Source organism: Lactuca sativa, chromosome 3, assembly GCF_002870075.4.
Source record: "Lactuca sativa cultivar Salinas chromosome 3, Lsat_Salinas_v11, whole genome shotgun sequence".
In the NCBI taxonomy this organism is placed as follows: Eukaryota; Viridiplantae; Streptophyta; class Magnoliopsida; order Asterales; family Asteraceae; genus Lactuca; species Lactuca sativa.
Window position 1 is genome coordinate 211825199 of NC_056625.2, and position 144179 is coordinate 211969377.

General features: G+C 36.8%; 5 protein-coding genes across 5 annotated transcripts in view; 3 read left to right on the plus strand and 2 right to left on the minus strand.

Moving 5' to 3' along the window:
* The first annotated feature begins 20701 nt into the window (after window positions 1-20701).
* On the plus strand, window positions 20702-21540 carry LOC111894765 (valine--tRNA ligase, mitochondrial 1). Its single transcript, XM_052769895.1, has 2 exons — window positions 20702-21036; window positions 21129-21540. The coding sequence occupies exons 1-2, from the start codon at window positions 20702-20704 to the stop codon at window positions 21538-21540; spliced, it is 747 nt and encodes a 248-aa protein (XP_052625855.1).
* Window positions 21541-32063: 10523 nt separating this feature from the next.
* LOC111894766 (pentatricopeptide repeat-containing protein At5g39680) lies at window positions 32064-102899 on the minus strand. The gene is made up of 7 exons (XM_023890867.2): window positions 101489-102899; window positions 101223-101388; window positions 33035-33095; window positions 32579-32686; window positions 32459-32506; window positions 32171-32214; window positions 32064-32121 (listed from the first exon to the last, which is right to left on the minus strand). The coding sequence occupies exons 1-7, from the start codon at window positions 102897-102899 to the stop codon at window positions 32064-32066; spliced, it is 1896 nt and encodes a 631-aa protein (XP_023746635.2).
* A 21201-nt stretch (window positions 102900-124100) lies between these two features.
* Window positions 124101-127803, plus strand: LOC111894763 (pentatricopeptide repeat-containing protein At5g14080). Its single transcript, XM_023890860.3, has 2 exons — window positions 124101-126008; window positions 127448-127803. The coding sequence occupies exons 1-2, from the start codon at window positions 124343-124345 to the stop codon at window positions 127717-127719; spliced, it is 1938 nt and encodes a 645-aa protein (XP_023746628.1). The 5' UTR covers window positions 124101-124342; the 3' UTR covers window positions 127720-127803.
* Window positions 127804-140069: 12266 nt separating this feature from the next.
* On the plus strand, window positions 140070-143432 carry LOC111894771 (pollen-specific protein-like At4g18596). The gene is made up of 2 exons (XM_023890871.3): window positions 140070-140405; window positions 142898-143432. Exons 1-2 carry the CDS (start codon window positions 140240-140242, stop codon window positions 143233-143235), a joined length of 504 nt encoding a protein of 167 aa, XP_023746639.1. The 5' UTR covers window positions 140070-140239; the 3' UTR covers window positions 143236-143432.
* Window positions 143433-143662: 230 nt separating this feature from the next.
* Window positions 143663-144179, minus strand: part of LOC111894772 (membrane-anchored ubiquitin-fold protein 4) — a 1702-nt gene continuing 1185 nt past the window's right edge. Inside the window, exons 3-4 of the mRNA XM_023890872.3 lie at window positions 144161-144179; window positions 143663-143819 (exon numbers count right to left, since the gene is read on the minus strand). The exon at window positions 144161-144179 is cut by the window's right edge and continues 143 nt beyond it. Of these exons, the coding sequence (XP_023746640.1) occupies window positions 143764-143819; window positions 144161-144179 (75 nt within the window). The 3' untranslated portion in view covers window positions 143663-143763. The remainder of the gene's footprint in view (window positions 143820-144160) is intronic.

The window sequence follows — 144179 nt, forward strand, 5'->3', positions numbered from 1 at the left end:
GATCAATAGAGTGTGTGTGGTTAGCCAGCATGTTGATTAGGTGGTAAGTGAATTGAGAGTGCCAAGCTAATTTACATGGTTACTCACACCTTGTTTGTGATCCTCGGTATCCCAATCACAAACTTGAAGGGAATAATCAAGATTAAACATGCCATCGAAAAGTTCAATGAATCTCAAAAGAATCTAGGAATTTCATTTCATTTAAAACCTAATTCATCATTTCGTTTTTCATGGTGGAATTGGTAAATCGTCATTTACCTACCATCAAATATTTTTGCAATTGGATTACGGCATCTCTCTTCCGAATTGTGAAATATTGTGTTGGGCCCTAGCCTTAATATTTCATTTGGGTGTTATATTTAGGATTCTTTGTCTAAATCTAAACTTTGTTCTTTTTCTGTTTAAGATGTCTGGCTCAAACAATGCTTCAAGGTCGAACAACTCCTCAAGCTCATTTTCTCTCTTGAACATTTGTGCTAGGATCACTTTCGATTGATCCAATTTCAATGATTTGATTCTCAACATTAGAATGGCCCTACAGTATGAGGAAAAGGAATACATTCTCGACAAGCAACTCAACGAGATCGATGATACCAAATCTACTCCCGAAAAGATAGCTAAGTATAAGGCCCATGAGAAGGGCACAACAAAGGTGTTGTGTATCATAGTAGCTACTATGACTCCTAAGCTACAACGGTTCTACAAGGACTACTGGCCTTACGAGATGTGTCAAGACTTGATGGAAAAGTACCATCAAAGTGCATGTCAATAAAGGTACGAGATTTTTTCCTCGCTGATAACAACCAAGATGAAGGATGGAGAGTCCATCATGAGCCACTTGCAAAGAATGCAAATATATGTGGATCGATTGCTCAAGTTGAATGCCAACTTCAACGACGAGTTAGCGATTAATATAATCCTATACTGTTTACCTCCTTGTTACAATCAGCTCAAGATGACTTATCATATGAACAAGGAGGAAGTCACCTTGATCAAACTTCAAGGTCTGTTAAGAACTGTTGAAAGTGGACTAAAAGAAAAAGGTGTCGACTCTATTGCTGCTGCCCTAGTATTGGCTATTAGACACGGGAAGGGAAAGAAGAGGAAAGCTCCCTCTAAGAGCCACAAGGGAAAGTCTCATGAAGGATCTTCTTCAAATGGATCCAAAGCAAAAGATGGCTTTGTCCCTCCTTTGTCTGATCCTAAGGAAGCAACATGCTTCTACTGTCACGAAAAAAGGCATTGGAAACGAAGCTACCCGAAGTACTTGCAGGACATCTGATGGGTTTGAGCCATAAGAACATTACTATGTGCACATGCAAACCCTAATGCTTGGATCTAGGTTTCTCTAATTGAACATGCAATGTATCCAAGACTTTTATTGATAGATCTAGTGTAAACATTCAAATCATAACATATGAAATTAGATCTAAAAGAATACCTTGAGTTGCTTGCTTGAATCTTCTTGTCTTTGGAGCTTAGAGTCACAATTGTCACTCCTCTAATGGCTTACAAACACCAACTAGCAAGAGGATGATAATAGAGAGAGAGAGGGGTGAGAAAATTGGATCTAGGGTTTCTTGAGATGCATGAGTGTCGATTTCCTCCACCCAAAGGGTCTATATATACTATGAGCTACCAGGGTTACTCCTTAAACCCTAATTGAATAACTTAGCGCCTAAGCAATCCAATGATCCCTATAGACTAGGCCTTGGACGATTTCTAGGTTTATCCAAACCCTAAAATCATCCACCCTCGCATCCATAAAGATTCATAGCCCAAAATACAACTATCACACATTTGACAGTTTATGCCCTTTTATTCAATTGACCTCTTTAAGTCACCAAATTAATTCATAATATATTAATAATATTTCTTCTCTCATTATAAATCATCTTGTCAAGTTGCTATGGTGAAGGCAACCCAAAAGGACCATGCTCAGCCAGGTCAAATACTTGCCAAATATAGTTACAGCCTTATACACTATTCCAACAGTCTCCCACTTGGATAAGTCCAGTAACTATCTACACAAGCACAATCCGATTAGCAATCGTAGCTCTCAAAGACACTGTCAAACTCTGATCTTATCAGTCCTGTCCTTTAGATAAGGGATCGTACAGTCCTCTGTTCAGATATCATGCGGACACACTTATAGTCCAGCATTTAGTTTCTCCACCTCAGATTTATTCGACATAGAACTTAATCGAACACATCAATTTAGTTCTGACCGGGCCCGACACATAAGCCAAATTAAATCATCGAGCGGCTGAGATATCGCTTTTACCTTCTTAGGATAAAAGTTACAGATAAACTTCGACTTATATGCATTTACTTATTCGCCAATCAATTATACACAACAACGCGTTTTATAACATCAATTTATTGATGCGGTTTTGCATCATCAATGTACAACCAATTAACAAATAACAAACCATATATGTAGGTTTTAAGACCATATGATATTATCATCTTGCGATCACTTACAATATACATATATATACCTTAAAGTGATTCCAGCAAATGCGGGTTTGCTCCAATGCTCAAAACTAGTTCATAAGCACTCATGAACGTTATAGCAAACCTTTACTATGTCTAATACTATTTAAACAATCTACATACCAATTCATGACAATCTTCTTTCATATCTACTTCCAACATATGAACGATTGTGGACCATTTGATTAATCGATTATTCTTAATAACTCAATTATTCAGGAAGTCAAAACATGCAAAGTGAAACAATAGTTAAACAATTAACATAAGATAGTAACTTTACTTATAAATAGTACTCCTTTATTTAATCATCAAATGTCAATTACTGTTGGGTCAAAATATGATTTATACTTTACTTTTCTAGGCAATTATATTTTTCTGTAATATTTATGATTTTATGGTCTAGTTTACGGCTGAATTTACGGCCGTAAACACCTTACGGCCGTAAACTCATTTACGGCCCATTTGTTTCCGGCCCATGTTCCCTTAGTATAAATATAGGTATTACGGTGTGAGGAACTGATTGATGAACACGAAGGAGTTTACGGTCTAGAGAGAAGAGAGAAACTAGAGAGCATTTTGTGTGAATCTTTTGTAAGGAACTTAATTCATATCAATACATACAAAGATTCATATTATTCTTCTTCTCCTTCTCTTCTATTTGATCTGACATCATCCGTTTGATTGAGGTTCCGCACCATCAAACGGATCTGATTGATACACAGGCAAATTAGGGACTTACAATTGGTATCAGAGCCAAGTTGTATCAGTCAAAAGGATTTATTGTTTCATCCAAAATCGAAGATTCTGTGTTCTCGGTCCAAGCTTACGGTCGTAAACACTAAGTTCACGGCCGCAAACTAGTCAAATTCTTCAACCGTGAAGTCTAGATTCTTGGGCCGTAAACTCTATTTTGGAGCATTATTTGATCTTATTTTTGAAATATTTTTGCGTTTTTGGATAGATCTCGCAAAATTAAGGGGGGTTTGTTCTTCGTGTTTTTCATAAAAAAAAGGTTTTTGATCGAGTTTTGGAGCTTCAAAGTCGAAAAATCGCTGTTTTTCACGTAATCGTTGAAGGGTTTTCGGCCGGAGCTTACTGCCAGAAACAGTTCACGGCCGGAGTTTACGGCCGGAAACTGTTCACGGCAGGTGGTGGAGTTCGTATTTGCGGCTAGGGTTTCAGAGCTTGGGGATCGGCTCAGCAGATCGGCTCGGTGGATCTCGGCTCAGCAGCCGGCTTGCATTAGCACTTCGGCAAAATAAAGGACGCGAAGTTAGGGGGAGGCAGGGATCGAACCCGCGACCTCTTGCTCACAAACCAAGCGTGCTTAGCCAACTCGACCAACTGAACTTTTTGTTTCAATCCCCCTAAATATTAAACTTAACCTCTCCTAGTCGTAACAAGTTTCGCATTATTTACACTTTCTGCCCAAAAACTAAATTTCTTTTATTTTTAAATTCCTTTTTCATCCAAACAAAATTAAAATAAAATAATAAATAAATTAATTAAATAATAATAATAATAATAATAATAATAATAATAATAAAATTGTTTTTATTTTTGATTTTTATTTTTAACTTTTGACTTTAAATTTTGATTTTCAGGTTTGACCTTTGATTTTAAACTTTGACTTTTTCGTTTAACTTTTAAATTTAGCTTTTAAGTTTGACTTTTTAAATTTGACTTTCAAGGTTGACTTTTTCATTTTTGATTTTAGAGTTTAATTTTTTTTTTTTACTTTTAAGTTTTATTTTAGCTTCTAGTTTTTTTTAGTCGATTTTAAGGTCTACGAGGGAATTTGAAAACATGAAAGAGAGTCGTCAGGAGACGTTAAGATAAAATTTCAACTTTTTCGATTTTATCCCTGGAGAAACCCTCGAAACTCAGTTGCAGAGATTTACTACACTCACTATTAAGATGAATATAGTCGGGATCTTCTTGTCCAAATCAGAGATAAACAAAAAGCTGTTAAATTCACTTCCGAAATCGTGGGATATAAACGTAGTTGTCATCAAGAAGACAAAAGATCTCAATCGTCTTAGTATTGCTGAAGTAATTGAAGAGCTTGACGCTTTAAAGAGTTCTATAAACCTTCCGGTCAATGAAGTGTCATGTTCTCATTCATGTGAAGTTTCATGTTCTCAATCATGTGAAGATACGATTAAGTTTCTTCGAGAACAAATTGATGTATTTAAAAGAGAAGTTGAGGACCTGAGATATGAAGGATGTCAACTCAGGAAAGGACAGAAACCCCTGAAGGTTGAGTTAGAAGCAAAAACCAAGGACTTTAGGAAAGTTCAGGAAGACTACAGTAACAAATGTGAAAACTATGATTATGTAGTCAAACAAAATGCTGAGCTAGTGGATGAAGTTGAATTTTTGAAAGAAAAGTTTGAAACCGCCAAACTTGATGTTAGAAAATATGATTTCTCAAGTGAGGTGGTTGCAAATATGATAGACCAAAGCAAGCAGTTTAAAAGGAATCAAAACAAGGGTCTAGGGTATGATAGTGTACCTCCTCCTTATAATCATAACTACACATCCATCCCTATAACAAAGAAAGAAATTGACAGGGAGGCACATCTTCAATATGGAAAATGAGCTGGATTTGTGTCAGGAGGTGTTATTAATATTGAAGATACTAATGATGCTACTTCTTGTGCAGGCAAAGTAACAGAAGATGAGAACAAGGAGAAAACCATTGAACGATCTAACATCTCCTTGAACTCTGAATCTGTTGCTTTGAACTCAACTGCTTTTGATCAACCTGCCGTTGGTAAATACAGGCCACCAGTTCCAACGCAATAGAGTTCTTGTGGCAAGTGTGCATGTGGGAACAACAAGAGACAAGGCAAGGATACGCCACCAGGGGCAGGAAGAAATAACTTCACAGTGAAGAAAAAGACATGTTTTCACTGTGGAACACCTGGACACATTGTCTGAAACTGCCCAAATCGTGCATACATTCCTTACTATGCACAAGGATGAAAAAATGCGCCAAGAGGGAGATACTTCAAAAGAAACCCCTTAAGGTCACGGTCAGACAATGCCGACTGGAATGCCATGAAGGCCAAGAATTCAGCTCCCAAGGCCAAGAATCAAACTCCAAAGGCCAAGAATCTGAATCCCAAGGGCAAGAAGGGAATGTCGGACAAGAAGTCCAATCGAAGAGATGGTCCTGTGAAGCCAAAATCAAAGTCATCTCAACGGCCGACATCATGTTCAAAAGCAAGTACTGAGCCACCCATCAGATCGAAAAAGAAATGGGTTAAACCCAACTACAAATGGGTTCCTAAGGCTCAATCTCCCAAATCAACTAATGACTCTAATATTTCTACATCTTCTGTTTGTGATAAGCAGTACATGTCATGGGAGAGAGTATCGTGCAAGGATGACAAAGGTGGACCCAGTTTCAAAATGGACTGGGTTCTAAAGACCAACTGATCCCGCTCTGTGTCGGAGCAGCTATGGAGGCATATTATCAGACTTCGGTTTGTTGGTAGTGGCTGTTCCAGGCACATAATAGGGGACATCTCTCAAATATACAGCACTTATAACTTTGTTCGAGAGTTTGTGTCCTTTGCGGGAAAGGAAAGAAAGGAAGAAAAGAAGGGATCACATGGGGTTAGTGCTTAATGACATGAAGAATTTTTGGATATGTTCTGAGATTATGCTTGCTGTTCTCAGACCTTCTGAATGCAGATTCAATCGGTGAATTACGGTTTGTGTTTTCTTCTCTATACTCCTGTGTTTTTCTTAAGCTGATTCGCTTTAAAGACTAATTTTTGTTTTAGGATAGTTTAAATTTGCATATTAACTTTCGTTTCTCTCCTATGCACAAATTTAGCGGGAGAATAAAAACAAAACAAAAATTAAAAAAGTTTCAAAAATCCAAAAACATTAGAAAATCAGAAAATCAAAATATGGTGTTAACGGAATGTGCTTGCAGGAGATGTTTTGGGAAGTGATATTATTAAGTGATAATAGGAAACCTGAGTCTGCGTAACGTACTCGAAGTTGAAGGGTCTATGCTCTAGTTTGATGCGTCGGTAGACACGAAAAATTTTAAATGGACTTGACTAGGGAGATTTAAACTTAGGAAATTTATAGACTTGACAAATCTTGACCTAGTTAGATCCATTCAGCCTGACAATACGATGCTCGGATAGATTGAGCAGGGAGATATATATGGGAATCTACTCGTCACATTAAATGAACCCGTACTTGGAACCGTGGTTTAACTTTTCCTCGATGTGCGGATTCTGTCCTTAATTCCGGTTGGATGGGGCGACTGGTAAATTCCGATAAATTAGGTCTGTAGAATATCATTTTCTTTCTTTCCGTCTGTTAGTCATATGTTGTCTCCTTTGCGTGATTTCCAATCCGACCTGGTACACAACATATGCAACTCTATTTCTCTGCAGGCTATATATATATATATATATATATATATATATATATATATATATATATATATATATATATATATATATATATATATATGTGTGTGTGTGTGTGTGTGTGTGTGTGAAATACTTCTTATCTGTTAGCCATATGATGTCTCCTTTGCGCGACTTCTAATCCGACCTGGTACACAGCATATGCAACCTTCTTCTTCTCAACCCCTCTGAAGTAGTTAGCAATAGAATTCTGAATCTCTCCTCTCTCTAAATGGTTGTCTGCTCACCCGGTGTAAGGAGTACTCTGGAAGTTCTTGATGGCTGGGGCATATCAGGAAGCGGGAAACACGTTCCATTACACTTAAAATTGAACTCATACAGATTGTCTATAGATCTCGCTGCTCAATTTAGGTGGACAACTATATCCCTAGTCGTCGTCAGATGAATGGACCTCAAGATATAGTATCTAAGAAATTAGGATCAGATATAAATTTTAGGTTTTTAAGTTCACCTTGTCTTGTAACAAATAGTATATCCTAAGTCTGTCATAAATTTTTCGTGTTTAAGTGGACAACAATACCGACGATCGACCAGACAAAGATGTGAATATGGAAGGTACCGACAAGTGGATAAAGGCTGTCTAAAAACTTTGATCCCAAATCACTCTTAAAGTTAGATATCAATTTTATTTTTGTTAAGTTTGTCATAGTTTCTTCTAATTTAAATATTAGGGGAGAATTAAAAATTAAAATAATGAAAACAAAAAAAAAATCAGAAAAATTAAAATTCCAAAAATAGTGTTATTTATGTTTTATTTTTTTTTTGTCCAGAAAAATCAAAAAAATAAAATCCAAAAAATATTTTTCTTTCTGTTTTAATTTGTGTGCTAAGTTTTCTTTTAGTTTTGTTTTTGTCTTAAATAGTGATTTCAGGTATAGATAAGACTCATGGAGTTTGTGTTGAAGATTTCTGAGCCAAAGCCTCGTCTGTGAGCATCGAAGAATTCGCATTCGAAGGAGCAAGAAATGAAGATCATTCTTTCAACATTCAATCGTTCAACCCCAGAAGCAAGGTGAAGCTGAAATTGAAGATTATGTGACGAATTGCATTGAAGCCTCCTCGATTAGTCTGCTGCTATCTTTGTACCTGCTAAAGTGATCCAGAAGATGTGTTCTCTCTGAAGATTCTCAAGCTGAATGCGCGATCTTTCAAGAATCAGTACGTCAAGCCTCCTCACCCAATGTGCGTTCAATTCTAAATTCTGAAGAAAACCTCAAGTGCTCAAGATGAAGTCATTCATTGAAGATTCATATGTTCATCCTGATGCTGTGAAGAAATTGAAGATAAATGTTGAAGCCAAGCTCTCATTAAAGATTGACAAGAAGAGCCAGCTACCTTTTAGGGGGAGCTTGTTGGGTCATTAAGAAAAGAAAGCTATAAACCAAGAGGGAGATTGTTGGGTCAAAATATGGTTTATACTTTACTTTTCTGGGCAGTTATATTTTTGTGTAATATTTTATGAATTTATGGCCTAGTTTACGGCTGAGTTTACGGTCGTAAACACCTTACGGCCGTAAACTCATTTACGACCCATGTGTTATTCGGCCCATATTCCTAGTATAAATAGAGGTGTTAGGGTGAGGAGTAGAGATTGATAAACCCTAAGGAGTTTACAGCCAGAGAGAAAGGAACATTTGTGTGTGTGAATCTTGTGTAAGGAATTTCATTCATATCATCAATACAATCAAGATTAATATTATTCTTCTTCTCCTTCTCTTCTATTTGATCTGACATCATCCGTTTGATTGGGATTCCGCACCATCAAACGGATCTGACTGATACACAGGCAAATTAGGGACTTACAATTAAATTTATCTATTATAAGTTTCTAAAACTATCTAATCTAAACTAATATCATCCTTCAGCCCAATACTCCTAGCATGCTACATGTGCTTAACCCTACTCAGTCCCTTCGTAAGAGGATCTGCTGGGTTATCTTCAGATAATATCCTCTTAACCATGAGATGTCCTTCTTCTACTCGATGTCTAATAAAGTGATATTTTATGTCGATATGACGAGATCTACCATGATCCCTCGGTTCCTTGGTCAAGGCAACCGCTCCTTCATTATCATAGAAAATTTCCGCATGCTTCTTTATGGCAGGTACAACTCCAAGATCACCAATGAAGTTCTTCAAGCATATTGCCTCCTTCGATGCTTCGCTTGCTGCAATGTACTCTAATTCGCACGTTGAATCAGCTACGGTTTCCTGTTTGGAACTTTTCCAAGTTACTGCTCCTCCATTAAAGGTAAAGACCCAGCCCGACTGCAAACTATAGTTGTCCCTGTCGGTCTGGAAGCTGGCGTCACTATACCCTTGCACCTTTAAGTCATCACTCCCTCTGAGGACTAAAAACCATTCCTTGGTCCTCAGAAGGTACTTAAGGATATTCTTGACCGCAATCCAATGGGCTCTGCCAGGGTTCCCTTGATATCTGCTGAGCATGCTCAAAGCAAAGGCTACATCAGGGCGAGTACAAGTAATAGCATACATGATTGAGCCAACTGCGGAAGCGTAAGGTACTCGTCTCATCTCTGCTATCTCGGCTTTGGTACTCGGACTTTGAGTCTTACTCAACTTGGTATTACTTTGTATCGGTAATTCTCCCTTCTTCGAATTCTCCATACTAAAACGTTTCAGTACTTTATCTAAGTAAGTGTTCTGACTAAGTCCTATTAGTCTCTTACTTCGTTCTCTCACTATCCTTATTCCCAAGATATAGGAAGCCTCTCTGAGGTCCTTCATAGCGAAGCACTTCCCGAGCCAAGACTTAACCTCCTGTAGTGTCAGGACGTCGTTTCCTATGAGTAGTATGTCATCGACATACAAAACGAGGAAGCTGACTATACTCCCACTGGCTTTGACATATACACATGATTCGTCTTCGCTTCGTACAAATCCAAACTCTTTGACTTTCTCATCGAAGCAAAGATTCGATCTGTGAGATGCTTGTTTAAGCCCATAAATGGACTTCTCAAGCTTCCATACTCTATTTGGATGCTTTGTATCGACAAAACCCTTTGGCTGAGCCATGTAAACATCCTCAGCCAACTTCCCATTAAGGAAAGCAGTCATGACATCCATCTGCCATATCTCATAATCATGAAATGCAGCTATGGCTAGCATCACCTTAATAGACTTTATTTTCGCAACTAGTGAGAAGGTCTCATCATAGTCAACTCTAGGAGTTTGAGTAAAGCACTTCACAACCAATCGCGCCCTATATGTGTGTACATTCCCATCCACGTCGGTCTTCTTCTTGAAGATCCATTTGCACCCAATGGTCTTATGTCCGGGCACATTATCAACCAAATTCCAAACTTGGTTGTCATACATGGATTGAATCTCGTTGTCCATTGCCTCTTTCCATTTTGCAGACTCCGGGCCTGCCATGGCTTCCTTATAGCTATTAGGTTCATCTAGATTTATTAGTGTACCATCACTAATATACGTGTCCCCTTCGGTAGTAAAACGAAAACCATAAAACTATGTTTGAACTCTAACTCTTTCGGAACGTCTAAGAGGTAAGGACTCGTCCATTGGTTCAACCGGAGTTTCCTCCTCGGGTTGAGTGCCAGCGGTAGCGGTTCCTTCATCACTCGATTCTTGAATCTCTTCAAGTTCGATCTGCCTCCCACTGTATCCTTGGATTATGAGTTCTCGCTCTCGGAAAACCCCTCTTCTCGCAACGAAGACAACATTGTCATTCGGTCTATAGAATAGATATCCAAAGGATTTATGTGGGTAGCCGATGAAAATACATCGCTCACTACGAGGTTCGAGCTTGTTGTGAGTATCTCGTCTTACGAAAGCCTCGCAACCCCAAACCTTGATATGTGTCAATGAGGGAGCTTTCCCTGTCCACATCTCGTGAGGTGTTTTGGCAACCTTCTTAGTAGGGACTCGGTTAAGGATATGGGCGACAGTCTCTAAGCCATACCCCCAGAATGAGATAGGTAGTGAAGCACGACTCATCATAGAACGAACCATGTCTAACAAGGTTCGATTACGCCTTTCTGCCACACCATTCAACTGCGATTTCCTAGGTGGCGTCAATTGCGAAACAATTCCTCATTCTTTGAGATAGTCGTGGAATTCAAGACTTAGGTACTCTCCTCCTTGATCGGATCGAAGCTGTAGTGGTGTTGATTATGATGGCATGTGCGGAATAGGAAAGATCTTGTAATTCATCATACAAAATTCAAGAACACATGGAGTAAATAAATCTTTGTAAGCTCTTATTAGATCTAGAAAGATTATACAAATGGGTTTGTATACAATTTCTCTCTCTAGTCTAACACTCCAAAATGGACTCTTACATAATGGGAGTCACTCACTTCCTATTTATAGGAAAGACTCAACCCATTTACACATACAAAGAGGAAAGCCTAAACACTACATCCAAGCATGACTTTGCACACTAACATTCTCCCCCTCAAAGTTAGGATTGGATGTCCGGCTTTAATCTCCAACGAGCTAGCGCGATCAAGACCAAACTGCCCCTCGAAGTAACACCGGTCTTCAAATCCGCAAATGAATATTCGATAAACCCGAGAAGCTTCGAATACGCATCATTCTCCCCTTTTTATAATCAAAAAATGATTATAAAACCCACTAAGGATGAGAAGCGCCCGAGGAATAGTCTTCACGATACTCCCCTTGATGTGTACCAAAAATGAATCACCAAAAATCTTGCACGGAAAAACAATCACGAAAAAGCCACAAAAAATTTCCATTTTATGAAAATTTTTGACTTTTTGGGTGAACGTTGCAAGATTTTTCAAAATCCGGGTAGAAATTGTCACTTTCTGAAACTTGCAGGGACCCGTTCCGCATAAAACAGTCAAATATGCGAAACTCTAGCCCATTTGCGAAACCGGGCATAAAGCGTTAATTCGCACAAACTGCAAGGACCAGAACTGAAAATGTTGCAATTTCTCAGCTTTTATTGCTATTTGCGAAGTTGGGTATTTATTTCCAAAAATGCAAAACTGCAGGGACTATTTTCGAAACTTCTGTTGTCTTCCCCAATTCACTAAAGTTTCAAAAATCTTAGCATCTTACACCCAGTCAATTTTCGCATCTTTATCTCACCAAATGCGAATCCAAAGGGTATAAGCAAATGCGAACCTGATTTTGCTTTTATATGAAACTACTCCCAAATGCGAACTCTATATCCCATCTTAATATGCGAACCAAACAATCAAGATGCGAATCTTGTTTGACTGTGAACTAATCAAAAAAAATTCGAACACACTCCAGTTTTTCAATTTCATCGACCAATAACCAATTTTGAACCATAAACCCTTCACAAATCGAATCTAAAATTGAGACTCAGATGCGATTTTATAAATCAATCTGTTCGTTCATTACTTCAATCGACGCCAAATAAACTTGCAGAAATCAATCTTGCGAACTGAAACCAAATCAATAAAACCATCGACTATCTATTCCATCTATTTAGAGTTCACTTTCAAGCTTTTTACTTCGCATAATCGATCTCATCGGCCCTCCAATTTCGTTCCTGTCCTTCAATTCACAACTTCAAATAACGATTTTGCAATTGAATCTTGAGCCTGATATCACAGCCTTTCCAGTCGATTCCAATCAAGCAACAAAAATTTATTCCAATTTGCAACCAATCGATTCCAAAAAAAAATCATTCCGTTTTCCAGTTCCTCCCAAAAAAAAAACTTCAATCAATCATGATTATCCTTCGACCCTAAACGAACGAAATTGATGATTCATTCCCAATACAAAATCGATTTCGTTTGATTCCCAAATAGGTTTACAGTATGCGAACAAGTATCATCAAGTCGATTTCAACGATTCATCATTCCAATTCGTCTCCAGGAATTAGACTATCAATTTGAGCACAACACGTCGAATCTGATTTCGATCGTCAATTGTTCCAACCATATGTTCAATGAGTTTGACTCCAAGAAGTCAACTCTAAAATCGAAATCGATATTAACGTCAAGTAAAATCATTCAACTCTAGTACTGATTTCATTCAACAAAACGAATTTCAGAATGTGAATACTAACTCTAATCAAAGACAATTTCATATGATTTCAATCAATGCGAATTCATTCTTCCGACGCCGATTGTTCAAGACGAACCAGGCTTTGATATTGACAATTGATTTCAGATGAGTAATCTCCAAATTTGACTCTTGACTTTGTTGAATCAAAGTCGGAAATCCGAGAATATGAGATATCGATACAAAGATAATGAACAGGGATTGATCCAATTTGGATTTGGGCTAAAAGCATAGGAACAGTAAACCGATTTATTATTTGCCTCAAGATTTTGGATTGAAAAACAAACATTTGAAATGTTGAGCTTCCAAACATGGACCAGATAAACAAAGAATGAAAATGATTTTGGGCTTCAAATCGGATTAATGAACAGTAAACAGATCACGAAAAAAAAAATTTGAGAGTTTGATTTTTGTTTGATCAAAAAAAATTGTTGAATCACCAATGGGGTAAAAACGGATTAGATTCAACGAAACAAATTCATCAAAATTCAAAAATGCAACGCACGAATCGGAATCATGGAAGTTTTGGAATCCATTTTAGAATTTGAGATACCTTTTTGACGAATCGAGTTCCGTTTTCAAAGAACAAATCAAATTTGGAAGATCTTGGTTCTTTTGTCGGAATGAGAAAATCTCCAAATCGAACATTGTACCACCCACTATGCGAGATGTTCAACTTGTTCTTCGTGTTCTTCGTGTTCTTCAACGATCCAAGAACATCTTCAAAAGAACCACCAACACTTTTGAGTTTTGACTTCAAATTCAATTCAACACTTGTAGATTGTTGCTTTGGAACCCAAATTTGCTTCACGGATTTTGGCTTCACAACATATGACGATTTTTGTGAGTAAACCCGCTTGTTCTTCCGATTCATCTTCTTTTTCTTTTTCTTTCTCATCTTTTTGCATCTTGAAGACTTGACTTCATGAACAAACCCACTTTCAACAACATAAACATTTTGAGTTTGAATCAAATCTTTTGGAGTTTGATACTTGTGATTTTCTTGGATCAATGGCTTCCGATAAGGAATCATTCCTTCAAACGAATCACAAGAACACAAAACATCATCGGTTTGAACTCCAATTGAGCAAAAAACTTTTTCATCTTGAAAATCAACTTGAACTCCTTTTTCTTGAACATTAAGAACATCACATTGAACTCCATTGTCAATAATTTCAACTACCTTAAGAGCACGAAGATCATTTGTGTCTTCAATAAGAGAAACATATTTCTTATCGAACAAATATTTTTCTTCTCCTCTCTTATCACTACTATGTGATATTATGGAACATGTAATATCAGCCAACCATTTGATCTCACAAAGTGGTTGAAATATCTAGCTTCCATGATCATCCTTCAATCCTCCATAAGAAACCATAGTTCCCCAATATATCTTCTTGTTTAACACAAACCCATAATATTGATCTTTATTGACTTTGTATTTGATACCTTCAATGATCATAATCCAAGAATTGTAAGGAAAATTCACCATGATCACAAAAACTTGAAGAATTCTAGAGAGAGAAAGTGATTTTGAATGGGCTTTCTAGACAGAGAAAGTAACACAAACCAGTATTCTAGAGAGAGAAAGTCAAATTATGGATCAAATCAAGGAAAAATTCGACTTCTAGAACATACAACACTCTCTAATCACGAAGATCCATGATCAAACATTGAATCACTAAGTCAAAATCGCCATCAAGGATCAATTCTTGATCAAATCAAGAACACCTGCTCTGATACCAATTGTAGTGATGTTGATTATGATGGCATGTGCAGAATAGGAAAGATCTAGTAATTCATCATACAAAATTCAAGAACATATGGAGTAAATAAATCTTTGTAAGCTCTTATTAGATCTAGAAAGATTATACAAATGGGTTTGTATACAATTTCTCTCTCTAGTCTAACACTCCAAAATGGACTCTTACATAATGGGAGTCACTCACTTCCTATTTATAGGAAAGACTCAACCCATTTACACATACAAAGAGGAAAGCCTAAACACTACATCCAAGCATGACTTTGCACCCTAACAGAAGCATCTTGATTTTCATGCCCAATTGATTCTCCAGTTCATGTTTGAATTCTTTGAATTTTTCAAACGTTTCTGACTTGTGCTTGATTAAGTAAATATACCCATATCTACTATAATCATCGGTGAAAGTCATATAGAAGCGGTTCGCATCCTTTGTGGTGGATCTAAAGGGTCCACATTCATCGGTATGTATGAGATCCAATAAACCTTCACCCCTTTCACAAGTACCAGTGAAGGGTGACTTGATCATCTTTCCAAGCAAACAAGACTCACACGTGTCATCTTCCCTAAAGTCGAATGACTCCAACACTCCATCCTTTTGGAGTTGGGCTATGTGCTTCTTGTTGACATGTCCAAGACGACAATGCCACAAACATGCTTTATCCATACTATTGGAAGAATCCATGCATAAAACATCATTTCCTAGGTTATCTATAATCATAACAGTCTCATAAATTCCATTACAAGGCATTGCTTCAAAATATAAAACACCATTTAGATAAGCATAAATCGAACCATTCTCATTATTAAACGAATATCTAAATCCTTGTCTAAACAAACCATGAAATGAAATGATGTTTCTTGCCATATCTGGTGAGTAGAGACAATTATTCAAATCTAAACTTAATCCATTACTAAGCACTAAAGAATAAACTCCAATCTTGGTGACAGGCGACGATCTTCCATTTCCCATGATTAGACTTATTCTTCCATGCTCCACATCCCTATTTCTTCTTAGTCCCTGCAATTCAGAACAAATGTGGTAACCACAACCGGTATCAAGAACCCAAGAAATAGCATGAGATGAATCATTAGATTTAATTGTGTAAATACCTGCGAAAGACGGCTTGATCTTTCCATCCTTGATGGCTTGCAGATATTCTGGGCAGCTTCTCTTCCAATGCCCTATTTTGTGGCAATGGTGGCACTCTGCCTCCTTTGGGTTAGGGTTGGGTTTAGCAGGATCAACCTTGGTCCCACTAGAAGAGGAACCATCTCGGGACTTTCCCTTGCGGTGGCTATTTGACGGAGCCTTCCTCTTTTTTCCCCTTCCCTGCCCTATAGCCAAAACAGGAGCAACGGGTGGATTGGGAGTTTGTGCAACAGACATGTCCTTAAGGTTGCTCTCAGCAACCCTTAGGAGCCCTTGGAGCTTGCTTAGGGTGACCTCTTCCTTGTTCATATGGTAGGTCATCCTAAATTGGTTGTAACACGGAGGCAAGGAGTGAAGGGCCATGTCGATAGCCAAGTCTTCCCCAAAGTCGACATTCAACTTGCGAAGACAATCGACATACCTTTTCATCTTTTGCAAGTGAACGGTTAGATATTCTCCATTACCCATTTTACTAGTGATCATGCTAGTGAAGATCTCGTAACATTCCTGCCTCGCGTTTTGATGGTATCTCTCCAATAATTCTTGATGCATCTCGTACGGATACATGTCCTCATAGGACTTTTGGAATTCGGCGTTCATTGTGGCTATCATGATGCAATGAACCTTCGTTTCATCACGCTCATGAGTCTCAAAGGCAGTCATTTCAGCCGGAGTAGCGATTTTTGGATTGATCTTTTCGAGCTTCTTGTCAAGGACATACTCCTTTTCCTCGTAGCGAGCAATCGTGCGAATGTATCTTATCCATTCGCTAAATTTCGTTCCATCGAAAGTCACCTTTTGGCAAAGGCTCATTAACGTGAACGAGCTAGCAGTAGCGTTGTTTGCGTTCGACATCTACAAGTAGAAAAGGAAAAAGTTTTATTAGAATTGAATCCCTAATTATCACCCAATATGAAAAATTAAGGCTAGGATCCAACAACATTATTTACAAATTAGAAAAGGGATGCCGTGATCCAACATGCAAACAATTTGAAGGTAAGTGAATGACGATTCACTAATTCTCCACCATGAAAACATAACCTTAAGTTCTAAATGCATTTAGAATTCCTAGATTTCGGTGAGATTCATTGAAACTTTCAATGGCATGTTTAAATCTCGATCTGCCCCTCTCGTTTGTGATTGGGATGCCGAGGATCACAAAGTGGGTGTGAATAACCATGCAAATCTACACGGTGCCTTCATTGTTACAATTACCTATTCGATGTTCCGGTAAACCACACACGCTCCACCGAACTATGATAAACAATGAATCACCCTTTGCCACCTTTGCTTAGAACCAATTAGTGTGCCGGTAAACCACACACGCTCCACTAACTTCTTAGCAAGGGTGCAAAGTGTAATTTCATGGGTTTGCATCAACTCACTTTTCCTAAAGTAACTAGGATTGGGAATTTTAAAACATGTAGTTACTTTGTATTTTCTTAATATACTTTTAATGAGGAGATAGGGTTGCCCTATCCTACCCGTTCGGCTAACGACCCTCCACCGATCAAGCAAGCGGTGGGTGTGAGTGTACACCCATTAAGCGCCATTTTATAGGCAGCAACCTTATACCCACCTTATACACCGGCTTCGTTAATGAGGCCTACTAACGGTAAAACTAGCATTTTAATTATACATACATATATATATATATATATATATATATATATATATATATATATATATATATATATATATATATTAAGCTTGTAATCACATAATAGTATAGGGTTGAATTTTAAACTTGTAAAATTCTAGGGTTTGAAATTTAAATTGTCCAAATTAAACTTTTAATCACAAAACTTAAATTTCAAAACTTGAGGACAAGTTTTAAACTTTTCACACATAAGGGATCAAATAACAAATAATTTAAATTAACCATTTAATCTCATAATTATCCATATTTGATTTATTTAAATGTTTCTTGCAAAACAATTCACGAATTTAATTAAAATAATCAATTAATATCATATAAGGAAATTATTATTCAGCTAATTGGTAAATATCTTTTATTAGGTCAAGAATATACTCACATATATGTTAAAATTCGAATTTTATTGACCCATAAAGATTAAGGCAAGTTTCCATAAGAAAAACAGCAAGAAATCCCGAAACTAGCTACATCTGACGCTCGAACTCGCCGAGTACCACAATGGACGCGCCGAGTTGAGGCCTACTCGCCGAGTTCATCAGGCAGATGGACAAAATTGAATTTTGCAATCAACAAGCAATCAACCAATGCATCAATTCAATAGAAACCAATCAAGGCTCTGATACCACTGATGGGTTTGAGCCATAAGAACTTTTCTATGTGCACATGCAAACCCTAATGCTTGGATCTAGGTTTCTCTAATTGAACATGCAATGTATCTAAGACTTTTATTGATAGATCTAGTGTAAAAATTCAAATCATAACATATGAAATCAGATCTAAAATAATACCTTGAGTTTCTTGCTTGAATCTTCTTGTATTTGGAGCTTAGAGTCACAATTGTCACTCCTCTAATGGCTTACAAACACCAACTAGCAAGAGGATGATAATAGAGAGAGAGAGAGAGAAGGTTGAGAAAATCAGCTCTATGGTTTCTTGAGATGCATGAGTGCTGATTTCCTCCACCCAAAGGGTCTATATATATTATGAGCTACTAGGGTTACTCCTTAAACCCTAATTGAATAAGTTAGGGCCTAAGCAATCCAATGATCCCTATAGACTAGGCCTTGGATGATTTCTAGGTTTATCCAAACCCTAAAATTGTCCACCCTCACATCCATAAATATTCATAGCCCAAAATACAACTATCACACATTTGACAGTTTATGCCCTTTTATTCAATTAACCTCTTTAAGTCACCAAATTAATTCCTAATTAATTTATGACTTATATTAATCAAATAACAATATCATTATTCCTTTATATTATTCTCATAATATATTAATAATATTTCTTCTCTCATTATAAATCATCTTGTCAAGTTGCTATGGTGAAGGCAACCCAAAAGGACCATGCTCAACCGGGTCAAATACTTGCCAAATATAGTTGCAGCCTTAGACACTATTCCAAATCCATCAAGGATGGGAAGATAAATCCCATCTTCGTAGGTATTTATACTATTCAATCTATTAACTCATCACATGATAATTCTTGGGTCCTTGATACAGGATGTGGTTTTCACATTCATTCTGATTTGAGCGGGGTAAGAAGAAGTTGGGATTTGGAGCATGGGAAGATGAACCTGATAATGGGGAATAGGAAATCGTTGCCTATCACCAAGATCAGGATTTATTCTTTAGTGCTTAGTAGTGGGTTAGGATTAGAATTAAATAATTGTTGCTACTCGTCAGAAATGACGAGGAATATTATTTCATTTCATAGTTTGTACAGACAAGGTTTTAGATTTTCATTTAGCAATGAAGCTGGTTCTATTAATGCCAATTATAATGGTACTTTTTATTTTGAAGCATTACCTTGTAATGGTGTATATGAAACTGTGATGGTTGTAGACAACTTAGGAAATAATGTGTTGCATATCGATTTGTCTAATGGTTTAAACAAGGCATGCTTGTGATATTATTGTCTTAGACATGTCAACAAGAACTGCATAGCCCAACTCCAAAAGGATGGAGTCTTGGAGTCCACTACAAGAAAAAGACCCTTTTACGACGCGCAAAACACGACGCTCTTTGATTTATGTTACGCATTAGAGAGCGACATTAAAAAAGTCTCATCTCTTCAAAAAATTTAAGGACTTAGGTCGCGCATTACTGAGTGCCCTTAAATTAGTGTCTCATGTAAAAATACTAAAACCACGGAAGGCACTTGTGCGTCGTCTGTGAATGTCGTTTTATATTTTTTTTTAAGAAACGCGCGTCTCGGAGGGAAAATGAAATCCCCAAATTTTTTAAACCCCCACCTTCTTCTCCCTCCTCTCCACCCCTCATCCACATCCACTACCTCCGATCCTCATTTCCTCTTCTAGCCTCAAACTATGGCGATGCACCTTCCTTCTCGAAGAATGCTTCATTTACCACCATCGTCCAATTATGTGAACCCAAGGAATTGATGGAGACGAAGAAGATTATGGATCAATTGCTTCACATCATGTTTAAGGTTAAGGGTGTGAGATTTCTTCCAAATCGACCCTCGCACTAAATGGTTCGATCTCCTCTCTTTTTACCTTGTTCCCTCTACTGATGCCTCCACCTTCTACCATCGATGTTGATCTTTGAATTAGCAACAAGAAGCCCTAGGGCCTCCGCCTTCACCCACCTCCAGCGCCTCCAACAAGAAGCCCTAGGTCCCCCGCCTTCACCCACGTTCTCACAGTCGATCGTAGATTGGTTTTGATGTCTTCCAAGATTCATGGCTTACACATCTCTCAATTCTCTTTCTGTTGGTGGATCTACTCTTTTTTGCTCTCGAACGAGGGTTTTTTGGCTTCACGTCTTGGATTTCTTTTAGGCCTTCTTCAACTGTACTCATGCATAAATTCTTTGGTAAGGGTTTTTAATCGCTCTTTAATTTCGATTCTATGTTGTTTCCGTTAGTTAGTTTGCTTATTTTCTAAAACTCCCATAAATCCCCCTCTTATGATTCCTTCTAGACCTTAAAAACTTTTCAACACTTCCAAGTTTATCTTCTAAAACTCCCATAGCATTAACAGAAAGCATAAACCCAACACATGATCCTAATGATTTTGAAGTTGGAAAGAGACATAAACTTGAGTTTATTAACATTTTTACTGATGATGGGAAGATAAATAGTAATGGAGGTTTAGGGTTTGTAAGGATGCCACGTTTTGAAGCTCGTGTTGCAATAACTGAGGCTTTGAAGTCTAACGTTTTTAATACCTTTCTTAATTTTTTGTCCAACCCTAAAAGACGCGAATACCCTTCTTATCTTCTTCATCAAATATGCATACAGGGACTTTATAAAGGGGAAGAAAAGAATGAGATGCGTTTAGGTGTTTGTTCTAGAAGCAATGATGTGATTGAACCTATGATTAAGCCTCAATGGTATGTCAACTGCAATGGTATTGCTAAAGAAGCTCTTAATGATGTAATGGATGAAAATAACAAGAAAATTGATATACTTCCAAAACAGTATGCTGCTGAATGGAAAAGGTCACCTTCTCTAGTCTTTCATTCTACCTTTAAAACTGATATACAACATTTAAACTTTATTAATTAATTTTAATTTTTTTTTATTTTTACAGATGGCTTGAGAACATTCGTGATTGGTGTGTATCAAGGCAGCTTTGGTGGGGCCACCGAGTTCCTGCATGGTATGTGACATTGGAGGATGATAAACTGAAAGAGCTTGGAACATACATGGATCATTGGGTGGTTGCTAGGGATGAGAAAGAGGCTGAAGCTGAGGCTAAAAAGGTCTTTTCAGGGAAAGAGTTTGAATTGGCTCAAGATCCTGATGTTTTAGACACCTGGTTTTCTTCAGGGCTTTTCCCTTTATCTGTATTGGGGTGGCCTGATGATACTCAAGATTTGAAGACTTTTTATCCAACTGTTGTTCTTGAAACTGGGCATGACATTTTGTTCTTTTGGGTTTCTGCTATGGTGATGCTTGAGATGATATTAGGAGGCGATGTACCTTTCCAAAAATTTAGTTAAGTCTTTTAAATTATTTAAAATACTGTAACATCCGGCATTTCAGGTATTATATTTATTCATTTTATTTTGAGTTTTGTGGAAGAACTCGGCGAGTTGGTGCGTAGACTCGCCGAGTAGAGACGCGATTTCTCACCCGGATTAATGACCGGACTCGACGAGTCGCATTGGTGGACTCGGCGAGTCCGCGCTGTTTAATGAAACCCTAATTTCTTGGGTTTGGGGCCTATTTAAAGGGCCTTATGCCCGTTATTTGTGCTCACTAGTCCCCAGAGCGAAACCCTAGTGAGCTTGAGCGTTTGGAGTGAGAGAAGGAGCCATTGTTGACCTTGGTGGTGTTGTCTAGCAAGGGAAAGGAAGCTATAGCCAAGAGGAAGCAAGAGGGTTAACGACCTGAAGATTTGAGGTCCAGAACATCATGTTTGAGGTACTATTTTCGAACCCTTTTCTGTTGTGGTGATGTTCATGTTGATTTAGGGCTTATTGAGCCCTTTTATGGCTAGATCTAGTGCTCCCTTGGTCCCTTAAGCGAGTTAGGTTCTAGATCTGGACCCTTGGAGGTCCATAGTGTCCCTTTGTCCAAGCTTTTTATGAATCCATGGAGGTTTTGGTTTGGGATCTCTGTGCTTGAGGTTAAAACACCATTTATGAGTCATTAGGTGTGATATGAGCGCCAAGACATGAACTTTACGTGATAAATAAGCTTGGAAGGACTGGATCTATGAGTTAGTGGAACAGATCTGACCTCAGAAGGTCATTTGGGGTTGTGCATGGAATGCACTCGCCGAGTCCATTGGCAGACTCGACGAGTTGGTGCGGGTTGTTCAGTGATTTCGAACCAGGGGTTGAGTAACCGAGTTGGGTGAGTGACTCGGTGAGTCGGAAGGGACTCAGAGGAATCGGGTCCCCGTAGAGACTAGGCGAGTCCACGCCAGACTCGACGAGTTGGGTTGACCGTTGACCATTGACCAGAGTTGACCGATGTTGACTTGATAGGGTTAGTCAACCCTAGTTGGGAAAGTATTAATTAGAGATGTATTGTATTATAGGAGGACTATAGCTCGGGAGATCGAGCACTAGTGATTTCAGGGATTTACAAGTTACCAAGATACGCGAGGTGAGTCTTCACACTATACTTTACCTTGAGTAGGTAACCAGAGTTATGTGATAGAGTATTTGTATGCTATATATGTTATGTGTTGTACTGCATTATTTCTATGTCATTTATGCTGTGCATGTTTATAGAGTTAGAACCGGAAGGTTCAGAGAGTTAGAACCAGAGGGTTCACAGAGTAGGGTCCACGGACCCACAGAGTTATAGCCTCGAGTGGCTAATATGTGCTATGTGTGGTATTTTGGGGAACTCACTAAGCTTTGTGCTTACAGTGTTTGGTGTTGTTTGTTTCAGGTACTAGTGAGGATCGCGGGAAGGCGCCAACCTGAACAGTACACACACGGGATTTTTATGTTATGAGATCTTGGGATTTTTATATGCTAAGAATTTGAGTTTCAAACAATGATGTTTTTATGAAAATTGAATGAATTGTGTTTTGTATAAAATGCGAAAAATTGTTTTTAAATTTACGGTGTTACAAGTTGGTATCAGAGCCTTGGTTTGAGGGATTCGAGTACACCTTCGGGGGTATTTGAACTCAAACTGAGGATTTGAGAAATATTTTCAAAAAAAAGAGTAAAAGATTTTTGGAAAACGCAGAGCAGAGAGTGTACGATCAGTCAGCGCCCGAACGGTGATTTCCCAAGATACCCTTATATTATATGTTATGATATTGATATGATGTATTCTCATGCTAGAGTGGTCTAGGTACTCCTATTAGGACTAGAGTGGCCTGATTTGTGATGCCTTAGCCTAGGGAGAGGTGTGCTGCTATGAGATGCTTGAGAGTGAGTAGGTAGCAACAAGGAGCTTATGAGATATCTGTTAGAGAGTGGATTATGCATAATAGAGTTGTTGGGACTTGGGATCCGAAGAGGAGGACTTGGGGTGTATACGGATACGGTGCGGACAGTAGTATTAGGCCCATACTACTGAAAACACCGGGGCGGTGTACAGTCTAAGTAAGAATCTTCGGGAGGCCAGGGATCAAGGAGGGATGAGTTGTTCAGTGCGAGTATGCTCGAATGAGTTTCTAATTTATTGTATGTTGTATTTCAGAGGTAGATCAAGGTGAGGACACGTCCTATGCCAGAGAGCAGTGGGACTAGTGATGAGGAGATACGCTGGATCATCCATGATGAGGTGGCTGCGGCCATCAGGGCAAAGATACCAGAGATGTTCGGGTCTATTAAGACCACGTTAATTGAGAATTTTGACGAGCATGATGTTGCTCTTTCTGAGGCTGCTGTTGCAACGGCCACCGCAGTTGTTGCTGCTGCGAGGCCGCAGGGTGGTGATGCGTTGCTGTTCCGAGAGTTCAGCAACACAAAACCGTCAGAGTTTGACGGGACCCAGGACCCGGTTGCGGCTATGAGATGGATTTCAGACATAGAGGGGTGTTTCTTTACTTGCTCATCTCCTGAGCATTTGAGAGCCTGGTTCGCACTGAACTAGCTTCACTTGGGAGCGAAGGACTGCTGGAAGTTTGTGACGGCGCACTATACGTCTGCTGAGCTTGCGGCAGTGACCTGGGAGAGGTCCACTGCCATGTTCCGAGATGAGTACGTTCCCCAGGTGGAGAGGGAGCGTTTGGCCCAGGAGTTTCTGACCCTCAAGCAGGGTACTGAGTCTGTTACGGTGATTACGAGGATGTTTCATGAGCGGGCGATGTTCTGCCCAGAGCACGTGTCCACCGAGCAGGCACATATGAGTCGATATTTGAGTGTTTTGCAGAGAGATATTCGGGAGTTCGTGGCTAACTCCTCATACCGGACATTTGTCGAGCTTCAGGCAAATGCCCGGAAGAAGGAGATTGAGCTAGAGACTCAGGCTAGGGAGGAGGCGGAGTCTCAAGGGAGGGATTGGCGACCGGCACAGTCCCAGCCGGCAGCCAAGCGGGCCAAGCCCGCTGATCCCAAAACAAGGAGCCAGAAGGGCTGCACTTGTGGAAAGTGCGGCAAGGGTCATGATGGAGTTTGTAGAGCTGGATCTTGATACAAGTGTGGCAAGGAGGGGCATATGGCCAAGGACTGCCCCAAGGGGTTTGCAATGTGTTTTCACTGCAACCAGACCGGACACCGGAAGGCAAAGTGTCCGCAGTTGTGGGGATCAGCTCAGGGAGCACCTCAGGGATCTGACCCTACCGCCATCAGAGCTACCGAGAGCCGGCCAGTGAGGGCCGAGGCGCCGAGGGCACGAGGGAGAGCCTTTCAGTTGACCGCGGAGGAGGTCCGCTCAGCGCCCGATGTCATGGTCGGTATGTATTCTTTCATGTATTTATTTTGATGTTGAGATATTATGCTTATATTATGTTATGCGTAGGTACTTTTCTTGTGAATTCTGTACCTGCCTTGGTGTTATTTGACTCGGGTGCGAGTCGGTCTTTTGTATCTTTGGCTCTTAGTCAGCATATCAGTGTTAGTCGTGAGGCGTTGAGTCGGCCTCTAAGAGTTTCCATAGCTGACGAGAGGGTGATATATGCCACGGAGGTGATTCGTGGGTGCGTATTCGAGATTTTCGGTGTTGAGTTCCCGATTGATTTGGTTCCTATTGCGATGGGTGATGTCTGTGTCATTGTGGGCATGGACTGGTTGAGCAGATTCGGTGCGGTTATCGACTGCGAGCGGCAGCTGGTGACCATACGAGACCCTGGTAGGGGAGTTCTTACGGTGTACGGCAAGGGTACACGTTCTGGGTCAGCGTTTTGTTCGGCCGCTAGAGTGAGGCAGTGTCTGTAGCAGGGCTGTAAGGGCTTTGTGGCGTATGTGATGGATATGCGGGTTGATTCAGAGAGGGCGAGGTTAGTTGAGGAGGTTCCGATAGTGCGTGAGTTCCCGGATATATTTCTAGAGGAGTTGCCAGATGTGCCTCCCGTAAGGCAAGTGGAGTTCAGTATCGATTTGGATCCGGGGGCCATGCCTATCGCCAAGGTGCCTAATCGCCTTGCACCTCCAGAGATGCAAGAGTTATCCTCGCAGCTTCAGGAGCTGCTGGGAAAGTGATTTATTCAGCCGAGCAGCTCGCCGTGGGGAGCGCCTATCCTTTTTGTCAAGAAGAAGGATGGTTCACACCGGATGTGCATTGATTATCGGGAGTTGAACATGCTGACGGTCAAGAACCGTTACCCGTTGCTGAGGATCGACAATTTGTTCGATCAGTTACAGGGAGCATCTTGGTTCTCCAAGATCGATTTAAGGTCTGGATATCATCAGGTAAGGGTGCGAGATGAGGAAATCCAGAAGACAGCGTTCACGACGCGTTATGGGCATTACGAGTTTGTGGTGATGATTTTCGGGCTCACCAATGCCTCGATGGTGTTCATGGATCTCATGAACTGAGTGTGCAAGCCGATGTTGGATCGGTCAGTGATTGTATTCATCGACGATATTTTGGTATATTCTAGATCTAGAGAGCAGCATGAGGAGCATTTGAGGGAGATCCTCGGAGTTCGGAGATCGGAGAGGCTTTATGCCAAATTCTCCAAGTGTGATTTCTAGTTGCGAGAGGTCCAGTTCCTAGGGCATCTCGTTAACTAGAAAGAGATATTGGTCGACCCGGCCAAAGTTGAGGCAGTGATGACTTGGGAGGTGTCGAGGTCACCCTCCGAGATCAGGAGTTTCTTAGGGTTGGCAGGCAATTATCGGAGATTTATCAGGGATTTCTCTAAGATCGCAGTGCCACTCACCTGGTTGACCCGGAAGGGCGTCGCTTTTTCATGGGGCCCCAAGCAGCAGGCCTCCTTTGAGACGCTTCGCCAAAGGTTATGCGAAGCCCCGGTGCTAGCCCTCCCGGAGGGAATGGAGGACTTTGTGGTATACTGTGATGCGTCGATCTTGGGGTTGGGAGCGGTGCTGATGTAGAGAGGGCATGTGATAGCATACGCATCGACGCAGCTGAAGCCTCATGAGACGAGGTATCCCACCCATGATTTAGAGTTGGGGGCAATGGTGTTCGCCCTCAAAATTTGGTGCCACTATTTGTATGGGGTTCGGTGTACGATATACACGGACCATAAGAGCCTGAAGTATTTGATGGACCAGCCTAACCTAAATATGCGGCAGAGGAGGTGGTTAGATGTGGTCAAGGATTATGATTGTGAGATCCTGTACCATCCGGGCAAGGCTAATGGCGTAGTCGATGCACTGAGTCACAGGGCGGAGAGCGCCCCATTGCGAGATGTATGTTTGCGATTGACCGTGATGGCTCCGGTGTTGGAAACCATTTGTGGAGCACACGTTGAGGTCGTGAGGTCGGAGAACCAGAAGAGAGAGCGAGTTTTTGGGTTGGTATCATAGTTCGTTACCGATGGTCGGGGGCTTATGGCATTTCAGGGGCGTATATGGGTAGCGTTTGTGGGAGGGACGCATACCATTTTAATAGAAGAGGCTCATCGGTCGAAATTCTCGATCCATCCTGGGGCCACTAAGATGTATTTAGACCTGAGGAGAGAGTATTGGTGGCCCTGTATGAAGAGGGATGTTGCGTGGTTTGTTGAAAGGTGCTTAACCTGCTGTAGGGTTAAGGTCGAGCACCAGAGACCGCATGGTAAGTTGCAGCCATTGGAGGTTCCCGAATGGAAGTGGGAACAGATTACCATGGATTTTATCACCAAATTGCCAAGGACTACTAGGGGAGTCCATGCACTTTGGGTGATTGTGGACAGGTTGACAAAGAGCGCCCACTTCCTTGCTATCAGTGAGAGTTCTTCCGTAGAGAAATTAACAGAGATGTACGTGAGGGAAGTGGTATCACGGCATGGAGTGCCGATCTCGATTGTCTCAGACCAAGATGTGCGTTTCACTTCCAGATTCTGGAAGAAGTTTCACGAGGAGTTGGGTACTAGGCTGCATTTTAGTACTACATATCACCCCCAGACTGACGGACAGAGTGAGCGGACGATTCAGACGCTCGAGGACATGCTCTGGGCATGTGTGTTGGACTTCGGGGGGAGTTAGGACACGTATTTGCCCTTGGCAGAGTTTTCCTACAACAACAGCCATCATTTGAGCATTGGTATGCCACCCTTTGAGCTGTTGTATGGGAGGAGGTGTCGGACTCCTATTTGTTGGGGAGAGGTGGGGCAACGAGTGATGGGTAGCACAGAGATTGTGCTTCAGACGACAGAGCAGATACAGCGGGTCAGGTAGAGACTGTTGACCGCTCAGAGCCGCCAAAAGAGTTATGCGGATAGACGATGATTCGAGCTCGAGTTCCAGGTCGGTGATTATGTTCTCCTGAAGGTATCTCCTTGAAAAGGAGTTATTCGATTCAGGAAGAGGGGCAAGCTAGGGCCCCGGTATATTTGGCCGTTCAGAGTGATCGCGAGGGTGGGCAGGGTAGCGTATCGCTTGGAGCTACCTGCGGAATTGGAGCGGATTCATAATACCTTCCACGTGTCTCAGTTGAGGAAGTGTATAGCCAACGAGTCGGCGGTAGTGCCGTTAGAGGACATTCAGGTGGATGCGAGCCTGAACTACGCGGAGAGACCAGTTGCGATTGTGGATCGGAAGATCAAGGCTCTGAGGAACAAGGACATGCCTCTGGTACAGGTTCAGTGGCAACATCGGAAGGGATCCGAGTTGACCTGGGAGCCAGAGTGTGAGATGTGGGAGCAGCATCCAGAGCTATTTCAGGAATGAGACTTCGAGGGCGAAGTCAGATTCAAGTGGGGGAGAACTGTAACATCCGGAATTTAAGGTATTATATTTATTCATTTTATTTTGAGTTTTGTGGAAGAACTCGGTGAGTTGGTGCGTAGACTCGCCGAGTAGAGACGCGATTTCTCACCAGGATTATTGACTGGACTCGACGAGTCGCATTGGTGGACTCGGTGAGTCCATGTTGTTTAATGAAACCCTAATTTCTCAGGTTTGGGGCCTATTTAACGGGCCTTATGGCCGTCATTTATGCTCACCATTCCCCAGAGCGAAACCCTACTGAGCTTGAGCGTTTGGAGTGAGAGAAGGAGCCATTGTTGACCTTGGTGGTGTTGTCTAGCAAGGGAAAGGAAGCTATAGCCAAGAGGAAGCAAGAGGGTTAACAACCTGAAGATTTGAGGTCCAGAACATCATGTTTGAGGTACTATTTTCGAACCCTTTTCTGTTGTGGTGATGTTCATGTTGATTTAGGGCTTATTGAGCCCTTTTATGGCTAGATCTAGTGCTCCCTTGGTCCCTTAAGCGAGTTAGGTTCTAGATCTGGACCCTTGGAGGTCCATAGTGTCCCTTTGTCCAAGCTTTTTATGAATCCATGGAGGTTTTGGTTTGGGATCTCTGTGCTTGAGGTTAAAACACCATTTATGAGTCATTAGGTGTGATATGAGCGCCAAGACATGAACTTTACGTGATAAATAAGCTTGGAAGGACTGGATCTATGAGTTAGTGGAACAGATCTGACCTCAGAAGGTCATTTGGGGTTGTGCATGGAATGCACTCGCCGAGTCCATTGGCAGACTCGACGAGTTGGTGCGGGTTGTTCAGTGATTTCGAACCAGGGGTTGAGTAACCGAGTTGGGTGAGTGACTCGGTGAGTCGGAAGGGACTCAGAGGAATCGGGTCCCCGTAGAGACTAGGCGAGTCCACGCCAGACTCGACGAGTTGGGTTGATCGTTGACCATTGACCAGAGTTGACCGGTGTTGACTTGATAGGGTTAGTCAACCCTAGTTGGGAAAGTATTTATTAGAGATGTATTGTATTATCGGAGGACTATAGCTCGGGAGATCGAGCACTAGTGATTTCAGGGATTTACAAGTTACCAAGATACGCGAGGTGAGTCTTCACACTATACTTTACCTTGAGTAGGTAACCAGAGTTATGTGATAGAGTATTTGTATGCTATATATGTTATGTGTTGTACTGCATTATTTCTATGTCATTTATGCTGTGCATGTTTATAGAGTTAGAACCGGAAGGTTCACAGAGTTAGAACCAGAGGGTTCACAGAGTAGGGTCCACGGACCCACAGAGTTATAGCCTCGAGTGGCTAATATGTGCTATGTGTGGTATTTTGGGGAACTCACTAAGCTTTGTGCTTACAGTGTTTGGTGTTGTTTGTTTCAGGTACTAGTGAGGATCGCGGGAAGGCGCCAACCTGAACAGTACACACACGGGATTTTTATGTTATGAGATCTTGGGATTTTTATATGCTAAGAATTTGAGTTTCAAACAATGATGTTTTTATGAAAATTGAATGAATTGTGTTTTGTATAAAATGCGAAAAATTGTTTTTAAATTTACGGTGTTACAAATACTATAATGCAATTTTAGAAACAAATGAAAGTAGGATACTATAGTACATAAATTAAATGAAAGTATGTTGTTTTTGTCTTATTTCCTGCTTTTAGCCCTATATCATCACGAGCCCCTGAAACACCGGTTGAGCTACATTTGATGTAAGAGGTTCTAGCAGAGATATGGCCTCACTCAGACCAGTGCCAGCACAAGAAATGCCAACAGCCATGGCTAATCTAGATTTAATTTCTTTAATCCAGGTGGTGAGGACACCAAATTACATGTGCCCTGACCTCAATGGACACCAAATTACATGTGCCCTAAGTATAGATGATTGTTGCAATTCTGTCCCCATAAGTTTTCTCTTTTAATTTTGGTACAGGTGGCTGGTGGTTTAGCTTTCGAGACACCTCACATGATAAGTGCAGCTGTTAAAGGCATAACTCCATTGAGTTATGAGTTTACTTATCTTGTATCTGCTGCTTTTAGTGTTTTTCCATCCTCTTTTCTTCTTCTTCGAAGAAAAAATAGAGAGATAATTAAAGTAAGTATTCTTTGTTATTATTTTTTTATATTAATTGTCTGATAATATGGTTGTTATTGGTGCAGGAAAATTTAGGTCTGATAAAGGTATTAGTTGCAAATTACAAGCTGAAGGGTTGCAAATGCATATGAAGGGCATGGTGGAGGCTCTGCTGAGCTGGCAGAGTACGAACAAGAGTCATTTTTAGGCAAAGGGTAGTGAAAGATTAGGATTTATATCTTGTGATAAATTGTTATTGAAATATAATAAATGGAATGGATGATGATATGTTGTTACAGGTGAAGCTACTGCTTGAAATGCTTGTGAAGAAATGTGGTATTGATGCTGTTAAGGAAGTTATGCCTGAAGAACATATGAGGCTGCTTACTAATATTAGAAAGGTTTGCTGAAGATTTAATGTTTTTTTCTAGGTGAGTTTTTTTTGTTAATATTTTTCTTAACAATATCTATTAAGAATAATCTTTGATTTTTTTTGTTTTGTTTGTATAAAGATATTGACAACAGAGGATGGTTACTGGATCACCTATTTTTTTGAAAGATGAAGTTAGTAAGAGCCTGTTTTTAGGGTCCATTCAAGTTCTAGTTGTTGCTTTTAAGAAACGGAAAGCCAGTCTTTGTCATGATGACTGCAATAAGCAGAGTGATGAAATGGATCAAGTTGAGCTAATAGAGAACAGAAGCCTAGACAATTACTACAAAAATACATTAGTTTTCCATGTTGGTAACTAAAAAGAAATATAGCATAACCTGACTCATATTATTTAGGTCTCTCAACAAAGCCTGTGTTATTAAAGATTCAAACGTGGAACCATGGAATCTCTCCGCTATATTGTTGTTAAAAGACAACAATACCCTTTGGTAGATGTTGAAGCACAATATAAAATATAACATGTATGTTTACTTTGAAGTTTATGCAGGTTTCTTGGACTTGCTCCTCTGAGAGGTTTCTTCCCAATCTCTTGTTTCTGGTGTGCAACATCAACAACAATAATTTCTTCTCTTGGGCTAAAGAGATAATGACACATGCCAATGTTATATATATATATATATATATATATATATATATATATATATATATATATATATATATATATATATATATATATATATATATATATATATCGCTCTCTCTCTCTCTCTCTCTCTCTCTCTCTCTCTGTATGTGTGTGTGTATACCTGCAGTTGCACATGTAGTTTGTGATCAACTGATTTCTTATAGGAATACAAGATGATGACTTGTCTTCCATCATTATCCCAAAAGGAAATACTTGTTAAGGTCTTTCAATCTGTTGGGACATAGAACACCTATCCAGGCTGGATCCCTTCTACTTGTGGGCCCATTTCTTGATTACTGGTTAACAGAAAAGAGAGTCAACATGTTTAAATATGATATTTCCTCTATGGTGAGTAAGAGTATATTTATACAACTATAAACCAGTAATTATTAACAGAATCACAGTTTTATCTGTGTAGGATTTCTTGGTGTTATTGATAGAGGATAAGGAATTGGTCGAAAATCTATGACTGATGCTTGGTTGCTGAAGAATAGAAAAAGTCAGTGGGCTAGGAAGAAAGAAGGGTTACAGGGCTGTTGGATCTTTTATTGAACTCACTCCTGATGCATCTGAAGTGGTAAGTCTATTTGTTCCCTGGAGGATAATATTGTAATTGTTCTACTTGTTCTAAAGCTACATCCCTATCATATACACACAGTTAAATTTTACGAATTTATCCCAACCTAATACCCATACGCATATGTCCAGTTTAACACACACCTACATTCAACTATCTGCAATAGAAAACCATCATTTAGAATAAAAAAATATATTAAAATTTAAATATAAGTAAGCATCTACCTGCAACCTAACTTCTAGAATAAATTTCAACTGTGTCTTGGGTTGGCATTGCCTCTCACTAAGTTTTGCAAGCCGAAATTTTACCAGATGTTAATAAACCTAATAAAATACTAAAAAAAGAATTTTTAGTTTTTAATATATAATATTACCAAAAAAAATAATTGAATTCTAACTTACATGAACTGTTTGCATATGCAGTAAATCCGCAAGTGCTTTTTGCCTCGACTGTTAATGTGAAAAAAAGAATCAAAGTATTATGTATCAGAAACATAAATTTACAAATATATAGAAAATTACAATTATGCCCTTGTATATCGATTGGTTAGTAGCCCAACGTTCATAATAGTGAGTATATCTCTCTAAAGAATTCTTTGTCATTTCACTTCTGTGTTCAGATTCATCATACTACAAATGGAAGTGGAATGAATTACAAGATTAAAGATTTGAGACTTTAAAAAATGAATAATTGTAATGTTTTATTGAATTTAGAGTAAAATACAATTAGTTTTATTACATTATGTTTATAATTCATGCATGTTTACAGCTGCATTTGCAACCTTGTTCTAACATCAAACCCACATGTAGTATTTAATTGTTTATTTACGGTTGTGCCCCTGAACTATTATATATTAACATCCATAAGCCTTTTGTTCTCATGTTAGTTAAGATTCATAAAGATACTTATGTTCTAGCTGAATATAAATAAGTCTTTCTAGTAGCCCCACCCTTATCCTTAGCAACATAATTAATTACATTAGCATCTAATGTAATTCGGTTCTGCTTAAAGTAACGAGGAAGAAGCAAGCCACTGTATCTAGAAGTTTTGGAGGAAACGAGACTCAAGCAAAAAGCAAACACACGGAGAGTTGTTGGCAGATAGTAAGCTAGATAATGCAATTGTATATTCTGCTTCTCTTGAGTTCATTTTTTTATAACATTTACTCATTATTGCAATAATTATTTGTATTTGACATATTAGTGAAATGAATTCTCTTTGTTCTTTATGGTATTTTATTTGTACGAAATTAAATTTTATGCCATGGATTGTATTTTTTGTATATGATATTTATTTTCTATTATGAGACATTAAATACAAAATTAATTTGAAAATTAGTAAATCTGTAAATATTTTTTTTAAACATTTAAATTATGATACGCAAAAATGTGTGTCATCTTCATTTATGACATGGCCTTTCTTGACAGGGGCTTTCTTGATACGCATTGCGTGTCATTAACACGCACGTCGTAAGGTTACGACACGCGAATGCGTGTCGTCTTCCTTTATGATAGGGCCTTCCTTGATACGCATTGCGTGTCGTAAACGTGTGTCGTAATTGCGCGTCGTAAATGCACGTCGTCTCTCTTTATGACAGGGCCTTCCTTGACACGCATTTGCGCGTCGTCTGAGCCTTTTACGATGCGTAATGAGCGTCGTAAAAGGCTGTTTTTCTAGTAGTGGTCATTTGACCTAAATTCGGTAGACACGTGCGAATCTTGCTTACTTGGAAAGATGACTAAATCACCCTTCATTAGTACTTATGAAAGAGGTGAAGGATTGTTGGATCTCATACACACAAATGTGTGTGGGCCCATCAGATCCACCACAAGGGATGCTAATCGCTTCTATGTGACTTTCACCGATGATTATAGCAGATATAGATTTATCTACTTAATCCAGCACAAGTCGGAAACCTTTGAAAACTTCAAAGAGTTTAAACAAGAAGTGGAGAATCAATTGGGCAGGAAGATAAAGATGCTTAGATCCGATAGGGGTGGTGAGTATCTTAGTATCGAGTTCCATGACTATCTTAAGGAATGTGGAATTATTTCGCAATTGACGCCGCCCAGAACACCGCAGCTCAATGGTATTGCAGAGAGGCGCAATCGAACCTTGTTGGACATGGTTCGTTCTATGATGAGTCGAGCTTCGTTACCTATCTCATTATGGGGGTATGCCTTACATACTTCCGCCCATATCCTTAATCTAGTCCCAACTAAGAATGTTGCCAAAACACCTCACAAGATGCGCACAGGGAAGGTTCCCTCGTTGGCACATATCAAGGTTTGGGGTTGCGAGGCTTTCGTAAGACGAGAGACTCACGACAAGCTTGAACCTCGTAGTAAGCGATGTATTTTCATCGGATACCCACAGAAGTCCTTTGGATATCTTTTCTACAGACCTAATGACAACGTGGTCTTCGTAGCACCAAGAGGGGTTTTCCGCGAAAGATAACTCATATGCCAAGAGGACAGTGGGAGGCAAATTGATCTTGAAGAGCTTCAATAATCAAGCGATGAAGGAACCTCTAACACTAGCGCTCAACCTAAGGAAAAGATTCCTATTGAACTATTTGACGAGTCATTACCTCTAAGACATTCTAGTAAAGTTAGTGTTCCACCTGTTTTATATGGTTTCCATATAACTGCGAAAGGTGATACATTTGTCAGTGATAGTACATTGATAAATTTGGATGAACCTAATAGCTACAAGGAAGCCATGGCAGGCCCAACGTCTGCACAGTGAAAGGAAGCAATGGACAACGAGATTTAGTCCATGTATGACAATCAAGTTTTGAACTTGGTTGACAATGTGCCGGGTCGTAAGACAGTCGAGTACAAATGAATTTTCAAGAAGAAGAGTGACATGGATGGGAAAGTGCACACGTTGAAGGCATGACTGGTTGCAAAGGGCTTTACTCAAACTATTGGAGTTGACTATGATGAGAGCTTCTCTCCAATGGCCAAGATCAAGTATATAAGGGTCATGCTGGCCATAACTGCATTTCATGACTATGAGATATGACTACCTTCCTAAATAGAAAGCTTGCCGAAGATGTTTACATGTGTCATCCAGAAGGTTTTATAGATGTGGAGTATCCTAAGAGTGTGTTAGCTTGAGGAATCCATTTATGGATTAAATAAAGCATCTCACAGATGGAATCTTTGTTTAAATGAGAAAGTCAAAGAGTTTGGGTTCTCTAGGAGCGAGAATGAGTCATGTGTATACGCCAAAGCTAGTGGGAGTATAGTTAGCTTTCTAGTTTTGTATGTAGATGACATACTACTCATAGGAAATGACATCCCGACCTTGCAGGAGGTTAAGTCATGTCTTGGGAAGTGTTTCGCTATGAAGGATCTAGGGGAAGCTGCTTATATTTCAAGAATAAGGATTTTGAGAAATAGGGGGTAGAAGAGTAATAGGACTTAGTCAGAGTACTAACTTGGATAAGGTGTTGAAACGCTTAAACATGGAGAATTCCAAGAAGGGGGAGTTGCCTATTCAAAGCAATATCAAGTTGAGTAACACTCAGAGTCCGAGTACCGACACCGAGATAGCAGAAATGAGTTAAGTTTCATATGCTTCCGCCGCTGCCTCAATCATGTGCGCTATGAAATGAATTGGCCCTGATGTGGCTTTTACTTTGAGCATGGTAAGCCGATATCAAGGGAACCTTGGTAGAGCTCACTGGATAGCAGTAAAGAACATTATTAAGTACCTACAAAGGACTAAGGACTGGGTCCTTACACTTGGTGGGAGTGATGACTTGAGAGTGACAGGGTATAGCGACGCAAGTTTTCCAACCGACATTGATAACTTTTGCTCTCCGTCGGGCTAGGTATTTACCCTAAAAGGAGGAATAGTTACTTGGAAAAGTTCCAAGCAGGAGAATGTGGCTGATTCAACGTGCGAATCATAGTACATAGCAACGAGCGAAGCATCGAAGGAGGCAATATGGTTTAAGAACTTCACTGGAGACCTTGGAGTTGTACTAGCCATAAAGGAGGCTATGGATATTTTCTGTGATAACGAATGAGCGGTTGCCTTTGTTGGATAAGGTGTCTAAGTCCATAACTATTTCTGGTTAGTACTTGACCCGACCCGGCATGGTCCATTTGGGTTGCATGGCACCATGCAATTGGATAGACTAAATGAGAGGAATAACACTTGGAGATTATTAATATATTATAAGTTCTAATATATTAATAATATTATTTGATTAGTTTGATCAAAGAATTAATTTGGAATTAATTAAGTGATCAAAAGATAACTAATTAAATATATGGGTTGATTATGTAAATCATTCATATCTTGTATAGTGGGCTAAGAGGCTCCATGGATTATCAAGTTGGGTTCTACCCATAGGATGCTCCATGGATGCTCCATGGGAGTTACAAACCCATGGGTCATGGAAATGAAGAGTCGCGACACATTAGGGTTTACATGGTGTAACCCTAGATGTGTCAACACTATATAAGAGTCCCATTCTACACCAAAATCGGCTACACATAAGAAACAAGAGGGCTAGGCTGATTTCAAGAAGTGTGTGTTCTCTCAAAAGTCTTTTCAAGAGCATTTGGTGTTGTGTGAAGCATTTGAGGCATCACACTTGGGGTGCTAGGCTCACAAGGTTTCAAGGAACATAAGCAACAACAAGGTAAGTTATTCTATCTTTCATTCAAGTTAGCAATTGTTCCCCATGTATGCTAGATAGGAATATAAACTTGGAATTCAACTTTGCATGATAATTAGACAAACATAGATCCAAGGTTATTAGGGTTGCATGTACACTTAGGAAGTATTAGAATGCTCAAAACCCATTAGTGGTATCAGAGCCTAGGCTTGTTTGTTTGTTATTTGTGCTTAAAAGTTGAAAAAAGTCGAAAAACTGGTTGTCTGCCTGATGAACTCGCCGAGTCCATGGAGAGACTCGCCGAGTTCACTTGTATCTTCAACCTACTTGCCGAGTAGGTTCATGCACTCGGCGAGTAGGAGCCACAGAGTGCAGATTTTCGACTTTAGTTGCTAAAAATGGACTAGAAACATTACCCTAAACTGTTTTGGTACTTGAAAACTTGTTTTAGATTGTGTAATGTCTTTGCTATTCCATTTACAACAACTAGTTATCAAAATTACAAAGTTTTAAGTGTAGTTTTGATTCATGAAAGTGCTTATGTTCGTGTTCTTGATCTTATGATGTTTAGATGATCATAGGAATTATTTGTAACCTATGTGGTAGTTTAATTCTTGATCATAATGTGTTTTAATGGAGTCCATAACTTGTCCTCAAGTTATGAAAAACCAAAAGTCACTTGAGTTAAAAACCATTAAAAGAACACAAGAGTTAGAAAAATGAAGAGTCTTCATTTTATTACTCTAATAAACTCATAAGTTACAAGAAATAAAAAGTTTTGAAAGTTTACAAAACTTGCCCTCAAGTTTTGGAACAAGTAAAGTCATGTTAAAAACTTTAGTTCCAACCCTTAGAATTGTAAAAGTTAAAGTTCAACCCTTATACTTATATTATTATGATTTAATAATTATATATATGTATAAGAACAAAGTCGTCTTACCGCTAGTACGCCTCATTCACGAAGCCGGTCTATAAGGTGGGTATAAGGTTGTTGCCTATAAAATGGCAACTTAATGGGTGTCCACTCTCACCCACCGCTTGCTTGACCGGTGGAGGGTCGTTAGCCGAACGGGTAAGACAAGGACTTACAAATTCTCATTAAAAGTATGATGAATATTATAAAGTAACTAAATGTTTTATTAAATTCCCAATCTTAGTTACTTTAGGAAAAATGTGAATAAGGTGCTAATCCATGAAATTACACTTTACACTTTGTTTAAGTCGTTGGTGGAGCGTGTGTGGTTAACCGGCACACTAACTTGGACTTAACAAGGTAGGTAAAGGGTGACTTAAAGTTTATTATAGTATCGGTGGAGCGTGTGTGGTTTACCGGCACATCGATTGAGTGATAAACTTTAAGGGTACCAAGTGATTTGCATGGTTACTTCACACCTCGTTTTGTGATCCTTGGTATCCCAGTCACAAAACTTGGAGGGCACACTCGAGATTGAAACATGCCTTTGAAAAGTTCATTGAATCTCAAAGAATCTAGGAATTTCTAAGAACCAATCAAAAACCTAATATTTAATGTTTCGGTTTTCGTGGTGGAAATTGGTGAATCGTCATTCACCTACCTTTCAAATACATTATAGCTTGGATTACGGCATACCTCTTCTAAGTTATAATATATTGTGATTGGGTCCTAGCCTTAATATTACATTTGGGTGTTTTATTAAGGACTCTCTAAATATCTAAACTAATCTTGTCCTTTTCCTTCAGATGTCTTCAAACAATGCTGCTTCTGGCTCTAATCCTAATGGCTCCTTGACCCTTATGAATTTGTGTGGGAAAGTCACTTTTGATGGATCCAACTTCAATGAGTGGATCAGAAACATCAGGATGATTACCCGCTACGAGGACAAAGAATATGTCCTTGACAAGGAGCTTAAGGAGATTGATGAGACCACTGCAACTCCTCAGGAGATCGCTGACTTTCAGGCACATGAAAGGGATGCTACGAAAGTGGCATGCATCATGATGGCCAGATGACAACGGAACTCCAAAAGTCTTATGAGGATTTCTACCCTTATGAAATGCACCAAGATTTGATGGAAAGATACCATCAAAGTGCACAACAAGAGAGGTATGAAATCATCTGCTCCATGATAACAACCATGATGAAGGACGGGGAATCCGTCACGAGCCACATGCAGAAAATGCAAAGGTATGTGGATCGATTGCTGAAGCTTAATGTGAACTTCCCTGAGGAGCTTGCAATAGATATCGTTTTGCACTCCTTACCATCTTGCTATGATCATTTCCACATGACATATCACATGAATAAGGAAGAGGTCGCACTCAGCAAACTTCAGGGACTTCTCAAGACCGCAGAAACAGGTCTTAAGGGGAAGTCGGTTGTTAACACTCCTACTCCAAATTCTACTCCGGTTTTGGCAATCGGGAAAAGTCGAGGGAAGAAGAGAAAGAGTTCTTCTAAGGGTACCAAGGCTCGGACCCTTGATGGCTCTTCTTCAAGTGGAACCAAGAAAGGTTTCATCACTCCTTCTTAAACCCAACCATGCAGGTATTTACACTATCATTTCTAATAACTCACCCCATTCTAAATCTTGGGTCCTTGATACCGGTTGTGGTATTCACATTTGTTGTGATTTGCAGGGACTAAGAAGAAGTGAGAATGTGGAGCAAGGAAGAATAAACTTAATCATGGGGAATAGGAAAGCTTTACCTGTCACCAAGATTGGAGTTTATACTTTATCGCTAAGTAGTGGGTTTAGTTTAGATTTGAATAAGTGTTGTTATTCGCCAGAAATGGCAAGAAATATTATTTCCTTTCATGCATTGTCTAAACAAGGTTTCACCTTTTCATTTGATAATGAAGTTGGTTCGATTAATGCTTTCTTTAATAATGTTCTTTATTTTAAAGCATTACCTTGTGATGGCGTGTATGAAACAGTATCTGTGGTTGATAACTTAGGAAATAATGTATTGTGTATTGATTTTGTTAATAATAATAACTTGGATAAAGCATCATTATGGCATTGTCATCTTGGACATATAAGCAAGAAATGCATAGGCCAACTCCAAAAGGATAGAGTCTTGGAGTCATTTGACCTAAAGTCAGATGATAGTTGTGAATCATGCTTACTTGGAAAAATGACAAAGTCACCCTTCACAGGCTCGTGTGAGAGGGGTGAAGGTTTGTTGGACCTTGTACACACAGATGTGTGTGGACCATTCAAACATGCCACAAGGGATGCTAATCGTTATTATCTGACTTTTACTGATGATTACAGTAGATATGGATATGTCTACTTGATCAAGCATAAGTCAGAGACTTTCGAAAGGTTTAAGGAATTTAAACAGGAAGTCGAGAATCAATTAGGCAGGAACATTAAGATGCTTCGATCCGATCGTGGTGGTGAGTATCTTAGTTCAGAGTTCCTTGACTATCTAAAGGAATGTGGGATAGTCTCACAATTGACACCTCCCAGGACACCACAGTTGAATGGTGTGGCTGAGAGGTGTAATCAAACCTTGTTGGATTTGGTTCATTCCATGATGAGTCGAGCTTTGCTACCAATCTCATTCTGGGTGTATGCCTTAGAGACTGCCGCACATATCCTTAATCTATTCCCTACAAAGAAAGTTGCCAAAACTCCTCACGAGATGTGGACTGGTAAAGTACCTAAACTAGACCACATCAAGATTTGGGGTTGCGAGGTGTATTTTCATCGGCTACCCACAGCAATCCTTTGGTTACCTCTTCTACAGACCAAGTGAAAATGTGGTCTTTGTAGCTAGGAGGGCTTTCTTTAGAGAGAGAGAGAGAGTTCATAAGCCAAGGAAACAGTGGGAGGCAAGTTGATCTTGAAGAAATTCAAGAGTCAAGTGGTGAAGGAACTTCAAAACCTAGCACTCAACTTGAGGAGGAAACTCCTGTTGAGCCAATTGACAAGTATGTACCTCTGAGGCGGTCCACAAGGGTTAGGAATGCTCCTGAGCATTACTATGGATTCCATATTACTGCAGAAGGGGATACACTTATCAGTGATGAGACACTGATAGGTCTGGATGAACCTAGCAATTACGCGGAAGCCATGGCAGGCCCTGAGTCAGCCAAGTGGAAAGAGGCAATGGACAGCGAAATACAGTCCATGTATGACAATCAAGTTTGGAACTTGGTTGAGAATGTACCAGGTCGTAAGACAGTTGGGTGCAAATGGGTCTTCAAGAAGAAGACCGACATGGATGGTAAAGTACACACTTACAAGGCTAGACTGGTTGCAAAGGGCTTCTCTCAAATTCCTGGAGTGGACTATGATGAGACCTTTTCTCCAGTAGCCAAGATTAAGTCTATTCGGGTTCTGTTGGCCATAGCTGCATTTCATGACTATGAAATATGGCAAATGGATGTCAAAACCGCTTTCCTTAATGGAAAGTTAGCTGAAGATGTTTACATGAGTCAGCCAGAGGGTTTTGTCAGCAACGAGTACCCTAATAGAGTGTGTAAGCTTGAGAAATCCATTTATGGATTGAAGCAAGCACCTCGCAGATGGAATCTTTGCTTTGATGAAAAGGTCAAGGAATTTGGTTTTTCTAGGAGTGAAGAGGAGTCTTGCGTGTATGTCAAGGCTAGTGGGAGTATAGTTAGCTTTTTGGTGTTGTATGTGGATAACATACTACTCATAGGAAATGACATCCCAACCCTGCAGGAAGTTAAGTCCTGGCTTGGGAAGTGTTTCTCTATGAAGGACCTAGGAGAAGCTACCTATATTCTAGGGATAAGGATCTTGAGAGATCGGAGTAAAAGACTAATTGGACTTAGTCAGAGTACCTACTTGGATAAGGTGCTGAAGAGATTCAGCATGCAGGACTCCAAGAAAGGAGAGTTACCCATCCAGAGTAACACCAGATTGAGTGAGACACAAAGCCCTAGCACTAAGGCTGAGATAGCAGAAATGAGTCGAATACCTTATGCTTCGGCAGTAGGATCGATCATGTATGCTATGATGTGTACTTGACCTGATGTAGCCTTTTCCCTGAGCATGGTTAGCAGGTATCAGGCGAACCCTGGCAAGGCACATTGGACTGCGGTAAAGAATATCCTCAAGTACCTACGAAGGACTAAGAACTGGGTCCTTACCCTCGGTAGGAGTGATGACTTGAGAGTTGTAGGGTATACTGATGCTAGCTTCCAGACTGATAGGGATAATTTCCGCTCTCATTCGGGCTGGGTCTTTACCCTAAATGGAGGAGCAATTTCTTGGAAGAGTTCCAAGCAAGAGACAATGGCTGATTCAACTTGTGAATCAGAGTATATTGCAACTAGCGAGGTGGCAAAGGAGGCGATATGGCTGAAGAACTTCATTGGAGACCTTGGAGTTGTACCAGCTATAAAAGAGCCAATGGAAATTTTTTGTGATTGTGAAAGTGTTGTTGCCTTAGCCAAGGAACCAAGGGATCACGGGAGATCCAGACACATCGACAGAAAATACCATTTTATCAGACATCAGATAGAAGAAGGACTCCTCGTGGCAAAGAGGGTATCATCGGATGAGAACCCAGCAGATCCCCTCACGAAGGGACTGACTCGGGTTAAGCATCTCCAGCATGCTCGGAGCATAGGGCTGAAGGATGATATTAGATTTAGTAGTTAGATAACCCAGAAATTTGTAAAGTGTAATTAACATTAGATGATGAATAAAAGGTGTTTTATTTATGAGTAAAGTGTTGCTATCTCTTGTCGATCGTTTACTATATTTCTTTTGCATGTTTTGACTTCCAAAATAATTTTGTTTGGTATAACATATTATTCAAACCTCCACAGTCGGTCATATGTCGGAAGTAGGTATGAATCAAGACTGTCATGATTGGTTGCAGAGGTCTAAGGTGTTGGACAATGCTACAACAATCATGAGTGCTCATAAGTTCTAAGCATTGGACTCAACCCACGCTCACTGGAATCACTTCATGGAATTCTATCTCGGGTGATCGTGAGACGGTAATATCATATAAGTCTTCAAACCTAGAGATATGATTTGTTACTTACAAGTTGGTTATGCATTGATTGTACGAAAACGCATTGGTAACTCGATGTTATAAAACTTGTTTTTGTGTATAATTCAATGAGTGGTAGAACAAACATATGAGTCGAAGTTTATCTGTTCCTTCTTGGATTAGAAGCTGATATCTGGGCCCCTCGATGATTTTGTTTTGACCTATGTACCGGGCCCGGTCAGAACTAAGTTGATGTGTTCAATTAAGTTCTTTGTCAAACAAATCGGAAATCGAGAAACAAACTGCTGGAGAATAAGTAAGACATTGTTCCATGTATTTGTCCGGCTGATATCTAGAACAGAGGATTAAATGATCACTTATCTTAAATGGCGTATCAACATCTTCTCAGTTCCGAGAGACCTTGAAAGAGCTACGATTGTCGGTCGGTTCCTGAAGTACTGGAGTTATAGTTATTAGACTTATCCAAGTGGGAGACTGTTGGATAAGGTGTCTAAGTCCATAACTATTTCTGGTTAGTACTTGACCCGACCCGGCATGGTCCATTTGGGTTGCATGGCACCATGCAATTGGATAGACTAAATGAGAGGAATAACACTTGGAGATTATTAATATATTATAAGTTCTAATATATTAATAATATTATTTGATTAGTTTGATCAAAGAATTAATTTGGAATTAATAAGTGATCAAAAGATAACTAATTAAATATATGGGTTGATTATGTAAATCATTCATATCTTGTATAGTGGGCTAAGAGGCTCCATGGATTATCAAGTTGGGTTCTACCCATAGGATGCTCCATGGATGCTCCATGGGAGTTACAAACCCATGGGTCATGGAAATGAAGAGTCATGACACATTAGGGTTTACATGGTGTAACCCTAGATGTGTCAACACTATATAAGAGTCCCATTCTCCACCAAAATCGGCTACACATAAGAAACAAGAGGGCTAGGCCGATTTCAAGAAGTGTGTGTTCTCTCAAAAGTCTTTCCAAGAGCATTTGGTGTTGTGTGAAGCATTTGAGGCATCACACTTGGGGTGCTAGGCTCACAAGGTTTGAAGGAACATAAGCAACAACAAGGTAAGTTATTCTATCTTTCATTCAAGTTAGAAATTGTTCCCCATGTATGCTAGATAGGAATATAACCTTGGAATTCAACTTTGCATGATAATTAGACAAACATAGATCCAAGGTTATTAGGGTTGCATGTACACTTAGGAAGTGTTAGAATGCTCAAAACCCATCAGCCTTAACTAAGGAACTGAGGGATCATGGCAGATCTAGATATATCGACATAAAATACCACTTCATCAAACATCGGGTAGAAGAAGGACTCCTCGTGGTTAAGAGGGTATCATCATAAGAGAATCCAACAGATCCTCTCACAAAGGGTCTGAGTAGGATTAAACATTTGCAGCATGCTAGAAGCATTGGCCTGAAGGATGATATTAGTTTTAGTGATCAGATAGATGTTTAGAAAATTATAATAGATAAATGTAATTCACATTTGATGATTAAGTAATGGAGATTTATTTATGAGTAAAGTTTACTATCATGTGTCGATTGTTTACTATTGTTTCACTTTTGCATGTTTTACTTCCAGAATAGTTAGATTGTTCAAATTATCCACAGTCGGTCATACTTTGGAAGTTATGAGGTTAGACTGTCGTGAATCTATTTGTAGATTGTCTAAGTGTTTAGACATGGAAAAGGTTTGTTGCAACGTTCATGAGTACTTCTGAAATAAGATTTGAGTATTAGATTAACCCATGCTCGTATGAATCACTTCATGGAATTTATCACTAGTGATTGTGAGATGATAATATCATATAATCTTTAAACCTAGACATATGAGTTGTTGTTTACAAGTTGGTTGTGCATTGATAATGCATAAACTCATCAGTAACTTGATGTTATAAAACGTGTTGTTGTATACAATTTGATGAGTAAATAGTACAAGCATATAAGTCAAAGTTTATCCATTCCTTTTATCCTAAGAGGGTAAAAGCGATACCTTGGCCCCCTCGATGATTTTGTGTTGACTTACGTGTCGGTCCCTGTTAGGACTGAATTGATGTGTTCAATTAAGTTCTATGTCAAACAAATCAAAAATTGGGAAACAAATTTTTGGACATTGAGAATTATTATGTTCCACGTCTGTGTCGACACCATATCTTGCAGAACGGATGATTATATGATCCCTTATCTAAAGGACGCGTCATTGACTAGGCCAGAGTTCGATAGCAGCTTTTGAGAGCTACGATTGCTAATCGGATATTGAAGTCGTACTTGTAGTTATAGTTATTAGACTTATCTAAGTGGGAGACTATTGGATTAAGTGTCTAAGCCCATAACTATAATTGGTATGTACTTGATCTGATAGTAGCATGGTCCTTTTGGGTTGCCTTCACCATAGCAATTTGATAGGATGATTTATAGAGAAAGAGGTTGATATTTAATTTATTAATATATTATAAGCATAATATATTAATTAAGAAATCATATTATTTAATTAGTATTTATAAGAAATTAATTTGGTGATCAAAAGAGACTAATTAAATATAAGGGGAATGATATTGCAATTTATTGAAAGTTGAAAGTTGGGTTGTGGACTCCTAATAGAAGGAGTGGACAAATTCTATGGGAAACCCATAGAGTATTCGTCCAAGAGGGGCTTCTTGAAGGATCCCATAGATTGATTAAGGCCTAAGTAGAGAATTAGGACTTTACCTAGAAATCCTAGCAGCACAATTATATAAAGACTTCTTGGCTTACAGAAATCGACCCCTATGCTTTCTAAGAGAACCCTGGCCGATTTCCATAGCCTCCATCCTCTTTCTCTTGTTCATCCATTACTAGTTGGTGTTTGTGACTCCATTAGAGGTGCAACAACTGAGGCACTAAGCTCTTGAAGGTCAAGATCTACAATAAAGAAAAGAAAAGGTATTCTTCTAACTAAGTTTGATTAAATTTCAAAAATTGTATGCTAGATTAGGGTTTTGCGTTGGATAATTTAATTTGCATGTATAATTTGATAAAAAACTAGATCCAAAGCATTAGGTTGCATGTGCACCATAGCAATGTTCTAATGCTAAAAACCCATCAGCAATAAGGTCCCCTTGTTGCTCCAAATCATTCCCAAGTGCTCCAAACCTCTTCCAGGTGCTCCAAACACCGTCTTATATGATCCGTTCCTTTGGCACTTGATCCGATCCTTTGTTTGAAGGTACATTCCCTTCTCAGATGATCCTTTCCTTTGTCAGATGCTCTATGAACCCCAAGTGCTCCATGAGAATGATCTAAATACTCGAGTCACATTTAACAATCTCCATCTTGACTTGAGCATCCTATAAAATCCACCTTAAACAAGAATTTCCTCTCCCATCCTGCCATTCATCGCCAAAGTGACCTACCTCCAGAGAACATTAACCAAGTCTAAGCAAAACTTGAACCTATCCGTAGGCAACGAGTTTGTCAACATATATGATGTTTTGACCTTGGTATCAATCTTCGGTATTGAAAACTTGTCTCCTTTCAGAATATCCCAAATAAAATTCAACCTGACATCAATGTGCTTTGTATTCTTGTGATACATAGGGTTCTTAGCAAGACTCATAGCACTCTGAGTGTCACAATACAAGACAAGCTTCTCTAACTTCGGACCAAGACTCTAAATAAGCCCTTGCACCCATATCTCCTCCTTTATTCTTTCCATCATGTACTCAGATTCAATTGTAGACAAAGCAACATTATCTTGTAATGTTGACTTCCAACTAATGGCATAACCAAACAAAGTGAATATGTAACATATTTGTAACCTGTGCATCAACAAGTCACCACCATAATTAGAGTCAGCATATCCCACCAAGTCACTCTTTTGTATTAGCTCCATACACCAAGTAAACATCCGTCGTTCCCTTCAAGTATCACAAGATCCACTTTACAGCTTCCCAATGATTCTTCCCTGGATTGCTCATAAACCTACTAATCACACTAACTGCATGAGCCAAATTAGGTCTGGTACATACCATAGCTTACATGAGACTTCCAACAACACTTGAGTATGGAACCCTGCTCATGTACTTCTTTTTCTTTATTAGTAGTGGGTATAGTGTATGGACCAAGTTTAAAGTGAGCCGCTAAAAGGAGTTCCAATTGGCTTGGACTGATCACAATTAAAGGATTGCAGAACTTTCTCAATGTACATCTATTGAGATATACATAACTGACGTACTTTTCTATCCCTTTGTATCTCCATTCCAAGTATCTTCTTTGTTTCTCTCAAATCCTTCATTTCAAACACATTCTTCAGGGTCGCCTTCAATTAATTTATTCCAGCCATGTCCTTGGTTGCGATGAGCATATCATCAACATATAGCAACAAATATATGTAGGAATTTGGTGACAGTTCCTTTGATTAAACACAATTGTCAAAATGGTTTCAAGTGTAGCCATTCAAGATCATGAATGAGTCAAAACTCTTGTACCATTGTTTTGGAGACCGATTCAAACCATACAAGGTTTCTTCAGGAAAGATACATGATCCTTCTTAGAATCCAGTAACCCTTCTAGCTACGACATATACATTTTTTCTTCTAAGTTCCCTTGAAGAAGTATAGTTTTCACATCAAGTTGTTCAAGCTCCAGATCAAATGCACTCACCATGGCCAAAATAACCCGAATTGTGTTGTGCTTCACGACTGGTGAGTACACCTCATGATAATCAATCCCTTCTTTTTGTGAAAACCCTTTCTCCACCAACCTTACCTTGAACCTAGCTGGTTCAACTCCTGGTATCCCTTTGTTCTTCTTAAATATCTATTTGCATCCCATGAGATTTTCTCCCTTTGGTAATGAAACAAGATCCCATGAGGTGTGTATCTACTATATTTAGGTAGTTTACCAAAATTGGCTCATGCGCTAGAATTATTTAGGATAAATGCCTAGATTTCTATTATGTGACAAATGAATTATGGTATTTCTTTCCTTAGGATGCCTACCTAGGATGCTATTAATTGATTTAGATCTATGCTCTATTGTCAAATAGATTTAGAAATTTTATGTGTTTAAGATTCTAATAGTAGAAATAATAGATTAGAGTTGGCATGTAATTTTGGAGTGATAAGGAGGATTATACGTCTATACATAACTAAAATCCTCCCTATCGTAATATACTCACAATTCCAATTATTGTTCTAGGGGGGACAGAATGTCATGATGAGCACAAGTAGCGGGCTGAGAAAATAGAGGAAATAAGGAGGCCTACGACAGTGAATAATACTTATTGGAAGATATATTGCCTTTAGAATACATAACGGTATGGTACGTCTAAAGTACACTTTCGATTGGCAGGGTGATACAACTTTTGGTGTGATTGCCAAAGTCGTCCCATCAACTGGTGTTTCCACCACCAACCAAGTTGAAGAAGATTTGATGTTATGCATGGAGGAAGTCCTAGTGGAGTCTAGAAAATTTATTATGATTTCTTGGATACGTTCGTATGCATTAAATTATTTTGTGATTTTAAGGATTGTAACTTGGGGACTACGAGGAAAATATTGGGACGAGTATGAGTATGTGTGAAAGGTAGTAGAGGTCTATAGTATCGGAAGCACATGACTCACACTTGGATCAGTGATAATCACAAGGATACCAAGGCACTAGTAATTGAATTTGTTTTGTTCATGTTTATCGTTATCATTGTTTTAGTAATGATTAAGAAGATGGATGGATTCCGATCCTAGTGGTTATATCGAATCAAGTCCGACTTGAGAAAATTTTTACAGAGTAAGGTCATTGTTTCAGAGAACAATGATTGGTTAAGAATCCTACTTAAGTCAAGAGATTGAAGGAAAAGATAATCAAAGCCATCAATAGAAGTATCTCAGTAATCATTAAGATCAAACAGTGTGTACCTAGAAGTGTTACATGCTAGAATATGATTATATAACATTAGAAAATAAAGGAAGGTACATCCTATGCTGGAATCTGACAAAAAGAGAACTGAGTCTAGCTAATGCAACATAAAAGTATGACCATTCGGTATATTATGGCAGTGGGAGTGAAGACCTCATCTTGTACGATTACTACTTAGGATGGAAAAGTTACTCATAGGATCGTCATCCAACCCTATCATGATGATGATTCAGGGACGTAATCTTCCTAAGAGAGAGATAATTGTAACACCCGCAGATATTGGCTAGTTAAATAAGCGGTAAAATAACATTTTAACAGAAGATTATTTAGGATGAATAATTTTAACCGCAATTATAGTATATGTGACAAGGATTCCGTAGATATAAAGAACGACCAAATTTGACTTCGTAAGAGGAAGTTACGATTTTTCAAATATTTCAACGTAACAATATACAACTTAGAAATCAAAATTGAAATCATTCGATTGTTAGAAAAACAAATTAAATGAGAGTTGAAGATCTTGTCAACACCTATTTGTCGATATAAAGACAATTGAGAATTGATACTTCATGAGAGATTTATGAATTTTTAACGGGCTTAAAAAGTCTACATCTGTTAAAAATATACCTTTAAAAATAAGACAAAATGGCAAGGATGGTCCCTATAGTATCTCGAAAATTGCCACTTTGGGCTAAACATGTTTGGACTAGCACCAATGGTCCAAAAGTTTCCATTTTGTTGCAAATTTGGTCCATTTGGGTTTATTTTTATAAAATGAAGATTTTACCCTTTGTATTTTCTTTTCGTAGCTTTTTATTATAGAATCAAAAAAAGAAAATAAAGAACAAAAGAAAAAAGATAATACCCCCCCCCACACACACACACACACACTCTCTCTCTCTCTCTTTCTCGTTTTTTCCGTACCTCCTCCCAAAAAGGAAGAAATCGGCGGCTTTCACTAGCCTAGGCTTCCCCTCCGCCTTCTTTCGGTCAGGTAGCACCACCCCAAACACCCGCTTCAATCGTTGCAAATCTCCCTTTGAACCTCGAAAACCAACGATCATAGGAAGGAGATTGAGATCTGAAGTTTGGGTTTCTTGGCAGCTAGGTTTCCAAATGGGGCATTTTGTGATTAGAAATAGTATGGGAGACACTTGAGGTCGATTTTTTGGAGATGGGAGGGTCAAACAGTGGCTGAGAATAACGCTAGAGGGAGATGGAAGCGAGTTCTTCCAGTTTCCTTCTTCTTAGTTGTTCTAACAAGGATGTTACCATAGATCAAGGGGGTTACCAGAGCAGGTGGGTGTAGGGATGGGTGTTTGGTGGTGCTACACGACTGGAGGGAGGCTGGAAGGGGCTGCGAAGGTGGTGATCCGCAACCTTATTTTCTTCTTTTTGGTCGGCTTCTTCTCAACATCATCGTCATCGTGCGTATTCATCATCAAACCTTAGAATGCTACCAACATCACCATAGTGAACCACCGTTCTCATTGGCGCCTTTCATCCATCTCTAACATTATTGTTATGTCCCTTTCGCTAGTCATTATAATCGTCAAGCACCATCAACAAACTCCACCATATTCAGCTTCAATGGAAGTTTTATGGTTCTTCGGATGTGAGAATTTTTTACATGATAGAAAGAGGGAAAAGAAGGGGAAATGGAAATGAGAGGATGTAGGTGGGGTCTAGGGTGAAGATTAATTCAATGATTGTTATCGATGATGATTCCTGAAATAGATTGAGATTTCTTTTAAAATTTTCTTCTGATAATCGATGGATGTGAAGATAATATGGACTGATATTGGTATTTGTTTGTAACTATGATGATAGAATAAAGTTTCGATGTTGAGAGAGAGAGAGAGAAAGAGAAAGAGAGATAAAGAGAGAGATAGAGTATGTGTGTATGTTTTCTTTTTCTTTTCTTTTTTCTATAATAAAAAAATTGAAAAAAAAAGAAAATACAAAAGGGAAAATCATCATTTTATAAATAGTCAAACCAAAATGGACCAAACTCGCAACAAAATGAAAACCATTGGACCATGAGTGCTACTGCAAAACTTTTTGGCCTAAAGAGGCAATTTCGACCTAACCACAGGGACCATTTCTTGCAATTTTGTCTAAAAATAAAGTCAAAATTAGTCAACGAAGTCTAAAAGAATTTTGTAGATCATGTCGATAGTTACGCATGGATATAAAACTTGTCGAACATAAATCTCATATGAAGAAGATATGAACTTTTTAAGAAATAGAAATCTCACGGGTGCAATCGCACACAACAATAGAGTGCGATGTGCACTCTGTCGTTGCTCACGAGTGCACCTGAGGAATTTGTGTTTCTTCAAAAACTCATATCTTCTTCATATGAAATCTATTTTCGACGGTTTTTATCCACGCGTACCTATCGAAGAGATCTACAATTTTCATTTAAACTTCGTCGGCTAAATTTGACTTGACTTTTAGACAAAATTGCAAGAAATGGTCCTTTGTTTAGGTGGAAATTTCCATTTTGGGCCAAAATGGTTTGGAGTAGCACTCATGGTCCAAGGGTTTTCATTTTTTTGCAAGTTAGGTCCATTTTGGTTTGATTATTTATAAAGTGATGATTTTTTCCTTTTTATTTTTTTTTTCAATTCTGTTATTACAAAAAAAACACACACACATACTCCCGCTCTCTCTCTCTCTCTCAACACCCAAAATTTATTCTATCATCATCTTTACAGATCAAATACCAACATCACTCCAAATTATCTTCACCCCCATCGATTATCAGAAGAAAAATTAAAAATCTCAATCCATTTCATGAATCATCATCGATAACAATCATTGAATTGATCTTCACCCGAGAACCCACCCACATCCTCTCATTTCCATTTCACCCACTTTCTCTCTTTCAATCGTAAAAATTCTCAAATCTGGAACCATAAAGTCGTCATTGAAGCTGAAGATGGTGGGGTTTTTAGATGGTTCTTGACGATAATAATGACCACCGAAAGGACATAACAATAATGTTGGATATGTATGAAAGGCGCCAAAGAGATAGTGGTTCACTGTGGTGATGTTGGTAGCATTTTAGGGTTTGATGATGAATAAGGACGATGGTGATGATGTTGAGAAGAAGCCGGCCAAAGAAGAAGAAAACGAGGCTACAGAACATCACCTTTGCATCCCCTTCCAGCCTCCCTCCAGTCGTATAGCACCACCCAACACCCATTCCTACACCCACTTGCTATGTTGACCCCTTTGATCGATGGCAACAACCTTGTCGGAATAACCAAGATGAAGGCAACTGGAAGAACTGGCTGTCATCTCCTTCTAGCATCGTTCTTAGTTACTGTTTGACCCTCCTATTTCTAAAAAATTGACCATAGGTGTCTCTCACGCTATTACCAGTTGTGAAATTCGCCATCTGAGAACCCTAGTTGGCAAGAAACCCTAACTTCAGATCTCAATCTCCTTTCTCTAGTCCAAACCTATTTGGCCCAAAGTGGCAATTTGTTGACATACTATAGGTACCATCCTTGCAATTTTGTCTTATTTTTAAAGTTATATTTTTAATAGGCTTAGACTATTAGCTAGTGTTTGTTTTTTGTCTGCAGATCTGCATGGCCTCTTTTGTCTACGACGCGCAGACCATGTGCAGACATTAGCCTTCGCAGACTGTTTGTTTTTTTGAAGACTACAGACCTAAAAATGTTTGCGTGCCCTCTTCTTGGCGCAGATGTGGACCATAGTCTTCTAACATCTCCAGACATCTTCTAGCCTAAAAAAACATATATATCTTTACTTTTTTTTAAGTTTTTTTTAATTTATATTTTTTCCAAATTTATTAATTATAAACAATCTGAAAGAAAATTACAAAACTTTAAAAAAAAAAAAAAAAAAAAAAAAAAAAAAAAAAAACGTTCGACGATACAAACATGATATTTTTGACAAATTTATAAATAAAAATTAAATACAATAATAGTCATTGAAGTTGTTTATATAAATATGAAAAAAAAATCATAATATGTTCTTATATTTTTTGCCAAATTTTGCAAAACATTATTTAATATAGTATCCTCAATTTCTCGAGAAAATATTTATGGTACGTTTTTAATGGATTTAATTGAAAAAATTGAAGTTTATTTTCATCCATTTATGTATCAAATTCTTTGATCACTAATTATAATGTTTAGTTATAACTTTGCAACCAAAGTTGTTGGTTTTTATCAAATGTATATGTTAATTCATACCATTTTTATTTTTATTTTTTATAAAATAATACATAAAAGTTGATCTAGATTCGTTAATTATTTATAACAAAGTCATAAAAATATGAAAAAAAAAATCACTTTCAAGTTTAAGAAAATCAGTTTATGTAGATTTCAGTTTATTTTAGTAGCCCGCAAATGTTAAAAAAACAGTCTTCTTTTTTCAGACTGCAGACACTTGGTCCACCTCTTTTACTGCCGAGATCTACAGATGTGGTCCACAGACTGCAGACATTTTGTCTCAGAAAAAACAAACAGCACCTTAAAGTCCATTAAAAATTCATAAATTTATCATATAATATCCATTCTCGACTGTCTTTATATCGACGGATAGGTGTTGACGAGATCTTCAACTCTCGTTTAGATTGTTTTTCGTAACAATCGACCGATTTCGATTTCAATTTCTGAGCTGTATGCTAATACGTTAAAATATTAGAAAATTTGTAACTTCCTCTTATGAAGTCATATTTGGTGATTCTTTATATGTACATAATCCACTTGTCCTGTGATCCTCTCTCACTTCCGGCGCTCCTCCTTCAGGCCCTCGACATGTGCCTCTCGGATCTGCTCCAGCAGTGGAGTAATCATTTTCATCCTCAGACAGATATCTTGGATCAGGGTCGTTGCTACCTTGCGGCTCAGGGCATCGGTCACTACGTTGGCCTTGCCCGGGTGGTAAAAGATCTCACAATTGTAGTCCTTCACCACGTCTAACCACTGACGCCGCCTCATGTTTAGATTCAGCTGATCCATGAGGTAGCTCAAACTCTTGTGGTCCATGTAAATGGTACATCGGACCTCGTAGAGGTAATGACACCAAATCTTGAGGGAGAACACCACAGCCCCCAACTCCAAATCATGCATCAGATAGTTAGCCTCATGAGGCTTCAACTATCTCGAGGCATAAGTATCACATTCCCCCGCTGCATCAACATTGCTCACATACCTGTGATTGAAGCGTCACAGTAGACTACGAAGTCATCTACTCCCTCTAGCAGGGTAAGGATCGGCGCCTTGCATAATTGTTGTCTGAGCGTCTCAAAGGTTGTCTGTTGCTTAGGACCCCAGCAAAACACCACCGACTTCTTGGTCAGTTGGGTCAACAGAGCTGCTATCTTGGAGAAGACCTGAATAAATCTCCTGTAATACCCTGCCAGACCCAGGAAGCTCCGAATATCAGCTGGAGACCTCGGAGTCTCCCACTGCATCACTCCCTTTATCTTGGCCGGATCTACCAAAATACCCTTCCGGTTGACAAGGTACCCAAGGATCTGCACCTCGCGCAACCAGAAGTCACACTTGGAGAACTTCGCATAAAGTCTCTCCCTCCCCAGTGTCTCTAGCACCTCTCTCAGGTGCTCCTCATGCTGCTCCTGAGTCTTGGAGTAAACCAAGATGTCGTCAATGAATACTATCACAGACCAATCCAACATTGGTCTGCACACGTGGTTAATGAGTTCCATGAACACTGTTGGAGCATTGGTGATCCCAAACGGCATCACTACAAACTCATAATGACCATAACGGGTCCTAAAAGCGGTCTTCTGCACATCATCATCTCTGAATCACATCTAGTGATATCCAGACCGCATATTAATCTTGGAGAACCAAGATGCTCCCTGAAGCTAATCAAACAAGTCATCTATCCTCGGGAGTGGGTAACGGTTCTTCACCATTACTTTATTCAGCTCCTGGTAGTCTATGTACATGCGATGCGACCCGTCCTTCTTCTTCACAAATAGGATCGGGGCTCCCCATGGTGAACTGTCTGGCCTGATAAAACCCTTTTCTAGCAGCTCTTGCACCTGCGTAGACAACTCCTGTTTCTCTGAAGGATCCAACTGATATGGTGACTTGGCTATCGGAGCCGCACCAAGGACCAGGTCAATCCAGAACTCAACCTGTCTCTCCGGAGGTATCCCAGGTAAATCCTCTGGGAATACATCCGGGTACTCTCGCACCACCGAGACATCATCAACTGTCGCCTTACCCTTATCCCGGGTATCCATGACATAGGCAACGTATCCTACGCAACCCTGCTGAATATAGAGGCTTGGTCTCGCTGCTGAACAAAGAATCGGTTCGCGTTGTGGCCTCTAACCCTGAATCACTAACACTCCCCCGCTAGGAGTGCGAACCCTCACTAGCTGCAGCTCATAATCAATCACTGCCCCATTGGGGCTCAACCTATCCATACCCACGATAACCTTATTCCCTCACAGGGGAATAGGAACCAAATCCACTGAGAACTGCTCGTCAAATAACTGTAGTGTACATCCTCTATGAACTCTCGCGACCCAGACAGTCCTGTCATCGTCTATCTTAACGTCGAGTGGGCAATCCAACTCCCCTAGAGATCTACTAAATAGCTTGCTAAGTGCAAGCAACTCAAATGATCGGGTAGCACCCGAATCGAACAGTACTAAGGTTGATATACCGTTCACTAGGAACGATCCTATAACAAAACAAGAAAACATGAGTAATAAACAATATCAATAAAGAGATAAGAGAAAGATACATATTCGTCACCATGTCAGGAGTTGCTCGTGCCTCCTCTGCAATAAGCTGAAAAGCCCTGCTCTGTGCTGTAGGCGCCTCCACTCGGCCCTTACGGCCATCTGTAATCCTCAATGTGGCAGGAGAAGGTGCTACCACCTTCCCTGCTGCTGCTAAGCTCAGGCACTAGGATCGCTTGTGTCCCCTCTGATTGCATTGAAAGCAAATCAGTTCTGATGTTGGCGTGGTGGTGGTAGTGGGTGTGCAATCTCGGCTCATATGACCAGCTTGACCACACTTGTAGCAGCCCGAAATCCCTGCCTTGCGCGTCCCCTCGTGCATCCTGCCGCATCTTTCACAACGATCGTGGCCCTGTTGGCTCCGAGATCTGTGATCTGATACCTTGGGCTTCTTGCCCGAATCTCCTGACTGAACTCCCTCTAGTATCCTCTTCCTCTCCATCTCTAAATCCAACTCTCTCTCTCTCTCTCTCTCTCTCTCTCTCTCTTGAGCCCCGTCAATAATGTCATCCAACGTCTTGCAGCCGGAGTGGCTTACAAACTGCCTGATATCACTCCTCAGCATCTCATGGTGTCTGGCTTTCTTCATCTCCTCGTCCGCTACGTACTGCGGAAAATGAAGGGCCCTCTCCCTAAACTAGGCGGTAATCTCTGCTACTGTCTCCGTCGTTTGTTGGATGTTCTGAAACTCCCTACAAGCTGTTTCACCTCAATGATAGGTGCGAACTCGGCCCTAAACCAAGTCATGAAATCACCCCGGGTCATCGCATCCAAAACTATGTCATCTCCAATGGCTCTCCCAACGTCCTCCTACCAGTCATGTGCCCTGTTCTTCAAAAGACAGGACGTAAGCCTAACCTTGTCCCTTTCGGGACATATGTTGGTGCAGAATGCATTGGCGACATCCACCAACCATCTAGTACTAGCAATGGGGTCCCAAGCCCCATGGTAATCGGGAGCTCCACATGCTCTGAACTCCCTGAAGGTGAGCACGTGCAACCCCATCATGGCCGCCACCTAAGTGCGGAACGCACTCAATCTCTTATCCATAAGCTCCAGAACACCCTCCTTGATCGAACTAAAGATTACAGGGGTCTGCTCAAGTATAATGCGAGTGATCTCTGAGGATAGAAACTTCCTGGTCTGCTCATCTAGATGCTCGGCTCCAGAGCCTGAACCCGATCCTTCTCCGGCACCTGAACTACCAACTGCTGGTCTAGGGCGTAAAACCACCATTCTGAAAACACATCAAAACAAACATCAGCTTCATAAGAACTCGTTGCACCCTTCCCATAACTAGCTCGCGAATACTATTACATATTACTCAGAATAGATAAATCTTCAAATGAGAGATCCTACCCTACAACGGCTAGACTCAAACAAAAGCTGCGAAATAGAGCTATACCTAACCTTCTGAAATTATTTTTTCGTTGCAATATGTAACTTAACATATTCATTTACTAGTTACTAAAACACAGCTAGAACTCCTAAATGCACAAAGCAAGCAGCAATCGGGCATTGGGTACACATAATCAAGCACATACTACTCTAGCTAACATACTGTCTGATATGTACTAGCATGCAATTCATAGAGCTGATACACATATAATAGGCACATAAGGCATTCTTCATATATCCTTAGTCCTAATCTAGCATGCTTTTCTAATAAAGATGATAATCATAACATATCATAAACTTGTATGAGTAATTTGGGAGTACTTACTTGAGCTCGGATGATCGCATGCACCACACCCTTTTCTCTTTTCAAAACTCTTTCTTTTTCAAAATTCATTTGCTTTTTCAAAAAATCTTTTTGAAAATCTTTATACCATTTCCTTAGTTTGAGTTCAGTCACACCCGAAGGTAATGTTCGAATCCCTCAAACCAAGACTCTGATAGCAACTTGAAACATCCCAAAAATTCGGTCAAAAAATTTCATTTTCCAATCATTATTTAAATCATAAATCATCCAATGTCATAAGTAAAATCGTGAATCATGTATCATAAAACATCATAGTATCTGTCTCAAATCAAAATCTCATAACAAACATTAGAGTAATCTCCCATGCAAACAGACTGTGGTGTGTGTGCCATGATATCATCCCGAGCCCTTCCATGCGCTAGCTAAAGTACCTGAAACCAAAATTGAAACTGTAAACACGAAGCTTAGTGAGCTCCCCCCAAATTACCACAGAACATACACATACATATAAAAAATCACATAACTCTAGGACTAATCCCAACTGCATCGGAACGAATCCTGACATCGGCTTACCCAACATCGGACTCCTGCCCGGCATCGGGCTCACACCGGCATCCGACCGTATCGGGCATCGGGCTTGCCCCAGCATTGGGTTTACCTCGGCACATACATAGCGTAGCATATATCATAAGCATATAACATAAATACATAATCTGCATCGGGCTTACCCCAGCATCGGACTGAAGCCCGAAACATATAACACATAACATATAAAGTAGCATACATCGGGCTTACCTCAGCATCAGATTAAAGCCCGGAACACATAACACATAACAAATAACATGCATGAATCACAAATACATTAAGCATACATAACTACTTCTCGGGAACGCCTTAACATCGGACCAAGTTTTGGAAATATATAAACTGTATCGGGCTTACCCCGACATACTATACTACTTAAATGGGTCGGCATTGGTGCCTTAGACCCGTTCCTACTAAAAGAAAACTCACCTCTCAAATTGACTGTTGAAAAACCCGCGCAAAGGTGACACTGTCTGCTGCTCCAACTACTCCCCGGCTATAATGACCAAATCAACATTTACAAAAACTGGTGACTCTCCCATGGGTAAAATGACTATTTTATCCCTCTGATCTATTTCGGGCCATGGCCTAGGCCCAATCCTTTCTAGTCCTCACTAAGGCCCATTAAGTCCCCAAATTGCCTAATTTTCTAAATTGGGCCCAATTCTCCAAATAGGCTTTCCTTCCAAGCCCATTAATCCTTAGGCCCTTAACTGACTTCTGAAGGCCCATCACATCCCATTACTACTATGTCCAAGACTTGGCCCAAACTAAGGCCCAATAACAAAAGTTCACAGACTGAGCGTACGATGGGCATACCTCTATGTACACTGCGCGTACTGCGTGTACTGGCATGTACGCCCAGTGTACTCTCCTGTTAAGCACTTTTCTCCCAAAACGACTTAATACCTTAAGACCCTACGTCCAAACTACAGATCTAATTCCCATGCTTCGTCCTAACCCTTAAAGTTGACCACTTGTTGGCTTATAACCCATCGAATGAGCCCAACACTAAGAATAACAATGAACTTCCATAAATATGGCTAGATCTCTTGCATGGCTTCATAAAATCCTTAAAGCTTGCAACTTTATGGCTAAAGGAACTCATTAAGCTTCAAGGGTGGCAACCTTAAGCTCAATATCGAATTTGCAAGGTCAAGATCCAATCTTTCGACCTAAAAAGGTCCAAATCTCTAAAACCCTAGATATAGTCTTTGAAGAGGAAAGATAGGAGCTTTATACCTCCTTTTGCTGCCAAATGATGAGCTTGTTCCAAATCGTTGAGCTCAACGTACTCAAGCGCTTCTTCTCCAACCTTTCCTTCATTCTTCCAAGTCCTTCCTTGCAAAAATAAGCCCAAAATGTCAAACACACACAAGAAGGTGTATGAACGAGTTAGGGTTTCTCTGAGGGTGATGGACAGGTGAGGAGGCCAAGAGGGGAGGCCATAATCGGGTATTTATAGGTCCTTCACCCTAAAATTAGGGTTTAGCATTTATCCGCGTACGCTGGGCGTATGCACCCGCGTCCCTTGAATCTCTTGAGCATTTATACCCCGCATACGACAGGTTATGCTCGACGTACGACTTATGGGTTGCCCATCTCCTCAGTCCATTTTCTAAGTCCACTTCAAATGAATCCATTGTCCAAGATAGTCCAAAACAATTATTAACTCAATAAATTAAATAATACCTCGAGGAATGGGTGGTACAACTATATTATACTCCAATACGCAGCTACCATACATCAACACCTGATAGTGTCATAGGACAGACTTCTACTCTCCGTTCCTAATGCATATAAACTTAACATGATGCTACCTACTATTCAATTTAATTTGAACTAAGAATCCTTTTATATGTCTCATTTCCTTAAAAGGCTAGAGTACCAAACTTATGAACTTTTCTTGAAATACCAACTATATTTTATGCAGCCCTATCCTAATATTTGTTGGATAAGGTGTCTAAGTCTATACTATAATTGGTATGTACTTGACCCGATAGCAGCATGGTCCTTTTGGGTTGCCTTCATCAGTGCAATTTGATAGGATAGACTTTTGAGAATAAGGTTACTTATGATTTATTAATATATTACAAGTATAATATATTAATATGAAATAATATTATTTAATTAGTATTGATCAAGAATTAATTTGGAATTAATTTAGTGATCAAAAGAGACTAATTAAATATACGTGGACTGATTAAGTAAATCAATGATTCTTATAGTGTGGGCCAATGATCCATGGTTATTTAGGTTGGGCTAAACCAATGTGATATCCCATGGATAGTCCATGGAGGTTTAACCCATGGAGCCTAAGTAATATGGAAGGTCATTAGGGTTTGCAAAGTGTAACCATAGCATTTGTTACACTATAAAAAGGATCCCCTAGAGCCAAAATCGGTTACCCCATCATTCTTAGAGATTGATATTGATTTTGTGCTAAATAGCTTATTCTCTCAAGCCTCCTCTTGCATTTGGTGTTTGTAACACATTAGAGGCATCACACTTGAGATGCTCAAGCTTTCAAAGGCCAAGAACTTTAACTACATCAAAAGGTATTCATCTAACTATGATTTTTTATTATTGTATATAATCCATTGTAAGCTAGTTAGGATGAGTGCTTTGGAAAATTAAAAATGCATGTATAATTAGAGAAAACATAGATCCAAAGCATCTAGGGTTGCATGTACACCATAGGGTTGTTAGAGTGGTCAAAACCCTTAAATATTAACATAGGATATTTATATTTTGTTAAAATTTTTATGAATAATACTTCTATTATTTCTTTTCAAGTAATAATATAAATCCTATGCTATAACACATATATAACCATATCTGGTTCACACCTTGTATATAAACATACATATTTCTAACATATATTCCAGGCTATAAGCATATAGGTTACATATAAATTTCTGATAGATATTTAACACTTTAATTACTTGTATTCAATTCTTGTTCATAAAAGGGACTATGCACTCACTTTATAAAAGTGGATGCCTCGAAATTTGGGCAGAACTTCGCCTTGGTACTTTATCTTTTCTTCTGACGTGACCTAGGTACAAATATCACTAAGTCTTCATATTATATTCTTGGAAACTAACGATATTCTAGATTCCTCACTAATCTTAATGCTTACATCAAGATCTATCTTAGTATACATAATATACTGTTTGGAAATCCCACTTTAAATAACTCAGTAAATCCAGCGTAGACATTATCCCTGTAAGTAGATCAATCAATATAATGACTTTGGAATTACTGATAAATCTTAATTATAGGTTTATAATAATGACTATGACTATAATTAAAATTTACACTTGAATGAAGTAAGTGTAGATTAACTTACAGAGCTTTCTAGTGAAAACCAGGGATTATGTCCTCAGAACTCGGATCCGGGAGCTTATATTCTGTCACACGCCCAAACCAAGGATGGCGGAAACGTCCGGGGGTGGAGGACTTCATGTACAGTATCACAACAACGTGTATAATAGTGCTCAAAGTAAATACAACCATCATAAATATAATTGAAAAAGTTACACCAAAGTATATGTTTACATGTTTCAAACTCAATTACATTATGATGACAAAAATAAATTGTTGACGGTTTAACGTCCCATCCTCAAAGCGCTGAAGTTTTCCTGTTTCACTGATTTCCTGAGAATACAAGTAGTTTTGAAAAAGTGTCAACAATTAAGTTAGTGAGTTCATAAGAGTTTTGTTTGAGGAAGAAATCGTTTTCCTTGTAAAATCGATAGAGTTTGATTTCCAGAAAATCCAATATTTTCTTAGTTAAGTATGAACAGAATATTCCTATATGATGTGTTAATGAACCCTAGAATGACCCGTAGATTTCTCCTATAATCGTCCAGCGTATATAAGTTATATAAGATTTAAGTTAGATAAAACGTTGAATATAGTGGGTCTGCCCTAGGTCCACAACCCAACGAGGAACAGGAGATGAGGCGGGCCCACCAATTCTAAGTCAATCGAGACTGAATTCTTATACGACTCAAGCATATACGCTTAGCGATTATAGTTGAAGTCTAACAATTCTAGATGAAATATAGTTTTCATATCATAATAACTATTTTATGTGAACCTGGTACTTTGTATCTGTACCCCTTTTTGTAATAAAAACCCGGTACTTTGTATCTGTACCCCTTTTTGTATAAAAACCCGGTACTTTATATCTGTACCCCTTTTTGTATAAAAACCCGGTACATTGTATCTGTATCCCTTTTTGTATAAAAACCCGGTACTTTGTATCTGTACCCCTTTTTGTATAAAAAAAAATCCGGTACTTTGTATATGTACCCCTTTTGTATAAAAACCTGGTACTTTGTATTTGTACCCCTTTTTGTATAAAAACCTAGTACTTTGTATCTGTACCCCTTTTTGTAATAAAAACCCGGTACTTTGTATCTGTACCCATATTTGTATAAAAACCTGATACTTTGTATCTATACCCCTTTTTCTATAAAAACTCGGTACTTTGTATCTATACCCCTTTTTGTATAAAAAGCTTTTGTAATGTAAATGATCATAAACTGTATCTATTATAGTTTATCAAAATGTTTGAAATGTATATGCGACCTAACTATACTTATTATAGTTTATAATGTTTATTTGTGGTGTTTAAGAACCCTTTCTCTATAAGTCAAATGTATAGTACAATATAGCTATGTTTATCTTGCTTTGTTTTGTACTAATGATTATGATGGAGGATTCTTACAATTCAGTGAGTGTTTTCTATTATATAATTATACCACTAAAAGAAATACTTGTAATATATGAAGTCGTCAAAGATTTAACACTTTGCTCAACATGTTACAAAGTGTTTTGAAAGTTATAAGATGTTAACTAACTCTTAACCTTTCTGCATTGTTTTAGAAAAATCATAGAAAAATCATACGAAGTCGAAAACTAGATCCGTAAATTCTGAGAGTTCCTAAAATGAGTCTACTTTACTCATAATTTTTATCATGATTTTTGGAAGCCTTTAACTTGTATTAAAATGCTCATATTCATAGACTGGTCCGGATTTGTGTTTGAAAAGACAGGCTGTTTTGTAAAAATCACCATAAATTGTAGAAAAATCGTGTGGAGATTTGCAAGTAGTCATTTTAAATCTAAGAAGTGGAAATACTTGCACCTAAAACAGTTTTGAAAACTAAAATGTTTAAGTTGTCCAAAACAGTCCGTGAATGGAGTCCAACTTTTCTGATGAAAGCTGTTAGAAAAGTTTAGTTATGTTCTTGGTGTTTTAACTTGTATCCCCCCCCCCCCCCCAAAAAAAAAAAAAAAAAAAAAAAAAAAAACTTGAGAAAACATGAAAATGTAGGGGTCTGAACTCACCTTGAGTGATTTTAGTAGATGGATGATGGAGAAAAGAAGTGTTCAACTCAAGAACACTTGGGAGATTCTTGAAGATTTGAGGAGCTAACAACAAATATGACTATATTTGTGTAAGCAATCTATGATTTGAGTAGAAGGAAGTGAAATAATCATATGGAGGATGTTAATACTTACCAAAAGTAGAAGAAAAGCTTGGAGTATAGCCTTGAATCTCGAATTTTAGAGAGAGAAGATGAGAGAAAGTGAAGTTTGTTCTTGATGGAGGAATGAGAGGAAATGAAAGAAATGTGAGGAGAGAGGAGGGTTTTCTAACCCTTGACCAAGTGTGTGCCTGAAAATGGTGGGAAAAGTATCATGAAATGACTAGGTATCGGCTGATGGGGAATAGTGACATGGAGTGGGTATGGGAGTGGTTGCTTGTGTCATAGAATAAAGGAAAGTCAACACTCCACCTCTTGTACTTCACCCACTCTTCTTGGATAAGGTTTTATCCTTAAAAACGTGATTAATCATTAATTATGGGTCCTTATATGTTAAAATAAAGTTTTGGGTGAAAATCCCGCGGTAAACAATTAAAAATGAAGCTAAAATGAAATCGTAGTCGAAAACCGGGAAGAAAAAGGCTAACAGCAAGGCTTCTCGGAAGGGGGGCGAAGGTTCGGTCCCTTCTGGTGCTGGGTCCGAAGCGAACTGAGGTGAGACAATAGGGAGCGAAGGGCAGGTTCGGTCCGAAGTCATCAGGAGCGAAATAGACCGAATGAACAGTAGCTTCGGGTTCGGTTCAGCAGCCTTCGGGTTCGGTCCAAGAGGGTTCGGTCCCGAAGAGGACTTTCGGCCCTAAGAGGGGTTTCGGCTCCTTAAGAGGGGTTTCGGGTCCTTAAGCCTAATTTACTCGTTTTTACTCCGTTTTAAGCGGTTTTTGACCCGGTTAAGGGTCGGAATGACCCGAATGACTTCAAAAAGTTATGGAAACTTTTGAGAGAGATTTGGGAGAGATTTCACATTCTTGGAGAGATTTCTCATACAAAGAGAGATTTGGGAGAGATTTCACATTCTTGTAGAAATTTCTCATACAAAGAGAGATTTGGGAGAGATTTCTCATACAAAGAGAGATTTGGGAGAGATTTCACATTCTTGGAGGGATTTCTCATACAAAGAGAGATTTGGGAGAGATTTCACATACTTGGAGAGATTTCTCATACAAAGAGAGATTTGGGAGAGATTTCACATACTTGGAGAGATTTCACATACAAAGAGAGATTTGGGAGAGATTTCACATACTTGGAGAGATTTGGGAGAGATTCTCGATTAAAGTGAGATAGAGTGAAAACGATTGAGAGAGGTTTCATGTGTGACAAATGTGAGTGTCCGGCTTCGCAATGCAAGATCCGTAAACCCTGTTAAGCCTTGTTTAAGGATCTTACACACTCCCGATGAGTATGCAACATTGTTTTATCGGTTTGGCTCGCCACGTAACATAGTTTTAGGTTAAGGAGATCTAGATGTACGCACTTTTCGATTTATGATCTCTCATTAGAATAGCGAGTTGTTTAGTAATTACATAACGTAAGCCCTAGTACACAAGGGTTAGTTGAGTTGACCGGTTTGACTTGTTGACTTTATTTGACTTTGAATTGACCAGAATTTGACGGTTGTCACATATTCACCGGCTATCAGACACCTCAGAGCTTCACCGACTAACAACTTAAGGGATAAAGGGCTTAAAATTGGTAGAAATTGAGAGAGAAATGTTTGGAGGGTGTGAGAATAGTTTGAGATTCAACTTTTTTTATAGCTGAATTTGGACTACACACCGCGCACCTAGTGTGTGTGCGCCACCCTGAATGTTGGAATAGGTAATGTGTCAATTGATGGATGGTGCGATGTGTCGAGCATCTAGTGGAGTGTAGTGTGCATGCCGCACTCTGTCGTTGCGTATATGCGTACACAAGGAATTTCAGTTTCTTCAAAAATTCATATCTTCTTCATACAAGCTCTGATTTTGACAGCTTTTATATCCATGTGTAGCTATGAGCGAGATCTACAACTTTCATTTAGACTCCATTGGAGAATTTTGAATTTATTTTCAAAGTTATATTATTTTACGGGCTTAGACTTTTAAAGTTTGTTAAAAAAATCATAACTGTCTCATATGGTATCCATTCTCGACTGTCTTTATATAGACAAATATGTATTGATGATATCTTTAGCTCTCGTTTAGATTGTTTTCCTAACAATAAACTGATTTTAATTTCGGTTTCTGAGCCATATATTGCTACGATGAAATATTAGAAAAACCGTAACTTCTTCTACTGAAATCAGATTTTGGCGTTCTTTAGATAATTATGTTGGATTAATGTCTAAGTCCATAACTATATTTGGTATGTACTTGACCCGACCCGGCATGGTCCATTTGGGTTGCACTTCACCGACACAATTTATATGGATAATCTTTTGAGAATAGTATGTTTATGATTAATATTAATATATTATAAGTTCTAATATATTAATATGGAATCATATTATTTAATAAGTATTGATCAAGAATTAATTTATAATTAATTAAGTGATCAAAAGGAACTAATTAAATATGGACTCTTATATATATATATATATATATATATATATATATATATATATATATGGAATGGGCCAAGTTCATTTAGGTTGGGCTAAGCTTTCATGGATAGTTCATGGAGTGTTTAACCCATGGATCCTAAGAAATGAAAGGTCATGGGTATTATGGTTTAACCCTAATCCTCCACACTATATAAAGATGTCCTTGGTTGGTGAAATTGGCACTAGTGTGGATACACTAAGAGGGCTAGCCGATTTCACTAAGAGAGAACCAAGTATTCATATTCTCTAAAGTCTTCCAAGGTGTCTTGGTGATTTGTGATTCCACTTGAGGCTTCCACACTTTTGGGGCTAAGCTCTTAAAGCTTGAAGACATCAAGCTACATCAAAAGGTATGTCATCTAACTAGTACTTTGTAGATTAAGAACATCATAATATGCTAGTTAGGATTAAGCCTTGGAAAGTTCTTATTTGCATGTATAATAGAGAAAACATAGATCCAAGGTTTATAGGGTTGCATGTACACCATAGGAGTGTTAGAATGCTCAAAACCCAACAAATTAATCTTCTATAAAAATGTCGTTTTATCGCTTAGTTGACTAACATGTATCTGCAGGTGTTACAGTTTAGTGAATATGGAGTGCATACATATATAAGATCGAATTATCAGTTGGTACGATAGAATGGTGGGAGTCAAGGGGGGCTACACCCATTGTAGTGTCCAAGGGCAGATTAACAAACCTCATCACTTTTGGAAGCCATTATTGAGCCATTAAATTTGTGATTATCTTAACGAATTTAGAAGAATGTAAATAAAACCCATCTATTGAGTCGTCGATACCCTTCCAACTCTCGCTCTTTTATAACAAACAAAGAATACATCTGGCAATTTGGCTTGTATTTCTATGCCTAGATTCACAAGTATCCCTTTGGATTATCCTTGGTTAGAATCCATATAACCCGGGCACAGGGTGGAATTATTAGTTCGGAAAGTGACCTTACACGATCCATTAGGTATCCGAGTCTCCACTAATATGTTATCTTTGGAACATACAAAATGACATAGTGGAGGAGCTAGAAATGCAAACACAATGTTTACTCGAAGGAAGTAACCTAACACCAATGGTTGAGACAGGGTTATTTGAGAATGTGTTATGTGCTCGATGAAGATATATCAAAGGGATTGAGTGTAAGCCTTCAAATAGAATGACAAAATACTATGAGGGAGATCCATCACAACCACATGAGGTAAACGTAACATAAACCAAATTATTTTAATTTCAAACTATCATATAAAGATTGGTAAATGCATGTTAGTTTAGTAATTTCGATACTTGTTAATTATTTGTTATATTTTTTTGTTAATTGAAAGTTTCGTTTATGTTCTTACTTTGGTATTTTAGTTTATGTTAGTTTGGTATCATTGGTAATTGGAAATTTAATATGTAGTTTGACATATTGATAAATTGGTAGATTAATTGGAAGTTTGAGATTTAGTTCAGTATTTTGATATCATTAGTAATTAAAGTTTGATATGTAGTTTGATATTTTGGTATGTTCATAATTTGCATATGGTATATATGTTGACAGTTTTGATATTTAATAGTAAGTTTGTTATGTTGGTTTATATTTATCGGTATTTTGATATGTTGACAATTAGGACATTATTATTAATGTTTATATTAATTTTGTAAGTAGACGATCCCGTGGATGCTATTGTAAAAAAAAACCTAGATATAGCAATAGACCTTTTAAATGGTTTCTATCGATGTAAAAAAAATGATAGCAGAGATGGCGATGATACCGGGAGTAACGATGGGAAGAATGATAGGCTCGAAGATAGAGGATACTGCGAGGATGACTTTAATTTTATGGATTTTTATTTAGTATTTTATGTTGACAATTTGGATTCTATATTTTATGCAATTTTATTACTGCATTTTATCTAATTTATTACTGCATTATAGCAAAAATATTAAACAAAAAAGGCATTATCGGCGACAACTAGCATCAACGACACAATGTTGGTGACCGTTAATTATTGGCGACACTAGCAATGGCAACTTGATGTATTACCAGTGACATGTATCACCGACAATAGCAATACAGACGATAAAAGGGCTTTGACGATGGATTATTATTGACGACATGTCACCGATAATATCTTTAGTGATGACTTTTGGGGGCTTTATCGATGACATATGTCGTTGGTAATGCCTGTATTTTTCTTTTTTGCAGTGACAGAAAATTCAGCTTCTTCACTATATTCTTCCATAACTGATTCTTTATTACAATGGTATTCGACATTTGTTGGACGACAAATCGATTGATATATTCTCTTTGACTATGAACAAATTGTTCTCTTTTTTTTTCTATGTTTAGAGACATTTAAAAAAAATCAATGTTAACAACTTAATAATATATATTTGTGATATTTATCAAAAAGCTAAAGGTTAAAATAGTTAAAGCATAAGCACTACTCTTGTTTTCAAATCTTTGTAAGTCTTACAATATCATACTAATATTAGAATCTAAAAATGGAGAAGGTTATTGTCCATTTGCCCCTATTCCCCACTACTACCTTAAAAAATAGATGTTAATAACTTTACATACAAACACACACATACTCTTACACACTCTCTCTCTCTCCATGATATATATATATATATATATATATATACATATATATATATATATATATATATATATATATATATATATATATATATATATATATATATCTTACAACTTTATAATACATACATAATAGAAGTTCAAAAGTTTTTAAGAATAAAATCTTAAAAACAAGGAGGTGAAATTTAAGCCTTTGGATACAAATTAAATGGTGGAGATCAAAATAATAATTGTAATCCAAATGAAACAAATTTAACCAATGAGAATACATTTATCACACTATATATACCATATACCATGGACACCTCCTTAACCTTAATTTGATTCTTTTTAAAAATTCTTTGTTAGTCTTTCTTCCTAAAATGTACCTAGCTACCCACTTTTAGATCCATCTTCCAAACCATCTTTTAAACCGCCGGAACGTCGACCATTACTGTTTTAACCTCAGCCTTCCTTCTCTTCGTTGTGACACACATCCACCACCTAGAATCTATCTCGCCGTCTGTTTTCATTGTTGCTGTCGATACTTCCACCATCACCACCACTTTCAAACCAAGAACACCGTTAAGCCACCACTGCTAAACCTCCAACAGCACACAACCAACACCACCATAACTAAGCCATATATCTAAACAAGCCCATAAGATCCTAGATCTAAAACACCTCGCTATTCTCGACCCCTAACAACACCAACCTACCAGAATACCTCATTGTCGGCAGCATCACAATTCGGAAACTACGCGCTACTACAGACCCTACTGTCTCACTTACTCGAAACTCAGAAAGAGACTACTATTTCGGAGGCCAACTCTCTTTTTAGGACCTTATCGCCGCTCGTAAAGAGAAAAGAGAGTGACATGGTAGACACACGCCATTCAAAGAGAGGATGATCGCAACCACGCATCGAGTGGAAGGGTTGTTAGGTGCATCGACTTTGCCTCAGACATCACAAGGGACGGGCCGTCGTAAATAAATCCATACCACTCACGAGACCCTGTAAATAAAGATCATGAATGAACGTTAGTGCTACTCTATTCTAGGTGTCAGCACAACACTGCGATTTAAGGGATTATACGAATCAGGAGACCTAGTTGCTATCAAAACTTTTCCTTGCACGGATGTGAGGTAAACCTTCATCTAGGTCAAGAATTTTCGCCGAAACCAAAATTATTAGGGTCATATTAACAAGATGGGCTTAGGACATACCTAACAGACTCGAAGGTTTATCTAGTCTTAACTAATACAACTAAGCATACATCATTTGGTCACCATAAGAGCCTTGCTTGGACCAAATTAAAAGGTTCCACTTGAATACAGAACTACTAAAAATTCATAAGTTTACCATTTACAGGCTCTCGTTATGAAATATTTTCAGAACACCATAAAACAACCGAAATACACAACAAAATGAACTAAGATCGATAAACTCTGTTAGAAAACTCGCGACGTATAGTCATTCTAAAGACTCGTTATCGTCTCTCTCCTTAACCGTTATGATTGAGGGGATGCCTTCTTCATAGACCTACGGGGTGCGATCATACCTGCACTAATGCACCGGGTCCCATCAAAACTCCTCAGCCGAGTGTGTTCGGACAAACATGATTCTAAGATGAGTAAAGCTTAACGCCCGTATGAAACCTATTCCTACCCACTGCCATAACTCCATCTCAAGAACATTAGCGGAAAACACTAGGAATAGTACAACAATGTACAAAATTTATATGTGTATATATATAAATCGTAAAGATGCACTTAAGATAATCATTTCCATTAACGAAGTCGTTTTTTGTCGTGAAACAGAGATATGTCTTCACCAAGAGACAACCAACCAACTAGCAAGGCGCCAACACTGCAGATAGATGCTGCTACTTTTCAGGCTGCAGTCACGGCAGCCGTAACAGCCGTCATGGCGCAATTCAATGCTAACAACGCTAGTAGGGGTGGAAGCGGTACTGACAATACAGATTGTGGTAACAATCAGGAGCACCAACAGGGGTCTGCCGGCAAAAATACCTCAGGCCACAAACCTATGAGCAAGAAGCAAAAGTTCTGGGCCAAAAAGAAGTGTAACCTACCTCAAAAACTCGATGGAAGAAAGCAATCCGTAGCTACACCTGTCATTACAACAGCAGTCACGACGAACGCCGCAACACTAGCCTCGGGGTCTGCCGCCCAAATGCCAGTCAGACCATATAACGGATCACTCCCAAAGTGTAACCGATGTGGCTTCCATCACAATGGGGCTTGCCGAGAGATGCACTGTAAAAACTGCAACAGGAAAGGACATACCGCCCGTTTCTGTAGGACCCCGACTCAGTACATCACCTCAACCCCCATTACCAAAGTAATTCCAGTGTACTTCCTATGTGGCGAAACGGGACACTTCAAGACAAACTGAGGGGAATGACGGGGAAACCGGAGGAGTATGACAAACGAACCAGCAAGGGTAATAGGGAACCATATTAGGACTTTTGTGATGTTTCCCAACGAAGAAAACGTTTAAGTATCATATGTTTGTAATTAAATTTATATGCTTGCTAAAATCCATGTCTTTCTAAAGGTAGTTAAAATACTCCCTCGTTCAAATCAAACCAAAGACATTCATATATGATCTTAGGATCATTACCTGTAAGATGTGATGACTTGTACATACATCGGGGTTAGTTATAATCAAATTACCGAAGTCATGAAACAAATAATTCCATCCTGACTCCTATTCCGTGTCTAGCAGTAAGAATTAAGTGGGGCCACCCACTCGACGATCTCACCAACATCAATTCACATACGACGTTCATATACCGTTCGATCATAGGGAGACCTGTCAGGGATCACGATGTCAAGTATCATTATTGATTATCGAAACACACCCACTACCAGTGCTAGAAACTGTGGTATAAATCATCTACAGTAATAATAACATCAAACAAAACAGAATACGGAAAAGAAACACAAGATACTCCATCACTTTAGTGATCCCTTCTTATGAGTATAGCTTGGCTCATGTTATCTAAAAAGATTCGGTTGTCTCCATTCAATTTCAATTAGTATAATCCTCATCTTCTCGATTTAACGGTTACAAAAGGGCTCTTCACCTAACCCTCCGAATGTCGTAACCTTCTTCTCTCATAAGAACCCAACACGGACCTACGGGTCATCTCTCATGGTGAGACCCTAAAACACGCACCAGAGGAGTGTTATACTTCCTGAAAACCTACCACAAGTATGTACAGGAGACTTTCGGGAATGTCACGCATGTAGCAGGCAAGGTTCAAGCACAGAAGCTCTGGACGGATACGGTTAGTCTACCACTACTACGTGTATACGCGAGGATAGTGTATAATTCAGATTCCACAGACATTGGATGTGTGCTTCCGCCCTATTTCCTGTTCCATGTCTGGTTGTGGATTTAGGGCAGAGTCACCCATCCAACTGTCTTACCAATCTTAAACACATACGACCTATATGCGCAAGTTAATGGTAGATGGACCAGGTGCGAGTCCTACCATGAACTTCGGGCCAAGGTTGCCCAGAGGGATGAGTAAATGTTCTACCATCCGAAAAGGCCTAGTCACGTAAACCAAACCCACATGCCTCCTACCGAGCTACAAGAACTATCAGGTCAAATCTGTCGAGCTACTCAACAATGAAATTAATGAACCAAGCTTCTCACCCTGGAAGACTTCGGTCTTATTTTTCAAATAGAAAGGCAAATTTCTCGTAGTTCCATCGACGTTAGTGTTGGATTAGTGTCTAAGCCCGTAACCATATTTGGTAAGTACTTGACCCGGTTGTGCATGGTCCTTTTGGGTTGCCTTCACCAAAGCAACTTGACTGGAGAAATTAAATAGAGAGAGAGGTTATTGTGATTTATTAATATGTTATAAGAATAATATATTTGTTTAATTAATATTGGTCAATAATTAATTAGGAATTAATTTTGTGATCAAGTGTAATTAATTAAACTAGAGGGGCTGAATTGTAATTATAAGATAGTTGCAAGATAGGGCAAATATTTATCCTTGTTAAAGGATGGACGATTTCAAGGATAAGGATATCCTTAAAATTGTCCAAGGATAAGTAGATAAGGTTTTTTCAAGGCTTATCTTGTGGTTGCTTGGTGGGCAAGCAACTGGATAATGATAAGGACTGAAACCCTAATCTAAACCCTATATAAAGACCCCTAGGCCTTTAGAATTCGTGTACATGCTCTTAAGAGGTCCCAAGGACGAATTCCATCTCCTCCCTCCTCTATCTTAAGCCTCTCCAACTGATTGTGGTGTTTGTGAGCCATTAGAGGCACTACACTTGTGGTGCTTGCTTTCAAGATTTAGGATTTGAAGATTTAAGTTGTTATTGCAATATAACAACAAGAGGTATGTAATCCAATCATGTATGTTAATTTCGAAAATAGAAATGCACATTAGGGTTTTATTCTTGTGTTCATAAGGTTGTGTATCTAATAGTGAAAACATAGATCCAGATTAGGGTTGCATGCACACTTAGGATTGTTTGTATAAAACCCATCAGTGGTATCAGAGCCTTTGGTTAACTTGTTTTCAATTAGTTTTATTCAATTGTATGAACTTGACAAATTAGGGTTTATAGCCAATAAACCCTAGGAGGCCATAGATTTCGAGATTAGGGTTTCCTAACCCTAATTTGCGAAAATCTTGAAAGGGTTTTTGAATCCTTTCCTTTCAATCCAAGATTTCGAAATCTAGGGTTTGCAAACCCTTAGATTTCGAGATTTGCCTCCTTCCCCATGATAAGATCCTAAATTTTAGGGATTTGGATAATCCCATATCTTGTAATTATCCTTTAATAGTTAAATATGGTAATTAAAGATCATGAATTATCTCATCCCTATTTTCGAAATTTATAGAGGGATTTAAGGGATTAGGATAACTTAAATGTTTAAATGGTAATTATCCTTTAGATTTAGATAATCCCTTATGATTTGATAATTTAAATTAATAGTTTAATTGAAGATAATTATTAAATCAAGAGTTTTAATAATTAAAATTTTAATTTAAGTGACATTAAATTTCGAAAATTTTAATAGAAGGTTAAAACCCTAGTATTTTTAAAATGTTTAAAATACACCCTATACTATTATATTATTACAAGCTTAATAAATAAATAAATAAATATATATATATATATATATATATATATATATATATATATATATATATATATATATATATATATGTATAATTAAAATGCTAGTCTTACCGTTAGTAGGCCTCATTCACGAAGCCGGTCTATAAGGTGGGTATAAGGTTGCGGCCTATAAAATGGCGCTTAATGGGTGTACACTCACACCCACCGCTTGCTTGATCGGTGGAGGGTCGTTAGCCAAACGGGTAGGATAGGGCAACCTCATTCTCTCATTAAAAGTATAATAAGAAATACAAAGTAACTACATGTTTTCTAAAAATTTCCCAATCTTAGTTACTTTAGGAAAAGTGAATTTGATGCAATCCCATGAAATTACACTTTGCACCTTGCTAAGAAGTTAGTGGAGCGTGCGTGGTTTACTGGCACAATAATTTGTTCTAAGCAAAGGTGGCAAAGGGTGATTCGTTGTTTATCATGGTTCGATGGAGCGTGTGTGGTTTACCGGCACATCGAATAGGTGATCGTTACAACGAAGGCACCATGTGAATTTGCATGGTAATTCACACCCGCTTTGTGATCCTCGGTATCCCAGTCACAAACGAGAGGGGCATATCGACATTTAAACATGCCATTGAAAAGTTTCAATGAATCTCATCCGAACCTAGGAATTCTCAATACATTTAGAACTTAGAGTTAGGTTTTTCATGATGGAGAATTAGTGAATCGTCATTCACTTACCTTCAAATTATTTGCATTTAGATTACGGCACCCCTTTTCTAAGATGTAAATATTGTTGTTGGATCCTAGCCCTAATTTTTCTTATTGGGTGATAATTAGGGATTAATATTCTAATCTATCTTTCTCCTTTTCCTTTGTAGATGTCGAAATCAAACAACACTGCCGATAGTTCCTTCTCATTGATGAGCCTTTGCCAAAAGGTTACTTTCAATGGAACGAACTTTAGCGAATGGATAAGATACATTCGCACAATTGCTCGCTACGAGGACAAGGAGTATGTCCTTGATGAAAAACTCGAGAAGATCAATCCAGAAATCGCTACTCTGGCTGAAATGAGTGCTTTTGAGACTCATGAGCGTGATGCAACGAAGGTTCACTGCATCATGATAGCCACAATGAACTCCGAATTCCAAAAGTCCTATGAGGACATGTATCCATACGAGACGCACCAAGACTTATTGGAGAGATACCACCAAAACGCGAGACAAGAGCGTTATGAGATTTTCACTAACATGATTTCCGCTAAGATGGGTCATGGAGAGTCTCTTACCGTGCACCTGCAAAAGATGCAAAGGTATGTCGATCGTCTTCGCAAGTTGAATGTTGACTTTGGGGAAGACTTGGCGATCGACATGGTGCTTCACTCTTTGCCTCCGATGTACAATCAATTTAGGATGACCTACCACATGAACAAAGAAGAGTTCACCCTAAGCAAACTCCAAGGTCTCTTGAGGGTCGTTGAGAGCAACTTCAAGGACAAGTCTGTTGCACCAACTCCCAATCCACCCGCTGCTCCTGTCTTGGCTATTGGTCAAGGAAAGGGAAAGAAGAGGAAGGCTTCGTCTAAAAACTATCGCAAGGTTAAAGCCCGACATGGTGCCTCTTCTAGTGGGACCAAAGTTGATCCCGCTAAGCCCTGCCCTAACCCTAAGGAGGCAGAGTGCCACAACTGCCACAAGATAGGACATTGGAAGAGAAGCTGCCCAGAGTACCTGCAAGCCATCAAAGAAGGAAAGATCAAGCCATCTTTCGCAGGTATATACACAATTAAATCTAACGATTCTAGTCATGCTATTTCTTGGGTTCTTGATACCGGTTATGGTTACCACATTTGTTCTAATGTGCAGGGACTAAGAAGAAGTAGGGATGTGGAGCAAGGAAGAATCAATCTAATCATGGGGAACAGAAGATCGTCGCCTGTGACCAAGATTGGAGTGTATTCTTTAGTGCTTAGGAATAATTTATGTTTAGATTTGAACAATTGTTGCTATTCGCCAAAAATGGCTAGAAACATCATTTCATTTCATGGTTTATATAGACAAGGTTTTAGATTTTCTTTTAATAGTGAGATTGGTTCTATTTTGGCTTATCTGAATGGTGTCTTTTACTTTGAAGCTATACCATGTAATGGAATTTATGAAACTGTTATGATTGTTGATAACTTAGGAAATGATGTTTTGAATATAGATTCTTCCAATAGTTTGGATAAAGCATCCTTGTGGCATAGTCGTCTTGGACATGTTAACAAGAAACGCATAGCCCAACTCCAAAAGGATGGAGTGTTTGAGTCATTCGACCTTAGGGAAGATGACACGTGCGAGTCTTGTTTGCTTGGAAAGATGACTAAGTCACCCTTCGCTGGTACGTGCGAAAGGGGTGAAGGTTTATTGGACCTAATACATACCGATGTATGTGGACCGTTTAGATCAACCACGAAGGATGGGAACCGCTTCTACGTGACTTTTACCGATGACTATAGTAGATATGGGTATATCTATTTAATCAAGCAAAAGTCAGAAACTTTTGAAAAGTTCAAAGAGTTTAAGAATGAAGTGGAGAATCAATTGGGCAGGAAGATCAAGATGCTTCGATCCGATCGAGGAGGAGAGTACCTAAGTCTTGAATTCCACGATTATCTCAAGGAGTGTGGAATAGTTTCACAGTTGACGCCTCCTAGGACACCGCAGTTGAATGGTGTGGCAGAAAGGCGTAATCGAACCTTATTGGATATGGTTCGCTCTATGATGAGTCATACTTCACTACCAATCTCTTTTTGGGGGCATGCCTTAGAGACTGCCGCCCATATCCTTAACCGAGTCCCTACTAAGAAGGTTGCCAAAACACCTCACGAGATGTGGACGGGGAAAGCTCCTTCGTTGGCATATATCAAGGTTTGGGGTTGCAAGGCTTTCGTAAGACGAGACACTCACGAAAAACTTGAACCTCGAAGTGAGCGATGTATTTTCATCGGCTACCCGCAGAAATCCTTTGGATATCTCTTCTATAGACCGAAGGACAATGTTGTCTTTGTTTCGAGGAGAGGAGTTTTCCGAGAGCGAGAACTCATAGGCTAAGAGGACAGTGGGAGGCAAATCGAGCTTGAAGAGATTCAAGAGTCGATAGATGAAGGAACCTCTACCGCTGGCACTCAACCCGAGGAGGAAACTCCGGTTGAACCAATTGACGAGTCCTTACCTCTTAGACGTTCCGATAGAGTTAGAGTTCAACCCCAGTTTTATGGTTTTCATATTACTACCGAAGGGGACACGTATATTAGTGATGGTACACTAATAAATCTTGATGAACCTAATAGCTATAAGGAAGCCATGGCAGGCCCGGAGTCTGTGAAATGGAAAGAGGCAATGGATAGCGAGATCCAATCCATGTATGATAACCAAGTTTGGAATTTGGTTGATCATGTACCTGGACGTAAGACCGTTGGGTGTAAGTGGATCTTCAAGAAGAAGACCGACGTGGATGGAAAGGTACACACATATAAAGCGAGATTGGTTGCGAAGGGCTTTACTCAAACTCCCAGAGTTGACTATGAAGAGACCTTCTCACCAGTTGCGAAGATAAAATCTATTAGAGTGATGCTAGATATTGCCACATTTCATGATTATGAGATTTGGCAAATGGATGTCAAGACCTCTTTCCTTAATGGAAAGTTGGCTGAGGATGTTTACATGGCTCAGCCAGAAGGGTTTGTGGATCCGAAGCATCCGAATAGAGTGTGCAAGCTTGAGAAGTCCATTTATGGACTTAAGCAAGCATCTCGCAGATGGAATCTCTTCTTCGATGATAAAGTCAAAGAGTTTGGATTTGTACGAAGCGAAGATGAGTCGTGTGTATATGTCAAAGCCAGTGGGAGTATAGTAAGCTTTCTAGTTTTATATGTTGATGACATATTACTCATAGGAAATGACATCCCAACTTTATAGGAGGTTAAGTCCTGGCTCGGGAAGTGCTTCGCTATGAAGGACCTCGGAGAAGCTTCTTACATTTTGGGAATAAGGATAGTAAGAGAAAGAAGTAAGAGACTAATTGGACTTAGTCAGAACACTTACTTAGAGAAAGTACTAAAACGTTTTAGTATGGAAAACTCGAAGAAGGGAGAATTACCGATACAAAGCAATGCCAAATTGAGTAAGACTCAAAGTCCGAGTACCGAAGCTGAGATAGCTGAAATGAGCCGAGTTCCATACGCTTCCGCAGTTGGCTCAATCATGTACGCTATGACTTGTACCCGCCCTGATGTAGCCTTTTCTTTGAGCATGGTTAGTAGATATCAAGGGAACCCTGGCAGAGCACATTCGATTGTTGTGAAGAATATCCTTAAGTACCTTCGGAGGACGAAGGAATGGTTTTTAGTCCTCGGAGGGAGTGATGACTTGAAGGTGCGAGGGTACAGTGACGCCAGCTTCCAAACCGATAGGGACAACTATCGTTCGCAATCGGGCTGGGTCTTTACCCTAAATGGAGGAGCAGTGACTTGGAAGAGTTCCAAACAGGAAACAGTAGCTGATTCAACGTGCGAATCAGAGTACATAGCAGCGAGCGAAGCGTCGAAGGAGGCAATATGGCTGAAGAACTTCATTGGTGACCTTGGAGTTGTACCCGCCATAAAGGAGCCCATGGAGATTTTCTGTGATAATGAAGGAGCGGTTGCCTTGACCAAGGAACCGAGGGATCATGGTAGACCTCGACATATCGACAGAAAATATCACTTCATCAGACATCGTGTAGAAGAAGGACAACTCGTAGTGAAGAGGATATCATCAGAAGATAACCCAGCATATCCGCTTACGAAGGGACTGAGTAGGGTTAAGCACTTGCAGCATGCTAGGAGTATTGGGCTGAATGATGGTATTAGCATAGATTAGATAGTTTTAGAAACGAGTAATAGATAAATGTAATTGACATTTGATGATTAAATAAAGGAGTTTTATTTATAAGTAAAGCTACTGTCATATGTTAATTGTTTAACTATTGTTTCAATTTTTGCATGTTTTGACTTCCAGAATAATTGAGTTTATTAGGAATAATCGAATTATTCAAATTGTCCACAATCGTTCATGTGTTGGAAGTAGATATGAATGAAGATTGTCATGAATTGGTGTGTAGATTGTCTAAATGGTATTAGACATAGCAAAGGGTTGCTGCGACGTTCATGAGTGCTTATGAACTGGTTTTGAGCATTGGAATAAACCCGCGCTTGCTGGAATCACCGTATGGAATATGATATATAAGAGGTGATCGCAAGACGATAATATCATATAGTCTTAAAACCTAGATATATGGTTTATTATTTGCTAATTGATTGTACATTGATAATGCAAAAACGCATTGGTAACTCAATGTTATAAAACGCATTGTTGTGTATAGTTGATTATTGAATAAGTAAATGCATATAAGTCGAAGTTTATCTGTAAATTTTATCCTAAGAGGGTAGAAGAGATATCTCGGCCGCTCGATGATTTGATTTGACTTATGTGTCGGGCCCGGTCAGAATTAAATTGATGTGTTCAATTAGGTTCTATGTCAAATAAATCGGAGATCGAGAAACCTAAATGCTTGACTAATCATTCCATAGAATTGTCAGCATGATATCTAACAGAGGACTGTACGATCCCTTATCTAGAGGACAGGTTACTGATAATATCAGAGTTTGACAGCGTCTTTGAGAGCTACGATTGCTAATCGGGTTGCACGTTACATTTGTGGTTACTAGACTTATCCAAGTGGGAGACTGTTAGATTAGTGTCTAAGCCCGTAACCATATTTGGTAAGTACTTGACCCGGTTGTGCATGGTCCTTTTGGGTTGCCTTCACCAAAGCAACTTGACTGGAGAAATTAAATAGAGAGAGAGGTTATTGTGATTTATTAATATGTTATAAGAATAATATATTTGTTTAATTAATATTGGTCAATAATTAATTAGGAATTAATTTTATGATCAAGTGTAATTAATTAAACTAGAGGGGCTGAATTGTAATTATAAGATAGTTGCAAGATAGGGCAATATTTATCCTTGTTAAAGGATGGACGATTTCAAGGATAAAAATATCCTTAAAATCATCCAAGGATAAGTAGATAAGGGTTTTTAATGGCTTATCTTGTGGTTGCTTGGTGGGCAAGCAACTTGATAAGGATAAGGACTGAAACCCTAATCTAAACCCTATATAAAGACCCCTAGGCCTTTAGAATTCGTGTACATGCTCCTAAGAGGTCCCAAGGACGAATTCCATCTCCTCCTTCCTCTATCTTAAGCCTCTCCAATTGCTTGTGGTGTTTGTGAGCCATTAGAGGCACTACACTTGTGGTGCTTGCTTTCAAGACTTAGGATTTGAAGATTTAAGTTGTTATTGCAATATAACAACAAGAGGTATGTAATCCAATCTTGTATGTTAATTTCGAAAATAGCAATGCACATTAGGGTTTTATTCTTGTGTTCATAAGGTTGTGTATCTAATAGTGAAAACATAGACTCCAAACTAGGGTTGCATGCACACTTAGGATTGTTTGTATAAAACCTATCAGTTAGAGGCCCCGACAATATCCCCAGTAGAAACCTTTACTATCTACCTCGCATAGTCGAATAGGCAGACCCACCGCAAGGAACGAGGTACCCTTCAGAAATTGGACCTGAGGTCTGAATATCACCAGTCGCGAGTGTTGGAGAAGGATGTCCGAGGACAATCCTCCAAATTTGATACGGACACCGCAAGTCCGTAGTGATATCCCTCGGATAGGACCAACCCGCTCGCAATATTCATGAACTTAATGAATAGGAAATGCCATTCTTACTAAGATCAGTTCGTCATTGTCATTGTAAATGACTTGCTTATCTACCCTCGTAGTAAGAAGGAAACCAAGGAGAACAGCTGCAATGAACTGCAGAAACAATATGATCAAAGAAACCTCACCTGAAGTCCTCTAGATACGAGTTTTGGAATTTAGGGGTCAAATTCCTAAGGCACATCATTAATAATGTGTAAATTCTTAAGGATCCTTTTCAATTGTTCAAAAACCGTTGAGAAACAGTCAGCACCAAAGGCGTCAACAAGAATATGCCAAAGGTCTGGGTCTCGCTGACTTACTGCCTTAGTTCCTTTGGAACTTCTCGTAAATTTCGAAACCCCCTTACGACTCTAACCCTGAAGGTAGCAACCCTTGACAGGGAAGAGAATCAAGAGGGAGAAACCTTTAGGACTCCAGAATAAGAGACCAAATTCCTTTGGAAGCCTCACTCTGGGAAGGCTTAGTATGCTTCAGATGGCGTGGAAAGCTAAAACCCCAAATATTTAGGCCTTTCAAGATACTTGTTAGAATCAACCTTGTAACTCGCAACTTCAATCACTCCCGCGAGCTTGGTAAGGTACATTCTACCCGACCCGTCCCAAACTTGCAGAAGTATCTATCTGATGAGACTCTTGTAATCCCCCTCGATGAGATCGAGTTCCACAAAGAGCCTCACCTTCATGGAAGAACCGTAGTGACCATGGACCGAGAGGTCAAACGGACGAAGCAACGCCACTTCCCATTAGTGAAGGTTCGCTGGAGTACTAACCAAGAACCTGGAGTCACTTGGGAGCACGAGAATCAGTCGATTAGGAAGTATCCCCACTTCTTGACTCGATTGTTCATGCCTACTCCTTACCTAAATTCAAATTTCGGGACGAAATTCCCTCTAACGGGGGGATGATGTGACAACCGTCAATTTCCGGTCAAGTCAAAGTCCACCGAAGTCAACAAGTCAAACCGTTCGACTCATTTTGCCCGTGGGTACTAGAATTTACATTATGTAATTTCTATACAACTCGCTATTCTAATGAAAGATCATAAATCGAAAAGTGCGTACATCTAGATCTCCTTAACCTAAAACCGTGGTACGTGGCGAGCCAAACCGATAAAACAATGTTGCATACTCATCAGGAGTGTGAAAGATCCTTAAACAACGCTTAACAGGGTTTACAGACCTTGCATTGCGAAGCCGGGTACTCAAAAAGGTCACAAATGAAACCTCTCTCAATCGTTTTCACTCTATCTCTCTCTATGAGAAATCTCTCCAAGAATGTCAAATCTCTCCCAAATCTCTCCAAGTATGTGTAATCTCTCTCAAATATCTCTTTGTATAAGAAATCTCTCCAAGAATGTCAAATCTCTCCCAAATCTCTCCAAGTATGTGTAATCTCTCCTAAATATCTCTTTATATGAGAAATCTCTCCAAGAATGTCAAATCTTTCCCAAATCTCTCCAAGTATGTGAAATCTCTCTCAAATATCTCTTTGTATGAGAAATCTCTCCAAGAATGTCAAATCTCTCCCAAATCTCTCCAAGTATGTGAAATTTCTCCCAAATCTCTCTCAAAACCTTCCGTAACTTTTTGGAGTCATTCGGGTCATTCCGACCCTTAACCGGGTCAAAAACGGCTTGAATCGGGGTAAAATCGAGCAAAATAGGCTTAAGGGGCCGAAAGTCCTCTTAGGGACCGAAAGTCCTCTTAGGACCAAAACCTTAAGCAGCCGAGGCTCAGCAGCCGAATCAAAAGCCTCTCAGGCCGAAACTAGGAAGCGAGACCTCTCGGGCCAAAACTCGCGAGACCGAGCCTCTCCTCTCGGTTCCTCCTCCTTCGCACTCTCGATCCCTCCCCTCCTCCTCTCGATCTTCACTCTAGTCTCGGTTCCAAACATCAGAAGCCGAGACTTCGGCCAGATTTCGGAAATTCGACACTTTTCACCCATTTTCGATATTTTTAACATTTTAAGCCCGTTTTTAATTATTTTAACGCGAGATTTTCACCAAAAATCATATTTTAACATAATAAACCCTAGATATTCATAATTTAATCATATTTTCATGAAAATCCTTATTTAAATAATAAAATCTAGTGGGTGAATAATTAAGGTGGAGTGTTGACTTTGCTTTACCTTATGACACAAGCAACCACCCCCACACCCACTCTATGACCAGCCACACCTCCCCACCTTACCTAGGTCACTTCAATGTCCTTTCCACTCAATTATCACCCTTTCCCACGTTTTAGAACTGCAACAAACCATCCTCTCTCCTCACTTCTCTCATTTGCTCTCATTTCACCAAGGATCCATCTCCACTTTTCTCTCAAACTTTCTCCATCAAAATTCGAGATTCAAGGCTGAGTATCAACCTTTCTCACATTCTTGGTAAGTATAATTCACCGTCCTTGTGATTATTGCTCTTCATTCTATTCAAACCATTGATTGCTTACACAAACTCCATCACTTTGATGTTAGATTCTCGAAAATCTTCAAGGCATCTTCAAGTGTTCTTGAGTTGTTTACTTCCATTATTCACCAATCCTCTCCTTAAATCACTCGAGGTGAGTTCATACCCCTCTATCATCATGTTTTCTTAAGTTTTAAGGGGGAGAATACAAGTTAAAACACCAAGAACATAACTAAAATTTTCTAACAGCTTTCATCAGAAAAGTTGGACTCCATTCACGGACTGTTTTGGTCAACTTAAACATGTTTTTTTAAACGTGTTTTAGGTGCATGTAGTTCAAGTTTGTAGCTTTAAAATGACTACTTGCACATTTCCATACGATTTTTCTACAATTTATGGTGATTTTTACAAAACTGTCTATCATTTCAAACATCAATCCGGACCAGTCTGTGATTATGGACTTGTTCACACAAGTTAAAGGTCACTAAAAATCATTGAAAAATTTATGAATAAACTAGACTCATTTTCCAAACTCCCGGAATTTACGGATTCTGATTTGGACCTGTTAAGAATTTTTTATAAATGTTCTAATAATAACGATCGAAACTAGTAATAACAGAAAAATGCTAACAATTTCTTATCACCTTGTAACATGTTGAGCAAGGTGTATATCTTTATATCAATGTGTGTTATTGCAAATAAATGACATTTTTCCTTAGTTTATAAACATGCATCAGTTAATAAATGGATTTGATATATTGAAATACATCTGAAATATAAAGGATAACACATTCGTTTTAAATCAAGGTACATCCATTTTACTCAAACACTTGAATAAACTACATTGAATATAGTTTACGTACATCACCATTACAGACGTTTCGGATAAACTATAATAGGTATGGTTTATGTTTTCCATTAATACAACAAATACATTTCGGAAGGTTTTATTTCCATAGAAAAAGGTTTTACACTCACGCACACCACACGTAAACTTGTTAACTTAAATTGTGAGTTATCCTTCTCAGTACTCCTAGAGTACGGGTTAGAATTCCTGGTAGTTATAATCAGAGTCTCTTGTAGGGAGAACGTGATAATTGTGTATAGATCTATATTGGGTTTGACACCCCACACCTTGCTGCTAGCTACAGTGGGACCTGCAGGTCTACGGGTGACAAATGTCATATCAGCTTTGCGACGCCTGAGAAACGTCGTGGCAGGTTCATTAGTCATAGTATGATTATAGCGCTCACATAGAGAGTTAACAACACATAAAGTTTACGGGATTTTTCTTTTTGTATAAACCAAAAAGGGATTTTATGTCGATTTAAAATCACTTTCTATATCATTAATTACAGATATTGTGGTATACTTTCGGTCTTGGTATTTAAGACTACACATCATTCATTACGGGTTTTTCTCAATTTTAGAAGGGGTTTTTTTTACGCCAATTTAAAACCACTTTATATCTTTAAGTATGACAAATACTTGTTCATTTCCGGTCCCGGTACTTAGGACTACATAACTTTTATAAGGAAAATATTGGATTTTCTTGGTAACGTACCTCGCTTTACAAAGATAAATTTTCAAACTCTTACCATCAAAAGATTATGAACTCACCAACCTTTGTGTTGACACTTTTTCAAAACTACTTGTATTCTCAGGAAATCATTAAACAGGTAACCAAGTGCTTTTGAGGATGGGACGTTAAGGCGTCAAGCATTTCATACTTATTGTCTACATATTGTAACTAATTTAGAGCATGTAATTCATACAATGATGTAACTCTTTCAATTATATATATATATATATATATATATATATATATATATATATATATATATGAATGGTTGTATTTACTTTGAGCACTATTATACTCGTTGTTGTGATACTATACATGAAGTCCTCCACCCCCGGACGTTTCCGCCATCCTTGGTTTGGGGGTGTGACACAGAGATATAGAGAAAGAGAGCGGGGGCAAAACCTCATTGGTTGACAACGACAATGTTGATGCTGACCGAAAAGATGGTGAGGCGGTGAAAGCATATAGTGACGAGTGAATGAAAACAAAGTATGCATGTGAGGCCAGATAACCAAAAGTGTGATGTGGGCATCTGCTTTATATGTGGTTGAAATACATTGCTGAACTCGCACAATGTACAAATGGTTGATTCCGGTCCAGTGGAGGCACCGTTGGAAGCCACCGATCAGAGGTAGAGAAGCTATGGTGGTGGGAACAATCTATAAATAAAGAAATCGAAGACTAACCAGAACGGATGTAAAGTAAGTGAGAGTAGCCGGAAGGATCGAGAAGTAAAAGCCCTAACCCTTGTCGGATTGTTGTCAAACCCAACTACACTCACCACAGTCGACATACTGGGGAAGAACAGCAAAGCCTTCAAAACGTCGAGACCTGCACCGGCCACTAACAACGACATCAAGAGAGCACGAAGCACCGTCATCGGCTGTCCGCTTCGTCGGAACAGCCATCAGAAAATAAACGCACAACACAGTGGCAACAAACTAAACAAAAATACGACAGCAGAAGAAACAAAGAAAGAAGAACGAAAGAAAATTACCTGGGACAAAAAGAAGGAAGGACGTGGAGAAACGGAAACAGAGGACGAACGAAAGAGAAACACACAAAAAAAGAAGGATGTGGAAGGTAAAAACTAAAAGAGCAGGAAGAGTACACATGGAAAGCATCAAGATTTGACACAAACCTTTATGGAGCCATATTGCATGAAACTAGATCTACTCTTTTAGTGCATTTTGAGCCCTAAAACCTTCATTGGTGTTTATTTACAAGTAAAGTTGGAAACTTTACGTGTTAATCAAGTCCTAAGAACCCAGATCTATGAATGGAATGCACTGGATTCAAGCAGAATCGAGTGTATAGAGAGTGCATGTACGCGACTCGGCGAGTTGTTCTTCAGACTCGGCGAGTCGAGTCGCGAGTCCCCGATTTCCCCCTTTTTGAGTATGCTGAGAAGGAACAGTGAGCCATAAGTGGACTCAGTGAGTCGGAAGCCAAACTCATTAATGCAGGTACTCGGTGAGTTAATTCCCTGACTCAGCGAGTCCAAGGCAACCTTCTTGCCTCAAAGAACAGACTCGGCGAATTGTTCATACAACTCGGTGAGTCACAGACCAGAGTGTTCATCGGATGAAGATGAACTCGACGATTTGTTCATACAACTCGGCGAGTCGGATGAAGGACCATTGGGTATCTGTGTAGAAGGAGAACTCGTCAAGTCAATGCCTAACTCGACGAGTAGGGACGGGAGTGAGGACAATTGACTGGATAGGGACTCGACGAGTTGGCAAGCCAACTCGGCGAGTCGGGTCGACTAGAAGTTTGACTTTGACTTTGACCTTTCAATTGAGCGGGGGTAAAATGGTCATTTTACCCTAAGGACAGTTAGCAGTGTTTGACTGAGTGTTTTGTGGGAATTATAGCCGGAGGACTTCCGGAACAGCAGCAGCAGCAGCAGTCGGGCATTTCCTGCACGGATCAACAGCTACTTCGAGGTGAGTTACCTTCCAGTAGCGGTGGGTCTAAGGCCACAATGCCGACCCACCAGTAGGAGACGTATGATAAATGATTGTCTTTGTGATATCATCTAGGTTTGCTACTACCTGATATGTTATATGCTAGCATGATATGTTGTATGTGATACTAGTAGAGTTCGGTTGTTAGGGACCGAAGGGTAGTCGGACACCCCAGATACGTCTGACAGTATATGATGATATGTTTGCATGCTGGCTTGTTATGTTATATGCGATAGAGGTAGTAGGAGGGGACTAGTCCCCGAGTTTGGTTGTTAGGACCGAAGGGTAATTCAGGCACCCCAGATATGTCTGATAATCTGTTATGATATGATATGTGATAGTATTAGTAGCAGGGGGTTAAATAGTCCCCGAGGTTCGGTCGTCAGGACCGAAGGGTAGTCAGCACCCCAGAATGACTTGACCTGGGTAGGTCGGCACCCCAGAATGGCCGTACCGGGTAGGTCGGGCACCCCAGAATTGCCTGGCAGTATGTATGTTATGTGATTGTATGGTATGTGGTACGATGGTGGAACTCACTAAGCTTCGTGCTTACGATTTTTAGTTTTGGTTTCAGGTACCTCTTCATCAAAGGGGAAGAAGCTGGTGTGGTAGCGGCACATCATACACACACAGTGTTTTCCGCATTTATGAGATTGTTCTGGGATTTGTACTCTGACCTTTGGATTGATTTCATGTTTTAGTTTTCAGACACTACATATGTTTATGAAATGAATTGATCAGATAATGTTTATTTGCAAATGTTTCACAAAGTATTGATTTAAAAATGAAATTTTTGGATGTAAAAACTGGGTCATTACATATATATATATATATATATATATATATATATATATATATATATATATATATATATATATATATATATATATATATATGGGCATAGGGAATATGTGGTTGTCATGTACCTAAGCTTATATATAGAACCTTCCAAACAATGTAATTTTGATCCATTTATATCCAAACTAATAATGATATCTCTTTTACTATTCTTTCTTAATCATGTGACTTACTAAATCGATCAAATTTATGTTTTTTTTCTTCATTGTGTCTAAGAACTTAAAGCATTAAAAGTCATGACTATTTAATCAACCCTACTAAAATACTAAATGAAAACTAATAGAATAAAAGATAAAAGAAGAACATGTCATAACTCAATCAAGTTTTTCACAAAATCATTGAAGATAGTTTTTCAATTGAAAGAAAAAATGTTTGAGTTATATTTGTTAAAAAATATTAATTTTTATTTTTTCTATAAACTTCAATAATTACTTGCAATACATATATATAATTGATCTTTTTCATTCCATAATTAAACTTCATTCAATGGTATTCTGCTAAAACAAAACTAAGAGAAAATGAAATTGGATTTGTTTTGTTTAAAACTACGTCGTTTAAAAGGTTTTATACCTAAGCTTAGGTACATAACAGCCACATATTCACTTATATATATATATATATATATATATATATATATATATATATATATATATATATATATATATATATATATATATATATCATAGCTATATAGTGAGGCTTTAAAGTAGTTATTATCAAAGTTACATGGAACAACGTAATTTCCGATTTTTTATTTTTATCATTTTACATTAGAACACTAAGCAACATAGAAAAATCAAGATATATATATATATATATATATATATATATATATATATATATATATATATATATATATATATATATATATATATATATATCTTGATTTTTCTATGTTGCTTCGTGTTCTAATATAAAATGATAAAAATAAAAAATCGGAAATTACGTTGTTCCATATATATATATATATATATATATATATATATATATATATATATATATATATATATATATATATATATATATATATATATATATATATATATATATATATATATATATATATATATATATATATATATATATATCTTGATTTTTCTATGTTGCTTAGTGTTCTAATGTAAAATGATAAAAATAAAAAATCGGAAATTACGTTGTTCCATGTAACTTTGATAATAACTACTTTAAAGCCTCACTGTATAGCTATGACTATGATTCATAATATTGATGAAAGTATTTGATAATATCCATGAAAGTATTTGAAGATAATAGCTAACACTTCAAAATATAAAACTAATTTCCTTTTTGTTTTAAAAATAAAACCACCTTTCATTACATGAGGTAATCTTTATAAATAACGAGGACTTGGTTTTACAAGACGTTTTCATCTTTAATTTAACCAACAAATTTCATATGGATGCTTTTTAAATTAAGTCATAAACCGATTTTTTGTATATATATTAAACAACTAGGTGTGAGACTCGTGTATTATACGGGTTGATTAAAAAGTTAAATATAAGATATAGACATTAAGTATTTTCTAAAGTAAAATTTTGAAATAAATATAAATGAAATGATGAATAAGTAATTCAATCTATACTAATAAAAAATTATTACCATGTTTTAAATAATTATGTTGAATATGAATGTGTAAAAAATTAAGTATTTTTTGAAGTAAAGTTTTGAGATAAAAAACAGTAAATAGAATAAACCACAACGACCATTTATGTAATTTGTCTTAACTAATCTATACTAATAAAACTAATTAATATAAATTCATAAATGGAATTCATTAATATATTAATAGAAACAAGAATTCACAAATGGAAGGTTAGCTATATACATTAATTTTTATTAATTATTATGAGGTGACATTTAATACGTGGAAGATGAATAAAAATAAAAAAAATACAAAAATGACAAATGAAAAAAAAATTAGAATTCTAAAAAATAACATGTGTCAAATTCAATAAGAAGTTGACATTTTGCAAAATTATCTTTATTTATTAGTATAGATAAACAATTTAATTTAAATTTAAATCTAACAATCAACTCCATAAAAATAAAATAGCAATACATAACGTAAATTTTACTTTCATTTTACTTAATAAATTTACAACAAAACATATGAATTATTTACTTTATATTCAAATAAATTGTTTATTATATTTTAATTCTATTATTAAATTTTGCAAATTTTTTTCTACACTAAGTGCTAATTAGAATTTATATTTTTATATATATATAAGAGAATACAAATGGCTTTCTAAATTAGTATTATTATTTAATATGACACGCTAATTAATATAAGATATTATACTATTTTTTTGGAACGATAATATAATATACTAATTGTATTTATTATATTCATAAAACCCTATAAAAATAACAATATAAGTGGTACTTATTAAATTATATTTTATTCAAAAATAGTATATCAATTGAAATCATAAATTATTTCCAATAAAAGAGCTAATAAATGTGTGTTAACCATCAAACATTACCTTTCTTTGTTAATATAAAACTTTAAGTTTCATTATATTAAATTTTAAGGCAAACCATAAGTATATTCAATAATTAAAACATAATATATATCTCTATACTAATAAAAGAGTAATCCTTTTGCCAAGTGTCATAATATTAGAACTCCTAATTATTATGATGTCACTTGTCATTCTATTAATTTTCTATTTTAAATTCATTAAACCTCCTAATTAATGTGATGTTATTTGTCAATCTACTTATTCTTTATTTTAAATTTTAAATTTTAAATTTTATATTATTGTTTTCATTAGTTCACAAATAAAAAGAGTCTAATATATATGATAAATTAATTCCACATATTTATTTGAATCAATAATTATAATTTTACATAACTAATAAAAAAATCTCTTAATTAACAATGTATTTAAAATTTTATATAAAATAATTGATTAATAATTTTGAATTTTTTACTATGAATATTTAATTAATTTTATAACCGTGATTTCCACGGGTTATAAACTAGTATATATATATATATATATATATATATATATATATATATATATATATATATATATATATATATATATATATATATTATGTTTTTAAACTATTCACCGTTTGAACCGAACATATCCATAAAAACAACATATATTTACTTTTTAGTGCAATTTAGTTTATTTTTAAACAACTTTATTTTATTTTAAATAAAAAACAACATAGATTTATTTTTAACACAAAAAAACAACGTATTTTTATTTTTCAACAAAATCATATGCTTATGTATTTAAACTAATGTGTGTGTATTATAAATATATTTGCCGATTCATTACGTCCGTTTATATATTGTATTACTAGTTTATAACCCGTGGGAACCACGGTTACAAAATTAATTTAACTTTTATAGTAAAAGTTCAAAGTTATTAATCAGTTATTTTAAATAAATTATTTATGTGAAATTAAAAAATTATAATCATTGATTTAAATAAATATTTGAAATTATATCACTTTATAATTTGTATTAATTTTATTTTAATGCTATTAATTTAATGTAGATAGAATGGAAAATTTAAATTTTAAAATTTCAAATGAATAATCAATAGGTGGACAAGTGACAAATATTAATTAGAAGATATAATATGGTGACACATGGCAAAAGAAGAATAAAATATGCATTAATTAAGAGTTCTAGTAAGGTGACACATGTCAAAAGGAGAATAAAACTATTCTTTTATTAGGATAAGAAGATTTTAAATGAAAATAATATATTAAACATATGTATTCATTGACTTAATAATATATGCCGAAAAAAGAGTAATAGACAGAAAATATTATTTGTTACCCATCAAGAGACAACTAATAGTCGAAAAGAACAAATCGCTAAGATGAAACAAATGGAAATGAAACAATTTGACGTCCGTCAAAACCAAACTAATTACATCTATAAACTAATCGTCGGAATAAAACAAATCGTCGCATCTGCATCGCGCGGGTACCCCACTAGTATATATATATATATATATATATATATATATATATATATATATATATATATATATATATATATATATATATATATATATATATATATATATATATGTTCAGGTTTATTTGAGATCATTCTAATTTTGTGAGACCGTGAGACCAAATCTAAAAATAATTTTAAAATGAAAAATAAATGGAAAAATCCAAAAAACAAATTTAATATTATTTTCGGAACTTGCATTAACTAAAAAGAAAATAAAAAATAACAAAAAAAAAACCCGTTTTTTTTTTAAAAATACGTGAAATATTATAATAGAATATTACACTGTACATATTCTAAAATATAATTTTAAAATGCAAAATAGATGGAAGAATCTAAAAATTCTTTTTTTAAATATTATTTTCGGAACTTGAATTAACTAAAAAAAATAAAAAATAAATAAATAAAATCCCTTTCTTTTGAAAAGTACGTGAAATATTCTAATAGAATATTACACTGTATATATTCTAAAAAATAATTTTAAAATGCAAAATAAATGGAAAAATCCAAAAATTCTTTTTTTAAATATTATTTTCGGAACTTGAATTAACTAAAAAAATAAAAATAAAAAAAAATACGTGTCTCATGGTCTCACAAAATTAGGCCGTCTCACATGAACTTAACCCTATATATATATATATATATATATATATATATATATATATATATATATATATATATATATATATATATATATATATATATATACTCCCTCCGTCCTAATATTATAGTCCATCTTTCCTTTTTGGTTTGTCCCAAAATAATAGTCCACTTCTAAAAATAAATAATATTTTTACCAAAATACCCCATCATTATTACTTAACAAACTAAAAAATTAATTGAACATTAAATGCAAAGTAAGGACAAAACTGTCGTTTTATTATATAAAGTTAGTGGTAATTAATGATTTTCTTAATTTGTGTGTTTTTTGTCTGTGGACAATAATATTTGGACGGAGGGAGTATATATATATATATATATATATATATATATATATATATATATATATATATATATAGAGAGAGAGAGAGAGAGAGAGAGAGAGAGTTAGGTTCATATATAATACATATCTATTGTGTGAATGTATAACAATTGTGGACCAATCAATAGATAAGAGTATTATAATGAATTCAATAATTAATAAATTAAATACCAAAATTGTAACTTATTTTTATAAAAGGAAACCTCATATTAGTCAACCTCTTTATCTCTCCCTTCTTCTCGATTGTCCTCAGCGACCCTTTTCTCTAACTTCTTGTTGGTTGATTGTTCCCCCAAAATCAATAATGGTCCGGAATCCAAGGATACCATCACCACTCACCAACACAGATCTTTACCAACACACACAAATAATGAATCACCAACGACATGTTGCCTCTTTCTCTGCATCTTCATTCACCCACCTCCGCCTCTTTGCATCTTGATTTGCCTAGCATTGGAACACTGCATCATAGTATGTAAGTAAAGTTAGCAAAACATGTTAATTTAATGTCTATTTCTCTTTCTGCTACTAGTACTATATCTCTCATGTTGCAGCATTTTAAGGAAAATTACCCTACATATGAACCCTAGGAATGAGAATTTTACCGTTCAGTGATATTGTGGGATTGTGAATTCCCACGCCCCGGCCTACTATATTGGACCCCATTTCTCCCTTTTTCTATTCAAATAAGCCCCAATCCTCATTTTTCAACCTAAATAAAAAAGGGAGAAATTGCAAGGAATGAAGACTAAAAGGATAAGCAAATCAAATTCTTAACGATTACTTTTTAGTCTTGTAACTGAATGTAAAATCATATTGCAATCATGTTCTAGGCTTCCTTTAACGACTGTAAGCTTTTTTTTTTTTTTTTTTTTGCTTCGGGCAGTCACAAAAATTGTGACCTTCATCTTCATTACTTCATCAAGTTTGTTTTCCATTTTCCTATCTGTTGTTTTTTTTTTTGCTATGCTATTTTTATGTTCCTAAGGAAGTTTGATTTCACCTATGTTTTTTATGTGCAGATAGAAGTTTAAGTTATATTATACACCTACAATTTTACCTTCTGCAATGTCTGTGATGCCAATGATTGCAAGAAAATAGTATGATTTCAATTTCAAGACAAAGCAATTTAGTTATGGAATCTCAATTTAATTCCTTCCATCTTGAATGTTTACAATGGTACATTTGATTTTTATTAAAAATAATAATAATAAGAGGGGAAAGGAAATCACTTACATTGGTTTCTAATGTGCAAAGTACCATTCAAGACATGTCAAACATAGTTTGTGTGTGGTTTTGCCTTTTAGTACAGTAAATGAATCACAAAATCTTGACATCTATTCTTTATGTGCAGTAGCATATTCATTATTTACACAAAATCTTAGCATATACATTATGTACACATTACACCATATTAGTCATATGACCTTGAAATTAACTTAGTGATTTTGTCTTGTTATTTTTAAACTTTTTTTTTTCATGTGAGCTTGAAATTAACTTAGTTTTCTTTGTGTTCAAGTAGCCTAACATAGTTAAGGAGCAGCAATTAGCAAAGTCTATAGACTTAGTTAAGAAGGCGATCCCTTTTCCTGAGCCTGAGTTCTTGAATTTTTTACACACACATGAAAAAGGAGAATCGCAGAGGAAAAGAAAGGAGGAACGTTTTTTTTTAATCTTGAAGTGTTGTCTTCATTGACATGATTTTTATAGAGATGCAGTAGTAATTATATTTGTTCTCTTTGTTTCTATGATATTCTTTCAGAATATACATTAAAAAACCCTCATTCTTTAAGAATATATATTTTTTCTACATGTATTCGTAATTTTGCAGAATGCAACAACCAGTTATACTATCATTTGTATTAGGTTTTATAAAAACCTCATTCTTTTAGAATGTATACTCTTTTAGCATGTATTAACAATATTGTAAAATGCATCTAACAAATTATATTATGATTTTTATTAGTTTTTATATGATTCTTATTAATTAGAATATACATAATCTTATTCTTTAAGAATGTGTAATTCACATAGAATATCTATATGAACTCTTAAACTTTAAGAATGTTTTTACTTTTAAAAGAATGAATGTCTGATAATAAAAAAAATTAACCAAATGAATAAAGATATTCTTAAAGAATTTCCTGTCTTATTCTTCAAGAACATATATATTTTTTACTGTTTGAAAAAATTTGGTTATGTAATTGTCATTAATGTTTTATTCTTTAAGAATGTTAAAGTATGTTTTAAGAATGCCAGTTATGACATCTAATTAATGTTTTATTCTACAAAAATTTCTTACGAAAATGTCATTCATAATCTTTCTTATCATCAAGCATTGAGTTTTAATTAATAAATCGATTCTTAACGATTTTCATGATATATAAAAAGTTATACTTTTAAATAAGATTGATTCTTAATGTTGTATCAACCCTAAGAATTGTTAAAATATTGTATTCTTAAGCATAAGAATGACATAAAATAAGTCACAAATTAATTCTTAATTGTTCTCATGATCAAGAAAAAAATCAAATATCATAAGTGGTGAAAAAAGAAAACACAAATCTTAACGAATGAAGTATGTTTCAAGTTTTTTGAGTATTATGTAAAGCACGGTTACAGTTCCTATGAAAATTCACCTTCCATATTAACTTTTTAACCTCACTTACAATTAATTAAATGCAATTATATAGTAAATGCTACCACATGTTAATAACATGTACCCTAATATCATAACCCTTCATTTCTTTTAATCCAATGGACAAAAATTAGTCATACATTCATACAATATTTGAAGTTCACATTTGATCCTAACCCTATATATATATATATATATATATATATATATATATATATATATATATATATATATATATATATATATATATATATATATGTGTTCAAATGTTTCTAGCAAATAGTATGTGCCTAAATGCACCAATGAAAATTCAGGAAACAATAAATCATTAATTAAATTAAAAAATGGTATAATAGTAAACTTAGTATATATAATTATGGTAAAAAAATCATTCAATTAATCTCTCCTTAATTAGTTAAACCCTAAAAAACCAACATCCCTTTATCAATCAGTCGTCGCTCACAAAATTATCTCGCCTCCACACCGGCGTTTCTTCGATTTCGCCACTGTGCAACATCGTCGGTAGCGGATTGATACCAATTCATCGATCAATTCATATTCACCGGTTCATTCATCTACTACGTCTCTATTTTCCCGTTCGAAAGGTTTGTGGTTTTTTCCCCTGTAAATATTTGATTTTCATTTCTTTTACTTCTTGTTGTCTAGCGATTCTTCCAATGGATGCTACTATTTACGATTCTTTTTCATCTATCCAGGGCATTTGTTTGCTCGATTTTTCCCATTAAACTTTTTTCATTCAACATTGAGAAAAAAGAGTCGATAAATGTTTTAATTTAATAATACTTGGATTTAATATAATGAATACTAAGAATTTATGAAGGATTTATACAAGCTGGTGGGTGGCGTTAATGGGAAACAATGTCTTTTTGCTGTTAGTGTGCCACCAACTATTTTTTTGTGGATTTTTCTTGTTAAGTTTGAAACTCAATTTACTTTTCTTTTTTCCCAAATCTCGTCGACATAATAACATTTGTTTTTGTGATAAGTAGATAGAGTAAATTACCGTATTGATTGTTCATATGAATTTTATGTTGATGTTCATATGAATTTTATGTTTATGGTTCTCAATTGGAATTTTATTCATTCATGATTTATACAAAATGTGGTGTGATTTAGGGAGCGCCCTAAAAGTGTTTGATGAAATGCCAAAGATAAATATTATCGTATTGATCGCTCAACATGTCATGGCCTCAAATTGTATTCATGGTTAGTGATGGTATTTTTATCGAATGTTTATCGATTCTGCATATCATCTCCATTGTTCTATTGATTTATGTATTTTTTTACTTGGATATTTTTCCAATAGAATGCATACGGTAACTGAATCTTGAATTCCAATTCTATCGGAATGGAATCACGAATTCCAATTATGTTGGAATGTAATATGGATATTTTTTATAGTTTTTATTCTCTTAGAAACCGAACACAGGAGGTATACCCTCCTATGTAACTCATTAACTTTGCAAACTTTATTAATTAAAATGAACCCTCATCTAAGAAATTTTAATCCAATTGCTTTTTTATTTTGATTTTGGAACACAATCAGTAGTTTTTTAACCAACAAATAAGTATATATGTTGATCATTCTATGTATCCTGCTATTTCAGTTTCATAGTTTTTTTTCTATTTAGATTGTTAGGTTTTTTTAATGCATCTTAATGTCGATCACCTTAAGCAGTGAATAACCGTAACCAATTCTGTCAGAATAAAATTGGTTTCTATTATTGTTATTGGTATTGATTCTTATAGAATGACATCCTAAATAATGAAACATTACATTCTTTCAAAATAATATACATTGCAAGTTTACAGATGATTGTTAATGTTGATTTGTAGAAATTATAGTTATATTCTATTTGAATGTATATCACATTCTATTAGAATTAATTGTTTTATTCTATTTAATGCACTAAAATTTTTAATATTTTGAAAGTTGATAATGTTTTACTTGTGAATTTAGGTTTTGAAGAAGTTGTCATTAATGTGGAAAATGAAGAAAACATGGAGAACGATATTTGTATTCTAACAGAATGTATTCTGTCAGAATTTTTAAATTGTTTCTTAACAAGAATATTCTTTCGGAATAGAGTGGTGTTTTTGTTAGATTTTGATGTTTTTTTTTCTTGTTTAACCATTTTTAGTTTTAATCTTTAAGAATAAATGTAATCGTCAAACCATTATTAGTCATAATTTTTTTAGAATGATTGTAATAATGTTTATAGTCTTTTTTTTTACTGATGAATGTAAATAGTGATTCTTAAAGAATAAAATTCGTATTTTTTAGAAAAATGTTATTATTAATAATATGTTGTATAATTCTTTAAGCATGTTTAATAAAAAAATATCTTGAATGAAATAATATTCTGCAACAATAAAACAACAAATATATTTATTAGTTTATTGTTGACTTTTTTGTCATTCTGACAAAATAAAATCGGCTATTATTAAAAGTAACATTAAAACTTAAATAGAATTAATTTAAAAAATTCAGATTTTTTAAAAATAAAGGAATTAATGATTCCTTAAAATCCGAGAATTTCCTTTTTTAAAATAGGTTAATTGACCAAAATACTCTTTTGCTGAAATTTTTGTGATTATATGATACATGCTACCATATTATAATATCATAGACTCCCAAATCATGATTGTTGATTCTATTCATCCGGTGGTCAAGATCTGTGCATTCTGGCACACAATAGTTACTAGAAACAATATAACCTAACCCTATATATATATATATATATATATATATATATATATATATATATATATATATATATATATATATATATATATATATATATATATATATATATATAGGATATAGATCCGGTAAAAAAAAATTTTGGTAGGAAGGTAAGAAGTCTTTTTTCTACATATTTTTTTGACGAACCAAAAAAATGAATCACTAGATGATTCATTTGTAAGATGATTCACAAGAAAAAATTCCCAAAAAAAACATCTTTATGATTCATTTTTAAGTAAATTAAGAAAAAATTCACTTTTGTGACAATTTTAGTGAATAACAACAAAATCATTGTATAAATGAATCATCGAGATGTTTTTTTGAGAATTTTTTCTTGTGAATCATCTTACAAATAAATCAACTAATGATTCATTTTGTTTGTTCGCGAAAAAAATATGTAGAAAAAAAAACTTGTTACCTTCCTACCAAAAATTTCCTTCTTAATTGATCTTGACTCTATATATATATATATATATATATATATATATATATATATATATATATATATATATATATATATATATATATATATATATATATATATATATATATATATATATATATATATATATATATATGGCCCAACGTCCAAACTAAAAGTAGCCCAAAAAATAAACAAGTTTACCCACTTTTAGCTGAACACATTACACATCTATAATATGGGAGGAATTGGAATAACCGACAGAAGGAAGCAGGAGCTAGCTGATTAGGGCGCCATATGAATCAATAATCGAATTTACATCCTTGATAATTGAATAGGCATCAACCCTAGACCTTGTGAATCGACATCAGACGTTTGATAATGAATTCATGAACTAATCGAATGAACCATATGTTGATTTCTATCTCACTGCCTCAAATGGTTACTCTCTCTCGGTTACAATCGACTTCCTTGCTCCTAACCCTCATTTCTTGCAGATTCCCTCGCATTCTCCTTTTGCTTCGGACTCTTGATTCTCTTATTTCGAATCCTTGCGACTTGCGTGATTGTCAGATAAGAAGGAAGGTTTGAATATTCTTTTTGATTTTTGTTTGAAAAGCTTATATGTGTGTGTATCATTTTTTTTTTGGGTTTTTTATGAATTTCCCTTCTATTATATGTTATATATCAAATTTTTGTTTCTCATATTTTTGAAATCAATTTATTCAGGACAAGTGAAAAGCATTGCTCTATGTTTAAGAATTTTCACTCAATTAAGTATTATTTTTATATCTAACTAGTTTAAAACCCGTGGAAACCACGGTTATAAAATTAATTAAACTTTAATAGTAAGAACTCAAAATTATTAATCAATTATTTTAAATAAATTATTAATTAACTGATATTTTTTTAGTTATATAAAATTTAATCGTAAATTTAAATAAATATATGAAATTCTATCACCTTATAATTTATATTAATTTTATTTTAATTTTTATTCTAATGTTATTAGTTTAATGTACTTAGAGTGAGAAATTTAAATTTTAAAATTTGAAATTAAGAATTAGTAAGTTGACAAATGGCATACATTAATTAAGAGGTATAATAAGATGACACATGGCATAAGAATAGTAAAATCTACATTAATTATGAGACTTAATATAATGACAAATGTCAAAAGGAGATTAAAACTATTCTTTTATTAGAATAGGGATTGTATAACAAGAGGTCTTATGTTTCAAATTTTCTAATGTTTTTAGGAATATATCGTCCCTATATTACGGGTCAGTTTACGGATTAATCCTAACTTTTATTTTTTGAACAAAAGAGTCTCGATTATTTTATATTTTGCCGAAATTGACGAAAAAGTTTTTTTTTCAACAGAAAATGACAGATTATTGTATAAAACTTGATAATTGAGACTTTTTCTTCAAAAAATAAATGTTGAAATTAAACCATAAATTAACTCAAATTATTAGGACTTTATCGAAAATTTCTCATGTTTTTATCTTAATGCTTTGTTATAAAGGTAAAAAGGATATATGGATAAAATTTTCAAACTAGTGAGTTATTATTTAAATGAACATGATAATAAGTTTGAATAAAAAATATTAAGTTGAATGAACATAATAGTAATCTATAGCATCTTATTAGCCATTCCTTTACAATTGCATCTTATTTAATAAGATAGTAATTTATAACATTTTATTAACAGTTCTTCTTACTATTACTATTTCATCATCAGAGATAGACTTGACAATTCTCGATACAACCCATGACACGATACGAAATAAACAAGTTTGGGTTGAGTTTTTCAATCCATCAACCTACGAACCCGTCAACCCGTTTATTAAACAGGTCATATATAGGTTTTCAAAAAATATACGGTTTGACCCGCCACTTCGTTTAAAAATTTAATAAAAAAATTATATATTTTTTAAAAGTATTAAGTATTATACACTATATAATTTATAGTCTATATTAGGATAGGATACCCGATATCATTGACCATTTGACATTTGACGTTTGCCCTAAATAATCTCAGTATCTCACAAACAAAATCGAATAAGCCCTCTTTCGCTCTCCCCTTTGTGATGGACAGAGAGAACTCATGAACAACGGTGACATGAATGATTGAGCAATCATTATTGAACGACGTCGACGCTTGAATGTGAACAAAGAGCGCACAATGAAGTAGACAATCGATTTGTTGCGACCCAACCCACAAGCACACAAACTCAAATCTACACGAACCCGCCAACCTGTGACCTATATAGTTAAATGAGTTGTGTTCGGGTTGATATATTTTGACCCGCCAACCCGAACACGACACAATTGGCAGACCTAATCAGAGATAGAAGTTTTTCATCAATGTTGCAAAAAAGCATTTCTTTAATATTTATTTATTTTTTTTTGTAATTATTGTGATTATATTTTTGTGTTTTGTGGACATTATTTATGATTTTTATAAGCAGTACTTTTTCGAATCATCTTTAATAAATGAAGGTTTTTTTTGCCACATGTCATCTTCTCCTTCATTTTTGACACTTGTCATTTTGTGAGAATTTTAGAAATTTTATTTTCCACTTGTCATTTTTTAGGGATTTCTATTTTCTTAAAATAAAATCCTATAAAATTGTAATGAGTTTTATAAGGAAATAAAATCATCCTATTAATTTGGTAATAGATTTTCATAAATACTTCGAATGATTTAATTTTTTTTGCAAATTTTCAAAAGATTACTTTTTGTTATATAAAATATTACATTATAAAATATTTCATATTTATATATTGATATTAAATTTTTATTTTTAATAAATCCGTGTAATACACGGGTCTCACACCTAGTCTTTATTATATTTGACTTGAGGGGCTATTTTTTCTTTTTGCCATGTGTCCAATGTATGCTTGGACCGGCCTCGTAACCGGAAAATATGTGATCGAGGAAGACGATTTTAAGACATATTATGTTGATTTGTGCGGGATCTAAAGAAAAGTGTAATAAGTGTTCTTTACAAAGGTTGGGTCCTTTTAATTTGTCTCCATTTGTCACCGGGGTTCATGATTAATTAATGAAACTCTCCACATAATGCAACAAGTTTCATCTTTAAATCTTACTAATGAAATGACTAGGTGTGGACACATGTACATATGCTCAAACGAGGTAGAGAATATTGATTTCCCCCTAAAAATCAATGTTTCTTTAAGGAAATATACAGAGCTAGAGTTACACTTCTTTTTTTATATATGTGTATCACCAATAATCTTCACAGGAGCAACGTCCATCTTGGAAGTTATGGAATTGGAGCTGGTCCCTCACCATTATCAACCTACGTCTGACTTTTGAGATTAATTTCATTCGAGAGTGGCAACGATCACATATCCTCCCTGAGCTTTTTATAAGACGGATCGGTGCTATGTAAGGTGCGTACCGCAGGGCATAAGCTACTGCAACCTCCTCGCTATGATAATCAGAGCGATCTTCTTTCATTCCATCCGAAACTTCAATGTCATCAAGATTAGCTGAGTCGTCATTAATAGCTTCAAACATCGGCTTCATTACGTCATCAAGCTTATCAAACTCTGGGTCCTCGTTGTCTACCGTAAGAAACTCATGTCTTTTTTTATTGATATCCAACATGCACACACCGCCTTAGTTTCAATAGACGATGGAACTTTCTGACTCTACACAACTTACTCACCTTAGGCGTCAGATCATGAGGGATCAACTCTTCAATTCGGTTGAACAGAGAGGAGTTTTGATGTTCCTGACAACCATTGAGCAAGGCCACCCAAGCACATGCATGCCATTTCAATGGTGTCGATGCAATAAAACTTAAAGCTTCTCTTAGTCGTGCAGCCCTTATTAGAATACTAATGATACACATATAGTGCTCTAAACCAGGTTTGACACCCTTCTGTTCCATGAACTCGTACAAATAGTAGTACCCTTCTTCCACAAGCCCCATATGTTCACAGGCATTGAGAACACAGATAAAACTCAAAGAATCAGGTTCTTCTCCTTTTTCCAACATTTTTTTAAACAAGGCCAACGACTTGCTACCAAGGCCATGATACGCATATCCACCGATCATGATATTCCAGGTTAAAGTATCACGATAAGTCGTACCTAAAAACACCTTTTCAGCAGCTTTAATGTCACCACTCCTCGCGTACATGTCAATCAAGGCACTCTCGACATTCTTATGATCCTTGAATCCAGTCTTATGTGCAAATGCATGCAGCGAACTACCGTATCTCAAATATAATATTTTAGCACATGCATCGAGTAGTACACAAAACGTATATTCATTTGGAGCAACATTCTCATGCTGCATATCCGAAAACAATTCTAACGATAAAGCCGCCAACATTGCTGTCCATATAACCACGTTTTGAACTTCATACATGTCAAAAACTTTTGCAGCAGTTAAAATATCTCCACATATCCCATACATCTGGATCATTTCGCTGCATACAGACACATCAAACTCGACATTACTTTTTAGCAGCTTGTTGTGTACTTCACGCCCCAAGTCCAAATCACTAAGTTTACAACAAAGACCAAAGAGACCAATATAAGTTGCTTTGTTCCACACCTTATCTACAACAGACATTCTCTTTAAGAAACTCAATGCCTCATCCAAGTAACCTTTCTCGACAAGTTCATCCAACATAAGATTATAAGAGCGGATATCCAATCTATCATTAGAAGCTTTAACATGCATAGCCCCTACCACATCCGGCAACATGGAATGCAAGCACACAAGAGCGTTTTCCATGTACTTATTGAACACTAATCCAGATTTTAACATATACCCATGACATTGTGTGCCAAATAAAAGGTGCCCAGAGTTTACACAAGACGAAAGCACCAATGAAGATATATACTCGTTAGGGAAATACACATCGTGCTCTGAAACCATTGATTTAAAAAATTCAAGAACTTGAAGACCAGAAGCGTTTTGGAAAGGATTCCGCATTAGATTACAAACATTGTGAGCAAATCCCGGTGCTTTACGTTGTGAGTAAATATCACGAGACCACTGATTAGACGCTAAACGATCGGAATATATTTTGCCCAACTCAAGGTTTGTAGTCCCACTCATGTATCTTAGGAGCTTAACACTGTCCTGTAGAAAAAGCAAAGGGGAAGTCCTCATCATGACACTGACGTTACTAAAATTCCAACTCCGTTCACCAATCCTTGTTTAATACTGCATAAAATTTGACATAGATTAGATATTTTACATGGAACAGTAAGAAATTAGGTTAATCCTAATTGTTTATTATAGGTCAACATATCAAATCAATCTAGTTGGCTAGAAATTATGAGTTAGTTTTTTATAGTATTAAAATGAAAATATACTTTATCCTAATAAAAATATAGATATCCAATAAGCTAATAAGATTCCGAGTTATCCCAGATGGTTGTTTTTATTAGGGCTGTTCGAATGCTCGAGGTAATGGATTTTGCTATCCGAATCTTTTTGGTTTCGGATACATATTCAGATATCGGAAATTTCTATCATTTTCTTCGATAGAATGGAAGTATATCATGAAAAAGTATTTACTCATATATAATAGCGTAAAGCGTGTCTGTGGTATTAAACAAATTGAAAAATATGGAAATTATATATTAAATTATAAATACTTAAAAAACCCTATACTACATATTGCATAAGGCATCAATTTCAAAAGTGGGCATTAGGCATGGTGAAAAAAAAAAGCACAAGTATCTTCTTAAATACTAAATTCCTAATCCTTAATTAATCATGAAAACTAAGAATTAGCAAAATCATCATCTCCAACTTGGACAACATCCGATATCTTCTCCCACCTACACAAGTCAATAGCGTTAATTACATAATCAATCAAGAAGTCAGGAGGCATTGTACATCACTGCAGATTAAGTGTAAAACATGTAGCATGATTAATTGATTAAGTGTAAAACAGTTAACATTATTAACCGATTACAGAAGAAGTATAGTAGGATAGGAAATCATTAAAAGCTATAGAATTTGTGAAGAAGAGATGGTGAAACATAAAAGATTTTAGAAGTTGTACCTTGTTTTGATCTTGATGTTGATTCCAACTATTGTGTTCAGAGGAGGATGAAGATGAAAATAGAGAAGAAGAAATCCCGCTAATGATGTTGTCTTTGTTGTGCGACGTATGGAGTCTCATTTTAACAAGCCCTGCGACTAAACTTGGCCCATCTAATAAAATAAGCCCACTATCCCAAAGCGTGCCTAAGGGCTGCTTTATTATATAACAATCCTAAAGATAATAATCATGTTTAATCATGTTTTGATGCTTAGTTAAACTGCTGTTGCCCTAAACTGATTCCACTAGGAAAACGTTCTTATACAGAGACTGTAAAAAAAATAACGTGGTAAAACATGATTTAGAGTAAAAGCCGACTGTGAGCACGTACTATTGACTAATAACTATTAATCCAAAAGAATCACAAAAACCTAATTACGTACGCTCGAATTATTGATGAAAACAGAAGGGCCTAGGGTAAAAACAGGTTCTTAGAAATTTCGCATAGCCAGACGCATTGGTAAAGAGAAAGTTGAGGATCAGAGATTGATGGAAGCTACGGAAGCCAAGGGGTCAAGCGAAGTTGAAACCGGAATAAACAAGAAACGCTTAAGAAATATCTAATCTTAACTATCAAGAATCATAAATATAGATATGATATAACAGGAGTACCTGGAGCAATAGCAGGCTCTTTAAACTTTCGAGCGACTTTTGCTGCCATACACAAAAGAGGTAAATATCATAGATTGAAATTAGCGACGAATTGAAGGCCAAGGGTGACGTGAAATTGAACCCTAATAAAGCTTTTATAAGCCGTTTCATTTATCCATGCATGTTTAGGTGTGGCATTCGGTTCCCTTCGGTTACTTGGCAAACATTGGGCTCAGTCTTTGGCATGCCGAGCTCGGCTCGGCAATACAGCGAGGACGAACAAATGTAAGAGAGTTTTATTATTATTTTTTTTAATCCATTTGTTTTTTAAATATTTTTTCCAAAAATTATCCTCTTTCCAAAAAAACACATAATTTCAAAAATATAACCGTTTTTTTTTTCAAAATTTCAAATTTTAAACCCTTAATCTTTAACTATAAATATTATCATCATTATTCACTCTTCACCCTATTCAAATCTCCTTAATTCTACTATCTTAAATTTCTTATTTTTCCATTCTTTTATACTCCTCATCACAAAAAATGGCTATTGTTTGGTCGACCGTAGAAAAAATCTTACTCGCTCGTTTATGGATTGATTTAACAGAAGATCTACACCACAGTGACTACCCTTCGGCTAATTTTTGGAGTAGAGTCGCCAAAATATACAACCGTCAAGCCCTTCATCCACGAAGAAAAGATCTAATCTACGTCAAATGGAGAAACGCACACACACTCGCAACTCGATTTACTATTGTGTTTCGTAGAGTGATGCATAATGCCGGAAATGGTGAAAACGAAAATATTTTGCTACAGAATACTCTTGAGGCTTACTGTGTTCAAACTGACAAAAATTTCAAGCTTGTTGAGTTTTGATAATTTGTAAGGCAAAGCCCCAAATAGCTTGATGTTTGAATTTCTAGTGTGATGTTTCTGAAATTCTAGTTTTCTTGTGATATTTTTAATGTCTGTGTTTTTTTTTTATTTTTAGCGTGATTTTTTTTTTAATTTCTAGTGTGATTTTTTTTTAATTTCTACGTTTGTTTTAATGGAATTTAAGTTTAAAAAAAAATATATGTTTGCAATATTTATTTTCTAAATTAATTAAAGTTAATATATATTTAGCATGCCAAATGTGGCAACTCGTGTCTAGCAAATGACAACTTTTGACAAAAATGACATGACGCCTACGTTGACTGTGGTAAATGTGACACCACACCCACCAACCTTAGAGATAGTAGAGATAAAAAGATAGTAGAGACAAATCGCCGTTCTAAGAAAAAAAGTAGAGACAAATCAAATGACCAGTTTGGAAAGACCGAAAAACCCTATAAAAATTAAAAACCAAGGTTCTCAAGTTCAAGATATTACGTACGATCGTTTTTGAATTTACAAGATCGGAATCCTAAGATCTCACAAAATAAAACATAATCTTAATTTTAATTTTAAAACATAAAAACATTTCAAACATTAAATTTTACGTTCAAAAGTTATTAAAGCTTCAAAATATTAGTCATAACTCATAAGTGACAACACAAAATGATAAATGGTAATTTGTAAAAAGGGTAAAAGACATAAAATAGTAAAAAAAATTCATTGCAAAAAAATAAAATAAATAAATAAATCAAGGGAATGTAGGATCTGATCTCCGATCCTACGCTCCTATCTACGATCTTACGATTCTATTTACGATCGTACGATCCTATGATCAAGATCACGATTTTAATAAGCGTTATAAAAACCCTATAACACTGAAAGCTTTTTATAGATATGAAGAGTTTTTTTTTTAAAAAAAAACTAGGTACTTTTAAAAAGGTGTCGTAAATAGGTTAACTTTTAAACATTTTGTAGACACATGTTGTTTTGAGGGAGGGCCACCATTTTTATTTTTTTATAGGGATTATTTGCTAAAAATATTTTCATTTATAACCCTTATATTTACAAATTTAACCCTTTAAGTTATATCTCATTTTGTTTTTCTCTTTCAAAAAATCTATTTTTTATCCTTATTAAAAATATATGCATACATTACTTTATTCCATAATATATGATTATATTTTATGTATTATTTTTTACAAGTAATATCTTTAAATAGATCTTATAAATACTTTTAAATAGATATCAATATTGAATATATTATAATGTTACGAAATTACCAAAATAATTAAAAACGATATTACAATACGAATTAAGCGTAAAATTACAATACAAGTTAACAGTAACCTACATTATTAATTGAAAGTGTTACAAACTTCATAGCTGTAACGACCCGATTTTTCAAAGGAAAGTTTTCATTTTTGATTATCCAAACACATTTCCATAAATTACAAAATCTCATATATAATTGTTTTCAAACTCATATCAATTACAACTTTTATTTAAAATATCAAAGTGTCCCATAACGCAAGTGTGAGAGTGCACGTCGCGCCATCAAGTCTTGCCCTTGCCCTTGGGATCCGATGTACCTGAAACAAATCCACAACCTGTAAGCTACCTCACATGGTCTTTTCCTACGAATGTCATGGGCTACCCCACATGGTCTTATATCCAACTGTCACGGGCTCCCCGCGGGGGTCTTTCATGCAATAACGTTCAATCACTAGCATACTAATTAGCACAAAGATAACTATCATACCACATATCTCTACGAACGCTAGTGTACCACAGAACATAAAATGGATTGGCCTTGGTGCCTTAGACCCGTTGGTATGGTGAGAAGACTCACCTCTCTCGAATGTTGAACTGACAAGCTAGAACCAGATATATCCCACGTGTTGCTCCAACTCAACTGCCTGTAAGCATCATAAGATAGACTTGTCATAATCCCATAATTACCCTCAAGGTTAACCCTGGTTAACCTTGGTCAAAGTCAGAGGTGACAGTAAAAGTCAACAGTCCATGTTGACCTCAACTTGTCGAGTGCATCTAGTGACTCGTCGAGTTCCTACCGAGTCCAGACAACTTGATCAAACCCTAGCCAACTCACCGAGTTGTTTCATCAACTCGACAAGTTCACTTGATATTCAGAAGGTGGGTAAACCCGATCCGACTCGTCGTGATGTTAGGGAAACTCGTCGAGTGCCCCTTCCTATTTGCTTATTGTGATGATACACCGAATCCAAGGACTCCAGGGCTTAGATCTAAAGCCCTAATGTGTCTAGAAGGATAAAGTTTCCAACTTTACCCTCTAGAACCGTTCCAAATGTTGTAAGGCCCTTATCAAAGGTTGGAAGTTCCAAAGCTTTGTCATATGGTCCAAAACTCTAGGGATCTGAAATCCCTCCTTTCCAGAAAAGTTTCTAGTCCTCAAAACGTTCCAAAGATGGAGGCTTTATGGACATGCATGTCCAATGCATCTCCCTAGGTCAAAATGTCTAAAAAGAGGGAAATATGCCCTAAAAACCCTTGCATGGTGTCCTTGCTCAACCAAAGGCTAGATCTAGCCTACCTTGGGACCTTTTTGCCCTGGAGATTCATAAAGTTGCAAACTTTATGAACACCATGAAGAGTAAACTCACGATCTAGTCGTATTTTGAGTGTTGAAGACTTACAACAGTCCACAAGATGGTCAAGCTCAAGCATGTGTGATTGGTTTGTTGGATCCTCTCACTATCTCCTTCTTCTTAAGCTTCAAAGTCACTCTAGTTCACAAAATGGAAGGGAATGGGGATTAAGGTTAGCACAGACGTTCTTAGGGTTTGGAGGCTGATGGAAGGTCAACCTTAAGGCTCTTAAGGAGATTATATAGGGTGCAAACCCTAAAATTAGGGTTTTATCATTACAATGTCTACTCGTCGAGTCAGCCTTCCAGCTCGTCGAGTAGGGTGTAGATCTCGCGTCCTTGAAATGCCCTCTACTCAACGAGTTGAACTCCCAACTTGCTGAGTCGACACACTAAAACCCTAAATCTTAAATAAATTAAGTAATACCTGGACCAGATGTTACAAGTCTCCCAGCGTCGTTGAAATGCCCTCTACTCGATGAGTTGGACTCCCAACTCGCCAAGTCCACACACCAAAACCCTAGATCTTAAATAAATTAAGTAATACCTGGAACAGGTGTTACAAGTCTCCCCCACTTGAACTAGACTTCGTCGTCGAAGTCTGCTGATCCAAACAAATCCGGGTAGTGATCTTGTAACACCCAGATTTTCAAAGACAAAATTTTCATTTAAATAATCAATTTAATATTAAAAACACTTGCTTAAAATCTTATTTACATTCGAATTTCCAAAACATAGTTTCTTTTTCATTATAATAGAAGACCAGGATCCTCCAAATCATAACTCTTTCTTCGGTGTGTACAATCGAACCGTTGCCATCCCGCGTTACTGTAAGAACCTGAAACAACATAACATAAACAACGTAAGCACGAAGCTTAGTGAGTTCCCCAATATACCTTACGCACATACGCCTTCCGGCCCGGATCTTTCGATCCACATAATATCGCCTTCCGGCCCGGATCTTTCGATCCACATAACATCGCCTTCCGGCCCGACCTTCCGGTCCATGTGTCTCAGGGGACTTCCGTCCCTGCTGGGTAAACCTTCCGGCCTTACCCACGCCGACCTTCCGGTCCATCACACATATATAACACATAATACAAATACTCTAACACATAAAGCACATATATCATATATCATACCTGACCTTTCTGTCACATAATACATTGCCTTCCGGCCCATATATAAGCATGTATATCACGCGTAGCAACTAATTTTCCATTCATAGCATATAAACATAACACACAACATACTTGACCTTCCGGTCACACAATCAAACCCTTCCGGGTGAGGTATAGTGAGAAGACTCACCTCGCGGTCACTAGAAGATAGCAACTCCTAAAATCCCTTGCACTTGATCCTCCGAGCTGCAAGCTCCCTGTAACATCATATATCCCTTATTTAATACTTCTATCTTCCACGTTAACTGACCCTAAGAATCACACCAGTCAACTCTGGTCAACAGTCCAATGACAGCTCGACTGGACTCGGCGAGTTCCCTGGCGACTCGGCGAGTCTGGTCGTCCTTCAATCCTGTGAGATTCCCTTTCTACTCGTCGAGTATCCTCTTTGACTCGACGAGTCACTCCTGGAAGAATCGCGGGGCCACCCCGACTCCACTCGCCGAGTCTGAAGAACAACTCGGCGAGTCCCAGTGAATCTTCAAGCTACTCGCCGAGTCTGATCATCCGACTCGGCGAGTCCACGCCATGCAGTCGATCCAACTGCTTCCTGAGATACGTTTTTCCCGAGATACACACTCATGGGACTTCTGGACCTCTAATCATCCTATTACTAGGGTAGAAACCTTTGTATAACAACATAATAATCCATCAAATCTCCAAATGGGTTTCATAAACCCTAAATTCTTGTACACATCTAAATAACAGGAATGATCCGAAACCTTACCTGAAAACATACTCTCTGTGTCCTCAAACCTCAGAACCCGACCCCCTTGCTCTTCCTTTGGCCAAAATCCTTCCTCTTCTTGCATCACAATTCCTTCAAAGTCAATAATGGCCTCCAAGTTTTGCTCCAAATGCCACAGTCGTCTAGGGTTCTCCACAATCGGCCAAAAGACGTGAAATGACGACATAACAACCCTTAAATACGACCCAATACGAAACGACTAGGGTTTCTGCTGAACAGCGTCGACTCGCCGAGTCCATACCTGGACTCGTCGAGTCCAGTCGCGAACCCGCGACCAACTCTGCGACCCTACTCGGCGAGTCTGGCTCCAACTCGCCGAGTCTCCCCTTTAAAATACCCCAAAATGCAATTTAACAATACTTGAGATTTTGGGCTGTTACAATTCTCCCCCACTAGAATTAGACTTCGCCCTCGAAGTCTCACTCTGAAAATAGTTCTGGATGCTGCTCCCGCATCACACGTTTCGGCTTCCCTAAACACTTCCGATATCTTCCGAGATCGCTACTGAACCAATAACAGAGGTACCTCCTTGTTCCTCAGAACCTTGATCTTCCGATCTCCGACGGCCACTGGCCTCCCGACGTAACACAGGCGCGCATCCACCTAATCGTTCTCTAGCAGAACCACTGCTGACCCATCCGCTATACACCTCTTCAACTGCGACACATGAAAAGAATATATCATGGATTTGTCTCAAATCCATGGGCAACTCCAACCGTTAGGCCACCCGGCCTACCCCCGCAATCACATGAAAAGGCCCAATCTACCGGAACCCCAACTTGCCCCACTTCTTGAATCGAATCACTCCTCTCTAAAGAGAGGCCTTCAGGAGTACTAAGTCATCGACCTGAAACTCAAGCTCGAACCGGCGTCTGCCTGCATAACTTTCCTGATAACTCTAGACGATCACTAACTCTCTTTAACCTGCTGAGTCTGCTTTGCCAACTAAAGTACGAACTCTGAACTGCTCATCACTCTCTGTAATTGGAAATTACCCAAGATGCACCCTGCTCCAAATCCCAACGATCACTCAACCCATAAGGGTTAGGAAACCCTGAACCACCGGATTCCCGATCCAAAGCCCACTTTGCCCATTCCGGACCGACTGAGAGATCCGTTCTCCCTCTCAGATCAACTCCCACAAGTTCCCTCTTGCCATCACATACACATACTGAACTAGTCCCAACACCCGCAGGTGGAAAGACCCGATACACTGATGATATCCTCGAACATCTCCCAAGACGAACCACTACATCCACCCTACACTCTGATCAGATTCACACTGAGAATTTAAAATTTTCTCTCTCCCTGCATCCCTTCTGAACCTCAACAGACATTCCAACCGAATGGGTTCCTACTCCACTGCCGCGAACACGATGCTCAAAACCATACTCGAAATACTCTAATTATAACTCTGCTCTGCAGCTTTCACTTTCGTGAACTTGCACCCCCTTCGGAGTTACATACCCCCCTCTTTTCCTTTTCCACGGAACTCTCTTGAACATAATGCCACTCCAACCGGTGCCACGGTGCCCGCCCCAAGCGACACCACCCTTTTTGCGTAACTGCTATTCACATACTCTGGTTCTCATTGCAGGGGCTCTCAATCCCATGCACTCTCTCCACTCATCAAAATCACTGTCTCCGCTAAACAAGATCAATAACCCGGGGCCAGACCTTCCAAAGCAATCACACTGCAACATTCGTGATCCGCAAATCTCAAACTAATCCAGCAATACCAACAGAGTCTCCAGTATGACTGGACCGACTCTCATAACACATACTAGCCACTCGAGGCTATATCTCTGTGGGTCCGTACACCCAACTCTGCGAACCCTCAGGTTCTAACTCTGGGAACCTTCCGGTTCCAGCTCTAGAAACATGCACAACATAATCCCGTGGGATTAATGCAGTACAACCATCACGTACCTCAACGTACCGATACTCTGATCACATAACCCCGATTACTTTCTCAAGCTTGATCCCGGCCTGCACTCAGGCCTCCAAAATCGAATGCCCTAGGTCTGTATTTCGCCCCGCATACTCAACACTCGCCCTCGTCGGCCTATACTTTGCGCTGACAAACACTGCTGAATCCCAACAGCTAAGCACCCTTACATACTCATCGATCTCCCGGAGAATTTTACAATTCTCCCCCACTAAAGCACTGACTATCTGCCACCGATCGTCATTAACGACCTTTCAGAACCATCCTGCACAAAGAGAACATTTACCCACTGACTGCTTCCCACAAGCGTAAGCAACCCTCAGCAAAACACATCTCCTCCCTGATCAATCTGCTCGAAAGAATCCGATCTTTCAATTATCCACTCCACAACTGCAGATGCTACCCGTCATTCAACCCAGTGCCGCATCTCCACTATCAACCCTCACGAACGATGACCAACAGAATTCCCAAGCAATAACCCATAACCAAACCCACAACCTGTCAAAGGTTGAATATCGCATCGAAAACCACACAAGGCTACCGGCACCAAAACACCAAACTATAATCATACTAAACCATCAGGGAACAACGAAAGCCAAGCGAAAACCTGAAGCACCAATCCATAACCATGCCAAACCTGCGAAACAACGAATACCGCATCGAAATCCATACCAGACACCAACACAAACAATACACCACAATCAACACAAGCTACTCAAGACATCAAGAGAGCATCATACCCGCAGCTGCCTCCGGCACTGCTCCGTCTCCCTCTGCCGCAAGCCGATAAGCACAACCCTGAGCCCTTGGGCTCTACTCCATCCTGTCCTCCTCCTGAACTCCTCAAGGTGGCCGGTGCTAGAGCCTGCACCGATCCTGCAAAAGCTGTGGACAGTTGACCCTCAAATGTCCAACCTGCCGACACTGATAACAAATCCTGGAATCCCGAATTGGCACTGACTGCCGACAATCCCGTGCCCCATGCCCCTCCTTTCCGCACTCGCGGCATGCACCATTGGGCCAACAAGTTCCGGTGCCATCACTCTCACACTTCCCACAAGTGTGACCGCTCCGATCCCCCATTTCAACGTCTACGATCCTGAACCGTTTCGGCGCCGACTGCGACTGCATCGGGGCCTGTCTCAGCTCACGCAACTGCAACTTAACCTCTAACTCACGCCACATGGCGGCCTTCTGCAACTCCAACAGGGTCTTGCACCTCCGCGCAGACACGAACTGTCTGATACCCCCCCTGAGCTTACTCGAATATCGGGGCATCTGAGCCTGCTCCGAAGCGAACTCAGGGCGAAACATCGCCCTCCCAATAAACATCCTGGTGATCTCAGTCACCGACTCCAAATCCTGCTTCAGCACAAAAAAATTCCCGAGCCAATCTCTCCTTCTCATCTCGCGGAACATAGCGAATACTGAACATCCCTCTGAATTGATCCCATGAAACCGCAGCCCTCTGCGCATCGGAAAATGACCCCGTGGTCAACCTCCACCAATCCTTCGCCCCGAGCCTCAATAGGTTCAGAGCACACCCCACCCTCTGATCAGCAGAGCATAAACTCGTGGAGAAACACCCCTCCATGTCTGATAACCATCTCATAGCAACAATCGAGTCCTGAACTCCATCGGATATGGGAGGCTTCGCATAATAGAAGTCCCGATACTGAAAACCCCGACTAGTCCCTTTCTTTGCCGTTGCTACAGCCGCTGCAACTGCCGCGGCGGCCGTCTCTGCGAAAGCCGCGTATCGCTCATCAAACTACTTCAATCATAGTGGTCCTGATCGACCCAAACAATTCTGGCGACTCAACCCGCAACAATGCAGCAACCTCATCACGCCGGATCTCGTGAATCCTCGCATCCCGCTCGCTCGTGCTCGTCCGATCGATAACCGGATAACAAAATAGCCACAAGTATCATCCACTACGAACCATGGTACTCATCCCATGACATCCTTCCTCAACATGCTTCGGTGTATGGTACCTGAACCATAGCACCATTCCTCAACCTGCTCCAATGTATAGCACTCGAACCACAACATCTATCTCAATCTGTTCCGATGTATGGTGCCCTGACCATAACATCACTCTGTATCCGCTCCGATGTATGGTATCCGAACCATAACATCACCCCTCAATCTGTTCCTTAGGACCTTCAGAATGCCCCCTGTATCAAGTATGGGTCCTCTGCTTTCAGTAGTACGGGCCCATACTACCTGCCACATCTACCCATACTTTCCACACGGACCATTCCAGAGTTCCTAAGTAGCTGATAAACCTGCTCTTTCACCAATCTCATCGCGCGTGCTCGCTTTCCAGCGAAATCCTCTACTCTACCAGCGCACTCATCTGGCTAGGTTTACTCCCTAGTCCCTTCCGCTGTCCTCCCACTTCTTTGCTATCAGCTGCTGAAGAGTTCCCAAGGATGCCAGCCCTCTACCTCCTGAGTATCGTCATACTCACTTGGTAGCTGACTCCCATCATCGATAACTCCACAAAGCACAAAGCAAGCAGCATTCGAGCATTGAAGCATACATAGGACTCCCCATCTGTGGTAGCTCCACCTTCTCGGCTCATCCTCGGAGTACTTCTGTACCCCGTAGCTTTACCCCTTGTGCGTTCTAACTAGATGTTCTCACTCATCACATACACACAAAAGCATAACGCACACATAACAGCAAACCCTAGACTAAGGCATCACAAATCAGGCCACTCTAGTCCTAAGATGTGAAATACCTAGCCTGTCTCTAGCATGCAATAATGTCTCATAAAGTGCATAATAGATATTTCATAATACAAAAGTAAGGGTATTTTGGGAAATCACCGTTTGGCTCTGGCTGATTGTACACACTGCTCTTTCTTGCTTTTCTCTTTGAACTCTTTTTCACTTTTAGAAAACCATTTATTTGGAAAACTTTTTCTTACATCCTCAGTTTGAGTCCAGATTTACCCGTAGGCGCGTCCGAATCCCTCAAACCAAGGCTCTGATACCAATTTGTAACACCCAGATTTTCAAAGACAAAATTTTCATTTAAATAATCAATTTAATATTAAAAACACTTGCTTAAAATCTTATTTACATTCGAATTTCCAAAACATAGTTTCTTTTTCATTATAATAGAAGACCAGGATCCTCCAAATCATAACTCTTTCTTCGGTGTGTACAATCGAACCGTTGCCATCCCGCGTTACTGTAAGAACCTGAAACAACATAACATAAACAACGTAAGCACGAAGCTTAGTGAGTTCCCCAATATACCTTACGCACATACGCCTTCCGGCCCGGATCTTTCGATCCACATAATATCGCCTTCCGGCCCGGATCTTTCGATCCACATAATATCGCCTTCCGGCCCGGATCTTTCGATCCACATAACATCGCCTTCCGGCCCGACCTTCCGGTCCATGTGTCTCAGGGGACTTCCGTCCCTGCTGGGTAAACCTTCCGGCCTTACCCACGCCGACCTTCCGGTCCATCACACATATATAACACATAATACAAATACTCTAACACATAAAGCACATATATCATATATCATACCTGACCTTTCTGTCACATAATACATTGCCTTCCGGCCCATATATAAGCATGTATATCACGCGTAGCAACTAATTTTCCATTCATAGCATATAAACATAACACACAACATACTTGACCTTCCGGTCACACAATCAAACCCTTCCGGGTGAGGTATAGTGAGAAGACTCACCTCGCGGTCACTAGAAGATAGCAACTCCTAAAATCCCTTGCACTTGATCCTCCGAGCTGCAAGCTCCCTGTAACATCATATATCCCTTATTTAATACTTCTATCTTCCACGTTAACTGACCCTAAGAATCACACCAGTCAACTCTGGTCAACAGTCCAATGACAGCTCGACTGGACTCGGCGAGTTCCCTGGCGACTCGGCGAGTCTGGTCGTCCTTCAATCCTGTGAGATTCCCTTTCTACTCGTCGAGTATCCTCTTTGACTCGACGAGTCACTCCTGGAAGAATCGCGGGGCCACCCCGACTCCACTCGCCGAGTCTGAAGAACAACTCGGCGAGTCCCAGTGAATCTTCAAGCTACTCGCCGAGTCTGATCATCCGACTCGGCGAGTCCACGCCATGCAGTCGATCCAACTGCTTCCTGAGATACGTTTTTCCCGAGATACACACTCATGGGACTTCTGGACCTCTAATCATCCTATTACTAGGGTAGAAACCTTTGTATAACAACATAATAATCCATCAAATCTCCAAATGGGTTTCATAAACCCTAAATTCTTGTACACATCTAAATAACAGGAATGATCCGAAACCTTACCTGAAAACATACTCTCTGTGTCCTCAAACCTCAAAACCCGACCCCCTTGCTCTTCCTTTGGCCAAAATCCTTCCTCTTCTTGCATCACAATTCCTTCAAAGTCAATAATGGCCTCCAAGTTTTGCTCCAAATGCCACAGTCGTCTAGGGTTCTCCACAATCGGCCAAAAGACGTGAAATGACGACATAACAACCCTTAAATACGACCCAATACGAAACGGCTAGGGTTTCTGCTGAACAGCGTCGACTCGCCGAGTCCATACCTGGACTCGTCGAGTCCAGTCGCGAACCCGCGACCAACTCTGCGACCCTACTCGGCGAGTCTGGCTCCAACTCGCCGAGTCTCCCCTTTAAAATACCCCAAAATGCAATTTAACAATACTTGAGATTTTGGGCTGTTACAGATCTCGCATCTCGTCCTCTGGCTCTCAGGTCCACTCAGAGCCCCTGCGGTGCTGCCATTGCACCTTTACCAACTTCACTTCCTTGTTCCGAAGAATCTTAGTCTTCCTATCTAATATGGAAACATGCCTCTCAATGTAGTTCAGGCTCTCATCCACCTGGATGTCGTCCAGCGAAACAACTATGGACTCATCAGTGACACACTTCTGAAGCTGTGACACATGGAAGGTGTTGTGAATCTGGCTAAGCTCAGGCAGGTCTAGTCGATATGCTACCTTGCCAACCCAGGCCGAAATCCTGAATGGGCCAATATATCGGGGTCCTAGCTTTCCCCTCTTCCGAAACCTGATAACCCCCTTCCAGGGCGACACTTTCAGGAACATAAAGTCCCCCACTTGAAACTTAAGATCCGATCTCCGCCGGTCAGCATAACTTTTCTGACGGCTCTGCACGACCCGCAGCCAGTTGCGCACCTACTGAATCAACCCGGTAGTCTTGAGCACTGCCTCAGTGCTCCCCTCAACCCACCCGAAATCACACAATAATCACATAGATATCAAACACTAGCTAGCACATTCAATAATCATACAGGCCTAACAGATCATCAATCATAGCATCATCATATACACTAGGATACAGATCTAATAGATAACTACACATAGCATCATACGATAACCAGGATAACAATCCAAAAGGTCCGGCCTTGGTGCCTTCGAAAACTCACCTCACAATGTCGAACTGAACTGAAAACCTCCGACTGCTGACTCGCTGAAAATCCCGAACTATCACAATAAACGAATACTAATCAACAGTTGGAATATCAATCTTGGGTAAGCTCCCAAACATAGGTTAATAGTCCATTTTACCCTTTCCCTAATTTGGGCCAAGGCCCTACTCCCAATCCTTGATCCAAAGGTTCAAATATACAAAGCCCATAATTGGCCCAATTTTCCAAATTGAGCCCAACTCTTCAATTGGACCTCATCCTAAGGTCCATTTTCATAATTGGCCCAAGACACTTCTATTCAGAAAGTCTAGCAAGGGCCCAAACCAAGCTGGCCCAAAGGTGGCCCCAATCTGAAGCCCAACTCGCAAAAACCCATTAGAGAGTGTACGCTGGGCGTACCCCAAAGTTACGCGGGGCGTACACGGGCCTCGCATTGACTGGAAACGGAGGCGTTGACCGCTTATGCAGGGCGTACTCCATTCTACGTGGGGCGTACCCTCGTAGAATTCAAACTCCAATAAGTGCTTAATACCTTAAGCACTTAAGCCCAAACTTCAGATCCATGGTCCAAATGCACCTTAGAGTCATACAGTTTCCAACTTTATGACTTTAGACGTCTAAAAGTTCTTAACACAAGATCTTATTCCATTAAGACCTTTATACCAAATACATGGGACACTTCTAGCCATTGAGACTTCGTTTTTATGATTAAGGACTCCTCAAAGGGTCTGAAAGGACAGCTCAAATCATCTAGAACATGCCATGTTCAAAATGGAGCATTTGGGACTAAGAAAGAAGCAAATAAGAAATCAATAAGAGATCTAGCAAAACAATCATAAAGGTTGGAGCTTTATACCTTTGGATGATGAAGAAGGAAACCAAAACTATAGATCCAAGCCTTCTGTCACACCCCAAAACCGGAACGGCGGAAATGTTCTTGGGTGGATGATGTCATGTCAAGTATCACAACATATGCAGTATAGTAATCAAAGTACAACAACCATTGCATTAATAGTAATAGTTTTACATGGTTTACATTTCATAGAGACATTAAAGTAATACAAGTAATAATGTAGATCCAACTTGGTACTAAACGGTCTTAACCAAAAGCGCCTGAGATGTACCTGTCTATTGCTAACCTGAGAATACAAGTTATTTGAAAGCGAGTATCAACATTTTTACAATTGCTGGTGAGTCATAAGTATTTAGTGTCATTTTATCCAAATAACTTTATATAAGTAGTAGTTTTAAAGTATACAGTGAATTAGAGTCCTTTTCCAGAAAATCCTATATTTTCTAATTAAAAGCAGTCTTCTACCAAGACTGGACAGAGTTATGTGGTAAAAAGTAATTTTTCTTTAACACTATCATTATCAAAATGTGGTATTGATTTTGAAAGAAAGTAGGGGAATATCAGGGAAAATAACATATGCCTCAGCAGTGAAGACTGCTGACTAAGACAAAAAGAAATCATAGACTCCAGGAGAGTATCGAATGAACGGTACGCCTGGCTCAGTCTAACAAAAGGGAGACACAGACCCCAGACGGTATCAAATGAAAGATACGTCTAGAAAGGTCTAAAAACAGTGAACACAGACCCTAGATAGTATCAACTGAATGATACGTCTAGCAAGGTCTAAAAACAGTGAATACAGTGTTAAAACCCATTACCTTAAGGCCATGAATTATAAGGTAACCCCGAGATACTCATAACCATACTGATAGACACTAGAGAACTTGACGCCCTGCAAGCGTCGGAAAGAATGTGACATTTGTCACCCCTTAGCTTGGTAGGCAGTGGACTGTAGCTAGCAGTCAGGGTGTGGGGGTGTCAATCCCGTATAGATCTATACACACAATGCCCGCTCTCCCTACAGGAGACTCTGGTTACCAACTAGACAACGGAGAAGGTCGTGTCCTGAAGATGCATCTCGTATAGTGAGATCTGATGTAAAATACTGGACTAATGATAGAGACTCACAACTGGACTGACCGATGTAAACCTATATGTCTATGCTTGTATACATAATATATAACTAATGATCAAACGACCTTCGGACGGATATCCTATCCCACCAGACCACATCTCAACGAAGAAAAGGAAATAAGGCGAACTAGCCTTCCTAAGTCCTTTAAACATTATTTATATATATCTATACAAGCATAGACATACATTTAACCAATAGGAACATTTAACGAAGTTTAAGTGTTTAACGAAGTAGAAGTGTTTCACAAAGTATAAGTGTTAACAAGTAGGAGCGTATCGTGAAGTAGGAGCGTATCGTGAAGTAGGAGTGTATCGTGAAGTAAAAGTGTATCGTGAAGTAAGAGCGTATCGTGAAGTAAAAGTGTATCGTGAAGTAGGAGCGTATCGTGAAGTAAAAGTGTATCACGAAGTAAAACTGTTAACAAAGTAGTAGCATTTAACCAAGTAGGAGCCTTAACTAAGTAGAAGTATAACAAGGCAGTAGAATCTAACGAAGTAGGAGTATAAAACATGGAAGAAAACTTCGGTGAAAACTTTGGAAAACCTTTATACTTAAGAAAATCACGATTTGGTATTCTTTTATAAAATAAGTTTGAAAAACTTTAGAAATTCTTTGGAAACCTTTCATAAACAAGTTTTGAATGAAACTTTGATAAAACATTTTGGGTAAAGAAATCCTTTGTTTAACATACTGTCGTAACAGGATTTTAAGTATAACATACAACGTGAGAGACAATTTGAGAAAAGTTGTGAACAAGTAAGGACGTTTTAGAAAACCATTTACAGTATCATACTTGTTAAAACAGTTTACAGTGTACTAAATCCTTGTGCATGCGAGTTATCAATCACATGTGATTGATATGATAACTGGCATGTTTAACTTGTATTCCCCCCTATAAAAGCATGTAAAAACATTTAAAAGGTTAATTCAGGGGTATGAACTCACCTGTTGTAAGTGGATCGAACGAAGGTGTCGGTTGGGTGCTCGGTGTCAAGTAAAGACTTGAGCACACTTAGTGACCTATTAACATATGATGACATATGTTTACATACAATTAGTAAATATAATACTAATTAAACACGTATACGCATCCTAAAGTGCGGAAAACACTTTGATTAAGTGCTAGGGGTGTCCCGGGTAACATTTAAGGGTGTGAATGGCTTAGATAGGGAGTTTACTCTTCAAGAGTAAACTCTTTATAGAGTTCACGGCCCTAAGACCAACTCCCCATGAGTTTACGGCCGTAAACTCATGGTGGGAGTGTTCTAGGATGCTAAATGGTCTTATATCACTTGTGGAATTATGCTAGGCTCAAATCTAGGATTTATAAAGGGTTTAAGGCCTCAAATGCACCATTTTGTGGAGCTTACGGCCCTAAACAAGGAGTTTACGGCCGTAAGCTCCCATGTGCTCATTTCTTTTGTGTTTTAAGGTCTTAAATGGTAGAGAATAAAATCCTATGTATTTTTCCAAGTCAAATGGGGGTGTTCGGGCATCATTTGGCCACTTTTTGGGAGTTTACGGCCCATGGACCTTTCCTAGGGGGGTTTACGGATGTAAACTCCTATTTCCTTGGTTTCTTTAATGTTTAAAGCATTTACATCAATGTGATTGCTTCTAGACATTTTTCCAAGGCCATAGGAGGTGTTTGAGGGCATTTCTAACACTTAAACTTGAGTTTACTCCCCATGAAGAGAAGTTTACGGCCCAAGCAAGTTCTTGGGCAGTAAACTCAAGTTTACTCCCCAAAAGTTAAGTTCAATGTGTTCTAAGTCCGTTTCCATAAGTCATTTAGCCATATTTAAGCCTTAGGGGTAGTTTAGAGGGGTTTTGGGGCTTAAAAACCCCATTTAATGGTGTTCACGGTCCAAGAGTGTTCTTGGGCCATAAACACCTACTCTTGCCCCTATTTGATTCCTTAAACACGAATTTGCATGTTAGTTAAGCTATACAACAAGTTAGGGTAGATTGCTTACTTGTTTGGGGCTCGAAACGGGCGTTTTTGGCTCGAAAATAAGTTGTAGAGAGAGAGAGTGGAGAGAGAGTGAAAAAGTCTCAAATGGACTCCACTCACCCTTATATAGGGGTTTGGGTTGGGGCTCAGTGGAAATCTACCCGATATTGCCGTTAAACAGGGCTTTTTGGTCGCACCCGATTAAAGGGTCGTATTTTGACTTGGTTGAAACTAAAAATTTTCAAGGAATATTGTAGTGTTTCTAATTTATTTCAACCCTTACCAAGTCATTATAAAAGTCCCACATTAATTAACCTCTTCCAAAAGGTTAACAGACAGTTTAATAAAACGAGGCTTATTAACGGAAGGAAGGGTTAAAAATGACGGAATAAATTTCGGGTTGTCACACTTTCCTTCACGTTCCTAAGCTTCTTGATGCACTTCCTTTGACTCTAACACACCAAAAATATAGTTTAAGGCTCCCACTCTCTCTCAATATGGCTAGGGTTTTGCAAGAACAACTGAGGGACTTGGAGGCTGAAAGGATAAGGGCGCTTGGTCCATAATGATGGTTAAATACTCCTTAAAACCTAAATTTTAGTGTTTCACTCAGACACTAGTACACGCTCAGCATACATATGTGTACGCCCAACGTACTAAGGCGTGTCCTAGTATGCTTAGCGTACCCACATGTACACGCAACGTACATCTCCTGCCCTCTGAATTACCAAAATGCCACTAGGGCTAACTTCAAACAGCTCCAAGGGCCAAAATGTCACCAATGAAATATCAAGGAAAGGATTCGAAAATACCTGAAATCCAGGATGTTACTGAGATGAAGAAGGTTAAAATATGGTGACAGTAAAGAAAGTTATGATAGGTGAATTAAGAAGGTTTGAATGTGGTGGAAAGTAAAGAAGGATTTGGGTATTTATATAGGTTGATTAATAGTTTAAAATTTGAAATTTTGAAAGAAAAAAAAACGATTATAAATGTTTTTGGAATTTTTCGAATCAACCCCTAAATTTTTTTTGGTGCTTTATACGGGCATAAGGTGGGTTATAACATGCTTATCTTATCTGATCCCTAACCTAAAATAACCAGTCAAATATGCTACATACCTATTTGAAAGCTTATGTACTATCTAGTAAGCATCTACTAAAGTCAACACATGCAATTTTGACCCAGTTTTTTGTTGTTTTTTGTTGTTTGACTAGATCATAAAACATCTTACCATCATTGAAAACAAACATTTTTATCCCTTACACACCATACTTTTTACAATAAATCTTGGTCCACATCGACCCACCATCCTTTTCGTTCTCTTCGATGGCAACAAAAAAAACATGTTTGTCCCTCACACACCACCGCTTCCCCTTTATTATGTAACCCCCCCCCCCCTCCACACACACACACCCACCCCTCTCTCTCTAGTAACATCCAACTTACGTTCTTATATCTTTTGGGTCTTCGGGATCAAACGCATCGAGAACAGTACCCTGTACCCAATTGACACTATATTTCACCTTATCTAACTCTTTCTCTCTTAATCGAGGATAAAATCCACCACAAAACCCTAAAATTAAAATCCACCACAAATGATTTCTAATTTGTAGAGTTATTACACTTTATACATGTTTGGACGACAAGTTTGGAGATTACAATTATAAGTGGCGTCGGTGACGAGTGGAGGTAGTCAATGATGATTGGTGGTAGTGGCTGCCTGAAATGACGATGTTAAAGCGACTAGAAACAAATTCCAAGGGAACATGGTGTAGGTGGAGGCCAAATATCGGTGCTACAAGATTCTTTCTTCAACTTACTTTCGTTTTTTGTGCAAGTTTAGTGGTGCTCAATGGAGATGTAGTTGTAGGTGGTGGGAGATGATGGTGGTGCTAGATGGTATTCGAGGAGTTGATTGCGTAATTTAGGGGGAAGAAAGTAATATTTATGTTTTGTATACGTGGATAAGGAAATTTTAGAAATTTGAAAGTCAATGTGGGCTAAGGAAAAAGAGGACAACAAGTGTCCATGTGGTAATGGGGTAGCTGATTTACCACTTCAAAATGTTCAAAATGACTTTTTGATCCAACAAAGTTAACTTTATGCCCCCATAAAGCGCAAACTTTATGGACTGATTCAACAAATTCCAAAAACACTATTGGGTTAATGTGTCATTTTTCCCTTTTTGAAACATGCGGTATTTTTCTTAAAGTGGTAAAAGAACCCTCAATGCAATGTCTCTCATGAGTAGCACACTGCCGAATTGACACCAAACTCGTTATGCCAAGCTAATGGCATGTTATGTGTCGAGTACATATCACATTCTAGCACATTCCATATAGCCTAAGATCAAAATTAATAATTTATTTGACAACAATAACATAGATAATATTCCTAAAAAACATCCACTTTAGCTTCAAATTAGACATGAGACCAATGTATTATATTAATTCAATAAAAGAAAGTTCATACCAATCATTGTAATTATACAATGTAAACTTTGTAAATAAGTCCTTACATTTAGCAAAATAAAAAAAGGAATAAACCAATTTATAGTTGTCGCATTGTCATTAATGGATATATTGATGTTGCAATTAAATGAGAATAAAAGATTAGGAAAATGGTAAAGTGAAAAAAAAGTTAATGTTTCAAAAAATGACATTGATCAAACAAAATAATTTTTATTTGTTAACCCAGGGTATGACATGGTTTTTTACGCGTAAATTGTGACGTGGAGGGGGATTTCTACGCGTGAACACCCCCTCCCCCTCCTGCTGAATGTGACGCGGATTGATACCATTCACGGATGATGACAACAATTTTATTGATTGAATTTTTTCTCCCTTATCATTCCTCCCGTTCTCTTTCTCTCTTCGTTTTCTCTCTCTTTTTTTTTTCTCTTATTCACCACCCATTACTAGTAAACATGTAGTGGATGATGTGACACCCTAACCATACCCTTTCCTTTGGCCTTAGTAGATGCTACTCAAAGACATAAAAGACATGAATTGCAAAACTGTAGGTTCGTTATTTTTTTAGCATAGGAAGCAGTAGTTCAAAACGGCTAATTGCATCATTGCTCTGTTATGCACATGCATATGAAACATTCAACAAGCGAATTAGCGAACCGGATAAGCAGAGCACTGATCACCGCCGCCGATCAATCTGCAGCACCACGGACATGGACTCCGGTACTCGAACAAACCCTCCATGGAATCGGTTGCCGACACTCCCTCAACCCAACACTCGTTTCCCGAGTCATCGACCCTTTCCTCATCCACCACCATTCACTCGCACTCGGCTTCTTCAACTGGGCTTCTCAGCAACCAGGATTCACCCACACTTCCATTTCCTATCAATCCATCCTCAAATCCCTCTCCATCTCCCGCCAATCCACCGCTGTTGATACGCTCATGAAGCAAATCAAAACTCTCAAAATTCAACTCAATTCTTCCGTCTACCGCTCTATTATCACATCACATATCGCCGCAAAAAAACCTCTCAACGCGTTTTCCGTATTCAATGATGTTAGATTCTTGATTTCTGATATTGGTCCTGATACCTGTAATTCGCTACTTGCGGCTCTTTCTAGTACTGGGAATTTGAGTTATGCCCACCAAGTGTTCGATGAAATGATCACAAGAGATATTCGTTTCTCTACACTTGGGATTGGTGTTTTTCTATGGAGATTTACCAAAACGGCTGAACTAGATAAAACTCTGAGCTTCCTGGATAACATCCAAAACCAAAATTCAAATGTAAACGGTTCGATTCTTGCACTTTTGATTCTTCACGGGTTGTGTTTAGAGAGTAGGGTGCATGAAGCTATGTATATGCTCGATATATTAAGAAAAAGAGACTGCAAACCTGATTTCATGGCATACAGAATCGTTGCAGAAGCCCTTAGAGAAACAGGGAATGTAGTCGAAGTGGAGAAAGTCTTGAAGATGAAGAGAAAGCTTGGGGTTGCACCAAGAACAAGCGATTACAAAAACTTCATATTTCAATTAATTTCCGAAAGACTAATTTCTGAAGCCAAAGATTTAGGTGAAATGATTATAAACGGAAATTTCCCAATTGAAGATGATGTTCTCAACACATTAATAGGATCAGTATCAACCAACAATCCTCAAGCTGCATTGATGTTCTTCAAATCCTTAGTTTCAGACGAAAGATTCCCCACTCTTCTTACACTCAACAATTTGTGTAGAAACTTATGTAAACATGGAAACCATAACGAATTAGTGGAAATTTTCAAGATTCTATCGGACAATGAGTATTTTGTAGATATTGAAAGATATAATGTGATGATTTTGTACTTTTGTAAAGCGGGAAAAGTGAAAGAAGCATATGAGATTCTTCAAGAGATGAAGAGAAAAGGGTTAGGTCCAGATATTTCATGTTATAATCATGTTATGGAAGGTTGTTGTAAGGAAGATATGATTCGCCCTGCTAAACGATTGTGGGATGAAATGTTTGCAAATGGATGTGAACCCAATTTGAAAAGTTACAATATTTTGATCCAGAAGTTGTCTGAAATCGGGCAGGTGAAAGAGGGTCATAGGGTTTTCGGGCAGATGTTGGAGAGAGGAGTGCTGCCCGATGAAACAACGTATGTTGTTCTGATTAAAGGGCTTTGTCAAAAAAATGAAGTTGAGACAGCTCTCAAAGTGTTTAACAAGTCTTTCGAACATGATGCAGAGATTGCGAAGGGTATATTAGGAAAGTTTGTCCTTTATCTTTGTAGAGAAGGTACTTACTGAAGTTTCAATGGTTTGAGTTTGTGCTAATGTCATAAAAGCCCTTAAGTTTTTAAGAAATATTCGGTTTTACCCTTTGGTGTCTGTTGGATTCACTAAAGCCGAAAGTTTGCGTAAGTTTTTTTTAAATTTTTACCCTTTTAGAATGTTACCCGGGTTACTAACAAGTCGCCTACACATATGGCTTGAAAACTTACGGGTAAAACCGAATATTTTTTGAAAACTTAAGGCTTTTATGACATTAGCCCAAAAATATATAAAAACGTTTTTATACATATAAAAAACACGTTTATATATATATATATATATATATATATATATATATATATATATATATATATATATATATATATATATATATATATATATATATATATAGAGAGAGAGAGAGAGAGAGAGAGAGAGAGAGAAATTTCATGAAATAACCATATGTTAAGGGGTGTTTTCACCTTTTAACCATAAAAATTCGAAATTTGTAAAATGACCACAAGATCCGCAGAGGGTGCTCTGCGGATCCGTTTAACCTTCTGAGGATCTTAACACACCTCTGTGGAAATGAGGTGGCAACAGTAAATTACAAAAATTTTCGGGGTTTTTAAGGTTCCACAGAGGCGTCTCTGTGGATCCTGTGTTGGCTCTGCGGATCACTTAATTGCTCTGAGGATTGGTAGTTGTAGTCGTTTCTGAGGAATTGGTAGCCGTCTCTGCGTATCCTATGTTGGTTCCGCAGAGATGCCTCTGCGGAACCTAAAAACCCTGAAAAATTGTCTTATTGTTGTCACCTCATTTCTGCAGAGGTGTGCTAAGATCCTCAGAAGGTTAAACGAATCCGCAGAATACCATCTGCGGATTTTGTGGTCATTTTACAAATTTCGAATTTATATGGTTATAAGGTGAAAGCACCCTTTAACATAAGGTTATTTCATGAAAATTTCAATATATATATATATATATATATATATATATATATATATATATATATATACACGATACGTAAAAAATGTTTTTATATGTTTTTTTGGCTAATGTCATAAAAGCCTTTAAGTTTTCAAAAAATACTCGGTTTTACCCTTAAGTTTTTAAGCCACGTGAGTAGGCAACTTGTTAGTAAACGGGTAACCTGCTGAAAGGGCAAAAATGAAAAGTCTTATGCAAACTTCCGGCTTTAGTGAACCCAAAAGACGCCAAAGGGTAAAACCGAATATTTCTTAAGTGTTTTTATGACATTTTACTCCTTTTTGACTTGATTGGTTAAACCAAAAAGCATGGCTTAATGTATTAAGACACTAACCCTTTAGGTGTTTGTCTATCATCTTTTCTACTCTCAACTTCTCTCACCATAAACTTGTTGAATACTCTGAAATTTGTTTTTCTTTTTTGGAATGCAAGGGCAAAATGGTGATTTAGTCGGTTTATTTTATTTGTTTGCAGGTGAATTTATTGTTGCTTCAAAGTTGGTGGATGATTATACATGTGCTATAGAAGATTTGGAGTACAACATGATCTTGCTAAAACGTCTTGTGGATGCTGGAGAGTTTAGTATTGCTATTGGACATGTGAAGAGGGTTGTTGAGAAGTCGCCTCCATTGTTGCATGAGCTTCGTTGTGAGCTTTTTTCATGGCTTTCATCTTCATCAAAACAAGAGCCAATTTTAGAATTGATTCAAGTGATTGATTTGAATGTATCCAACAAAATTATGTAGTCTTCAAAAGCTTTTCCCAAAAGAATAAACTAAATAGATATTATTACTCCATACAAAGAAGAAAGTGAAAGCATCAAATGTCAATCTATGCACTCACTTTTCTTGCAAGCATGTCCACTCACGAAATGCAAAAGCTCAAAAGATATGGAGACAGAAATGACTGTTCATTTCCTTTAAATCAATCAAGGAATAGACGCTGTAAATAAGATGCTAAAAGCTGTTTCTCCATTTATTTAAGGGTTTGATCAGCTAGTGCATTATTTTTTATTTCAAGTAAAAAAAAATTAATAATAATAAATAAATAAATAACTTAATAAAATAGGGTTTTCACTCATCAAGCCCTACATTTTCAATTAGGAGCAATCGTTTTTTAAAATTATTGTGACGATTCCAATGTTTTTGCATTTATTGGAATGATATGAGCGCGTTCGGTACAGAGTTTTTGAGAGCTTCTAGCTTCTAGCGTTTGACAAAACGTTTTTTTTAGCAGAAAATCTCATTTGGCACTACAAGCTTTTAGAGTTTAGTTTAAACAAAATGTTTCAAATTTAAATGCTACTTCATGTAGTGTTTAATAAAATGTTACCCGCTACATGCTACATGTTATCTGCTATTGGTTAATTTCACTAAACATGCCCTATAAGTTCGAAATAGGTTATTTTCGGATTTTGGAATTTACTTTTATTTGAACAAAATTCTTCTAAAGAAATTCTCTCTTGTTTCTTAAATCCAAAATGTTTATCATTATTGCCTTTTTAGTTATATAGCACATTTTTATTTTTATGCTCTTGTATCGGAATCCACTTGTTGGTAAAAAATATAAAAGAAAATTAAGGTGCGTTTGGTTGTGGAAAATTGTTTTTATTTTCTATTAAAATGTTTTCAGAAAATAGGGTTGAGTTTTCTTTTGCAATTTTCAATGAAAACGCGTTTGGTTGGAACGAGTGGAGTTTTCATTTTCCATCTTAGAAATTTGGAAAACTATAAAAATCACTTTTCTAATTTACATACAGTTTGGAAAACTGAAAATTTTCATTTTCTTAGAAAACTTTGGAAAACTGAACGAACCAAACACGTTTTCAAAATTTCCGTTTTTTTTGGAAATTTTTCCTAGAAAACTAGAAAATTTTCCACAACCAAACGCACCCTTAACATTATGTTAGATTTCGATAAAAACAAAATATGTTCTTAAAATGTTGAATATGTTTTTCGATTTTAAGACATGTTTCACGGATTTCTTTTTTGACTTTGTCTGCAATGTTTAGTGAAATTCAAAGCATACTTTAGAGTTTTGATATAATCTAAAACTAAATAGCGTCTCATATATGATAAATCCAAAAAGATTGCATCATTCATAATATTATTATATATATATAAATAAAAGCCATTATATTTTAATCATTTTTGTAATTATGGTAATATTTTTTATAATTAATGTTTATTATATGTGTCCTTAGGGCACATATTAAAAAAATCCTTTTTTTTTTTGTAATGTAACCGTTATTTTATTTCGTTCAATTAAAGCCATCTATTTTTTAAAGAAGTTTCGACTGCAACAACTTTGATTATCTTCTATTTTTGTTTTAGTATGTGTTAAAACTGAGATAACTTCTTATTTAAATAAATTGCAACATATGTGATTTATAAAATAAAATAATCTTTAGCGGATGTTAAAACATGACTTATTATTTATAAATTAAAATTTTATTTAGTCGGTATTAAAAGTGACATCACTTTGTAAATGGCAATTTATAAATTAAAATTTTATTTAGTGGATATTAAAAGTGAGACGAAAATGCAAAAATGATTCTTTTTGATTTGTCAATTTCTTTTGGTAAGGTGTAATAAAAGTTTCTTAGCAAAAAAGTTCATATTTTGTGGTTTTGTTGTGGTTTTGGTCCCTACATCGTTAAGTTTAACAGCATGGTTGTTAACTTTTGGTAAAAGACGGATTTACCCCTGAGATCATTTCTGTAGTTTTATCTTTGAGTAAATTACACGAATGGTCCCTATTGTTTGGAGTAATTTGCGTGCTTGCGTGCTTGTATTATTATTTTTATTGGATTATTATATATTAATAAATATTATTTTTAATATATTATATTTATATATTAATAAATATTAGTTTATTTGATTATTAATTTTTTTAATTTCTTCTTTGTTGCATTAATTATTTTTTATTGGATTATTATATATTAATAAATATTATTTATAACATATAGTATTTATTTATTAGTAAGTGTTAATTTATTGGATTATTAATTTCATTTAATTAATGTTTTAAAAAAATTTATCGTGTTAATTCTTTTTATTGGATTATTAATTTAAATTTATTATTTTTATTTATAATAAATAATATTTTTTTAATTTTCTTTTAATTTCTTTCTTTATTATTTTAAATAAAAATACCAAAAAATCTCACCCACCCCACCTTTCCTAATTTATATTAAATATTTAGAAGATAACATATTTTGGACAACACCACCACCATCACTCGGTCACAACAAACCACTATCGGGCCATCTCCAATAGATAAATATTATATGTATATAATTTCAGTAATTATCCATGAAGTGAGATCATCATGTGTATTTTAGTTTTTGTGTATTCACATGTATCTAAATTTGTTATATATTTCAATATACTTATCATTTTAACTTATGATTTTGACATATATAATTTCCCTAAAAATATTTCTACAAGAATTACCAAATCCAAGTATTCGCTACTCAACGATCGGCCGAACGAGTACCGAATAATGAGTTTTACAACCTTGCCACCACCTGTAATGACTATGGTGGTTTGAAAGCCCTCGATCTAACATTGTCGTCATCGATGACGGTGTCTGTAATGAATGGTCGGCTAGAGGTTGTATGTTTTAGGGGTTTGTTGCATATTGTGTGAATAGTAGACTGGTGTAGTTTTCGTCGAGAATGGCTGACTGTAGTCGATGATCGACGATTTCCAGCGAGGTGATACGACGACACAAGGTGGTAAAAAGCAACGAATGGAGGAGCTAACCAAGAGTGTTTGGATCGGACCTCCTATTGGTTAGAGCAGAATATGGTCAGCTTAGTGGCAAATATAGAGGATTCCGACGGATATAATATAATATAATATAATATAATAATATTTATTAAGATATAGATATAATATAATAAAATTATTATTTATTAATATATAATAATCCAATGAAAAAGAATTAATACAATAAGGAAAAAATTAAAAAAAAAATTAATTAAAACACTCCTGGTCAGCTCCTCCATTCGTTGCTTTTTACCAGCTTGGGTCGTCGTATCATCTCACTAGAAATCAACGATAATCGACTACAGTCGGTCATTCTCGACGAAAACTACACCAAGTACCCACACAATGTGTAATAAACCCCAGAAAGCATACATCCTCCAGCCGACCATTCATTGCAGATACCGCCATCAATGACTACAATGTTAGATCGGGGGTTTTCAAGCCACTATAGCCACTACATGTGGTAACAACGTTGTAGAACTCGTTATTCGGTATGCGTTTGACCGACCGCCGAGTAACAAATACTTGGATTTGGTAATTCATGTAGAAATATTTTTAGGGAAATTATATATGTTAAAATCATAAGTTAAAATAATAATTTTATTGAAATATATAATAAATTTTAATACATGTGGATACACAAAAACTAAAATACACATGATGATCTCAATTCGTGAATAATTAATGAAATTATATACAAAGTAATATTTATCTATTGTAGACGGCCCGATAGTGGTTTGTTGTGACTGAGTGATGGTGGTGGTGTTGTCCAAAATATGTTATCTTCTAAATATTTAAAATAAATTAGGAAATATGAGGTTGGTGAGACTTTTTGGTATTTTTATTTAAAACAATTATGAAAGAAATTAAAAGAAAATAAAAACAATCAAAAAAATATTATTTGCTATAAATAAAAATAATAAATTTAAGAGTAAATTACTGAAATCGTCCCTGTGGTTTTGTCAAAATTGCACGTTTGGTCCCTAACTTCTTTTTTTGCACTCGGATCGTCCCTGTGGTTTGATTTTGTTGCGTTTTTCGTCCCTACGGTTTGGTAAAAAAATGCATGTTTGGTCCCTAACTTTATGTATGTAAGGGACGGAAAATGCAACAAAATCAAACCACAGGGACGATCCGAGTGCAAAAAAAAGTTAGGGACCAAACGTGCAATTTTGACCAAACCACAGGGACGATTTCAGTAATTTACTCTAAATTTAAATTAATAATCCAATAAAAAGAAATAATGCAGTAAAAAATAAAATAAAAATTAATTAAATGAAATTAATAATCAAATAAAGTAACACTTACTAATAGATAAATATTATATGTTACAAATAATATTTTTTAATATATAAAAATCTAATAAAAACAATCAATACAATAAAGAAGAAATTCAATAAAAGTTAATAATCAAATAAAATAATATTTATTAATATATAAATATAATATATTAAAAATAGTATTTATTAATATATAATAATCCAATAAAAATAATACAATAAGAAAAACGTTTTAAAAAAATAATTAAAAGAATTAATATACAATAATCCAATAAAATGAAAAAGAAAAAGTGCATAATCGGTCTTTGTAGTTTGGTAAAAAGATAAAACTGCAGAAAGGGGGTAAATCTGTCATTTGCCAAACGTTAACAATCATGTTGTTAAACTTAACGTGGTAGGGATCAAAACCACAACAAAACAACTAAACAGGCACCTTTTTGCTAATAAACGTTTTTTGGACCTTACCCAAAGAAATTGACAAACCATAGTGACCACTTTTATAATTTTGTCTAAAAGTACATGACAAATCATATATGTTTCATAACATACACCTGGTTTGGCCCAATTTGTGCTTTTTGTCCCTATATTTCGTTTTCACACGTATTGTCCCTTGTTATTTTTAAACTTACACATTTCATCCGGATATAAAATCAGTATATTGCCCTTGATATATATTATTTTTAACTTTTCTGTTCTTATTATTTACTTATATCTTTTATTGTTTATTATTATAAGACCCAACATCTTACCCACCTCTTTTCCTCCCCGCCATGTAAATGATGTTGTGACACCCCGATCTAGTTCAACCTCCAGGAACCACCACTGACCACCTTCGAAAACCATAACAAAACCTAATGAAATTTAAAACAAACCTTAATAAAATTAAAATAAAAAACAAACCAAATCAAAATAGCAAAACAAACCATCAAAAAAAAGCTAACCAAAATAAAACAAACACACATCAAAAACCAACCATAACCAAAATAAAAAACAAGCATGTAATTAAAATCTACCATCAGCAACCTGCATTTTTTGAAAACCCCATTAACAACAAAAATCAACTGAAAACCCCTCACCTGCTTCTCATTTTGTGTACATTCTTATGAAAGTTGAAATCAATATCCCATCAATTCTTAAACCTAGAAAAAACCCTATCTGCTTCTCGATTTATGTACAGTATGAGGCAAGCGATTGTAGTGGCTCTACTTTCCTTCTCTTTACAGAAATTTCTCATTTGTTTGTAGGTCAGGATAAGAGGAAATAGATGATGGTAGGTGACATAGGTTGAGAAAATAAGAGATTATAGTGGGTGATGTTGGCTGGGAGAAGATATAGTATAGGTGACTATGGTGCAACAATTGAGAAAATAAGAGACATATCTAATCAAGAGGGTGAGTGGTGGTCATCGGGGTTAAGCAAGACGAGGTGGTGGTCGTCATGCCGCATTAAATCTGTAAGAGATGATGGTAGACAACAGTGACGGTAGCGAAATCGAACAGATCAACAATAGAGATATATAATGGAGGTGTGTAGATCGGTGATGGTGGTAGGTGGCGTTAGAGTGTAGATCGGCGACGACGGGTGTTCGATTATGGTGCACGACAACAATCAAGCTAAGTGGTTGAGAGTTGTATTTAAGTTATTTAGGGTTTAAACACCTATAAGAGAGGGAGGGAAGTGATTTAAGGATTAAACAAGAGAGAGAGAGAGAGAGAGAGAGAGGTGGTGTCTATTTTGTTTTTTTTTATTATAAATGATAAACAAATAACAAAAAAAAACTTTTTTTAGGAAATATATAAGGGCATTATAGTTTTTTTAGGTCTGTTACGAACGAAACATGCAGATACGGACAAAACATGTAAGTCCTCTCTAATAAATGAATATTTTTTTACCACTTGTTACATTTTTATTCAATTTGTCAAATGTCATTTTGTGGTTATTTTGAATTAACTTTTATTCCACATGTCATTTTATGCGTTTTTTTTTTTTATTTTTTAAATCTCACATAATATTTTAATATAATAATTGCAATATATGTAGTAATAAATGGATATCAGTTTCATTAATGAACTTACCTTTTAATTTCAAAACTCTCAAAATTAAAGTTTATTAGATTCTTTTATTTAATTAAATTATTTGTTTCAATTTAAAATAATTCTATTGTAATAATTTATTATTTTTCTTTTTTGCTTATAAATTAAAAATTCTCAAATATTTTGACCTTTATATTTATTTTATTTTTTTTAAATTAACCCGTGTAATACATAGGTCTTACAATTAGTTTATAACTAAGTAACTAACTTTGGATGGTCCGAATGATAAACAAAACATAAGCATGAAATGTGGGACAACCCACAAGGATGATTTGTGTAATTTATTCTAAAATAAAATTTTAGTTCCTTACGGTGATTTTAATTTGCCAATTTAACAAGTTATACACATACCATATAAATAAATAAGAAGCCATTTCAAAAAAAATTAGATTGTATTTTAAGTACATATTATACCAAGTAAGTTTAAAGAGTTTTATCTAGTTTGAGCCGTTTAGTTTCAAATGTGTCTGACTCTTTATTGCAATCGAAACTTATGTGAATACAAATCTTTTATACATTTATGTTTTTGTTGTTCATCATTTATTAACTTCAAGCTTTCAAGCAAGCTTCGTTAACATTCAACAGAGTATCACTTTACTTGTCTTATGTTTATTTAGTTTATGTTGTTCTTATATCTATGTATAACTTGTTCTTAAATTTCACATCTTAATTTATTGTTGAGCTACTTAAAGATCCATGAGATTAACTTATTCTACAACATAATCTTTTCATTAAAGTTCTTCTCTCAACAATTTATATCTTTCACTAGGCGAATACCCGCGCGTTGCGCAGAAACACCTATATAGTTGAAGTCTTAACAAATATATGTATTTTTTTAAAAAAATATATAATAATAACGTTGTTGTTAAATTTGATACAATAATTCGTATTCTAAATTGATATAATATATTGATTATTTTGAATTATATGATAATATATACATCTATTATAACTGGATAATTTCAATCAATTGAATGATTTCTACCCACGAGTTACATATTAATAAAATTAAATATAATATATTGTTTAATATTATTTATAGTTGTTTTTGTTGTTTTTAATTAATTTTTTTAAATTTATTTGCTTAATGTTTTAATTTCTATTATTATAATTATTTAAAACATCAAACATTGTTTTTTTATTTTAAAGGTAACAATATAATCATTTTGAATTATATGATAATATATACATCTATTATAAGTGGATAATTTCAATCGATTAAATGATTTCTACCCGCGAGTTACATATTAATAAAATTAAATATAATATATGGTTTAATATTATTTATAGTTGTTGTTGTTGTTAATTAATTTTTTTTTAAAATTTATTTGCTTAATGTTTTAATTTCTATCATTATACTTATTTAAAACATCAAACATTGTTTTTTTGATTTTAAAGGTAACAATATAATCATTAATATAGAGTTATTTTTAACCATTGTTATTGTAAGTTAGTTAAGTTACTTATTTGAAACTTTTAACTATTATAAAATATCTTTAGGAGGTATTTTAGTTTAACTGAAATTACAATTTAGTTTTTTCATTTATCACTACAATTTATCACTTTTACCTATTTACAAAATTTTCTTTGGTTTTTTAAGTGGAACATAAATTTATATTTAAGTTGACATTATAACGTTATATTTAAGTTAACAATTTAAGTATTTTGTCCAAACTGTTCAAAAGTTGTAGCTTTAAACTGATAATGGTTTACATATAACAATATATTAATCTAATAAATTAAGTATAAGATGTTAAAAGTTAAAGACATAACTTTATATGTAGAAGTAAATATATTATTTTAAAATTTAAAATTTAGTTTATTTATGATTACATTCTAGAATTGATATTTATTTAAACTTATTAATCAACTTATAATCATTATTAGAAAGACATTACAATTTATCACTTTTAACTATTTACAAAATATTTTTTGAATTGTTTAAGTTAAACAAAATTTTATATTTAAATTGACCATGTAATGCTATACTTAAATTAATAATTTAAGTATTTCATACAAATTGTTACAAAATTGTATCTTTAAAATGATAATGGTTTACAAACAACAATATATTAAAACTAATAAATTAAGTATAATATGTTAAAAGTTAAAAATCATAACTTTATAAGGATTAGTAAAGATATTATTTTAATATTGAAATTTAGTTTAAATATGATTACACTTTAGGTTTGATATTTGTTTAACCTAATTAACCAAATTATAATTATTATTAGAAAGAAATTGAAAAGTCATGGGAGTTTCAAATGAATGTGGTGAAAGGAAAAATACATGGGAGTTTCAAATGAATGGGGTCAAAGAAAAAATGTTTCTTTTATAAGTATATAATGATAATGATTGTTTATTATTATAGGACCCAACATATTACCCATCTCTTTCCTTCCCATCATGTAAATGATGTTGTGACATGCATATCTAGTTCAACCTTGGAGGAACCACCACTTACCACCTCTAACAACCACCTCTGAGAACCACCTTCAAAAACCACAACAAAACCTAACGAAATTAAAAACAAACCTTAATAAAAATAAAAATAAAAAACCAACCCAAAATATAAAAACCAACCTGGCTCAAAACCAAGCTAACCAAAATAAAAAAATTAAAAAAAAAACAAACACACATAAAAAACCAACCGAAATCAAAACCATAAACAAGCATGTAACTAAGATCTACAATCGGAAATCTTCATTTTTTTTGGAAAAACCATAAACAACAAAAATCAACCGAAAAACCCCCACCCCCTTCTCAATTTTGTGCAAATTCTTATGAAAGCTGAAATCAATACCCCATCAAATCTGAAACCCACGAGAAACCATGTCCGCTTCTCGATTTTGTGCACAATCTGATGAGGGCCAGGCAAACGATGGTGGTGGATCTACTTTCCTTCTCTTTATCATTTGGTTGGAGGTCAGGATGAAAATGACTAGATGGTGGTAGGTGAAGGCGACTGTGTAATACCCGAAATCTAGAAGGTTAATTGTGGAATTATGCCAAATTCAAGTTGAACTCGACGAGTTGGAGGAGCCAACTCAGCGAGTTGAAGATGAAGAATCATGGTTAGTGGGTCTACTCGACGAGTTGAGGAGCCTCAAATCGACGAGTAGAAGTTATCTTGACCACGAAGTTTAATGAGGCAACTCGACGAGTTGACGAGCCTCAACTCGGCGAGTTGGCCTCTTAGAAGGAAAACCTAATTTTCAGTGTTTTGCACCCTATTTAAAGGCCTTAAACTTCCTTGACCAACCTCCTTATCAGCCTCCTTGTCCTCCTGAAACCCTAAATCGAGTTGTGAGCCTCTTGTTGGGAATCTTGTGGTTTTGAGTGGATTTTTGTGTGCTTTTAGTGCTTGGTGAAGGTTTGGAAGAGCTTGAAGTTGTTTAGCTTGGAGGGAAGTTTTGGGATCCAAAATCTATCACACTTTTGGCACCCATTTGAGGTAAAAAGTCTGGAACTTGGTGATTAATAGCTTAGATCTTCTCATTTGGGTTTTATTATGATTTTGGCCTCCTTTTTGAGTTTATGGACAAGATAGGTGGTGTAAAGGTTCATCCTTTCTGATTTGAGTTTGTTTTGCTACCCTTGAGCTTAAAGGTGCAAACTTTAGGAGGATCTTGAAATCATGCATGCATTAAGTCGAGTGTTACGGTGTAAAGGTTCATCCTTTCTGATTTGAGTTTGTTTTGCTACCCTTGAGCTTAAAGGTGCAAACTTTAGGAGGATCTTGAAATCATGCATGCATTAAGTCGAGTGTTACGTCCATTTGAAGCTTATGAGCTTCATCTAGACATGCATGGACGTAAAGTTAGCAACTTTATCCATTATGAGGCTATTAGGAACCACATCTGAGAGTTGGATGGTTAACTTTTTGTATTAAGCACTTAATAGGAAAAGTTGGTCAACATCATGCTACATAGGGCGTAGTTTTAGCTACGTAGCACGTAGCCCTTTTCTGCCTCATTTAGAGGCCTTATGCTCTACACTGGTCGTAGAGCATCTTGTATGCGGGGCATAGGTTAACTTAGGTTGACCATTGACTTTTGACCGTTGACTGTTGACTTTTTGACCAGTTTGACTTTTGGTCAAACTTGGGTAGAATTGAGTATTTGATTAAGGGCTGGTTTCGGTTTGGTTTTAGAAAGCTTGGGTTGGTTGTTCCGTTGATGGGGTAGTTGTTGAACTTCTATCAAGTGGTTCAAGTGAGTCTCTTCACAATACTAGTGGGTCAAAGACACCAATACCGACCCACTGGATTATGCTTGTAGAATGCTAGTAGTCTTTGTGACTCTTGCATGTGTTTGTATGTTTATATGGGTTGGGCCCGATTATGTATGTTAAGGGGTTGGGTCCAATTATATGGGTTGGCCCCGATTATGTATGTTATGGTTGGGCCTGGTTATGTATGATATGGGTTGGACCCGAAGCGATGTATGTTGGGATGGGCCCATTCGTATTTGATGTATTATGGTTTCATGTGTATGTTTCAGGTACTTCTGGTTCCAAATGGAGAGCTCGACGTGATTGCATCGCATCCACCAGTATTCTGCACTCTATGATTTGTTTTGTACTCTGATGACGTTTGATACATTTTTCTTACACGTTGATTGGGTTTTGGAATGAATGAATGGTTGTTTTTGTTAACTTAAAGAAAATTTCCACTTAGTATTTTTGGAACGTTATAGTATTCTAGTGGAAGCACTTAAAATATATTGATTTAAAGCTAGTTCTATGCTTTTGTTTGCTTAATTTGAGTGTTTAAAACAAGTTTAATAATTTAAACAACCCCTCCCTCTATTTATGTCTTTAGTTTAACTATTAGTTTAATTATTTGAATCGAAATCATACTCGTTCCCCGAGAGTTCGACACCATTTCTTACCTTAGACTATATTATTTCACGAGTAGATGCACTGGCTATTTGTGTTTTAAAAACTAGTTGATATTCAATAAAACATTATAAATATAAAACTAGCGATATTAAAATATACACATCAGTGACTATAGTGTGGCAAGTGAGAGAATAAGAGACATATCTAGTCAAGAGGATAAGTGATGGTCATCCGGCGTTAAGTGTAACGAGGTGGTGGCTGTTGGGCAGCCTAAAATCCGTAAGAGATGGTGATAGATGACGTTGATGGCAGCAAAATCGAACTGATCAATGACACATGTATATAATGAAGGTGTGCAAATCGATGACGGTGGTCGGGGCAGTAGAGTGTAGATCGGCGACAACGGGTGTTCGACTATGGTGCACAGAAAAGAGTCAAACTAAGTGGTTGAAAGAGTTGTATTTAAGTGATTTAGGGTTTAAACGAGAGAGAGAGAGAGAGAGAGAGAGAGAGAGAGAGAGAGAGAGAGAGAGAGAGAGAGAGAGAGAGAGAGAGAGAGAGAGAGAGAGAGTATATAACGGCATTATATTCTTTTTAGGTATATTTCGGACGAAACATACAAGTTTATAACTAAGTAACTAACTTGAAGATGGTCTGAATGATAAACAAAACATAGGAACGGAACGTTCAAATTGGGCCAACTCATAGGGATGATTTGGTATCGGTGGAAATTTGTTTAAATAATAGAGAAATTTTCATTGACCAAAAAGAAAATACTGCAAAAAAGAAAATCAAAATATGATGGCTATTATCAAAACAACATATCGTGACGAGTACTATCAAGCTAGATCGTTGAAGTCTAAAATTTCTTTTGATTTCTTAAAAGGTCTTCTAGAGTTTAGACCACTCTCAAGCTCAATATCTTAATGGATCTGACCATTTCGTTTTTTTCTTTATACCTTTTTCTAAGTTTAAGATCTGCTAATAGTGACATTCACAACCAATGAGACCTGTTTCACTAATTTTGTTTACTCATCTGTCGAAGCTGTTTGTCATGATTTCAAAACTAATAAAAAAATTGATAAGTGACAGAAAGTAGTCTGTCTGGGCCTTTTTTTGTGAATGTAAACAAGCAACCCACCTTTCTGAATTCTGACGAATCTCACATCCATCCAAAAATCATTCACATGTTTTTGTTTTCTCCTTTCAACACTTAAAAACTCTCTCCATGTCTTCTTCATCTCCATAACAACCACCAGTCCACCACCATTTTTTCCGATGGAATCACACACTTTCTTTTTCTTTTTGGTTGTAGTTTTTTCATTAATTGAAGTCGCAATCTCAAACTCCAAAGTTCCTGTTCCCAATATCACTGTCGTTGGTGTTGTCTACTGTGATGCATGTTCTAACAATTCCTTCTCCACTCACAGTTACTTCTTGCCAGGTTTTTTAATTTTTAATCCCCTTTTGTGAATTTTCTTGTGTTTTAATATTAATATATTGCTAAATCCACGAAATATTCAACGTATTTGCACTTATTTGTTTGTTATGAAATTCTGAAGATAGATTGCAATTATTGCGCTTATTTGTATTTGGATTACATTGCTCTAATTACTACAATGTGAAAGGGATAAAATAGGTTGCTATAATAAACAAATGAATTGATGTAGTTTGCTATATTTTGCTTTTAACCCTTCTGGAATCATGTACATATAACCTGATAGAATCAACACACACACACCATTTAGAAAAAAATCGTTCTATGAAATGGCAATGTATTTCCATCTTTTTTTCTTATTAAAACATGGTACTTTACTAAAATTACGCAGTTATAGCATATAGTAATTTCAGCTTTTTCTTAGCAATACATCGCGCTTTTGAAAAATTTACTCAATTAAAGAAGTGAAAATGAAATTGCTAAAATAGTATTGTAGATTTTTCCAATTACAATAAGATAATAGAAAAAAATGAAATTAAGATGATCAAGGTTGTAGAACTCGCTGCTACTTCGGCCGACTGGGGAGTAGCGAGTACTTGGAGAGTCGGATTCGGTAATTCATGTAGAAATATTTTTTGGAAAATTATATATGTCAAAATCATAATTTGATTGAAATATATAACCAAAATTAGATACATGTGAATACATAAAAACTGAAATACACATAATTGTCTCACTTCATGGATAATTACTGAAAATTTAAGATATATATGTAGTAATAATCACATGTTTTAAATAATAAATCATTAAATGCATTATACATATTAATCTTGAAATTCTTGATTTTTTTCTCTTTTTATGACAATTTTGACCCTATGACCGAGTTTGATCGATTTTGACCGAGTTGGCCGAGTTTGACCGAGTAAGACCGAGTAGGCCCGAGTTTGACCGAGTTTGTCCGATTTTTGACCGAGTTTGACCGATTTTGACTAAATCCGAGTTTTTTGGCCGAATTGATATTACTCGCCTCGGTGGAGGGCCGATTCCAATTAATCGGCCGAGTAGGCCGAGTTTTGCAACACTGAAGGTGATATAATAAACAAAGACTTACATTGTTATTTCTTGCATTTAACCCATCAAAAAACTCGACCTATACCTAATTATATATACCTTTTAATTGTTGGGAAATGGCTTAATTACAGGTTTGAGCCCTTTAGTTTTAATTTAGGAAAATACATTTTAGTCCCTATAGTTTTTAATTCTAAAACAAAATGGATTAGTTATAGTTTTTAATTTAAAAAATGCATTTTCTAATATGTGCCCCTAAGGACACATATAAAAAACATTAATTGAAATATTAATTATAAAAAATATTACCATAATTAAATGTGTTAAACATTAGTTATGTGTATTATTACCATAATTAAATATAAAATACATTAATTATAAATAATATTATTTAATATTTCTTAACCAACCCTTTCTCTTAGAGCTTTATAAAGCTTGTCCCTCTAGTTTTAACTTAGGAAATCACACTTTTGGTCCTTTTTCTCATTTTAGTTAGTATTATATAGTTTTAAATAAGGAAATCGATTAATTACATTTATCGTCCCTTTAGTTTTAACTTAGCAAATCACACTTTTGGTCCATTTTCTCATTTTAGTTAGCATTATATACTATAAATTTTTATTTGATTTCAATAAATAGGTCATCATCTTTCTGCCTACGTCTTTTTACTTATTTTGCGTGTCTAAATCTACTCTAATAAATGAAAGTTTTTTTTTACCACATGTCAAACTCTCATTCAATTTGCTAAATGCCATTTTGTGATTATTTTGAATTAATTTTCTTTTTCACATGTCATTTTATGAGTTTTTTTATTTTAATAAATTCCACATAATATTTTAATATAATAATTACAATAAATATAGTAATAAATAAATATCAATTTCATTATCAGACTTATCTTCTTATTTCAAAATTCTCATATTAAAACTAGTTTATTTATTTCAATTTAAAAGACAAAAAAAATCAATCTTAATAATTCATTTTTTTTCTTATTTTCTTATAAATCCAAAGTTCTTAAATATTTAGACATTTATATTTAATTTCTTCTAATTAACTCATATAATACATGAGTCTTACACCTAGTCTCAAATATACAAACTACACAAGTAATTTTACATACCAACATTTTCTATTAATTTATTCGGTCAAAAATATAAGATTAATAGACAATCACCACTACTTATAGGAAATGAGAAATTAAATATCCTCCTATTTATTCTTCCTACCCATTCCGTACCACTTTTAGATGATGACAAATGTAATAAAAATTTATTAATTTTATTAAATGTTACAAGTATCACAATCTTAATTGTGTAGGAAGATGATAGTATGTATAAACACGTAGGAGGTTATTTTGATTTCTCAATTATAATTATAGCACTGAAAATTGCTTTGTATTTGCGTGTTAACCCATCAAAAAAACACCACAGGGGCAGAAGTAAGAATAGATTGCAAGTTCAAAGCAGCTTCTCCAAGAACAACAGAACAAATATCATTCTCAGTTAACAGAACTACAAACAAACACGGAGTATACAAATTGGAAATTCCTTCTGTTGATGGAATCAATTGTGCTAAAGAAGAAGTTCAAGTTCTTAACACATGCAGAGCTTCATTAATAAGAAGCACATCTCCTGCATGCAATGTTCCTGCCTTTATCACCACTTCCAATCAATTCTCTGTTAAGTCCAAACAAGCAAATCTTTGCATTTATAGCCTCTATGCCTTGAGTTTTAGACCTTCCAAGAAAGATCTTGCAATTTGTGGTTAGGACTTTTGACTTTTGTTTATTTTTGTATTATACCGTTGTGTTTTTTCTTGTTGGGATATTGGACTTTGTAAAATTGTATCGGATATAGCATTGTGACTTGTATTTGGATGATAATTATATAATTAGGTTGATTTTTTGTTGTAATAGAAAGAAATAAATTGTATGATATTTTATAATAAACCATGTTTTTTCTTGCATTTAACAGTCTAACAAAGTAATGATTCTACTTCCATTTTATTTTTCGATTACAAGTTGCAACATTGTGTTTTCAATTTTTACTCTTATCAAGGCGTCATGATTTGAAAAATCCTTTTCATATCTAACATAATAATACACAATTGTTGCATCTTGATATTGTTGATGTCTAACATAAGATGACTTTGGACATACATGTAGTCATTGAAGTTGAGTCTAACAAAAAAAAAAATTGTAAAACAATGAATTATATATATAAAGCACACATACACAACATAAGTAGATTTAACATGTAACAAATGTGGTATAACACTTTACACTCCTTATGAAATATTACAAAATGGAACATGTACATGTGTTTATCTTTGGAGCCTCATCAATCTTCTTTTCTGTTTGGGTGATAGAAAAAAAAAAAAAAAAAAAGAGCACAACTTTTATAAGATACAAAAGAAAGGGAATAAAATGTATATGCATTTGTGCAAATTAGAAATGCTTTAACACTAAAGGAAAAAAGGGTAAAAAAAAATCTACCCAATTATAGCAGTGAATGTTGCTTTGTGTTTGCATGACATTGCTATAATTGGGTAGATTTTTTAAAGTACATTGCTATTTCTATCATTTAACACGATGTGAAATAAAGAAACTACATTATCATCGTTTTTTGAAAACTATATAAATATAAAAGAAAGTATAACAGATTAAATAGTGAGAAAGAAGACATGGAAATTACCTGTTTTTGTCTTGGTTAA

Excerpts from the sequence above, each read along its gene's own strand:
- LOC111894765 (XM_052769895.1), top strand. The coding sequence starts at position 20,702 with ATGCCACGTTTTGAAGCTCGTGTTGCAATAACTGAGGCTTTGAAGTCT. Across the intron at positions 21,037-21,128 it reads TATGCTGCTGAATGGAAAAG|ATGGCTTGAGAACATTCGTG; the intron begins GTCACCTTCTCT and ends TTATTTTTACAG.
- LOC111894766 (XM_023890867.2), bottom strand. The coding sequence starts at position 102,899 with ATGAGTGGGACTACAAACCTTGAGTTGGGCAAAATATATTCCGATCGT. Across the intron at positions 101,389-101,488 it reads TGATCTGACGCCTAAGGTGA|ACAACGAGGACCCAGAGTTT; the intron begins GTAAGTTGTGTA and ends TTCTTACGGTAG. Across the intron at positions 32,687-33,034 it reads GAATTACATTAGATGCTAAT|TATGATGAATCTGAACACAG; the intron begins GTAATTAATTAT and ends TTCCATTTGTAG.
- LOC111894763 (XM_023890860.3), top strand. The coding sequence starts at position 124,343 with ATGCACATGCATATGAAACATTCAACAAGCGAATTAGCGAACCGGATA. Across the intron at positions 126,009-127,447 it reads CCTTTATCTTTGTAGAGAAG|GTGAATTTATTGTTGCTTCA; the intron begins GTACTTACTGAA and ends ATTTGTTTGCAG.
- LOC111894771 (XM_023890871.3), top strand. The coding sequence starts at position 140,240 with ATGGAATCACACACTTTCTTTTTCTTTTTGGTTGTAGTTTTTTCATTA. Across the intron at positions 140,406-142,897 it reads TCACAGTTACTTCTTGCCAG|GGGCAGAAGTAAGAATAGAT; the intron begins GTTTTTTAATTT and ends AAAACACCACAG.